At 38.8% G+C, this 144,179-nt stretch overlaps 2 protein-coding genes and 1 long non-coding RNA gene across 8 annotated transcripts; 2 read left to right on the top strand and 1 right to left on the bottom strand.

Annotated features, from left to right (window-relative positions):
- The first annotated feature begins 33,539 nt into the window (after positions 1-33,539).
- TMEM196 (transmembrane protein 196) lies at positions 33,540-54,841 on the top strand. 6 transcript variants are annotated; one of them, XM_005510933.3, is made up of 5 exons: positions 33,540-34,431; positions 47,622-47,678; positions 49,473-49,727; positions 51,602-51,675; positions 53,990-54,841. In XM_005510933.3, the coding sequence occupies exons 1-5, from the start codon at positions 34,273-34,275 to the stop codon at positions 54,006-54,008; spliced, it is 564 nt and encodes a 187-aa protein (XP_005510990.1). In that variant the 5' UTR covers positions 33,540-34,272; the 3' UTR covers positions 54,009-54,841. The 6 variants fall into 6 exon arrangements, with proteins under 6 accessions (XP_005510990.1, XP_013225346.1, XP_021154732.1 ...); XM_013369892.3 differs by having other exon boundaries at positions 33,554-34,437; XM_021299056.2 differs by having other exon boundaries at positions 33,577-34,419.
- Positions 54,842-78,053: 23,212 nt separating this feature from the next.
- POLR1F (RNA polymerase I subunit F) lies at positions 78,054-81,825 on the top strand. Its single transcript, XM_005510953.3, has 4 exons — positions 78,054-78,333; positions 78,452-78,593; positions 79,718-79,926; positions 81,358-81,825. The coding sequence occupies exons 1-4, from the start codon at positions 78,116-78,118 to the stop codon at positions 81,752-81,754; spliced, it is 966 nt and encodes a 321-aa protein (XP_005511010.2). The 5' UTR covers positions 78,054-78,115; the 3' UTR covers positions 81,755-81,825.
- Positions 81,826-93,726: 11,901 nt separating this feature from the next.
- Positions 93,727-127,635, bottom strand: LOC135578452 (uncharacterized). The gene is made up of 3 exons (XR_010470064.1): positions 127,432-127,635; positions 109,190-109,316; positions 93,727-93,979 (listed from the first exon to the last, which is right to left on the bottom strand). It is a non-coding gene; the product is annotated as an uncharacterized LOC135578452 (long non-coding RNA).
- Between the last annotated feature and the right edge of the window lie 16,544 nt (positions 127,636-144,179).

Below are 144,179 nucleotides of genomic sequence, written 5' to 3'. Positions count from 1 at the left end.
AAATTTAGGGCAGTATCATTTGGATATAAGAGATTTTGTTGAGTGTTTTGGGCTACATTTCCACCCTTGTCATAAGTTAGGATTGGATATAAGAAAATGTCAGGTTTGTTACCTGCTGTCATTTTGGAACCACTGCTTTTGAGAGACTAAGTGGATAGTTCATATAAATTATGTAGGGAGGGATTCAGTTTGAGATTAAAGTGCCTTAATTTAGGCATTTAAGTATATGCGACTGCTTGTGAGCAAGATGCCCTACCTTTTTGTAGTCAATAGTGATTCAGTTAATAAGTGATTAATCTGAGATTTAATCCACAGTGAGTAGTCTCAAAAGTAATTATAATTCTCAGGAGTAAGAGACTCCTTGTTTTATTCAGGTTTAGGATTTTATTTGTTTATAGCTGGGGATGGGGTACAGCCAGGCAGTAAATAATTTAGTCTCAGTTTGTTTCTCTAGTTCAAAATAGAGCTGTTGCTTTAGTTCATCACCAGAACTTTTTTCCCTGCACTTTCTAAACTTATAACCTATGGTTGACGTTAAGATAAAACTCAATGTGTTCATCAGGCACTTAATGGAAACAGCAGCATAACTAGATTAGCAATAATTTTGAAATCACAAGCTGGCTACTGTTCACCTTTCCCTGTAACTATGAACTTATTTCAAACCCTAATCCTAATAATTATCTTAACATTGGGCTGCAAGAGGTAAAAATTCACTATGTTTTTACATACCCTAGCAGAGCCAAGGCTAAAAATAAGTTGAAAAACCTATTTATACTAAGAATTAACTGCAGATTTGTCTTCTCTGAAATTGTAAATCTGAGGCATTCATCCCAGTCCTCTACTTGACAGCAATAGACTGTAGCTACTGGCAGCTCTCTTAGCTCGTAAGAGGACCACTTCTGAAAATAAGCTGTCAAACCACTAGAAACACAGAGTGTGAGCTCTCCATTGACTTTCAAAGTTTAATTCTACTCTCCAAGTTTTTGTCTTTAGGATTATGTATTGTTCACATAGGATCTTGAGAGTATATGAAGCTTTGCAGTCTAAACCAGCAGACTACCTATGGCAGAAAATGTAACATAATGTAACGTATTTCCGAGGTATTAATCAGAGACTCTGTAACACCAGATCATGCAAAATTTCCTGAGTTTGTATACCCTAAACTTAACATAAGCTGAAACTCTAAGGCACCAATCTGTTAGAAACCAGAGTTCAATATGCTCATTTAAGCCCAAATGGAACCCGCCACAAAATCAGGTTACCATAGCACTTCTGGTCTCAGTATTGCTTACAACTCCTAACTCCCTTTATTCCTAAGCACTCACCTAGCCCTAGTTTGCTCCTTAAAGAATACAGCATTGCTGGCTAAAACTCAGCATTTTTCCTTAGTTCTCTAAGGAATCAGCTCTGACTCTAGACTGGTAAACCTGCTTAAAGTTAGTGCCTTTATAAACTCTAGTTCATAGGCCTGTTTTGAAACTCAGACCTTAACCTCCATATTAACCCCAGCCCCAATCTTACATTTAACTGAAGAGCACTGACCAAAACTCAGCATGTTCCTTTTAATTCTATCATAAATTTAGGTCACCTAACTTTTTCCCAAATCACTATAAAGCATTGATCATGCCGACTTCTCTCTTCAAACTCCTAACTCTAACAATATTTCCAACCCTACTTTCCACTATAGACTCCAGCCAGGAATCTTTCTTCTTTAAAACGTTAGTTTCAGAACCCAAAAATAAATGCTGTATATGAAAACCTTATGCTGTCTCCAGTCTTACACAAACACTTCACACACTGCATGAACAAGATATTCCTCTGGTCCCTTGAAAAGCTAGTCTGTGCCATGGCCATTGCTCATGGCTAGGCATCAGTCTGACTGTGGAAGGTGATGATTGCTTTTGCAGACCTCTTCTGTTTGTTTGTTCATTTCCCCCTTTCTTTATACAGCTACTGCACAGTCTTTACCTAGATCCACAAGTTTTCTTGGTTTTGGTTTTCCTGTTCTCTCCCCTGTCCTGCTGGAGAAGGGAGGAGTGGGAGAGTGCTTGGCTGATAGCTGGGGCCAACCCACCACAGTAATAAAAGGAGGCTGATAATGTGATCAGCTGAGCATGAAATAACGAAGCTTTATATTTGAAAAGTATTGTCGTTTCAGATTACCCTAGCCAACCTACACTGTGACTTACCTGTATTTCATAAACCTCCTAATAAATGCATGCATAGCCTGTCTCTGGCATTAGCATCTTTTGCAAAACATATATCCTAGCATGAATATTTCTATCAAAAATTATCTGGCAGCTGGATAATTCTTGCAGTCCAGGAGGCTAAGCCATGAAGAGCATAAATTATAATTGGTTTTCATAGTAAAACTTGGTATGGATTCTTACTCACCGGATATGTTTTTCTTATGTATTTAATTATATATGCTTATTTTAGGGCTGCAGATAAAGTTCTACTGGATTAATCTCCAGGGCTATGCAAAAACCAAATGTGTGGGTATTATATATGCATACAGATCAGGATCTCAGCTGGAAGAAGCTAGTATTAGACTTATTCCACAGTGTTTCAATGGCATTTATTCCTAATGACAGTGAAATGGAGAAAGAGTAACTAGTGGATAGCAACCACAAGGATCAAAAATATTATCAATGCTTCTTTTTCTTTTTAGCCTTCAGTGCTTTATCACTAAGCCTCCCTCTGTTCTTACTTCCTCGACTCTCTTAAGCTACTTGATAAACAAAGATGAGGAATTTTAATGGCATCTGCCTTGTCTCATTATTCCAGTCAAACCCTGCTTTCTGTTAAGTTATTAATACAATAGATACGTGATTGGTTTCATACCTCCACATAAGGGAAAAATCATAATAACTTAAGCATGATTTTGTAACAAACTCTATAGAATGAGTTATTAGTACGTTAATAATTCAATCTTGACATTTAACATTTTTACTTGTTAAAGAATGAATGCTTCTGGATAGGTGTTCTAATTTCTCAAGAATAGATGGCTGGACTATGTTATAATCTCACACTGAATCTTACAAAATTGTTCAGCAATTGTGTTCGTAGTATTGCAGGTCTGAACTCACTTTTTGAATGGTAGTGAATGCTCCATAAAATTTGCAAAATTGCCAACCTTGTAATTATGAACCTTTCACCACAGAAACAAAACACAAAAGGTAGCATTTACAGATAACCTTACTGTATTACTGAACTGTGCAGGAGGAGGTTCCACTCCTAAAAGCTTTTATTTTATCTTTATAGTCAACTAATCCTTTAAATTATACCTCCAGGAAAGGAAGTTTGCAAACTGTCAAAGACAGAATATTATCACAGACACAATAAGACATAATCAGGTAGTGAGAGGACAGTGTTATTTCTGAAAATACTAATATTTGCTAACAAAAAGCCTGATGCAGGATTCCAAGCTTGGTAGAGGTAGTATAAATTTAGCTTGCCTTCATATGGAAAAGACTGCAATCATGAAATCATTACAGGTGTATCTTTGGCTCATCATTTTTCAAGGTAAAACAACATAACCTTCCCTGAGCTTTGGGTGGAAGATATTCCTGTGCTATGACATTGCTATCAACATCACAATTAAGTACCAGCTGCAGTTTTAAGCATGAAGCTCTGTGTCTAAACATACAGTCAACCTTGAGACATGCTTTCATGGCTCTGTCTTTCCACCTGAATAGTTAGACTACTTAGATGAGCTTTTGTACAAATTAGAAATTGATGTCCTCATTACTATAAAAGACTTCCTTAATACATAACAAAGCATCAACATGCTTCAGTTTGAAATACTGGCTAGGGAAAGAGCAGTTTCACTAAAAACACAGATTACCATCAGATTAAATGAAATAAAGTGTGACAACCACAAACACATTAGTTTGTTCCTGGGTCGCTGCCCCAGATACCTACCACACCTGATGTCAGTAAGATGAAAGCTAGGAAAAACATAGTTCAAAATGAAGCTGAAGCAGTTGCTCTGTCTTTGTGGGTAGTACCTACGAGGACCCTTATCTTCTCAACAGCTCTGTGCAGCACATAAGCAGGGGCAGTTAACATGTGTACAGAATGTAGCAACCCCCTTTTGGTCAAGAGTACAAAAATAGTTTCAGGAACGCTGAAGCTAGCACCAAATGTCTGTCTTCCAGTCTTCATAGATCACACCATCATCTCTGCTTAGAAAAGCTGCAATGTTGTGAAAATACAAGCATGTGGTAATTTTTTCCATGCATCAAGACTTCAAGAGTCTGTAGAGAGGCCAACTCTGAGGCAATACTTTTAACTATTTAGGGAGAGCATGCTAGGGCAAAGAGAAAACATCATCACAGACCTGACAAAATAAACCTTGAAAGATTAGGTCACTGTGGTTTATGAATTGCCCTAAATTGCATCAAATCATGACATAGGCCCTGCAGTCACATACTATGCAAATGGAAAATGAAAGACAATTTAAGATAACACTGATACAAAAGACCACGTAAGTAAAACAAAAATCCTAAAACCAGCTGTGCTTTATTCTATTCAACAGTAAACTGCAAAACTGCTTGCTTGCCATATTTCTCTTAATAAGCATATCCTTTCATTTTCATTTTTCTTCTACTGTTAGCTATCTCATGTATTAAATGAGGATTAGGAAGAAAATTACAATGTTTTATAGCACTATTGACTGTGTGCTCTCAACTTGTTCATCTATTCGTTCCCATATACAAGAGAGCAAAACAACAGACAAGTAGGTATCAACAAGGCCAGAAAAAGTACTCAATTGATATTTCTTCAAATGTTTGTAAAGAGAATTTACACTCATGGTAACTTGATAACTATCTCTTCTAAAAAGCAAGTGAATCCTGTGTTTACAGAAGTGAAAGACATTGTTTTGAAAGGTTGACTTTGAACTCAGAATCAGAGAAAGTAAGTCACCTGTGAGATTCTGTAGGTCTATTGGTCCTAAGACACCTGTTCTATAATCTCTTGTTTCTGACTTTACCCTGTGTAGAAATCATGACCCATGCCAGGTTGGCTTATTTTGAAAGTTGCATGCACAGTAACTAGAACACTACCAGCATTTTGCAAGTTTAAAGTTTGAAATAGAGTTTACAGAAGAGAGTGGAAAAGTGTGCCCAAAGTTGTGACCTGCAGATCATCATGCAATTTCAAAGTGATTGACTGTGAAGTTTTCTGATATTTAGGCATAAATTAGTCATTTTTCCAGGGGCATTTTGCTACCTGCGCATACATTTCTTGGAGCAGAAATCCATTCCAGTTGCTCTCAGAAATCTATGTCACATGCTTTCAGACAATTTACTTATATTCCCCCTTTTTCTGAGGCAGGTTTATGGGGTTCATGAATCACATGGTGAAGTAACCTCTGCTGTTGCCTTTACAAAAAGCTAGCAAATTTTTTTAGGAAAGGTTTGTTTGGGCATATAGAAAGAGCTCTTCATTATGTATTCATCATTAATCATCTTCTCTGTTTGTGTGAAATTTCTTGCTAAGCTCAAAGCAAGTGTATATTCAGAACACATATGTTGCTCTGACTTAGTTTTTCTGTCTTCTGTAGTAAAGTTCAAGTGCCTAAGATAGGTAGCTTGCTTTTCAGTTTTAATAAATTATTTTTATATTTGCTGCTCCCCGCCCTCCCAGCTTTACAGACTTTTGTCACTTTTCTGATACAATTAGCAAATAGAAGAAATCATGAAGTTCTTTTTTTTTTTTTTTTTTAAGAAATAAGTCAAACCACTCATGAAAGCTGTGAGGCAAAAATACACTTTAATTTGAACCCTGACTTCACAAGCGCAACTTGTGAAACTGACACAAAACCCCCAAACCACATGTATTCATGGACTTCATGGAAATTACATGTCTTATTATTGTCTTCAATTTTTTTTTTTCCTGGATCATAGCATTGTAGATTAAATAATTCACAGTGATAGTGTTCCTGACAGAGCTGTAACAAGCTTGCAAATGCGTATAGCTATGCTTGGCTCATTGTGACGAAACATCAAACAAATCTCAATTATAGTTCTCATAGTGGAGAAACATTTCTCACACAAACTTTTAGGCAAATATTCTTTCAGTCTTTCCTGGATCTTCATTGCTTAAAAGCCTGTGTCATTTTGAAGCTTGCTCTGCAGTGTATCAGTTTGTTTTAAAGAGTTTTTTCTTTGAGCTCTGCATTGGGTGAAGATTTTCTTGCATCTGTGGAAATGTAAAACCAAAGTAAACAACTTTTTTTTCACAGCTTTCACTGAATTTAATTGGAAAATGCTGCCATTTGCTTAATTGGAAACGGTAATATAAAATTTACAAAGGCAATCTAAAGGAATTAAGCACAAAATCACCACATTAAAATGGTAGCTTGTAGGTGTATTGTTAGCTGTCCTACTACCATGGAAATTAATGTACAATTCCTAAGTACAAGGATAGCTAACTTTATACCTTATATAATTTAGTATTTAAATAAACTCTGTTGGGCAAAAGTAATTATTGCATAAGACATTTTAGATGAAAATAGAGGGAGAATCTGAATTCAACAGCACACATTTAGCTCTGTGTTGGTCCCCAAATATCATACCTCAAAAAGCTTGTTTGAAATTTAGAGTATCTTTCATTGTGTTATTTTCTTCTTTCATATCCTATCATCACTCAGTACAGTGATGCATGTTTAACTTTTCTGTGCCTCTCTCTTGAAAGAAATTATTTTTTATCATATGCTTCTCACATTGCTCTTTTTACACACTTAAATTTGCAAATTCCTTCACCTGCCCTCAATTTGTTTGAATCAAACAGTGACTGAGCCAGCAGTAAGCTCTTGCAACCCAAAAAGCCAACTGTAACCTGGACTGCAGAAAAAGAGGCATAGCCTGCAGGTTAAGGGAGGTGATTCTCTCCCTCTATTCTGCTCTTGTGAGACCCCACCTGGAGTACAGCATCCAGCTCTGGGGCCCCCAACATAAAAGGACATGGACCTGTTGGAGAGCACCTCTCCTATGAAGACAGGCTGAGAGAGTTGGGGTTGTTCAGCCTGGAGAAGAGAAGGCTCCTGGGAGGCTGTATAGCAGTCTTCCAACATAAAGGGGACCCACAAGAAAGCTGAAGAGGGACTTTTTGCAAGGTCATGTAGTGATAGGAAAAGGGGTAATGGCTTTAAACTGAAAGAGGATAAATAGTGAAATTCTTCACTATGAGGGCAGTGAGGCAGTGGAACATGTTGCCCAGAGAAGCTGTGGATGCTCCATTCCTGGAAGTCGTCAAGGCCAAGCTGGACGTGTCTTTGAGCAACCTGGTCTAGTGGAAGGTGTCCCTGCCCATGGCAGGGCATTTGGTGCCTTCCAACCCAAACCATTCTATGATTCTATAAGCATTATGAGAAAAATGAAATACAAAAGGGAAAAGGACTTCCAAAATTTTCAATGACACATGCCAGCTTGTGCTGCTTCAGAAGTGTTTATTCTGAAAAACAGGGATTCTGATGGAACTGTGGATTAACTTTTCATGTGTGATATCATTTTTATATTTTATATTTATTTTGTCTTTCAGCTTCTGGTCTCATATAATTACTATAAAATGGTTGATAGAACTCCTTGAAAGCTAGTTCTTTTGCCACTTCTCTGAGGTCCTACCATATGTCTCAGTAACTAGTACCATTTCAGTCACAACATCAGACTAATATTAAACCCCATCCTGCATAATTCCTATTGGCCTAGTTACATGACGCAAATGGTTTTAGGGGCAATAATAGAGGTGTTGATAGAAAGTTTTTGTTTTCCACACTTTTATGTATATAGAAAACCAAATTCCACTGGGGTTCATTAGTGAACCGTTAATGCAATTGCTTACACAGAGTAACAGAAGAAAAATCTGCTCCTCGTTGAACAGAAAGACTAAAAGCAACCTAGATAGGAGAGCCAAAAATGCAATTATTTACTGTCCCAATTTGTACATTTGTGAAGAAAATAACAATATTAAATTCAATTTTTTGTACTATGCTGAAGGTCTGGGCTACTCACAAATCTTTCCTTAGCAGAAGATCCTTCTCTAGAGGCCCATATCTGTTGGCTGCAGACAGCAAGCTTGCTGCCTCCAAAGTTCTGCTAGTCTGAAAAAAAAACATTTAAAGAAACTGTACACTTCAGTGGTAAGAAAGCAGAGCCAGGCAGATATGTCAGGATGAAGATATTAGATGAGCAGAAGAAAATGGGAACATCTACATGACACTGTATACCAAACAACAGATGTTTTTGGCAATTGTCTAACTGCAATGCTAGCCAGGCACACTAGCAAGAGGATAATTGTTGTAGACATTAATGCAGAAGCTCAGTAATTTTCCAGAAATCTTCCACAAATCAGAAGCTGGATTTCGTATTTGTTTTCATCATTACGGGAAAGTTGCATTTATTTCAAAGATACCTTTTTTGGTGTAAGAAAGAATGAAATCTGACCAGAGCTGATGACTACTTTCCTTTAATGATGCAAAGCCCTGATAAATCGAATATTTCTAATGATAATCTGAAAATGAAAGTTCCTCATAAATCTGAAATAATTAATGAGAGGGCACTGTAGTTAGATAATGAGCAGTCTAGAGTCAGGGAACCAGATTACTGTAATCTACATGGCTGATTCTACTGCAGGTCTAAAAAAAATAGTCACGTTTAAGATATATAAGAAGAAATATAATTAATTATTCTACCTAAGTTCTAGCTATACATAGCTCTCTGTAGCTATTCATCCTCGTGAAGAGGGATTGTCAAATGGGACTTGTGCTGACAGAAGACAGCAGATTTTAAGTTAATGGCATTTTATATCTAATGCGCATAGGAAACACACATTCACTGGCAATTCAGTGCAGTTCTTAAGACTTCTGTCCAAAAATCAAGACATCATGATGGCAAGCGTTTTTGTTTTTTGCAGAATTTTGTTTCTGACTTTCCCTAGTAAAGGCTGGGGACTGGGTTTTCTTTCTGTTTTAGGAGTGGACAAGAAAGTAGGATGCAAGTTTTCTCTTAAAATGATTCCCTGCTTTCCTGAGAGGAAGCCAAAATGATTGGGCTCTTTTGAACTGCTTGTCATATTGATTCAATTATCACTTCCTGGGCCGTGCTGTGGGCCAAACAATGGGGCTACACAGCTTTGATTTTCACCAGCTCAGCTGGTTGAATGTTTTCAGTGATTTTAGTACTGTGATGAACAAGCTCCCAAGTGTTGTTCTAGCTCTCCTAGGAATGTTCTTCTGGCCAGAACTATTGCAGTATGTTGTGCAAATGCTTTGTCCTTTCTTACGCCATCTGGGTATTCCCAAATGCTGACGAAACTGGCAGTTGCCTACATACGGCAGATGTAAAATCTTTCTACACCAACCAGGAAAAATAGAACAGACAATAGAACCAGAACAAAGATTTTTATTATTTTTATTTGTTTATTCTTGCAAATATTGATTGGATGTTTTAGCTCAGGTCATGTTCTGGAAAAACAACCCAAACTTCCTGGGTTATATTCAGGCCATGTTTGTACTTCAGATACTTTGAATTTGTGTTTTTCTGCCCCTTGGGCCAAATAATCTGACCACTTTCCAACAAAACAGCCAAAGTGGGCTGGCCCTGTTGGTATGAAGTTGTTTGCTTCCTTTCCTTTGTCTGTCTAAAATTGACCAAATGATGTTTGTACCTGATAAAGACAGGAAGCAGAAGGGAGCTCTAATATGCTATGTTAGGCTGTTAAGAAATCATTCTAGATTAGAGTAGCCCTAAAGTGGCCCTAGGTTACGTTCAGGAGAGCTTTAAGCAGCAAACTAAACTATATGTAATATATCATATATACAGTTCAGTTTCAGTGATCACTAATTTATTTTGCAACAAATGGATTTAGGCTGAGGAGAGGACTTGCTGGACTTTACATTATAGGAGTGTTTCATGGGCTGAATTCTGTTGGGTAGCCACAGTACTTCAAGCCCTTTATCTTTTTTTTTCTTTAATGTCTGACTTTTATACTGAATCGCTGCAATGTTGGTGGGTTGGATTTCCTCACTCCTGTACATCTGATTTTGCAGTCAAATATTCTGCCCTCATTTCATTATTTTTAAAAATGAGAAATCTGTTACTCTTAATTTGTGGACAGCAATCAGCTTCTACAGAGTCCCATCACACTATGAAAATCTGCTGAGGAATTGGCATCTGGGTCAAGTCCTAATGAAGATATAGAATTAGCTGGTGAGGACTCTGGCAGTAACCATTCTGACCTGTCCCCTGAACAACTTATTTCTCTGATCATTCCCTATATTTTTAAATACTTAGTAAACTCATTATGCCACTTTTGCCATATTTCAGCTCTCTCTTTCTCTCCTCTCCACTTCTCTTTTTCTGTTTTATAGTGGAACATCTGTGTTCTGTGTCTTCTGTGTCTCAAGTGTAATGGCAAACAAGTTACTAGCAAGAGCAAAGCCCCAAAACCCTGGAACTTACACAGATGTGCATTTAGGAAATAATGTTTTTGACATTGCTAGCTTAGGATAACTGAAGCTTCATAAATGGTATGTGAATCTTTTACAACTGTAGCCTTAAATTTCCACTTAGAAATATTCAATGCAATGGATTATTCTCCTTCATATGAAATTCTCTGCAGTAGCCCTTCACATTTTCAAGTTGTATTTAAATTATACTACTTTGAAAGTAGTAAAATTTTAATTTCCCTGCAGTAACAGTTTTCAGATATTCTATAACCTTAAGAGGAAATTATTATGGGAAAATTACATCAGCATATACCCTTGAGAGCTTAAAATGATTGGGATGATTAGAATGGAAAGAAAGGTTGTATAAGAAACCTGAAAAGAATAGCCAATACTGATAAGGGTTTTCAACATAATGCATTTTAATTTTATCTTTTCAATAAATTCTTTAACAGTTAACATAATTAAAAGATTGAACCATTCATCACGAGATTTGCATTTATTTTTCTTCTGGTGACATATGTGTGTATATATATATATATATGTATATATATATATAAGTGATAATAAGGCAAATTAAACCAGCCTACTACTGTATTTGTCTTCATAGTTCCCTCGTCTGTTCCATGACTTGCTGAGCTAGAAGAGTAATGAGCTTTGACTCTCCTGTCATATGTACAAGTTACCAGTCATTGAACAACAGCTAAAACTTTGGAAACCAGAAATGTTTAATATTAATATTCTGAGAGACTTTAAGAAACCTTCCAACTCCACTGTTTACACTTGCATCACCTTTTTTGCAAATGTTCCGATAAATTAATCCAGTTTCAGGAAAATTTAGCAGAATAGTGACTTCAAAGGGAGAATTACAAAACATTTTTTGAAGGGAAGTTTATCCTTCATAACTGTAAATATTCATGCCTGAATAAGATTAATGTACTGATCCAGGAATGAGACAGAATCATACCATGTGACCTATGTACTGAATCATCTGAGATTTCACTATTCTGTGGTGAATATTTGTATAATTCTATAAAATACTGACTCAGGTCTGTTTAAAATGCTAAGTGAATCATACCTAATGCAGTGTGAGGAACTCACAGTTTACTTGCATTTGTCAGTTTTGTTACTAAGGTTTGCTTCTTGCATGGCAGAACTTTCCTTAGGAAAAAACACATTGAGATAGATAGTCCAGGGAGCTTTGTGATGATAGGCAAGAATCTGAAATGAGAAATATTTGCCTACCCGTATTCCCATGAATACACATTGAATGCTGTTCTAGAATCACAGAGCAACACAAGTGGGAAGAGACTTCAGGACGTCTCTTGCCCAACCTCCTGCTCAAAACTTGTCCAGCTCAGAGATGTTGTTCCAGGGCTTTGTCTAGCTTGGTATTGAAAACTTTCAGGATGTAGACAGCACAATTTCTCCAGGCATTCTGTTCCACTGCTCAGCAGTCTTCATGATCAGTCTATTTTTGTGTGTATTATATCCGGTCTGAATAGCTCTCTGAAGTCTCTCATCTTATGTCCATTGCCTCTCAGCCTCCTGCCACACACAACTGTACACACAACAGTGAAGAGCTCAACTTTGTCTTCTCAGTAACTTCACCATAGGCCCCATCAAGCTGCTGTGAAGTCCCCTGGAGACATATCTTCTCCAGATTGTACAAGGCCAGTTCTGTTAGCCTTTCCACACAGGGCAAGTGCTGCATCCCACAGGCTTCTTAGTAGCCCTTCACTGTGCTCACTCCTATGTATCAATATTTTTCTTTAGTGAAGATCTAGATGTGGCCTAATGAGTGCCAAGTGAAGGGGAATAATCACTTCCCTCCATCCACTGCTCCTGTTAATATGCCCCAGATGCTGCTGTCCTTTGCTGTTGAAGAAACACTCCTGGCTCATGTTCACTACCTACCAATACTCACAGAGTCATTTTGCAGCCTGGCAGTCCCCAGCCACGATTGGTATAAGGGGTTAGTCCAAGCCAGTGCAGGACTTTGGCATTTGTCCTTATTGAATTTCATTATATTTATGTCAGTCCATTCCTCCAGCCTATCTCTGGATAGTAGTAGCCCTCTGGATAGTAGTCCTGCCTTCCAGCATGAGAACTGCACCCCCAGCTTGGTCTCATCTCCAGATCTGGTGAGCAAGCAGCACTCTGTTACATTCTCCAGGTCACTAATAAAGATGTTAAACAGGACTAGGCCAAGTACAGGTGGCTTCAATGCTCCACTTGTTAGAGACTCCAGGTAGGGTATGGCTCATTAACCACTGCTCTTTGCACCCAGCTGTCCAACCAGTTTTTCAAGCATTTAGTTTTCACCCATCTGTATTGCAACATCCCAATATAGATACAAGCATATTGTATCCAGGAGACAATATTCTACTGAGAGACAGTGTCAAATGCCTTTCTAAAGTTGAGGTAACAGATATCCACTGCTTTTCCTTCATCTACTAACCCAGTTATATCTACCCAAAGATGTACATTTTACTTCAGTTCTGTAATATGCTTTAATAAAGACCAGAGCAAAATTGACCTTATACACTTAAACTAGAAATAAATCTGTTGCAATGTTGTTGGGCATCAGTGATAAATAAATATGCAGATCCTTATTTGGTGTAAAATGATATTTGTGCCAGGTTAAGCATGAGTTAAAAATATTTAGCATTCCATTGCTAGCTATTAGCATAAATAGGATATTAATTGCATCTTTCTCTCTTTATCAGTCTGTTTCAATTAGATACATACACATATAACTTACCTGCACATTTAGTTCTTAAGCTCTCCGTGAATTAGACATTGTGTTATACTCATCTCTTGTGTAGCTGAATTGAGGCAAACATCACAAAGTAGCATTTCATAGACAATAATGGAGTTGTATTAACTGTGAATGTAATATGTTTTTCCCTCGCTTTTTTTTACTACATTGGATATAATTCCTTGTCAATATTTTCATGTATGCCACATATAGAAGACTTACTGGAGTTCAATGTTGTCTCAGATAAAGCTACTACATGTACAAGACTGCACAAAACTGTATGTGATGGTTTTGTATTGTGACCTTTGGAGAGATGATACCAGTAATGCATTCTGAAATGTACCGTACTGTAGTTCAGGACTGATGCATTTAAATATTATTTTATTAGACAGTATTTTTTTGGAGACTTGTTCTCCTGCTCAGGCTGTTGCATCCATCAGTAAATTTTGGTACCAGGAATTCTCCTGCTAGAAACTGCAACTTCCTTCTTTTCTTCTACTCTTTTAAAAGCTGGGAGCTTTCAATTTATTTCTTTTTTCTTCCAAAAAGTGTAAAATCCTGTGTTTTGTAGCTTTGTTGACAGTTTTACTGAGCTGGAGGATGTCCTCTGCAATTGAAGTAATGCTTCAAATTTTCCACTTCAACAACTATTTTGAAGTCTTGGAAAGTGTAGCGCAGCTCATACTGTATACCCAGTATCTATTGATTCTTTTGTGGTACCAGACAAAATAAAAATGAAGATGATGTTGACTGCTCTAGACTGAACATTTATTTTCTTTGATTCATCTTGAAATGGAGAAATTTCTTGAGTTTTTTTTCTTCTTAGATATATTCTTCCTCTTTGGGTGATTATGCTACTAACAAATATTTTCTTGCCACATCTCAAGACAAGGACTTTTAAAACTGAGGCTGATGTGTTGCAAAACATGGTCAGTATGGCCTTGTCTATACCACATACAGCAACTTCCTGGCTAGGGTGTGTTTGAGGGAGAAGAGCTGAGAGAATTCCCATCAGTCAGCATTTTATTCTCTCTTCATCAGCAACAAAATGTGCTGGCTTTAAAAGATCATTCAAAATCCATCATTTGCAAGTCTGTTGTGGTGGGTGGAATTGCTTATCTGGATTTATGTGGAAGGAGACTAGAAAAGAATGTTCAAATATTTTCTTAAGGATTAGGTTTTAGGAGGGATTTAATATTAATTTTTGGGAGCTGATGTGACTATTAGAGTTATTATTTCTGTATAGACAATGGTTAATTTGCATGCCACTTGGGTTTGTAATAGGTTTGTAATAGGTGACCATTATTTTGGCCTCGAATTTCTTATGACCTTGCTGAGTATTTGTGGCAGACCTCACAGCAGATCCTCATTGTGTTTTGCTTAAGCAGTAGTCACTCTTAGGATAACAATAAAGACCCTGATGACCCATAGAAAGAGAAGAATCTAGCAGGGAAGTTCTAATGAAGTAGCTTTATTTCTGCAGCATTCAAGAGAGCTATCTGCTTCAGAATAAGCAAAGGCTCACAGAATAAATTTTGTTACCTTGCTGTGAACCACCACAGAGAACTGATTGTTTCTCAGGCCAGCCTACAACAACCAATCCCTCTGGCTTGTCTCCAGTACTATCTAGAAAGATTTCTTCCTCAGGCAAGATGACTTCCCGATGTGATTTACAGCGCAATCTGGCTATACAGACAGATATTCAGTCTCCTGAGTAATACAGAAAAAAACTTGTCTCCTTTATTCAACCTAACCTCTTTTTTTCAGAGGTAACTTTTGCAGGAGTACTATTAGACTCTGTCTAAAACTTTTTATGGCTTGCCCAGCTGGGGATGCCAAAACACTCAGCGTTGATCATACAGTCCTCTCACCAAGGCCAATGGGATCACAGTGAGTCTCTGAAAGAAGAGCTGAAAAATCAGATATCCTGTTAGCCATCTGAGTGCTCTGGGCTATAACAGCAGGTACTGGAGACAGCAAGCTATCAATGTTTACTGTTTTCATTCTGATCACATCCAAAATGTGCCCTGCTGTGTCCACAGCCCCATAAAGTCAGGGCTAGGGGATTTGTTTCCCATTTTCGTTTTGTCTTAGTACCATCAAAATTTCTCACTAAGTCCTGGACTTGAAGCATTTACTTATGCTACTACAGTAGATTTGTCTGTGCTCAGTATGCATAAATAGTCTATCCTGGGTGGACATTTTGTATCGTGAATATCAGTTACATTATTTTTTTAATACTTATTTTGCACTCTGATGGCATCGTCAAAGCTCTATTGTTTGTGAATTGTAATGAATGAAGAACTGGAAGTCTGGCAATAAACCTCCATCATCATTAGGATATAGAGAAAACATCTACCCCCACAAACACACAGGACTAATACTGTGAATGTTTTTCTTTGTGTATGAAAGTAAACAGAAGAAAGGTCTACAAAATTATGTGGCCAGACAAATAAGTGATTTACTGTGTTTGTTCATGCTGATTTCATTACTTTTTAGGGCGCGTTTTGTAGAAAATATTCCATTAACAATTCCAAACTAGAAACCTACTGTAAGAGAAGGGCACTAATAAAAGTGGGCTTGTATTTAAATTGAAAATCGATCATGAGAAAACACAGTTTTCTTCTTGTTCTGTCAGTCACCTGGTAGAAAAATGAATTGCACCATTGATATGGTACACTAATCTAGAAAAAGTAAGCAGGTAATGGGATGTCAGTATTTAGCAATTTCACCAAAATAAACACTGAGAGAATTTGCAAGGCCAAGTAAATATCCAGAGAAAAACAGAGAATGAGCTTTACTGAACAGGAGAGCATGAAAGTGCTTATACCTCAGCACAGTACCAAGCAATCACTTTATGATTTGATCAGATCAAGGCTAACATGGTACACCCGATCTGAATCAGCAGCAAACATCCCAGCTTCTCTTCCTGTGCACACTTCAGATGCTTTGAGCTGAATCACCCTGCCCTAAGATACTGTGGAGAAAAAAAATACTGGAATACTCATTCTTGGTGTGCTTAATACTGTTTTTAACCTTATGAAGTGTATATGGCTTTTAATTTATCTGGAGTTTATTTAAGGTTTTCCAAAAATAACACTGTGAAATACCAGTGCAGGATGTTTCACTATGCATATAGCAAACCACTTTTTCATCATCACAATGTGTGTGAAACCCATGTATATTGAGACAGATTTAATTATGGAAGGAAGAACTAGTTACTAAGAGAAACAAACAAAAAGAATTAAAAGTCTTCATATACTTTTCCTTTTTTAACAAAGGCAGGGCAAAGTCAGTTCTTAGGGTCTCCAAACCCCTTCTTTTGTCATATACTTTATAACTTTACCGCTCTTTTCAGGAGACATTCTTAGAATGGAATACCTATTCCCTCTTTCTTTAGATTTGTCACCCACCATCTCATCTGTGTGGGTTCCTGCTGATGTGGAACATTCTCTAAAATATATGTAGAGCTTTCTTTTAAAGATACTTCTTTGTACTTCAGAGCATCTGTACAGCAATGTCTCCAGCTGGACAATCACTCACAGAAAACTCATATTCTAGAGCTCACTCTTGAAAAATATTTTTAAAAAGAGAGAAAATTGAACCGAAAATTGAAAACTGACATGAGTCTTCTCAAACAAGTTGTACAGCACATGACATTTACAAAGTCTAATAGTAAGTTCTGTTATTTTTGCTCAACACTATTCTCGTCAGTCTTTACTTTTAGTGATGTCAGTATTTGTCCTTAGCAAAATGTTTAGCAAAATGTTGTATTTAATTAAAAATATTGCCATTATTACCTTCAGAGAATCTCTCCTTAAATAATAAAGAAGTAATGAAAAATCAATCCTCAGAATAAGCCCAGGTCCAATTAAAGAGTGAAATAACTACAAAGTGGGGATAAATAGAGGCCAAGGGCACACCAGAGAGAAAAGAAAAAAAAAAAAAAACCCAAAACATTTCTAATCATATTTGAAATGGGATGAAGAGGCCAATAAATACAAAAATTATTCTGGATGACTGAAGAGATGAGCTGAAGCAGTTTTATCAATACTGAATTTTGTCTGAGCTGAAACAGCAGGAAGCTACCTACCGCATATATCTGGGCATATGCAATATTTGGATAAAAAATGAGTGAGGTCTCAGCTTGTGATTGGATGAATTCAACTATTATTTTTGTGTAGAGACAAGGAAGGGCTGGACACACTTTGAGATGGATATTTGAATATTTGACCCAGATGTTGGCAGCTGGCTTCCTGCATGTATTCATGTCTACTAATTTTGTCTTCTTCAAATAAATGATTTCTATAAAATTAGAAGAAACTAACCCAAATAGGTAACTTTGAACTGAAATGAAAATTACATGTAATCCATAAAACCTTAAATATTTGAAAACAGACAAAGAAACATATGAACATTGCTATTAGGGAAATAATACTTCTGCTTCCATCAATAAACCTTAACAATATGGATGTATCTAATTAGCATCACATGGTGGGTTGGGTCTGACTAGCAGCCAAGCACTCACACAGCCACTCGCTCACTCTACGCCTTCCAGTGGAACAGGCGCAAAAATAGGAATAAGAGAAAACTCTTGAGTCAAAGACAGGGAAATCACTCAGCAGATGCCGTCATGGACAAGGCTCAACTTCGGGAATTTAACTAAATTTACAACATCTTATTACAGATTCAGGTATTGTAAAACAAAAGATGACAAATGTTTTAATACTATGGGCTGCAGTTTCTTTAAGGGGTAATCCTGCTCCAGCATGGAGAACCTCTTGCTCCTTTGGCCTTGTTCCTTTCCTCTAATTTCTGAAATATGTTTTCTCTGAGTCACCACAAACTCCTCGGACTGAATCAGAGGCAAGACCAACTCCACTGTTGGGCTCAGCTGTGTCCTGCAGTGTGTCCATTTTTGAGGGGACTGGAACTGGTGGTGTCTGGCACAGGGTAGTCCGTGACCTTCTCACACAGAGACTGGTCATTAGCTTCCCCTCTACCCCCAAACCTTGCCATTTATACCCACACATTAGCAACATCATTGCAGAACATCAATTCAGTTGCTATGAAGTCATGCTTTTCTAAATCAATTTACCTCAAGGATCCACTGAGTCAAGCAGAGCAGACTGTGTAATTAGCAGCTCATGGGGAGTTGGATCAGCTGCCTCTTACTTCTGTGCTCAAAAGGTTTAGGTGGAGAAATGGTGGGCAGCCTCATGGTATGGATTCAGACCAGTGTGTGCCCCTGAGAGACACCTTTGCAGCTCTGTCTCACAAGTTAGTGCTCAAAAAGCTAAAAGGAAACTTCTTGGAAAATTAGCTTAGGAGTAGCTAAATTTAGGGAAATCAATTTCATGGAAGGAAGGAAACAGCTTGCTTTTTTTTTTTTTTTTGTTATTTTATGAGTTAAGTTTCTTTCTCAGCCACCCAATTTGTTGGAGGAGATGAGGTCTCCCCCTAACAGTTGGTGTGTGGAACAGCAAAGTGCTATCCTGTTCAGAGGCTTCCACAAGTTGAAGGAGACTGGAACGACCTGTCTGCATCGCTGTGATGGAGAGAAGAACTGACCTCTGCATATCCTTTCCTTTTCTGAAAGATGCTCATATTCTAAGAGATCTCCTGATATCAAGAACTTTTGTGGTTGCACAAGAAAAAAAAAAAAAAAAAAAAAAAGGATGTGGAGTTAAAGGAACAGTGTCTGTGTAAGATTTTTCCTTCCAAACACTTCTTGAAAATAAGGAGTGAAGGAGTGAAAAGATGAATTCCACCAAAATACATTTTTTTAAGTAGCTGTTACTCGGTCTATGTTTAGGAACTTAATTACTCTTCCGTGAAACTTTAGGTCAAGGGGTTCTTCTGTACTTCGCAGAATCAATATATAGCATTTAAAAAAAAGGAGGTTGCATATTAATAAATGTATGCAGGGCAAATTCTGCTCATACTCCACTTTTCTTAATAAACACTTTTTACATAATGGAAGCCTTCAGACAAAGATCAACCAGAAAGATCATGGAATAAAAATTAAGGATATTGGTCTAAAACATTTATTACAGTGAGGGAAAACATGGCTTAAGATTTAGAAGATCTGATACACTTTTATCTTGTCATTGAAAATAATAAATTAAAAAAAAAATAATAGTACTACTACATATGAGAAAGCAGAATTTGGTCCAACTGTCCCCTGCTTGTTAACTTGTTTTGTCCATGACACATATTCTTGAGGTGAGATGACTTCATTCCAGTTTTGTGACATTTTAGAATCCCTTCCTACTTTCTCTGAGCATGAGCTTGGTGGGTGCAAAGCAGAAAAGAATGAGCTCAAAGATCTCTGCTGCCAGGCATGAGACTTTACAAGAGACACCAGACTTGGAAATGTCAGATGCCTGTCTAAATAATTGACAACTACAATGAAATGAGGGCAAAAGTCATTCTCAACCAGACTATATTTAAAACTGCTAACCTGAGCAGGCTCCATATTCTAGGAAATGTGTATGAGGATCATCTTAAAAACCCTGCTCTGTGTTTCCAAGTTCAGTTATCAACTCCAATACATTTTTAAATGAGAGATTTACTGAGCCAGTCACTGAACAAAACTAGCTATAGGAAAAGTTACATAGTACTGATGAAAACAAAACATCCTATATTACATTACAGCAAAGCTAACTTAGAAACCATCTGCTATCACAAAACTTCTAGCTGGGCATATGCATTTGAAAGAATTAGTTTCATTTACGGTCTGAGGTTGCGCTTTGCTTTCAGACCTACCAAGAGCTAGATTAGTTGTGGATATAAAGTTAAATTCCAGTTAATGCATAGGCTGAAGGAACAAGACTGCTATCCAAAGGATCTGGTGTTTGTGTGCCAAACTGAGCCCCACTGTGTGCCAAACTGCCAAACTGCGTGCCCCACTGAGTGGGAACGAAGCTCAGGCATCAAATTCTTCACCACATGAGTACACCCTGCTCCTGCCAAAGCAGAGTGCCTACATTGGAAGACAGAGAGTTTGACAAAGCAATAAAGATATGTTTCTGCAGAGCAATCTTTCTTGTATTCTTACGAGGTTGGGGTTTTTTTGTTGTTTTTTTTTTGTGTTTTTGTTTGTTTGTTTGTTTTACAAGCCTGCAAAACTACAGGATATTGAGAAAACAGATATTGGATGAAATCCCATTTCCACTAAAGTCATTAGGAAAATTCCTATTGACTTCCCCAGGGTCAGCTTCTATCTACAGTATGGTCCCTTGTGTATTCTTTCTTGGTGACATCCAAATAAAATGTACTTTGCTTACAAACCAAAACATGGGGATTTTTTTAAGCTGCTAGCTCTTTCAGCTCAGCATGGTAGCTGAAATACAAGCTGTGCTCTTCTCTGCATCTCCTATTATTACCTGTCATAAAGAATCCACAATTAGGGTTTAGCTGGCAATTTTGTTGCTGATACATGAGACAGATGAAAATCCAGATTGTTCTTCCAAAACTGTTTCAGCCATATGTTGCCAACATAATAGCTTTTTGTGGCGGTGATGGAATAGTAAGCAGATACATACCTCCATCCACACTGCCACATCGGAAGCCCAATGAAACCAGTGGGATGGACTCCCACCCAGTAGAAAATTAATATATTCCATAATGTTGCTATCATTTATTTTCTACGATCCTGTAGTTGGGTTTACCACACCAGCTATTCCAAGGTACCTGATCTCTGCAGGAGTTTTTTGATTGACTTCAGTGACAGCAGGATGACGTCTGTGATACTTGACAGCAGTACCTGCAGACACATACAGGAAGAAGTTGATTATGTAAAATATTAAAAAAAAAAAATATTTAAAATAACCCAAAGTAGGAAAGAAATATTCATAGATATGAGTATTTCTACAATACCACAGTAATCTGTTGAGAGACTTCTGTTTTACCTACAGAGGAGTGAGAAATGGAAGATGAGAGAGGATGAGTAGGGAACAACATAAGGTGTTCAGAATATATAGAGGGACTCTGGGACTCTTTCTCTTTTACAGGTTGACCAATGGAGCAGGAAATGCCTTGTACCTGATTTAGGAGCTTAGGTCAGGTGATTTCTTTATACGTGGAAAACATCAGTTGCATGCAGGGCAGACAAACTAGTTGGCCTGCATCTTAATCTCTGTAGCTGTTGAGGATGACTGGCACAATAACTTGTGCAGGGTGTTAGAAACCTTACATTCCTTTCTGTGATAAATACTTCTGACTTGATTTCTGCCCTATTGGAACGAAGTCCAGTTAAAATGTTTCCTTTTGCCACAGAATGTCAACATCAAGTTAATAGTTATTATTATATATAGAATAATTTCACATCAATCCACAAAAAAATGGAGAACAAAATGACTAAGAGGAAATAAAGCAAATCTTTCACATTTTTTCAGCTAAAAATCTTATTGAAATCAAGTCATTCCCACGTAATTTCGATTTTCTCGAAAGAACTATCCTCTTCAAATTGTTTGACCCTATCTATTTATAGAAATTGTTTATACTGCTCTTCTAATTTGTTTCTTTTTACATTACTGCCTAAAAAATTTCAAATTGTGATTCATGCTTCTATAGCAACACAAGGGACTGAATTCAGTGGCATCTATTAAAATAGCCTGTGTCAGAGATTATGCTGTATTTACCTCATCCCGAGGCATTTTCCTGTGATCTCTTTGAATTAATATAATTTGAAAAATGTAGTTCTGAAGCTAAAATACACTGAATTATAGTTGGTTGTTTTGGAAACTGAATAACAAGAAATAACTTCCACCCTTTTTGTCAAGCTACTAATTGTTTTATTTATTTAAATTAAGAAAACTGTATGCTTATGGACGTTATGAATTCTCAAGATTATATAGCATTCCTTCTGCCCAGCAGCAAAGACTAAAAAAAAAATAAAATCCCTGTAATTAATGTTTCTCCTCACATACTTTTGTAAATGGAGAACAAAAATATTTAAACCAAAAAGCACTCCTTTATTTCCAAATAAGGAAAGGCTGGTTTAGTGGCTCTTCAGTTAACTGGAGGCCTTTATCCTGCTTTAAATAAGAGTGGAAGTCAGGGACACAGCCTGTCCTCAAGAGCCAGGTTGGTTATCATGAACCATCTCACAAGAAAACCTTGCTTAGATCCAATAAACAGCTGGGGACCTTTGTTTTAATGAGGATACCCTCTTGTTGACAGGGTCTGGGCTGAAGCATCCTCATGGCTGTCCAAAACCACAGAATATTGTGCCTTGAGCTGGAATCTCAGCAAACCCCTACTGATTCAGACCTGGAATGACAACATTTAATGCTTTCTTCTGCGTAAACAAACACCACTGGAGCAGGCACAGTGCTGACGTGTAACAAGAACCAGCCTCTGAGAAGGGCATGCTCTAAATCGAATCAGACAAAATGAAAGGGCAAGGATTATTTCTATCTTACAAATGGGAAATGCAGAAAGAAAATAAGAGCCTTGCGAGATGGCTCACATGGTCTCAGTGTGCATAAATACCTGAAGGGCGGGTGCAAACAGGACAGAGCCGGGCTCTCTTCAGTGTTGCCCAGTGGCAAGACAAGAGGCTGTGGCACAAAATGAAATATAGGAGGCTTTGCCTGAACATCAGGAAACACTTTTGAATGGTGAGGGTGACTGAGCACTGGCACAGGTTGCCCAGGAAGGTTGCAGACTCTCCATCCTTGGACATATTCAAAAGCTGTTTGGACATGGTTCTGGGCAACATGCTCTAGATGTCCCTGCTTGAGCAAACGGGTTGGACCAGTTATCTCCAGAGGTCCCATCCAACCTCAGTCATCCTGTCATTTTGTGATTCTAACTCATCAGCAAATCTAGAAACTGACCCTGCCACTACTCTCCCTCAATCCAAGGGCGCAGGAAGACACTTACTGTGTGTCTCTGTACTTACTCTATTTGTGGAAGAGTTTATTCACTCATTTTTATGTTATTTTGAGTGAATAATGGGTTCTTATTTAACAGAATATATGACTTAATGATAAGCAAATATTTTTATTCTTATATTTACTTAGATGTCTTTATGATGCTATGGAAATGCAGTAGTTATGCAAGACCATGTGATGTAGAAATGACTTACATTGTCACAGAAGTGTTCCCTTTTACATCTGATGATGGCACACTAGTTTCAGTCACATGTTCCTGATTTATAGTGAGATAAGGGAATACAAAGTATATATGTATGTGGCTTTTTTATTTAACTTTAAATGTGACTATGAAATTGGCTGAGTAAATTTGCAGCATATTTCACTAGCCTTGCAGATTCTACTCTGGTGAATGTTTTCTCTATTTTTTCTTTTTTTCAAGTTGTGAAGCCCTCTTTTCTTCTTTATCAATATCATATCGGGAGGTCCATATACAAATAGCTTATCTGGCTTTGCATGCTAGGAAGATTTCAGAAAAGGCTTTGTTTAGATCCTAAACAAGTAAGAAAATCTTTTGGTTGACAGAGTTAAATTATTTGAATGCTTCACCAGGGCAATAACATTCTTCTCTGAAAGTACAAATACTCCTTCTAAATCAGTAACCAGAAGGAGGAACATTAAATAATTTGAAGAAATGCTAAACCACATATAATATAAAAAGACAGTCTCCTGTAAATAACATGTTGGGCTTTTTTTCTATATTCTTCAAATTACGTATCTTGCTTTGCAATCTATATCTACAGTGAAGGGGACCATAAATGAATTATGAATGACAAGACAGTCTTCCGAGGGTGATGGTTCTCCCTGAGGTATTACAGTTCTGAGAAACAGATGACAAATAAAAAGGTGTATGTGACACGGTAGGAGGAGGCAAAGTTAAAACTCATAATTATTCTGTAGTTAAATATGGGTACAGGAGGCTTTTATCCATATTCATTCCTACGGGGTAGATTTTTATCAGAGCGATAATTCATCGGTTCATCTCCACCAGATTTAAAATACATTAACGCACTCAATGCTTGATTTTTAAGTGTAGTTCAGTCTGTAAATTACAGAAATTTATTTGCTTGACCTATGTTGAGTTGCACTTGACCACATTAGCTAGGAATCAATTAAAATATGCTTATTTCAATTATATTTTATCTTTTCCATCCAGTTTCCAAATATCATGGAAGAGTAAGCATAAATCTACGCTGTTATTTCTACAGTGCTATTGAAGGGAGATGAGGTACCATGGTCAGAATGAAAATATGTTTTCTTTTTATTACATTTAAGTGACTTTATTTTTTCTCCAAAATATTTTTTTCATGAAAGCATCTATTTCTGAACTGTCACCATTTTCATATAGGCATCTTGCAGGCATACAATTTGCATCATATTTTAATTTCATTTTACAAATAAGTTTAAAATATTTGTTTAATTATATGTAGATTTAGCATTTTATTTTCAAAAGTAAAATACTGGTTTAGGGGAATTTAATTTAGATTAAAAGTTATTTTTTGAGAAAAACATATAGTTAAACTGCATTAAAAAGCATTCCTAATACACTTGAGAGAAAAGGCTCATATTAAATGTGCTAAAAGGGAAACATCCTGAAATGGCTGTTAGGTCATAAAAATAGATTCCACTCTCATTTTCTTCATGGCAGTGTTAAAGTAGTCAAAAGATACAAAGCATAATCAGTGACTTCGGTGAGTAAGGTTTAAACTGAGTTTGGAACAACAGTGAGGGGAAATCACACTTTCACAAGAGACAGTCTGTTCAGGCTCAGTGAAACAAAAAATGTAAAAAGCAAATGGGAATGAAGCCTCCTAGAGATGGCTGGAATGGCCTAAGAAAATGCTCTTCCTCCCCTTCCAAAGGTCTGATGAAAGTTCTCTCGCTTTCTCTCGGAGTAGATCAGTCCCAGTTCTGAAAGCAAACATCAGTCCTATGAAGATAACCTGCTCTGTGCCATCACAGACTGTGGTGCTCACAGACACATTTTAAGGAAGGCCTGAGAGAGTCTGTGAAGGTTTTTAAAATGCACATTCCTTAGACTACTATTGTTTTATTTTAAGATGCTTTGATTTTTCTCTCTACACATACACACAAAAAACAACCCTCAAAAATAATCATGCAGTAATAAGCACCTTTGAAAGTAGTTTGGTGTAATTATCATACAGAGATATAACACAGAATGTCAAAAAATGTATCAGGAACACATGTTAGGGAATGAGCTTTGAATCAGAAACCAGCTCTGTGATCACATGTTCAAGATGGAAAGCACTAAGCAGAAGTGAAAATACTATTGCAATGTGGCTGTTAGAAATTATTACAAAATCAGTCTTTACTATCAGCTAGTACTCACTGTTCTGCTAGTTGGGAAGGTATGGGGATTTTTTTGATTGCTGAAGTACAGTAATTGCTGCCAGATGGATGCAATTTTAAGATCATTATTTGTAATCCTTCCTGTGCCCTCAGTATTTTAACTTGAAACAATTGCAATTAAGATGTTTCTCAACAGTTTTTGCTGAGGTACTTTATTTTCTTGCTCACCCAGGTTAAAATGCTACTAAATTAATCATTGTACAATTTAGCTACAGAATATAATTTTGTTGATGTGCTGTTATTTTTAGCGTTTAATTAGGAGGAGTCAGAGAACTGATTAGCAGTGCAGTACGATGGCACAGATCATTAAGAGTTGGATGCAAACCTCAGGGCACTATCTTGTCTCACCACATGCAGGTGGCAATTACCCAAGCAAGCAGAGCTCTGCTGGCACAAAGCACGGCAGTACCTACGAGAGGGGAGATTTTGGCAATGGGACCTGGTTTATTTGTCAGATATGTGTGAACTGCTCTGACTGAAACCCATGGGAAACAAATGCACCAAGGGCAACTAGCATTTCAGAGGACTCAAGGTGTGTCTCTAGGAATGGTTCCTTCAGATACACTTGCTTTTTAGCATCTATAACATATATTACTACATAAAGCTTAGGTGGGTGTCTTTGGCCTCCTTCCACTGTTAACACTGGCCATTTCTGCATGACATCCCTGATCCCATGACAGTGATGTGACTGGACAACCTTCAACATTTTTAAATGTTGACAAATGAATAGGTGTTATACAGTGACACCCAATTCAACATGTATTTCAACCAGTAGTAAGATTTTTCCCAGGTAGACAGGGAATTGTATCAGACTACAGATCTTTTTAAATGGGTATATTCCAAGAAAAACTAGGATTTCTAGGCATGTTGAAAAATTACTCTTTCAACTCTGTACCTTGTGATCTTACCATTTTGGTCTCTTTTTTCACTTTCTCCATACACTCTGTTTCTTATAAAAATTATTATTACAGTTTGGCAGATAAAAGTGGTTGATGGAGACACATACATCTGAAGGAAACCCTATTTTTAACCATTAATTCCTATGGGAATAATTAAGCTTTAATCCCTAAATGGTTTCATTTTTATTTTGGATTTTTTTATTATTTTTCTTCTGTACTTTACCTTGGGCACAAAAAATTTAACAATTGTTTCACAAAAGTATAATGCAAAAAAAAAAAAAAAAAAAAAGAAAACTTAGTTCCAAATTTTCTCAAGTAACAGCCCAGATGCCCCATGCTGAAGGACTTTGCCCAACACAATGCATCTCATCACTGGAAAAAATCACTCGGTGGGAGATAGATTCTGATCTAATTAAACCATGTTCCTTACTCATCTGCAAAACTGTCCTAATAGGCTTCAGGTTAGGGCTCTTAACAGGGTTCGTCCCAGCTGTTATCTCTTTCATGACTCATCCAAACAATATAAGCAGCAACAGCTGGAGCCTGGACTCTGCCTGTGTATTGGATGCCAAAACTGAGAGCAGACACTGGTCCTGAGGTTCTCCAGTGCTGCTTTCTGGGTTGGCACTGTTCCTAGTTACTACAGCAGCACCAATCCCTGTCAGGAGTGAGTTATATGGTCTGTCAGGCCACTTACCATGTGTAGGTTTGTTCTGGCCCTTGTTCAGGCCGTGCTCCCATTTAGGCAAATGTGAGCTTTGTGAATCTACATGACGGAGGCTGTAATGACTCTGATTCAGCAAAGCCCTTTAGTGCATATTTAGCTGTTAGGTTCATCCTCATTCAGGAGAGTGTTATTCATAAGGTGGGTTTTGAACACTAACTTGGACGCTGTACTGTATCATGGCTGACATTACTAAGACATCTTCTAACCTTTATTACTTGGATGTACTTCAGGATTCTAAAAAATGATGGCAGATCTATAATGTAATGAGGTTCTAGTTAGACACTCATTTCACAGCATTTTAGGTTTGAGAATGCTTTATTACAGCCTGCACTGTAAGAAAATATTTTGTCTGCATTCAGATTGGATGGTTTAATTAAATCTCAATTTAATGGACTTTCTGTGGGATATGAAACTTACCACACAAAGTGAAGGCCAGAGTCTGAGAGATGGCAGAATGTCAGACAGGTTATGTAAGTCATGCAATTCAAAGAGCACATTAATTTACTATCCTGCAGAGACTGTTTATACATTCTGTTTATATAGCAAGACAGTAATGATGTTATCTCACTTTTGCTTTGTTTTGAAAATCCAAGGTTAATGTATTAAAACAAAAAAAGGTGACTAAGTCAGGATTTTTCCTGGGCATTGCATAGAATGAATTATTTGGAAAAAAATATGTTTCCTTTTTATTTCAGGTCAGTATGCTTGGTGTTCATCCCATCACCAGAGTAAATTGGCGAAGACTTCTTGCAAGCAGTGACAACATGAATGTCATTTGAAAACTACTCAGTTTATTGTGGAGGACAAGATGAATATGAGATGTATTCAGAAGATGTCAGTGAGATCCTTGTGGCATAGCTGGTGCTAGGAACTGTATCTGGTAACCTGAGTATGCTCATACCTATTATGGCAGTGCATTACTTTAAAGTGCAATGGCTTCGAGGTTGTCATCAGGTTTCAGAACTGGTCTGAACAAAATGCTCACTATCTCTGTAGATTTGGTGATTACTGAGTAGAGTATAAGAAGGAAGTCCCACTGCAACTGCTTTTTCTCTTTGCAGAGTTGGTATACGCGTGCTATATATCTCTATAACACCTTTCCAGAGCTTCACACCTTCTGGAGCGGAGCTGTGAGATGTACCGTGGAGCTATGGAATAACTTTTCTAGCAGTTCAAAATAAAAATGAGAAATTCAAAGTGCCTCTAGCTACTGACTTGCTTCAGATCATCTTCTAGGCAATCATCTAGGTTAATGTCCTAGATAGAAACTTTCCCTCCAACTTAGATCCAGAGGTGGTATAAAAATCCTCCTCTCCTGTCCCATTTTTTCAGAGCGTTCTCTCCTACTAAGAAACCTTAAGAGACAATAAGATGTGAAGTGTAATATACACATCAGACAGAGAGCAGCTGGAGCATGCAACAAGGACTCACTCCTTCAGTTTAAGACCCTGTTCCTGCCTCATTTTCTCATAAAAAATATCCTTAATAGGTTTAGTCATCAGGTTGCTGAGGGGAGCAGAGTATTTGATCAGATATACATCTGATGAAACAGGGACTTAATGAATCAACAGGGATCTCTGTTCCTGCTAATGCTCAGGTTAGAGAGTGCAAGGAAGTCTTTGCCCTAATACTTTTTATCTCACAATCCCTTGGCATGAAAACAAAAAGTCCCCAGCAATTTTTTTCTGAGTCTTCTATCCCCTGCTATTTCTTATTTTCCCTTCTTATGGAAAGAATGGCATTATGGGGCCCTTCTCTTCCCCTCACATATTCAAAATATTCATGCATAAGGGCTTGAGTTTGCAGCAAGTCCATAAATACTTGCAAGGATAAGCAAGAGACAAAGAGACCCTGCATTACCTTCCAAACACACTCACTTCCCATTTTCTTCTTGCCCCTACTGAACTGTCCTGTCTTCTCTCTCATAGTTCCAGCCTATCAAAATAACCACCAATTGCTTGCCTACATTGTTAAGACTAGTACTGGCTTTGTTTGCCTTTCCCATGGAAACAAACACAACAGGTTCCATCAAAATGTTCACCCCTTCTGGCATAAAAGAGAGGCTCAGCTCAGAATGATAAGTTCCTGACCTCCAGTTTTCTTAGTCCCCAGCCCTCTTTGCTCCTGTGCCCCCAAAAACAGATAGCTCCAAGCCTTTATTTTCCATGGTATGGAGAACTTCTTCTTCATTCTCCTTTAATCCTGAATCCCATGGAAATACCAAGTCAAGATCATTTTTCCTTACATCTAGATCTTACTCAGCAGACTACAATCCTAGACAGATACTACCTCCAGCTACAGACTTTATGTACAATGTTAAGCAAGTCACTTTAAAGATCCTGTTACTCATATCTCAGTATGTAGCATGAAGGTAAGCAATTTCACATGCACTCTTAATTAATATTTTGATCAGTAGAAGAAGACTCCAAATTTGTGTACAGTTTTCTGATTTCTTCTACCGAAGGAGAATCTTTCTTCCATCAAATCAAGCTAGTAAAAGGTGTCTTGAGGGGAACACACTTTCTTTGAGTTGTAGACAGAGGGGGTAGTTAAGAATAAATCCAAGGAAAAGTAATTTATACTCATTTTTAACTTAGGTTACATAGAGTCCATCCAGTTTTCACTACCCAACCAAAACCTGAGAACATGTGAAATTTTCCACCCAACATCAATGACTGTCATAAATCCTCTAACTTCTCTTGAATGAAAACATGTGCCAAGTTTTAGAATATGTAATCAGATTTTTTGTGTGTTATAAACCAATACCTTAATGACTTGACCAAGAAAAACAATTGTGACCTAACAACCTTAACAGCCACAGAAGTGCCACAGATTTACTTTACTGGAGCTGAGATACCCATTCAGCAGAAAGTTTGTCTGAGTATTGAATTTTAAACAGACAAAATCAATGACAGTCCCTTATCTTCTCCTGTACAAGATTCTGCTGGGTTTTGCTTCCTATTTTAGAACATCAGTGCATGCTGCTGTAGAGTATGAACAAACTAAGGAATAAAATGTACTAATAGCTGATTTTGCACAAAAAAACAAAAACAAAAAAAAAAAAAAGGGTTGTTTTAAAGGTTGTTTTGTACACATTTCTATACACAGGATGCAGTTGATACAGTTGGTTTTAGAATTAAATCAATGAGCATCTCTTTATAGAAGCCAAGGCACTGTATCACCCCAAACACTTAAAAGCCATTTGTTAGAGTGCTGCTGTCTATTGCTTCTGCTTCAGTCAAACTTAATTGAAGGGATCCAGGTGACAAAACAGTGTAAAGAAATGGAATCTGCAAAGTAAGGTGAAAGCAGAACGTGCCTGTGAAGAGGATTTGCAAGCTGCCCTTGAGGCTTCATTTTTCCATTTCCTAAAGAATGTTCTGGTTAAAGTAATTTAGTCTGTGTCATTTACTCCGAGATAGCTCAATTGATATTCCTGGGGATTGGTTAGAAAATAAATCCATAAAGTAAAAGAGTAATCCAGCTTCCAAGATCACTCAAACATCTGTTTATTTGCCAAGACTGCCACCTTATACCTGCATATTAGCAACACCAAAGTTTACAGGGTATGTCCTCTCTTGGAACTGCACTGACTTATTTCTCATCTTCTAAGCAGCCATAGGACAGCTGTACAGTTTCTACTTTATTCACAATTTACCTAGGCTGAATTGGATTCAATGGTCTGAATTCTGATTTAATGCTATAGGCCCAGTTCTTATTCACAATAAAGCTCTTTAAAGTACTGTTTTATAGATGCATGGAATTTGTGAATAAATAAATTCAACCACTTTAACAGGATGCATTCAGCTAAAAATATATGCTCAAAAGTGTTATATAAACCTGGTCATTTCCAATGGAGAGGCTATAACCTCCTCAGTCTCTCTCCTTTTGGCCATTAGAGCCATATAAATGGAAGTTAGTATAAATTAATCTTTGTACTCTGATTTCTATTTCTTCATTGCCAGTACTATGTCATTCAATTACTCTTCATCCCACTGTGTGACTAGAATTTTTTTGTAATGAACCATTTTTGAAGTCCCAAATAATTAAAAAAAAAAAAAATCCTTCAAAGAAGTCAAGAAGAATAAGACTGATGACTTTTGTTCATGAATTCAACAGTTTAAATCAAAAAATCCAAAGCCCTCATGACTGTAGTTAATTGTACTTTGGAGATGGGATTTCAGTATTTAACTTTCTGCAGTTATAATGAAAACTTGCCCACACATTGAATGATTTTTTTTTTTTCCTAGTATTTCATCATAATCTTTTTGTTACAGGAATCAGAGATACAGGAGATATTTCAAAACCAGCCAGTTGAGACAGTAAGCAGTTAAATAACTCAAGAGTGCCTTAGTGCTGCAAAGCTGCAAGCATGTGCTGTAATGTATGCATGAACAGTCCCGTGTGTAAAGTTAATTGCCTAGATCAGCAGATAATGATGATGCAGCACCATAGTACAAATAAACTAAAGTGATTACATGGACAATGACTGTATCTTTTCATTTTAAAACGATAATGATCAGAATATTACATTTCCTTCCTGCCTTTATTTGAAAGGGTGCAAAACAGTGATAACTCACACAGCTCCTCATAGGTAATCTCATAAACTCTGACTAAGGTCTTGCTTAGCTTTTCACCTCTCTACAGGCTGCAGATTAGAAAGCAGGCACCCAGAGCACTTCTTCTCCTGCCATTGAACTCCAGTTTCACACTCTTGTTTTGATAACTGTTGCATGAAGTGATCTCCATCTAGGATATGCTTTTCACAAGGTCTCTTTCCCCCCATCTTTCTGACAGCTTATTATGACTAAAGTGGAAACGTTACATAAAACAAGTTGTTTATGGAAATCTTATTTCTGTCACATGACCTCTCTCCTGATATGACAGTCACTCTATCTGGCTGCAAGTATTAAATACATTAATTACATCTGTCATTATGAGATTCCTCTCTTACCACCACTGGCTTTTATAGTCCTGGTGAAATATATTCTGAGCAGTAAAATCATAGCACCTTAGCTCACTTTAACGTTTCTAACAATCTGACATAATAAGGATACAGTCGTTGCAGAAACACCTTCCTACACCCATGTGGGTACTTGAAAATCTGTGCTTTCTCCATCCTCCTACATAAGTATAGTAGCTTAGGAACTTTTATGCTGTGCCTTGATTTTTAATGATAAGAGGTGTCAGGTACCTTTTAAAACATAAAAGATGAAAAGGGGACAATTCGGCTTTAAATATAATGCAGCTTTCCTGTTCTGCTTTTGTGAACTGGGAAAAGTGTGTGAAAACATGAAACAACCAAAGTTTTAAACTAGAAAGCATTAAGATCCTATCTTAGGACCCCTTTCTCTCACTCTCAAATACCTAGAGAACATAAAAAACTTAATGTGACAGACTTTGATGCCAGTCTAAACTCCACTCACAGCAATTAAATATTCAATTTCTACAAATGAGAACTAAACTCTGGCTTGTAATGGTGGATCTAGTCTTCTCAAGTGCATATGTAGAGCTTGTTCTCTTGCATTTTAACATTCTGTCTCCCCCATGCCAGTGGTTCAATTGTTGTCTTCTCAAAACACAAGACACAAGTTTTGGAGCCCCCAAAATAAGTTCAATCAGGATTTTGCTAATCTCATGCTCTTGCCTTCAAATTGTATCATCAAAATAATGGATAAGTCTAGACTACCCTTCTGGATTCTGATACTTGCGTGCAGGATTTCTATAGAGGTTAATAATTCCATATTTGTGTATACAAGGAAAAATTCTATATATGTTATATTTAGAATGAAAAATTAGAATATATATATATAGAATATCAGCTAAATCCTGAAGGACAGTGATTTTTTTTTTTTTTTTTAATAATGATCTAGATTTTGGGGATACAATTGTTGAAGGAGCACTTTTGCCCCATTCTTAAGGTAACTGCTCATAGGTTGGTGGCCCATATTTAGGAAACCTAAGGTGCTAGATTGCTTGCATGTTACCCTGTTTTGCAGCACAACTCAATTGTAAAACTGCAGTCAGGGTGGCAAAGCATTCCCTTTATCCGAGCAGCAGAAATAAAGATCGGTACCAAGCAATCCAGTATAGCTCAAGTAGCAGCTCTGAGTCTCTTGTGATATTTTGCTTTGTTACTCATTTACTTTAGGACTGACACGGTTCTGGCCATTGTGAAAGTGACAAGCATGGCTACAGCAGTTACCTATTATGGCAACAGTGTTTTGGAAGACACCAGAGGGTTTTGCAGTGGTGAGACATGACTCCAGCCCTTTTACTAATTCAGGACTTCCTCCTGAATTTTGACAGCAGCACCTGTTAGGAGGGAGGCCTGTGCACACCCTGTCAAGAGGGGTCACCTTTTACGCAAGCGTTGCATGGCAGCAGCCTGCAGCTGACATTTGCTCCCGCTCTCTGCGTCCTGCCGCCAGCCCGATGGGGTGCGGGACGGAAGAGGTGTGCGAGCCGGGGTGCCTAAGGGAGGACCGCAGGAAGGTGCCGTGCTTTGTGGCCCTGGGGCGGGGCTGCCGTAGCGCCTCGCTTGTGCATTGGGTCTAGATTCATACATAAATATAGCCGGGGTGGGCTCGCCACACTCCTCTTGCCCCCACCTCCAACCCAGGAAGAGACAGAAGGGGGAGAGAGAAATAAGGAAAAAAAAAAAAAAAATCCCAGTGAGGTCATTTCAATGAGAGCGCAGGAGGCGATCAGACAAGGTCGACTTTTCCGGAGGAGGCGCAGCCCCTGAGGAGCGTGGTGCTGCATACGGACTGCCGCGCTGCCCAGCCGACCGGCCCCGGCGCCCCGTCCCCGCCGCCGGCCCGGCACCTTGGAGAGCTCCGCGGCGGCGGGGCTGCTCTCGCTGCCGGCGCGGCGCTGCGCTGCGCGGCGCTGCGCGGGGCCCGGCGGAGCCGGAGCCGGAGCCGGAGCCGGAGCCGGAGCCGGAGCCGGGACCGCCCCACCGCCCCTCGGCAGCGCCTGCCGGCCACGGATGCACCGCTCCGCCCCGGCTGCCGGCGAAGGAAGAAAAGTTTGGGGTCGACTTAAGGAGGCGGGAGCGCCGGAGGAGAATGAGGATGCGCGGTTTCCCCGGCTGATCGGGAAGGAAGGATGACCGAGGGAGGATGTGCACCAGCAGCCAGATCATCGGGAGCCTCCTGGTGCTCTCCGTGCTGGAGATAGGGTTAGGGGTGTCCAGCGTGGCCGTGGGGGCGGTCAGTTTCAGCCTGGTCCTCACAGAGCATAAACCTCAGCTGGGAGACTCTTCTCCGGTATGGAGCGGGGTGTGTGTACGTTAGCCATTTCACTCTCTCTTTAACTCTTTATGGTGATGATCAGACTGTGCGAAGGCATCCCCCTCCCTTCCCTTCTCTTCCCTTCCGCGTGTGCATGCTGCGCCGAGAGCCTCGCCGGGTCCATTTCTGATGTGCATGGGGTACAGTCTACGTACTCGTGGGTTGAGAGGGGGAGGCACAGCGGGGGGAGAGATGTATGTGTGTGCTGGGTGGGGGGAGACCCCTTCTTTCTCACTCCTTTTCATTTTTTTAAATTTTGCTATGAACAACTGAACTTTCTGTGAACCCATTCTCACTCCTGGGAAAGCCCAATGCCTTGAGTGGAACATGGGCCATAGCTTACGATCTTTAAATTGACTGTGAGTTCTGCTTTTAAAAAAAGAAGAACCCTGTCCTTTATGGCGAGACTGTCAAAAGGTGTTTTAAAATAATGTCAAGGGTATCTCAGCTGAGTTCTGAGCTTTTGGAGGAAAAAGAGAAAGAGGAAATGGGATAAAAAAGGAAAGATATGTTCTCATGATCTGGGCACCCTGAGCTCCTTGTAAAATGAACAGAAAAATCAAACTCCAACAATAGGTTAATAGAAGCAGCATGTTCATGTCACAGAGCATTTCTCACTTCCCAAAAATGTTTCTTATCTTTTTCAGTTTGAGATGTACATGTTTCTAGGAAGCATTCTCCTCCAAATGTGCATTTACATTTATAAAACAAAGAGTAGGAAATATTGAATATTGAGCCTAAACATGAATGGGCATTTTCGAACTCCAAAGCTGGTTTTGGCCAGCTTGGATTGTACAGCAGTATTTTGAAAAGGATTGTTTGCTTTGCATGAGATAGGATGATAAATACAAAACATTCTTGGTTATTCATCAGTGTAATCTCTTGTAGTTTATACATTCATTCTGATAAAGTGCTTCATGTGATATTCTTACTGTTGGTAATTATTAATTATTGACAACAGCCATAAATATTTTTGGCAGTATATAAACACACACATAATTCTGCACTGCAGAACAGGCAGTTGAGAAACTAGATTGAAGGTCCAATTAAGACAGTGGCCAACAGGCAATGATATTGTCAAAATCACTTAAAAGAGGGATTTTTCTGATCATTGCTGATGAAGAAAAAAGATTACTGAAAAATATGTGTCTTTCTGAAGATTTAATGACAGAGGGCAATATCCTGGGTTTCACTGAAGTCAAAGAGTTTTGACCAGTCAGTGAGATCAGTATTTTATGCAGCGATTTCATTTTGTGACACGATATCACAGCTGATACCATTTCATGACAATGCACATTTTCTGCCCAACTGCCTCAATCATTTTTATGGTTACTGTTAGCCCAGAGTTTGTACTAGCCATAGATTAAGATCCTATTACAATAGATGTTGGCTCCAAGGACCTTATAATCAAAGCAAGAGACAGATGTAGGATGAAAGGATGTAATAGAGTATAAAGAAGCAACAAACCAAAATTGATTGATATAACAGGTGGTTGCATTAACACACCAGCAGTCTGGCTGATTTCAAGCTGCTTTTAGGTAGAGTTTTAGAGAGGAATAAGACAGAAGACAATGAAGTGATTTTGCAGATGTTTATAGGAAATTCTCTGCATACATGAGTGTAGAGGCATGGAAGAGAACCCAAAGAGACTTGTTTGAAAATGTAACAAGTGGATAAAGGATGCCCACAATGAGAGCCAGCAGAGGCAGGGATCAACTGCTAGGAACTGAGCAAGCAACTGCAGGGTGAGTAGGCAGAGAAGCCACAAAGAAACTGTGAAGTGGAAGCAAGCAGCTTATGCTTCATTTGGTAAAGAGAAATCACAGCTGTATGCAGAGTGGCATTACATGGTTATAAAGGATTACTTACTTTGCCTTGAACCAAATATCTTTGGTCTGAATTGTCACCATTATGGCACCCCCTTTGTACCACTCCAGCAGTTCGAATTGTCTGTTAGGTTGTGTTCTTCTGACTAGAGGGCTAGAAGGAGAGACAGAACAAGAAAGGAGCCAGACATCTGCTATTGTCCAGGTATGCTTAGGGCCATGGATAGCTAGATCCAAATTAGAACAACTGGAGAAAGGTTTGTTTGCACAATCCTCAGAATTGTCCTGCTGCAGAAATGGCATAAGCCATCTTTCTGTTCACTGGAGCTCATGTTGCCAGTATTAAAGAATATGTTTTGCACAAACTATGTTACTTTTTTTCCAATTCATACTCTTGAATAAATGTTTTCCTTTGAGAAATGAACATTAAGGAAAAGAAAGGGACATTAAAGGGAAAAGGAATACTTTGACATGCAAAACACTGGAGTTAAGTTGAACAGTGTCATGTCCTGTTGTAATTTACCTCGAAATATGCTGAAAAGTTTTGACCCTGTTCTATCCTTTTATGTGGGTGGAATTCAGCAGAGGTCCAGGTTCATAAGGAAGTAGATGATGATAGCATCACCATGGAAACCCTAACCTGAATTCCTAAAATTTGGGTATCTTAAAATCACACACATTCTGTCTCCTATACTTGCCTCCCTATTATGCATTTTTGCATTCAACACATATTATCTTTCTTCTTATAAGAGTTGTTCTTATTGTTCACTGTCTCCATTCAGTAGATAATTTACTAATGTAACTAACTTTAAGAATGTGAATCCCACCCGTAAGATTAGATACACAAGTGAAGTTAAGCATGGGCTGAAGTGCTCTGATCATTGCATGTCTTGCATTAAGTATAAACAAGCTAGGGAAAGTGGAGTAGGCAAGAATGAAGAAATTGAAAACCTAGTCAATGTCTACATCAAAAATGCATGGAAATGCATATTTCTGAAATCCACCACTCCAATTCAGTCACATTACATCTGTAATCTGACTGATAAGCATGCTGAACCACTAACATAGCAGGAATGTCAGCATCCAGAGAAAAGGCTTCTGCACAAACAAACAAAATCAAAAGATAATAATTCAAAAGGTATTCACAGATATAGATTTAGAACATAATGGTTGCAACACTATCACTGTGACTAGTGACTGTGCACACACACATGTATATGGCTCTAATTCTTATTTATCCTGCAGTGGTGAATAAATTATTGCTATAAATGAGATTCTCTCACAGAGAGAGATAGAGAATGAGAGACAAAAGCCACTTCTTTAGTCAAATATGCCATTCATCTTCATATGCAAGAAAGATACATGATGATCCACTTATGGCTATGCCCCTCAAGAGTAGTAGTGTCTTCACTTATAAAGACAAATATCTAAATGTATTTGAGAGAGATGCATTTTCTGGATGTTGGTCGGTCTGTCCGTCTTTCTGTAGGGGCAGAGTTATTGTTTCAATGATTTGTGATTTTAGCACAATGAAAGTCTGCCTGCCCATTAAAAATCTGCATTTATAGTTTGGCTATAGTAAGTTCCTCCAAGTTGGAAATTGAAATATTTTATTTCAATGACTTTGATTTACTCAAGGTTTGAAGGAAAAGGGGCCAATCAGTTTGAAATTCTCCCAGAGCAAGAACATCATTTTAGACTATTAAATCAATGTTGGTGGCCTAAAATTTTAAAACATTACATTTTGCATCTAGTTTTTGCTGCTGCCAAGTTTCATTTGGAAAAAACAGGCAAACTTTTTTCTTTTCTTTTCTTTTTTTTTTTTTTTTTAAGAGCACTAAAATTCACATTGTTGTTTAGCATGCAGACAAAATGCAGATGTGATCCTACTTTATTTTAACATGTGCATTGCGTTTTCATCAAACTGATCATATTTCTTCCTGGCTCCTGATGAAATAAATCATAGCACTGTCAGTGAGCTCAGTGGAAGCTGGAGAGAGCTCTGTACCTGTAGATGAGGGAGGAGGTACCAAGTGTGGGAGCTCTTGCCTTGCATGGAACCAGGAGAATTCATTCCAGCTGAGAAATCTTTCAGTAGGTTTTCATTATCATTCAGACACTCCAGAAGCATAAACCAACCTGGAAGACAGTCTATTCAAGGAGACTCGTAGTTCCTGGGTTGCGTTTAAGAAGATGTCTTTAATATAAACTAAGTTAAACATATGCTTAAATGTTTTGCTGAGATAAGACTTCAGTTCAGCTGCAGGGAATGATCTTTAATCTACTACTTTTTGAGATTAAAGTAGTCATACTCTAAATGAAATATTTGATAGAAAAACAACAAAAGCATTATTTACTATTTGATAGGCCCTAAACAACTAAATAAACATTATTATTTTGTGCTGAGAATTTGAGTAGTTTTCCAGGAGACCAAAGGTTTTTTGAATCACTGATGGCAGGTAGACTTTCAAGTTAAGAGACCCAGTTTAAATTTCCTGGAGAGTTTCTAAAAAACATTTTAAATTTTTAAAGCATCTCTGTGGCCTAGAACCAGATGAATGGAAACACTAATCAGAGCGACTGGGATAGAATTCAAACTGCTTGAATATGGCTTGTAAGAGTGGAAATTGTAGCACTATCTGAACTGATATGACCAAACAGCACACTACCAGGTCAACCTATTATTTCAGATTAGATGTGTTTTAACACTATCTCACTCCAAATCGTAATAGCAGAGCCCCCTCTCAACATGACAGATTTTGTGGGACATGGGGTTGGGTTGTGGCAATGCTGTTGCTTCTGGTGCTGGGTCTGGATGACCTGTAGCCAGCTGGACATTCCTGTCCCCACAACCCACTGCATGGGACATTAGAAGTTTCCATCCTGCTTTTGCAAAGATTATTGTGTTTCTCTATGGAGGTAACAGGGAAACCTACTACCTAAGCTTGTTCTTTTTGCCTGTTGTCATTTTTCTCTAGTTTGATGCTTTTGTTTTCATGAGCAGATTTTGTGCCCTTTATGCCTGCACTAAGAAAACGGAATGCTTGTTCTGAAATACCTCTTTGAAGAAGAGATACCTTCTCTGCCTAGTTCATCCATTAGGAATTTCAGTTTCTTCTCATTTGGGTGGAGTCAAAGCAACAAGATCATTAAATAGAATGGTCCTTTCTATACATTACTCATTTCAAATTCCTGGGTCTTCTCATGGCAGTCACATGTTTATATAGTGCTAGAGTAAAACAGAGATTTTCTGTTTTTCCACCTGACAAGAGTAGATAGAAGTGAAGCTGTTGATTCTGTCTTGACAGTTTATCCTTCTAAGCAGGGGATTATTTGAATAGGTATTATATGCTTGCATTATCACTGTGTTTAATTCAAATATTCCTTTCTCTATTTCATCGGATAAATACGGATGACCCAGAATGCTGGAGGGCTTTCCACAAGGTGTATGTACTTTGGGCCACTTCTTTGTCATGAACAACAAGTAGGGATGAAGCAGTGGTCATATTCAACAGGTTTTCTCCACTATTTTCTTCAGCCTCTCTCCAGAAGATTTTCCTTAGGCAGTTTTCATTTCCTCACAGGAATTACAGTCACCATCACTTCTGCCTCCTTGAAAGAAAGGTTTCTTAGCTTCAATATATAAAATAAAAATAATTCCTTTATTTCTGCATGATGGAAAACAACAAATCTTTGGCTCTCTGCAGAGCTCACTAAAACGGAATATTTTTTTTCAGATTATCACTAAGAAAGGCCCCTTTTTCCGGGAGAAAGTGAAAGAGCCCAAGTCTTTTGTTCCAGAAAATATGAAATAGGGATGGATCCAAACCATGGAACTTGAATCTAATTCAAGATTTCTGTGTCCCTACTGAAATTTCTGGGTTTTTAGATCAGAGGTTTTGTTTCAAGCCCACATTTAATATAAAGTAAATTAAAGCAGGCTCAAAATAAACATTGATTGTCCTTTTCTGGGAGGTCTTTGATTCTTTATTCCAAAGTTCAACTGACCAATGGCCAAAAGAGATGGTTTCGACCAATTCTCAGCAGTTTTGGCTAACAGCAGAGAACCCTGTTGGCTGGAGGTTAGCAAATGTGATGCCCATCTACAAGAAGGGCCAGGAGGAGGATCCTAGGAACTACAGGCCTGTCAGTCTGACCTCAGTGCCAGGGCAGGTTATTGAGCAGATCATCTTGAGTGTCATCACATGGCACATACAGGACAAACAGGTGATCAGGCCCAGTCAGCATGGGTTTTTGAAAGGCAGGTCCTGCTTGACCAACCTGATCTGCTTCTATGACAATGTGACCCACTTAGTGGATGAGGGAAAGACAACATCTACAGCCTTTAGTAAAGCTTTTTAGTAAAGCTTTTGACACTGTTTCCCACAGCATTGTCCTGGAGAAATGGGCAGCTCATGGCTTAGGTGGGTGTACACTTCACTGCCCACTGGTCGAAGCAGTAAAGGTTGAGGGCTGCCTGTGTTGCAGTGACCATGAGACGGTGGAGTTCAGCATCTTGTGTGGCAGGAACAGAATAGCAAGTAGAATTGCAACCCTGGACTTTAGCAGGGCTAACTTTGGCCTTTTCAAGCAATTGCTGGGGGAAATCCCATGGGCAAGACTGCTTGAAGGAAAAGGGGCCCAAGATAGCTGGATTGCATTCAGAGATTGCTTCTTCCATGCTCAGGATCAGAGCATCCCCACACAAAGGAAGTCAAGGAAGGGAGCCAGGAGGCCTGCGTGGTTCAATAGGGATCTGTTGGGTATGCTCAAGCAGAAGAGGAGAGTTTACAGGTCATGGAAGCAGGGGCTGGCCACTTGGGAAGAATATAAGGCTGCTGTTAGAGGATGTAGGAAGGCAGCTAGGATAGCCAAGGCCTCCTTAGAATTACAGCTGGCGAGAGGGGTCAAGGACAGCAAAAAGAACTTTTTCAAATACATAGCAGATAAAACTAATACCAGAGGCAATGTAGGCCCACTGATGAATGGGATGGGTGCCCTGGTGGCAGAAGATACAGAGAAGGCAGAATTACTGAATGCCTTCTTTGTCTCTGTCTACTCTGCCGGAGGCTGTCCTGGGGAGCCCTGTACCCCTGAGACCCGGATGAAGCCAGGTCAATGGAGGAGTTTGCTTTAGTAGATGAGGACTGGGTCAGGGAGCAATTAAATAGTCTGGACATCCATAAATCCATGGGTCCAGATGGGATGCATCCGCGGGTGCTGAGGGAGCTGGCTGAAGTCATTGCTGGACCACTCTACATCATCTTTGCCAAGTCTTGGGAAATGGGAGAGGTGCCTGAGGATTGGAGGAAAGCAAATGTCACTCCAGTCTTCAAAAAGGGCAAGAAGGAGGACCCGGGTAATTATAGACCGGTCAGCCTCACCTCTGTCCCTGGGAAAGTAATGGAACAGCTTATCCTTGGTGCCATCTCAAGGCATATCAAGGATAAGAGGGTTATTAGGGGCAGTCAGCATGGCTTTACCAAGGGTAAGTCATGCTTGACCAACCTCATAGCCTTTTATGAGAATGTAACAAGGTGGATGGATGATGGCAGAGCAGTGGATGTGGTCTACCTTGACTTCAGTAAAGCCTTTGACACAGTCTCCCACAGCATCCTCACAGCTAAGTTGAGGAGGTGTGGTCTGGACAATAGAGTAGTGAGGTGGGTTGCAAACTGGCTTAAGGAGAGAAGCCAGAGAGTGGTAGTCAATGGTGCGGAGTCTAGTTGGAGGCCAGTATCTAGTGGAGTGCCTCAGGGGTCAGTACTGGGGCCAATATTATTCAATATATTCATTAACAATTTAGACGAGGGAATAGAGTGTACTATCAGCAAGTTTGCTGATGACACCAAGCTGGGAGGAGTGGCTGACACACCAGAAGGCTGTGCTGCCATCCAGCGGGACCTGGACAGGCTGGAGAGTTGGGCAGGGAATAACCTGATGAAATTTAACAAGGGCAAGTGTAGAGTCCTGCATCTGGGCAGGAACAACCCCAGGTTCCAGTATAGGTTGGGAAACTACATATTAGAGAGCAGTGTAGGGGAAAGGGACCTGGGGGTCCTGGTGGACAACAGGATGACCATGAGCCAGCACTGTGCCCTTGTGGCCAGGAAGGCCAATGGCATCCTGGGGTGTATTACAAGGGGAGTGGTTTGTAGATCGAGAGAGGTTCTCCTTCCCCTCTACTCCACCCTGGTGAGACCACATCTGGAATATTGTGTCCAGTTCTGAGCCCCTCAGTTCAAGAAGGACAGGGAACTGCTGGAGAGGGTCCAGCGTAGGGCAACGAAGATGATTAAGGGAGTGGTGCACCTCCCTTATGAAGAAAGGCTGAGGGAGCTGGGTCTCTTTAGTTTGGAGAAGAGGAGACTAAGGGGGGACCTTATTAATGTTTATAAATATATAAAGGGTGAGTGCCATGAGGATGGAGCCAGGCTCTTCTCGGTGGCAAACAATGATAGGACAAGGGGTAATGGGATCAAGCTGGAACACAAGAGTTTCCACTTAAAGTTGAGAAAAAACTTCTTCTCAGTAAGGGTGACAGAGCACTGGAACAGGCTGCCCAGGGAGGTTGTGGAGTCTCCTTCTCTGGAGATATTCAAAATCCGCCTGGACATGTTCCTGTGCGACTTCACCTAGGCATTCCTGCTCCAGCAGGGGGATTGGACTAGATGATGTTTTGAGGTCCCTTCCAATCCCAAACATACTGTGATACTGTGATACATTTAAAGTGTCTGAGAAGTTAGTAAAAACTGACTGAGGATAATCAATTTTAATGTAGAAAGGAGAAAGTCCTCAGCATGACAGTATTAGTCAGTCATGGGTAAACTGTAGTCCAGAGTAGCTCAACAGTTACAAGTCAAGGTTAAACAGAATGACATTGGCATAAAGATTAAGTCCTTCAGGATAGCCAAGAACAGACAGAGTGGCAAGACAGCAGAGCCTATGGTGGCTGTATTCCAGTTGGTGGTATTACAAAACAGAAGAGTTCAAAATTAAATGATGAACAGGAACAAACATAGGAAATTCCTTTAGAGTCTGATTTGTACTCACATTCTTCTCTGGTACAAAGAGCTAGTGTAGTTTCTCCCATCTCCTTTTCACTATCGCTGATCACAACACTGAGACATCAAATATTTTACAGGGAACTACTATAGTATCAACAAAAAAAAAATTCCAAGTCACTCGCTATTCTATCAAAAAGCAATTATCAGAGTCAGTCCCAAAATGTCCCACTGATTTCTTAACCTTTCTAGAGGTCTACGCATTAAGAAGCCTGGCTAAGGCAACTCTGCATGAGTAGTGTTCCTGAACACAGGGTGATGCTAATATTCTCTTTGTAAAGCAGGATGCCACTGTTTCCAGTGAATCAGAACCGTCTGCAGCCTAAGAAAGCAGTAAACTTGGCTCATAATTTTCAAAGCTGTGCATGAGGTTTAATTGCCCAACACTGTGGCTCAAATTTATCCATTGGTTTTAATAGCAAAATGCCTGCTGTCATAAATAAATAACCATACTGCTTTTTGGGCAAGGCTTTTCTCTGTGAATGTAACACTCTGTCACCTAAAAAAACCCCAAATTGTATTAAGCCTTTGCTACTGCCCAAGTGCTTTTCTTCTAAGGTTTTTAACATGTTCAGGCACACTAGTGCATTCAGTTTCACAGCTTGCCTGACTCGTGGTTATATGGGTCATAAAACTTTGGCATGACCTTCTCGAGCTCACACAGAAGAAAGTGGATGAACCAGGAATACCCAACTGCATGGAATGGAATGGAATGGAATGGAATGGAATGGAATGGAATGGAATGGAATGGAAGAGGAGAAGAGAAGAGAAGAGAAGAGAAGAGAAGAGAAGAGAAGAGAAGAGAAGAGAAGAGAAGAGAAGAGAAGAGAAGAGAAGAGAAGAGAAGAGAAGAGAAGAGAAGAGAAGAGAAGAGAAGAGAAGAGAAGAGAAGAGAAGAGAAGAGAAGAGAAGAGAAGAGAAGAGAAGAGAAGAGAAGAGAAGAGAAGAGAAGAGAAGAGAAGAGAAGAGAAGAGAAGAGAAGAATTTTTCAATTTGTTCTCTCTTGAGTTCTTTAACTACGGGACACCTTATTCCTTGTGTATATGTATAAATATTGTAGATGCACAGAGAGAGAAAATACGTACAGAGCATACATACAGACCCTGACACAATACAATAGTATCACAGAATCATAAAATATCTCAAGTTGGAGGAGACTCATAAGGATCATTGAGTCAAACTCCCTGCTATTTTGCAAGACTACCTGAAACTGACCCATATGACTAAGAGCATTGTCCAGATGTTCCTTGAACTCCGACAGGCTTGGTGCCATGACCACTTCCCTGGGGAGTCTGTTCCTAATGTCCAGTCTGAACCTCCCCTGATACAGCTTCATTCAATTTCCTTGTGTCCTATCACTGGTCACCAGAGTGGAGGTCAGCAGCTCCCTCTCCGCTGTCCCCTTGAGGAAGTTGTAGACTGTGATGAGGTCATCCCTCAGCCCTCTCCAGGCTGAACAAACCCAGTGACCTCAGCCACTCCTCATAAGGCTTTCACCATCTCGATTGCCCTCTTGTAGACACACCCTAATAGTCTTATGTCCTTCTTATACTGAGGCACCCAAAACTTCGCAGAGTACTCGAGGCTGGGACACACTAGTGCAGTCTGGCAGGACAATCACCTCTCTTGACCAGCTGTGCTGTGCTTGATACACCCAGGACACAGCTGACCCTTTTGGCTGCCACGGCACACTGCTGACTCATATTCAATTTGCCATCAACCCAGACTCCCATATCTCTTTCTACAGGACTGGTCCCAACCTCTTGTCATCCAGTTTGCATGTATAACCAGGATCACCTGTACCAGGTGCAGAATCCAGCACTTGCTCTTGTTAAATTTCATAAGGTCAGTGATTTCTCAGCTCTCTAGTCTATCCAAATCTCTCTGTAAGGCCTCCCTACCATTGAGGGAGTCCACAGTTCCTTCTGATTTAGGATCATCAGCAAATTTATTTAATGTACATTCAACTCCTTCATCCAAATCATTAGTTCAGGTAGTACTTCAGATAATTTAAATGCTATGGAATACAGTAGTCACCCCTTGGTTTTGAGAATAACCAGTACCATAGGGCTTGCAGATTAGCTCATTCAGTATTCTTTGGATTTCCACTGGGAAATACTTTAAGTAACATTTATGTATATGGCACTACCTAGAAGTGGTTTGGAAGGGTGTGCGTCCTGTCCCTCAAAAACAGTGAAAAATAGCAGAACTGCCACAACTGGTGGTTTCTAATGCTGAGTGAATCTGTAATTTTCTTGTTGCTCCTTTGGCCATGTTCAATGTTCATTACATTCCCTTCTGGCCAGCAAAGACTGTATAATGGAAATAGAAAGTATTCTCCAATAGAAATCAATGGTAAAAAATAAATTGACTCTAACAGAAGCAGAATTAGAGCATTCTTGAAAAGACAGATGACCTATTCTTTCATCTTAGAAAGTAAATTATCAAAACACATGCTTTTTAAACTAGTTAACATACCCTTATTACAAGTTGAATCTATCTTTGATAGTGGCTTCCAGATTGTTTCTGTAAGCTTTCCTGAACTCATAAATGTTTCCTTACACAAAATTTTCCTTTTAATTCTATTCAATGACTACAGGGAGAAATGATATTATTAATCTGCATTATCAAGTCTGACTGAATTGAAGTTAATTACAGTGATGTCTTGAATAAAAATATTTTTTGAGATTTCTGCATTGATGTTGAGAAATACAAAACACTACATGTGAAAATCTAAAGCATGCCTTCAGCTGAGGCAATCTGCAATGATAAGATTGGGAGTGCAACTCCAAAACATGGAGTTGCACTCCCAGTGGAGTGAAAGCTCACAAGGCAGGTCTAATAGTTCTGAGCTGAAATCTTCTCTGCCTGAGATAAAGGATCAGAGGGAGCCCTACCCATTGTTTTTTTGATTGTTATTCCAATGGGTGAGCTCTAGTAGCAACTACCAATTGTATGGTACATCCTAAGCCATTCAGCAATCAGATTGTATTAAGTCCACATCCCAAACTTAGTATAGAGGTAAATAATATAGCAAAAAAGTTAACCATATTAAATATTGGGATCTGATTCAATGGGCCTAACTTAGAGTAAAAATACATCTCAAGGCTTACTATTAGCTATATGTATGAACTACTTTAGTTGGAGGGAGATAAAATGCTTCCTCAACTGAGATACTGAAGTTTCAGAATTTTGGAGGGTAAATCTCCATTTGGAGGGTAAAAGTCCATATTACACAGACCATGAATGCTGTATAGAGACTGCTTAAATTTTTTCACTTCTATGTAACAGTCAGGTCAGCTCTGTGACTTAATCCTAAATCAAGGTCAAGCAGAGACTTTGATAGCAATACCATCTCAGTGAAAAGGGATGTGGAAAAATCCCATTTTTAAACTATCAAATTACTTCCCAATAGGGGTGTAGGGTTAGCTTTACTGAAAATAAGTAGCATAGATTTCTTAATAAAGGAGTTTATGATGTATCAAAGAAATCTTTTGACGGTATTACAAACACCTTGTTGCTTTCATACAACTCCTGTAGTTCCTACTATGACTGCTCCCTCAGGGACTGTTTGCTGTTTCTCTTGTTAAACCTTTTTGGAAGAGGGAAAAGATATCAGAGAATGTCATCAGTGTTTGACACAGGCCACTAAAAAGCACTAACATCTATTCATATCACCTGGTAGGGGGTGTTTCAGTTTTTGTTAATTAATTTTTGCCTAATGCTTGGTGTGACAATTAGCAGACCAGTTTGTGAAAGAGAACTACATAAAAAACATGTAGATTCCTTCATGCTATCTCTTGCAAAGTGGGCTATCCAGAATCTGAAGCAGACTTTCCTGCATTTCCTGATTTGGATCACTGTCTACTACCTTGCTAAACTTTTCTGAGAAAAAAAGAAAAAGAAAAGTAAAAAGACATCTTTTGTATGCAAAATTCTTTTTTTCAATTTTTTTTTTTTTTTTGTGGTTTTGTTTTGTTCTGTTCTGTTTTGTTTGGGTTTTGTTGCTGTTATTGTGTTTTGTTTTTACCCAAGATGCTTAAAAGTAGTATCTATTTTTTTTTATGAGTAATCACCCTCAGTCTGGCTTCTCATCCTAGTTTCTTCTTCTCAGATAAGTGTATTTATGCTTGAGTTACAACTTCCTGAAACATAAGGTTTGTGATAAAAATGCTGACTACTGTAACCATTGCCTAACCTACTGTTGTGGTCACCACTACAGCAACACAGAAGAATTTAAACTTCAGACCTTAAATGCTGAAATAATTGATATTTTTTTTCTTTCCAGTTTCTGCTTTGTGGCATATGTGGAATATTGTGCGCCAAAAAAAAATCTGGACTTGTCGTAAGTTTTCCCACCGCATATATAACATATTTGAAAGGCATACTTTTCTAACCTGAACCCCTCACTGAGGGCTTTTTGTGTCCAAGTGTTTCCGATAAAAGGTCAGTTAAAATTGAAAGTCAGCAGTCTGAAAAAAACAATCAGAACTCTGGGTAAATCAAGCAAAACAAGACAGGTCTGAAATCACCTATTTGCATTATGCCTATTTAAGCCACAGGACCCCATTTACCCCTGTCTGGGTAAATATGGATGGAAAACATGTTGACACAATTGTATGCTAAGTCAATAAAAAGTTCCCTAGTAACTTCACTGGATTGTACCTCTCTCCTTCAAAAACCCATTTCTGTGAAGTGTGACATGACTGGGCTACCACTCAATGAGGCTGCAGACCAAGTTTGGTTCTAGATTTCAATAAGTTATTTTTCCAGTCAGAATAATGAATAAGCCAGTCTTAAAGTGATGGTGGATATTTCTCTCTCTTCTAAGAATCAGAAATATAGTAATTTTTCTGACTGCAGCAAAATGGTGTTATTATTACACAAGATGCAGCAGAACTTTATGTTAAAGACATGATCTTATTGTAGGTGACAATGTCTGGCTTTGTTTTCTGTCAGCTTGATTATTCTGCCATATACAGATGGAAGTTGTAAAACCAGCACAAGTGTGAAGGGAAGATCTCTCTCAAAGTATTTTTGAATATCAATGAGTTATACTAAACTCTGTTTCAATGACAGTCTCATTTCTTAAAGCATGTAGACCATAACCAGTTTCTAAAAGCTGTCTGTTTTGGTGGTCTCATGGAGTAGTCACTTCCCAGTGCAGTGCAGCATACAGCCTGAATGTGACATTCCTGATGAAATTCTCATCCCAGTTGTGTGGTCTGTAAGGCTCCACAAATTGTTTCTACCAGAGAAGATAAGTAAATACACAAAGCCATGTTGAATAACATAAAAGGCCACCTAGATCAACATCTGACAGGCCAGCAGTACCAAGGGAAGTGAATAAGACAATAATTTAGCAATGTCTCCATAATAAGGTCTTTTGTCATAGAGTCATTTGTGGCTCAAGGACATCCTGAATCTGGGTGGCACCTTTGTGGCTAAAGTGATAGGAGGTCTTTAAATATGTCTCACTATTTGCAGCCTGTTTCACATTCTTCTGGAGTTCCCAGAAACATTTTAACCAGGCTAAAACCAAACACCTAGTCACCACACTGACCTTCTGTAGAGCTGCATCACAAATTTCTTTGTTGTTTATTTTGCTTCTTTGTCCAGCACATCCACGTCAAACACTTTTGAAGTCCCCACAAAAGTTGTAGAAAGCCTCCAAACTGCTGTCTGACTGAACAAACTAGAATTGAACTGGAGGCAGAGTCAGAGGGCACACAAAGCAAGAACAAATATCTGAGGTGTTCACTCCTGCGGAGTGGCAAGAAACTGCACAACAGAAAATTATGACACATCTGTCATGTTACTATTTTGAATGAAATGCTGGAAATCAGAAGATTTGTGTCCTAGTAGACCTTCCATTAACTAACTTTCAACATGGCCAAGTCATTCTATGCAACTTTATTTTACAAGCAACATTAATTTTAACTCATGTACACCAGAAGGTATTGTATTCCCTTGGAGCTCTGTGGGAGCTGAGGGAGTTAAAAATGAGCGTCTGTGCAGTGTTTTGCAGTCCATGATGCTATCAAAGCACTGAATTTTGGTTAGTCTCATTTTGTATACGAATGAATCTGTCTCTGAAAAATGTTTACCGTGACATAACCTCTCTTGTCTTTCCTGACAGATGATACTTTTTTCTGCCTGTTGCATCTGTGGACTAATCGGAGGAATCTTAAATTTTCAATTTCTTCGTGCTCTGACAAAGAAGTCGACTGCTCTCTATTCTTTGCATCTTGCCTCCATGTCTCTTGCATGCATTGGAATTGGTGGTTGCACCCTTTCTTCATGGCTTACTTGTCGGCTAGCCAGCTATGAACAAAGGCGAATGTTCTCAGAAAGAGAACATTCATTGCATCACTCCCATGAAATGGCAGAAAAAGTGAGTTGTGTGTCCTCCCTTATTTGTTCTGCTTCTCCTAAAATGCTACTGTATATGTTAATGTTTACAATTGGCAAGAGATGTATCCAGTTTTTAGTTTTATATAAGAAACAGCTTCTGGGAAATGAAATGCTGCCATTCTGTGTGAGCTTTATTATGTTGCATTATATGGAGCTATTTTTAGGTACTGTATATTTGCAGTACATCCATTTCAATAAAGTACATCCATTTTCAACACAATTCCATTGTATAGCTATTCAAGGGCTTAGCTGCTAAAGATAGCACTTCATAAATAACTGGAAGCCTTATTAATATGGATTATCATGTATTATACTGTGAAAAAGCACAGAATGCTTTCTGTAACCACATCATTGCATGCTTCCAGGATTTAATCAATTTCTTCCTTTTCCAAGTACTCAGCTTATAAAGTAGGTTATTTGAACACAAAAGCCACATTTCACAAACCTAGATGACTAAACCTAAGCACCTAAGGGTATATTTAGATACCTAAATGAAACTGGTCAGATTTGTAGCACTGAACATTTACTGCCTTTCTGTGTGAAAAGGAAGCTTACTAAGGTGTCTAAGTCTATGTTTAGGTACTTTTAAATTTAAGCTCCCAAAGTTGAGCACAGAGGATCAAAAGAATTTATTGAAAAGAATTTTGAAATCAACTCTTTGGATTTACAGATCTGATTAATATTTGAGGAGCTCAATATTCATTGACATGCTGTGCTTTACATTTGGACTTTGTATCCAAAGCCTTTCGTTTGAGAAATGGGTATAGAAGGGAACAAAGGCCAAGTGGACTGCCCATCTAATCCTTCATGTGCAAGTTTGAGTTACAGTTGGTTCAACAGTCTGTATCATATCTACTGAGACGTCTGAACAGCAGACCGAGGATTAATTCACTCAGACTGTAGAATATTTTCAGATTCCCTGACAAAACATTATATAGCAGTTAATTGTCCATTAAGTAAAAATTACTTGTCACTATTCTTTGGTTTCTTAACTGAAAGGAGACTCCAAATGGAAATATAGAATGAATTCACCTTAAAAGATGTTTGAAACATGTTTTAAAAAGTTAAAAATTACAGGTTACAATAGAAGCAGGAAAGCAAAGTGATAAAAAGAAGAGATACATTTCTCCCTCTCACTTTAAAATGAAGTAGAATTCTGATGAGCCATGTAGGCAAATGTGACCATGGTCTTGAAGATGGTAGGCTAGATCTTGCCTTTCAAAAAAAGGCTCTTGCCTCAACAAGGACAAAGATGGAGCCCAGTTGAGAGAAAAAGAGAGGGAAAGAAAAAATAAATGTCCTGGGAAGAAATACCTTTCAAAATACAAACACCTGCCAGCCCTATCAATTTGGGCTGAAGATGACCACATATAGCAGTAGTTCATTCCCTCCTTTCCTGACCTGTTGACCTACTGAGTTTTTAGACACTTGGCAGTGGGGACTGCTGGGTGCCCTCTTATCTTGGGTGCAGGGCCATGATGCATGTGCACAGCAACCCTCTTGCACATGCTCAGTGAGTGTGGGATGCGCCCCACCGATGGGGAACTCCCTGCACGTGTGTTCTAGAATCAAGTATGCATGCGTAGATGGTCTGATCTGGGACTTCTTAGACCTATAGTGTGTGGACTGCCTGCTGCTGGCAGGTTTAAGTACATTAGCTCAAGGCATGCCCCTAAAAAGTAATGAAGGCTACTTAAAAACTTACCTTAAATTAGGCCCAATTTAGAAAATAGCTTTAAAGTGTTTGATATATAAGCCTATCTTGTATATATCTGATATACAGTAATATAGACATGTACTGCATGCGCATTTGTTTGTGCTATATTTATTGTATAATTGTTATATTTATATTAGAGATTGAGGGGTATTGAAATAACCGACCTGCCCAGCTGCCCGGTGGTTCCCCCGACACCAGAGTTACCTCCAAGGTACGCTGAATGCTAGGGAGCTACCATGTTGTTATGTCACTTCAGGAAGGGCCACCTCTAAGAGGAAGTCATAGCTTCAGCTAATCAAAGTTGGCTGATGCTGTGGTGTCACTCTGAGTTGGGAATGGTGCTTCTAGGTAGTGACATAAATCTACATGGTGAAAGCTGCAATATGGAAGTAAGTTGAGTATTTAAAATATTCACCCTAGTTATAGACATCCAAATGCTCCTATTTGGATGTTGCCACGATTGACTCACTCTGCTTCTAATCTATGTGCTCTTTCATTTCTTGTATTCAGCAATATTTCTTAATTTATTAATACTTCTATTTTTGAAAATGGAAATATTGGGGAAAAATGGTTTTCAATATTTTCTGAAATTATGACGATATTCTAATAGCTGATGTCTGCAGAGGATTCAAGTGACAAAGCTGACAAAAGGAAATTTACACTGAGTCACGAGCAGCCTTCTGACAGGTCATCACTATCAATATGTGGCCAACTGATAGTTAATATTAAATGGCTTTGGGATTCTCGGTCCCTTTCCCAGCTGACTGATATCTTCAGCATAGATCCAACAAAGGGTTTAGGCACCTAAAACCAGGTTCTAGCATAGTGCCTCGTTACAGAGTAGGCAGCCCTCAAACTGGGATCCAGACAGTGACACTGCAGGCACACATGTTCCTCTTTAGTGTATAAGCAGAATACGGCACCATACAAAAACATCCAACACCATCACCTGCAAATGGAGAGCTGGGTGGTAGAAAATGCTCAAAATTCAGTAAGTTTACACACTTTATTTCTCTGAAGCTTATGCTTGATTCAGGAGTATTAATTGGCAGGGCTACTTGGTTTGATGGCCCTAAATTTACTTTGTATAGAGGAATAAGGCACTCTTTCTTGCAAAAAGTGTGCATGGAATAATTAAATCTTGTGATCTATTTTGAGAAGTAGCTGGTAACACCTGAGAGGAGGCCCTAGTGTTTCCACTTTATGTCAAACTACAAGTTCTAGTCTCTCCCTCCCTAACTCTTTATAAATCAAATATTGCAGATCAAAAGAAGAAAGAGTCAGATTAGGAATAAAAACCAGGTCCCAGAATTTTTCTTCTCTTTACCAACAGTCTCAGCTACTACGCTATAGAGTTAGGCTATTTCTTTCTGTCTCCATCTCTCTCTGCTTAGCCCAATGACTCTTGCTGTACTTCCTTCATAGAAACTTCCACAAGAAGGGGGACAAACAAACCCCTTTTCTACTACATTTTCTCCAAATGCACCTAAGAGGTAGAAGAGGTTAATTTAATCTTTCTATGCAGACAATGGCTTCTGGTTCTCACACAAATATTTCAGAACTAGGCCAACAGTAGCACCTCCACTTCATCTGCCTGAATTTAATAATAATAGCCCAAACTGCATTTTTATGTGTGCCCAGAGCTGGATGTTGTCTAGGATCTGTTCTTGGACATAAGCACCAGATCACTTAATTTCTGCATCTGGGTTTAATTTAGTATGAAATAGACCTAGGACTTTTCAGAATAATGCAGTTCTGAACATAAATTCTATGTGTCTTTGAAGCCTTGAAGGTTAGAGAATTGTTTAATTAATGTAGCCATCTCCACACTTAGACAGCTGCTAAATAGGTATTGTTTGGATTGCAATTTGAGAATTGGAAAACAAATCTTAATTTAGGTGCTTTAAGATTCTGACTCATGATCAGGTCAGCTTACTCCAGGATGATTCATCTGCCACTGGGGTAGCAATTGCTGAACTGCTAAAAACTGTAATCTGATTTATCAAGGGAAAACCAAAATCAGTCCCATACCAAGGCCAGCAGTCAAAACCCTTAGATGCTGTTTGGATCTAGACCTGTTTCCCAAATGTCTATCCCAGCTAGCATCAAATGGCATCTGTTTGTAGCATGTCACCATACAAAAAGGTTTGAATAGAAACAAGACTTGATTACCATCTTGTTCCTTTGTAGATTACCACACAAGCTTGAGTTGAAGCACTTTCAAAGGACAGTGTGACAAAATTTGCACGGATGCCATCAGTGCTGTATATGTGGTCTGAGAGTAGTATCCAACTCAATCAGTATCAATGAGTTTATCAGCTTTCAAATGTACTTAATTCATGTAGGAAGAAATGTGATTTTTTCTTTTACAGTGAGATTTATAATGCCAAATAAAAAATGTACAGTTTTTCCGACTGTTTGAAATTCAGAGTTTGTTAATTTTTTATTACAACCTCAGCTAATTGAATTTTAAACATCATAAAAATAATTGTAATTTTAATCATTTTTTTCTATTCTTCTTCTAGGAAATTACAGACAACCTAAGCAATGGTGGCCCACATCTGATTTATAATGGAAGTGTATATTAAGAGATTTTTAAAAGTTCCATGGAAAGAAGCAGTTATAGAATTTTCTTCAGGAAAAAACAGACTCCAAGAAACTGAGAAAATTGAACTATCTAAGCTTTTATGGCTCAGAGGTCACAACTGCAGAACAGCACAGTTGCATTTCCCTTTTAGAGACATGTTCAAAATTTGTCTCCTAAACATTTTGCAGATATACAATATCTATTCACGTCCTGGCTACTATCTTTTGGGTTTTTTGTCTGAATAACTCTTCAGAATTGTGACAGTATTTGGAATAGACTTCTCAAGACTCTTCTTCTCATGAAGACGCAAAAACTAGAAAAAAAAATAATTAAACTGGACCACATTTGGCCTGGTCACAGGATTCCTAAACAGAAGAGGGCAGAGGAAAGATGGTTCAGGGGAAGCTTTTTCTCCTCCCCACTTAGCAACATCTGGTGTAATATGGTGGCTTCAGATCATATGGCATGGTACCAGCAATGCATCTGCACAGTCCCTCTCCTCACAATGCGAATGCATCCAGCCTCAGTTTTCCCAGTAGATCGTATCAAAAAAGAGTGCAAATTATTCTCCAAAAGGCTTTCATTTCACATTCAGAGCGTAAATTAACAGTGTGCTGAAAACACCACCAATGTCTTTGTTTTGAAAGACAGAATGCTCTAAGAATGCCATAAATCAAAACCTCAACAATGCCTTGTTGTAAAGAAATTGTAAATATTTCCAGTTTGTGAATGAAGTATATTTCGTAATTTGTTCATAAAAGATGACAAATAAAATGAAATCTAAACCAGAGATTTTAGAGAGATCTTTTGAGGCTTTTTCTTGTTAAAAAGTCTTGCAAAGCTGAACTGTCATGCCTGCAGTTTTGTACAACACATTGAAAGGTTCCTACAGTGGTGAAGCAAGCTCAGAAAGGAGAAAAATGAAGGCTGAACAGAGGTGATTCTGCACACCTACAGTAGAGTTTGGGGTCTGTTAAAGCAGTGTGTATGTTAAGGCAGCAGCTTTAACTGACCCCAAACTCTGTTGTAGGACTTATTAGCTCATATAGCCATGACAAACGGAACATGTAATCCATAAAAAAACATATAGAGCACAATATTAATACAAAATATTCACATTAAAACACATGTATGTTACATAGTGAGCCTATGGCTATGCTCCAAAGCCCAGTACTTCAATATGAGTTTGAGATTTGTTTGTCAACTCATACCCATGTTCCCAGACAAGTGTGAAGAGAATCTTATTATTAATCAAGCCATGCCACAGAAACCTCTAGAAAATATATTAAATTGTTTTGTGAATCTATATGGTATAAAATAATATTTCATTCAATTGTCTTAGGATTTTCTAAGTCTATAAGGAAGTTTCTCATCTAATTACAACATAGGAAAACATCATCACTGTGATTTAAGGCTCTCATTTAAACTTATTTAGTTGGGTGGCTACACTTGTGAGTCAAAAATTCATCCATCTTATAAGGCCTCTCTTCACTTATCCACTGTGTAAAAGGGCATTTGAATATTCTCCAAGCCTCTGATATACTAATATGTGTTATATATATTAGTAATTGCTAATGAGACTGTTGAAATTCATAAAGAATATAGATACTGTCATAGGAAAATAATTAGATGTTAAGCCATATCTGTTCAAGGAAAGTGGTCCCTTTCCCAGGTGCTACCAGTCTTTAGATTGTCTCATCTACTATATTCCACCTTGTTTGTGCTCTTTATAGGTGCCATTGCCTCTTCGGCTTGATGTTCCTCTCCCTCAGCACTGGGAAACATGGAATAAATCTGTCCTCAGCATCTGCCCTTTCTAAAATCTGTCAATAGCAGGATTAGTGTCTAAATGGGCTGCAGAGTTTCATATGGATTGAAGAAATCCATATTGGACACCATAGGGACAGAGGAAAAGTTTCTGCAAGATTCCCTTCCTCATTGAATCAGTATGCAGTATAAAAGGGACTTATCAAAGAAAAGCAAGAATAAAATAAAAAGTGGCTCAAAAATCCACCTCAGAACTACCTGGTTGAGGTTCATCATTAGCTCAGTATAACAACCGCAAAATCATGATTCATATAGAGGTATCTTGTGACACTTACTTCAGGACTAGGAATGGTAGCTTTAGATCAGTTCAGAGTCTACTAATGAATGACATTATAGAACACCATAACACTACCCATTTTCTTATCACAAACACTTCATTTCCCGACATGGTAGTAAGAGTATGGGATGGCGTAGGGCAATAGGTGATTCTTCTACATCCGACATCATAGTCCAGCACAGTAGTCAGTTTCTCATGCTTTGGAAAGGAAAGGAGGATACATTATCTAAGCTCATAATGTTTGAAGCATTACTGTAACTTATGAAATACAGCCCTCCCACTTCAGCTGCTTTTCAGGAAGTGCTGGAAGGAGAAAGAAGAGATCTGGTCTCCAGAGAACAAAAGATTCAATAGTTCTTTTGTTTGTTTGCTTGTTTTGCTGCCAAGCTTGTAGAATGCAGAAAAACTGGCTGGTCCCTGCATTGATAAAAGCCTTGAAAACACAAAGTTGGAATTCAAAAGACTTAGGAACAAATTTGATGAAGAATGCTCCTACCTGTGACATACAAAAAGGATCAAAATTCTTAAATTCAAAGTAAATGACCATAATGTGGTAGGGGAATTCCAGGAAAATTTTCACTTCATTTCATGAAGTTTTGTTTTATAACTGCATACAGAGCTCAACAGTAATGGAAATATTTTTTGTATGTTTTCCTTACTGATACAGTTGAAAGGATACTCATTCCACTTACCAGCTGTAGGAAAAAAAAATAATTCTATTTTTCCAAATATGAACAGCTGACATCTACATCAATAGTGTGAAGGCTGGGCACTGAGATCCATTTTAATCTAAATAAGCATGTATTGTCCTTGATGCTCTTATTTCTGATTCACACTGCTGTAAAAGCAGATGCTGGCTCAGATTCCCTCAGAGATATTCAGCTGTTATTTACCAGGTCAAGTAACACTTTTCCTGAAGGGGGTTACTTATTGTACTTTGTGTGTAGGACTTAGCTGTATTTTTAAATATTTTGGGCTATGCTTGACTTCTCATAGGACCTCAGCCTATGAGAAACACTCATGTTCAGAATTTACAACAAGGAACAGTTCTTATTGCAAACCATGCAGAAAAGTGCAAATAATATCTTTTAAATCTTTGTCTTGCACAATCTTCAATATATTTTTGTTGCATTAGGACAAATGTCTTTCCCTTCAAATGGTCTGGGGAGGTATGAAGGACAGTGGAGCAGGTCAAATTCAGCAGAAAATTTACATCATAGAATCACAGAATGTCCAGAGTTGGAAGGGATCCACAAGGATCATTGAGTCTGGCTCCTGTACCTGCATATGACTATGCCCCTTTCACACCGTGTGTCTGAGGGCATTGTCCAATCATTTCTTGAACACTGTGACTGCCTTCCTGAGGAGCCCGTTGCAGTGCTCCACCACCCTTTTGGTGAAGAATCTTTCTCTAATGTCCAACCTAAACCTTCCTGTCATTCCCCTGGGTTCTATCATTGGTCACCAGAGAGAAGAGATCAGCACCTGCCCCTCCTCTTCCCCTAGTGAGGAAGCTGTAGCTGCCATGAGGTTTCCCCTCAGTCTCCTCCAGGCTGAACAAACCAAGTGACTTTAGCTGCTCCTCATCTGGTGTTTGCTTTTAAACCCTTCACCAACTTTGTGGCCGTCTTCTGGACACTCTCCAGTAGCTTTACATCTTTTTTATCCTGTGGCGTCCAGAACTGCACACAGTGCTCCAGGTGAGGCCGCACCAGTGCAGAGCAGAGCAGGACAAGCACCTCCCTCGCCCAGCTGGCAATGCTGTGCTGGATGCACCCAGGACACGGTTGGCCCTCTTGGCTGCCAGGGCACACTGTTGGCTCATGTTCAACTTGCTGTCGACCAGAACCCCCAGATCCCTGTTCATGGAGCTGTTCTCCAGCCTGTTGTTCCCCAGTCTGTATGTACAGCCAGGGTTGCTGTGTGCCAGGTGCAAAATCCAGCACTTGCCCTTGTTAAACTTCATGCAGTTGGTGATTGCCCAGTTCTCTAATTTTTCCAGATCCCTCTACAGGGCCTCTGTGCCCTTGAGAGTGTCAACAGCTCCTCCTAATCTTGTGTCATCAGCAAACTTACTTAGCATTCCATCAAGTCCTGCATACAATTAATTTATGAAGACATTAAAGAGTGCTGGTCCTAAGATGGATCCCTGTAGAACCCCACTAGTGACTGCTTGCCAGCCTGACATAACCCCCAAGTGAAGCAAGTCTTTCCCCTTGTGAACTTGTGCTGGCTGGGACAAATGACTACATTGTCTTTCAGATGTTTTTCAATAACTCCTAGAATATTCTCCATAATTTTGCCAGCCACAGAAGTAGTAAGCCATAATCACAAATAGTCATATTTATACCAAAATTTTCCTTGAGAGTGTGATTTTGAAGATAGAGGGAAAAGAGAGTAAAATGGTTTAAGACATTTTTAATCCTTTCAGATCTCTGTCTCAGTCAGACTAAGGGGTAAAAGGAGCTTTCTTTTAGTTTAAAAGCTTAGAAATATCTAAAAACAGACTGGTATTAGACTATCATATCATTGTACATGTTACTGCACAATCTGCCTAAAATGATTCCAGCCAGCTTTCCTTTCCTGTATCAAAGTGATATCTTTAGCTCCACTGTAAACTTCCAACAAGTTCCACGAAGCTGTTCTACATGCATCTTGAGACAAATTTTGAAGAATACTTTTAGAACTTGTACAAGGGTTTGCCAGGCAGACTCACAGTCTGTACGGGGAGCTGGGGAAAATGAAAAAAAAGCAGCATGTTTTTGGTAAAACATAATTTGATTGGAATGAAGATGCTAAGATGCTAAACCAAACCTAGTTCAGTATCATCTGTCTGAGGAACATTGAGTGAACTTGGAAAGCCTGCTCAGGAAGGCCGTTTTTCCCCCTGAAGTTATGAAGACGAGATTCAGTGTGCTGAAGGAAAAGAGGGAACTGAATGAGATTAATCAGTAGCTGGAATTTCAGCAGAAAGTTGTGTACCTGGAGAGACTTGTTCGGCTATGGAAGTGTTGTTTTGCTTCAGAAAGAAGCAGCTTTGATTTGGAGCAAAAAGTCCAGAGGGCCAAAGTCTCTCTTGTGATCTCTACAAAGAAGTGAAAGAAACTTTGAAGACACAGGGTATACACATCTACTTCTGCCAGAGAGCTAACAATAAGCTGTGCAGAGCAGCCTCGCAATTGCTCTGTGATTCCCTCAAACAACCCCGGAGCACATACAAAATTGGCAATTTGTTTGGTTTTTCCCCTTGAATAACATTTGATTTGCTGTAAGGTGTTCTTTATGTCCTTTAACCACCGAGTCACAGCAGGCTGCTTTAATGATTTCCACATCAGCCTAATTTTGCTTTGCAATCAGCAAAAGTTTTTGTTGGTGGTGGTTTTCTTTTTTTTTTTTTTTTTTTTATTTTGTTTTGTTTTGTTTTGCTTTGTTTTGTTTTTTTCCAGTGATCCTTTCTGAAACCCGGTTTTAATCCTGTCATAAACTGCAACATGTGTCCCTCTAAAAATAAAGGCTGCTATGGTATATTAAACAGGCTGACCATGTACATTAATTTAAAACAACTCTGCATCCATAGAAATAGCTGTTTTAATGAACTCCATAATTTGCAATGGGAACACACTAGGAAGGTGGGCAGGAAGAAGGACCCCAAGCACAACTGAAAAATCCTTGAACTACAAAATGTCACTACAGAGCTGCATATAATTCCACTGATATAAAGCAGGGATATGAGTCAACACAACTTCGCTTTGTACCCCTAAGAAAGCAGATATAGATTTAAAATGAGCTAAGAGACATCAGGATTTCCTGCTCTCTTTTTCACATACCATTACTAGTAGTGAGTGTGAGACACATTCAGTGATGTAACTGGGACCAAAAACTTGAGCAGCTCCCCTCCCACATCATTAGGTGAACCCTTTTTTCTCTCCCCCCCCGACTTCATGCCAGTTCAAGCTAGGAGGCCACGTCTTACATCTTCCCTTATCATTTCTGTTAAAATACAGCTGCATCCTTTAAAATGTTTTGTACTGAAATTTTTCTTGCCTTCACTGCCCAGAGAAAGCAAACACAGATCATTGTCTTCATTTTACAGAGAGACTGCAAAGGAGGCAAATCTAAATCTAAACCATGAACTCCAAACATCCAGACTGACAGTATTAAATTCCTGTGGTTTTCTACACTTACTGATATTGCTGTCTTCTCCCCTAAATCCAAGTATAAACTCCAGGAATGCTGACAGCTAATATGTTTCTGAGGACAATTTATTAACTGTGTAGCGCCCTGAAAACATACATGTCAGAGCTCCTTTGGTAACCATTATACATAAAGGACAGCAGATTAATATTGATACCCACCCTGTGGTGGCGGCAGCAGAGATTTTGAAATGGGCCAGGATTTCTAGATCTGAACACCACAAAAGACATGGGATTCTGTATGACTGTATTTATGCAGGGGATTGTTTTGTTTCTGTTTTGTTTCTGGTTTTACTTGCTAAAAATATTGTATATAACCATTAATAACACTGTTAAGTTTATAAATTAAGACATTCAAATGTGAAGAAATACCTGAATAGAGTTTAAGACTAGAAAGCACCTTGTGACCAACTAGTTTTTCCTTCTGTACAGCACAGGACGTGATACTTCACCTGACAATTCTTGTATCCATCACATAACAGCTGGGTAAGCAGCCTGTATCTTTAGAATGAAATCTGATCTTTACTTAAAGACTTCAAAAGATGTTATCGATCGCCCTCCTTATTCCAATAAGCAAAAACTTTCCCACTTTGAAGTAATATGTTTCTATGCAGGATTTTTGGTTTTATTTCACAGACATTGGCTCTGACTATGCCATTGTCTGCTAAATTAACGAGCCTGAGAGAAACTGGGATCAAGTCATGTCTTAACCTTCTCCTGGGTGAGCTTCTTCAATTTCCTCACTGAGGGGCAGATTTCCAGACAGCAAATATGTATATACATTTTAGTTCTTTCCTAAATCCTTCTCAATTTTTCCAAGTAAACTTACTCTTTCTTTCCTGTGCATAGCAATTATATTCTCATCTCCTCTCCCTGATTGCTTTGTGCTATAAGGATTTTTAAATTGAATCAGATTTTATACTTTCTCAGCTTGCTTTCCCCAGTTTCTTCTCAGAAAAAAATGGCCTATTTTACCCCTAGGAGTAACGAGGGAAGACAAGGAATTCTTTATGTTTTATAATCTGTTTCCTTCCCTGATTTCTATCAATGGATAGGCAGCCATTCTTTGTGTGTTTGTTTCAGGCTGGTAAATTTACTTTAGCACCAACACCTAAACACCTAGGATCTTAAAATGTTTACACCACACAATAAGGAATTCTACAGAACACTCATAATCCTCAGACACAGAACCAGTTATTGTACTAATAAGGCACTCCTTGCATGGGCTAATTAGCCATGCTGACAAACCCAAATGCAGAACCACACACATACAAAGATATTGCGTCTGCACATTACAGATCATGTGCAGTATCATGCTGCATTGTACAGGCGCACCTATACTGCTTCAAACTCATACCTGGGTCTGCACAGGGAGCTCTGCTCTCTCCAGCTTTCCAAGCCAACTGTCAAACAAAGCTGAAAGACTACAAGGAGATTATATTTCCATCTGTCAGAAGAAAGACGTTTGCCTTATGTCAAATGGCTTGCTCAAGAGGGAATGACCTTTCTTCCCCCCACTTACAATATATGTTAGCTTCTTCAGAGTCCATGCTGTGGACTTCAGTCATAACGGCCTCTTGGCAAGTAATGCAGCCAGAATAAGCATCCAAAAAACAGCTTCAAGGATATATAAATACTGATTTGTTGCAATTTGTCATTCAAGAAAGTGTCGCAATATTCTCAGTTCTGTGGTAATTCTACGGCTGCAGTGATGAGCTTGTGTAGGCACAATGGAACAAATTGCATCCCTGCTGCAAGACCAGAAAATTTGGAAAAAAAAGCCTAATTCTGAGAAAAAGAGTTTAATGAGGTATTGGCATGTCGTACATCTAATGGCAGGGAAAAAAATAAAAAGGAAAAACAACTTAGGTTTGTTCATTGTATCTTTAAATTCTTCACTTTTATTTAAATGTTTTGTGTGTTCACTTTATTCTCTTATGTCATATGTTTGGGACTCATCTATGCTGTAGAGCATTATATTGAATATTTGATTTGAAAATCCCACACACATTAAAAAAAAAAGAATAATATTTAAAATTAATTGTTCACGCTTTATGAACTAAAGGGTAGTATGTACATGTATCTTGGGGCCCAACTTCTAAAATACTAAATCAATATTTCTTTTGAGGCCTATATATAAATATGTCCCTAAGGAACTACTTCCATTGAGAGCAATGGGACTAAGACTTATATTTAAAGTTAAACTTGGAGGACTGTCTCAGAAAAGGTTTATTTTGTGAATGACAGCCTGACATTGAGATTAGTCCAATGACTAGTAACTACTTTTGATTTGCAGTGGTACCATTTCTATCAGTCAATGCAAGCACAACTGATTTGTCTGCACAGTCCCCCGAGGGAGACTGCACCATCCTTCATCTTTCACGGCATCTACATTTACAGTCTGCAATTCTTGCAAGTCTTTAGGATGACCCTTTTTAATGGTTCCATCAAAAGCACTGCTCTTAACCTCCAAAAAGGTTCATGCTTGAACTCTGAAGGTTTATTTGGAAGAACTTACTTTTGATTTCAAACAAATGCATAGTCTGGGGACTTCCAGGACATTCATTGGCTCTGTCAAGGAATGGAAGCCTAACAGATGCCCACCAGCTTCCTGGCAAAGAGAAGAGTTTCTGTCAAAACAGCATATTTATTTGGAATTAAGAATCTAATTTTAAATCTCTTTCTTTGGTGACACTCATATCTTTGGCATTTACATTTCCAATGTTTATACTACTGTCTTAAGAACACTTAAGTAGAACCTTTATTTCCAAATAAAGTTTCATAACTTGGCAGGCTCATGCTCACTTTATAAATATAAGAACTTTAAATCCTTTTCCATATAAACATGTGTAATATTTCCTACCAAAAGTGTGTGACAGCCAAGAAATTTGACCATTCTCAATCCATAAATCTGTGCAAGACATTTCATACAAAATAAAGCACTGGCCCAGGCATAATTACAAATATATACATCCAGCAAAGGTAAATAAATAAATATCCTCTTAGTATGAAATAGCAGCGACTTGCCAAGAAAATTATACTGTATGTTAGAATATCCCACAGGTTCTGAAGAATACAGTGGTGGTGAAAACTGACAGAAGACCTTTTCTTTCTAAGATTGTCCACAGCTGGGCTGGAAATGAGCAAAAAGTGAGGAAAAGAAAGACACCCCAAGTTGTTCTTTCACTGGTGTGCCTGCAGCCCTGCAGGGAGGGGGCTGCCAGGGAGAGCTGTTCAGTTCCTTTTATCAGCAGCATCTGTGGAGATGGTCCAAAGATGCACAACACTGACGCAGACACATTGCCTTGTGCTCCGAGACACAGAATGAAAACAGAACAAAAAAAGAAAAAAGAAGTGTATTTTTCCAACTGACACCCTCACTACACAGTGCCACAGGAGCAGTCCCACTGATTGCACTGGGGGTGATTGCAGACGCAGGCACTACTCACCAAGAATGAGCACTGTGCTGGTTTAGCGCAGATAACTTAAATTTTTGGATAGGTCAACAGCAAGAGATTAGGAGCAGGCTTGAGCGTGGGTTTAAGTGTGCTGAACCCTGTGGCCTTTGCAGCTCCCACAAGCTTCCAGCCTGGCTGCTGCAGGCACGTTGCTTTGCAAGAACTGACCCTCAGATGTCTGTAAGTGGAGTGGGCTGCACACACTCACATCACCTCCTGCTCATCTGGCCATGAAGGAGCTGGGAGCACACCAAAGCACAAAATGTCCTCATACCACTCTTCTCCAGAGTTTGGTTTCAGCCTGGTTATTCGGTGAACTCCAGTTTGACAACAGGTCTGGTTTTTCTTAGAAAGCCTCCTATGGAAATAGTGTAACATGGACTCAAACTGAGCCTAAGAATAATTTAAGACCACATCGAGTTAAATCCCACTGATGAGTTAGTACAGCACTAAAAGGCATTAGATTCTGATAAACATTATGAGTAGTTGAAAGCTAGGCCTTGCAAGCTTGATATCTCATGTGTCTTGCTCTCAAAGTCAAAAATCGAAAGTTTATTTAGATATTTGGCTAGTCAGGGAGAAGGGTGAGCTTTGCCCCTGGAAAGGAAATAGTGCCTGCTCTCAGGATGCAGAGCTCTGAATCTTTATCTTAAATCAGGAACCTGTGAAGGAACTGGGCACTTAAAAACTCAGGCTGCCTTGAGAGGACTTCATGGTTCTACTTCTGAAATCACATCTCAACAACAAGAGCCCATTTTGCTCAGCCTGCATGCATTCAAGCCTCTATCCTAATTTCTCGGTGTGCACCAAATGTCTTGCTAAAAGTTAAACTGGAAGGCCCTCTTCTGTCAGAATGGAGCATGCATGATGTGCTGCACAGAAGAGCACACAAAGCAGCGCGGGGCTAGGAACCGCTGATTAGGACACACAGCTGGAAGCCCTGAATTTTGCTGTCAGCTTGTTGCAGTTTCTTTCAGGGTTGAATGTTGATGGTAGTGGAAGTGATTCTTTCCTCCAAGACTGCCTCAGGAAACCTGGAAGCAGAAGGGGACTACTGAAAAAAAAATCAGCATTACCCAATGCCACCTCCCGCTCCAGGAGCTGCAGGACAGTCCAGTTTTAATACCACTTGCTTTTCCTGCCCTCTCTCAGCCATGCAGCTGGGTTGTTAAAGCACTCCTTGACACTGTAGGTTTGCATCTCCTCCAGCTGGGAAGCGAATCAAAGCCACTTCCCTGCTCAGTCTTCTAACCACTGTATAAAATAAGGGCTTGTCAGCCACCTGCATTTGGGAAAACAAACAAACAAACAAACAACACACACACACACACAAACCAAAATCAAACAAAAACAAAACCACAAAAAAAACACAAACAAGCAAACAAAAAACAAAAACAAACCTACAAATGTGTGTGCAGGGGGGAGGAGCAGACAGTAGATACTATCCATGTATTTTACAAGTATTCCCATCACATCACAGATTAGGCCCCTGAGGACATATTCTGCTTAGAGGCTGGCTCCTGGCAAAGTTTAGGATGGAGCTGGAGAAGGAGCCTTTTGAAGTGGGGCAGGTTAGGCCGGTGCAACCAGCTGAGCTTCAGGCAGCACAGAACAACTCATACTGAGTTTTGTCCCAGGATTAAAATGGTATTTCTGAATTGGCACCTGAAATATATCTCAGCCCTGTTTTAGTTGTTTAAGTAAGTCTTCCACAGGATCTGATTCTTTTTGTACAACAAACACAATGTAGCCTGACAACATTTCCTGCACTGGTATATCCAGGCATGAACCTGCAGAACACCACTGATCCTTTGTGCTTGCCATCATCAATGCAGGAAAAAAAAAAAAAAAAGGCAATATGCCTTATAGACATGTGTACACACGTCAACATAAACACAAAGTCAGGCTTACAAAATGGTATAGGAAACCATCAATTACATGAGCATAATTTTAAAAGAAAAATTTGTTTTACTTCCAGAGCGTTAGGTGTCTGAGAAGCTCACAGCAACAGCAGAAAGAAGTGTTTTAGCAACAGTAATATACGGCTTCTTATCACTACCAGTAAGAACTTTCAGCATGCTTTGCCTCACCAGTTCAACAGGGCTATTATACCCTTTATCTACTTATTAACCTAACCAATAGTGACCAAAAAATAAGGAAGTCATACACCATGAGCCTCTTACTAATCTCAAATAATACCGTAATAATAGTAGCCAATTCCCAAGAGGAATGCTTTTTAGTTTTCTTTCACAGATAGAATACTCAAGCAGCTAAGCTGCATGTTTAACTGATGTACTTCAGGAAATCAGATCATTTTCTTTCAGCATATTTGAGTTCTTTTATTGATGGGAGCTCTCACCAGTATCACAAATAGCTGAAAATATTGACAAGAAATTAATTTAATTAGAGAAAGCAAAGCCAAGTATTTTTAAAGCCATACAAAACATGCTAGTATAGATGTTTACAAAGAATAAATCATGGATAATGTCTGTGTGGTAAGTGCAAATTATTCTAATTGCACAATTTAATCAAGCTGTCTGCAGATTCAAATGCCTCCTCAAAACATCTATGTATTTTTTAAATTCTTTCACTTTTAGCTCATTAAGCTCCAAATATAAACTTATATAAATAAATACACTTAGCATTTCAGCTTCCCACTCATGCCTCTCATCCTTCACATATATCTAATATGCACAGTCTTTATCCTTGCAAAAATGTGTGTGATAAAGAAATACACTGCAGGAAGGTACATTTCAATACAAGTTCTTATTTATGTGTCTTACAAGACTTATAGAATATATAAGCGGAACACATAGTCTGTATATAGACTATATGCAAGGTCAGCATTAAGCACAAGTGGTTAAAATGACTGCTCTGTGCCCTGCTGCCCTGGGCTGCACTCCTGTCCTCCCCACATGCCCCACAGTGACTGTGCTATGGGGACACTGCAGAGTGGTGGATGAGCCCAGGAGACAGGTTCACCGGTGAGAGAATAACTTAAACTCCTAATTCAAAATCTTGATGGATTGCCCTCTTTGTCAAAGGCCAGCTAGCCTGAGCAGCTACATTGCTTGTGAAAATACCTAAAACCCCAGCCCTTGCCAACCCTTTGACATGTGCTTATCTGTTAGCGTGAGCAGTTTCATTGATGTTCATTCTGACAAAGCAATCTGTGTGCCTGAGTGCTGGAGCTCAGATTTAAAATGTTGTGCAACCAGAGGCTGGCAGTGTGACATTTCCAAATTTCCTTCAGCACCTGATCATTAGTAAATATCAGCGAGGTCACTACACTGAGCAGTGCTGAGAGTTGTAATTGGCAGGTCACATTATTTTTGGAGCAGAGTGCTTTGAAAAAGCCTGTTTCACTTTGCAAAGTATGCTGATGCAATACACTGCTGTTGTGCTGAGTAAAGACGTTGGCTTTGCTTTGCCTCATCCACTATACACCATGCAATCTGAAATATCTGCTGAGTAGTAGCACAACAAACATCACTAAAATGTCAGTTAACCAACAGTAACCACATAGTGGCATCCAGAACATTTATTTCCTGATTTCAGTTGAGAGGAACACTGCAGAACTCAGCAACCACAGTATTGTAATTTTTGGTGAAAGGTGTTTACTATTTTATGAATAACAACCACAGTGGCATTGCTGTTCAACATCTGTTTAACTGAACAGTGACATCCTGTCTAACATCTTCATTAATGATCTGAATGATGGGGCACAGTGTAATCTCAGCAAGTTTGCGGATAACACAAGAGAAGAAAGAGTGGCTGATGTGCCAGAGGGTTGTGCTGCCATCCAGAGACACCTTGACAGCCTGGCAAAATGGGCTGACAGGAACCTAAAGAAGTTCAACAAGTGCTAAGTACTGCATTTGTGGAGAAACACTCCCATGAACCAGTATAAGCTGAGGGCCACCAAGCTGAAAAGCAGCTTGGCAGAAAATTACCTGGTAGTCCTGATGGACACCAAGTTGAACATGAGCCAGCAATGTGCCCTTGCTGCAAAGAAGGCAAATGGTATCTTCAGCTGCATTAGACTATGCCTTGCCAGCAGGTTGAGGAGGTGATCCTGCCCTTCTACTCACCACTGGTGAGGCCACACCTGGAGTACTGCTAACAACCACCAGGGTCTCTGGAGAAGTCTCTGTCCATGACAAATTAACACGACGGAGTCATGGCTTCTATCTGGAGCAGGAGAAGTATAGTGATAAGTATCTCATACTATCTCATCTGCAACTAGAGTACTTTGTAAGCACTCCCTGAGGTATTTAGAATGCTTCTGCTGATGGCTACCATGGAGACATATAAAGAAAGAGTTTATCAGAACACAGGGTAGATTGAGGGCTGCTGCAGAGTACAGTCATATTTGTTCTGCTTTCCACAGCTTTTACTAGTATGAATTTGGATTTAAAAGACTACCATGTCCCTGTTTACATCACTGTCAAATATTTATTTTTCTGTAATGAAGCTGTCACATAATCTAAAATCATAGATGTCAGATGGGATCTTCAGAGGCCATCTGGTCCAAAGTGTTTTTTTAGTGTCTCAAAGCACAGAGATGCCACAGCTTCTCCAGGCAACCTGTTCTGGTGTTCAACCACCCTAACTGTAAAGAATCCTTGTATCTAGTCAGAATTTCCCGTGCTACAACTTGCACCCATTGTCTCTCTTTCTTTCCCTGTGCACTGCCAGGAAGACTATGGATTCATCTTTTCCATAGCTAATCATTAGGTTGTTGAAGACAGCAAATTAATTCCCCTTCTAGCCTTCTCTTCTCCAGATAGAACAAGCTCAACTGTTTCAGTCTTTCCATTATTGACTCACCATGCTATTGTTTCCCTGTGTTAAATATGGCACAGCACTGTATGTCCTTTACTCGTTGAAGATACTAGTAATATTTCATTAACCATATTTATTAAGGATGCAAGCCTGGCTAGGTGGGACTCAACTGTCTGTGTCTTTACTAGCCAGAGCACTCAGCAATTGCTGCTATCTCAATCCTGTATAGCAGAGGCAGAAACCACTTACAAAAACTCAGTCTTGGCTTCAAGTCAATACACTGAATTTTTCAGAACCTTTACATCTCTTTTCACAGTGAAACAGAAAAAGGTGAGTTCTCCTCACTCAGATTCAACTTGGCATTTTTCAATAGGTAAAACAAACACTTGAAAAGAGTACCAATGCATTATGCACAAATGAGAATTAGAAACAAAGTAGGTTATTCCTCATATACAGAACAGATGTACTTTCATAATGTATTATTAAGTCTTCAGATCCCTCTGTAGATTTCTAAGGCCCAAAAAGAAGCAGATCCGCTGCACCATTATATTTTATTCTGCTACATGATGCCACTAACTACATGCATTTTTCTAGTTGCCACTGTCTCGTGAAGATGTCATTCATATTTCTTGGCTCTTATGTGTTTTAAAATGACAGCAATAATCACTGACTATATGCATTAATACAGGTCAACTCATGAGGTCCACCTCTAGAGCACGTGGCAGTACGGCAGGAATTACACCCTCCCTCCATCACACACAAGGGACTTCCTCTCCAGCTACTTGGTGCATAAGCAACATTCTATCCTGTGTGGAAGACAGTGGTGGCACAGCTGGCAGGATACTATCTGTCAGACTGGAGTGGAAACACAGAGCTCTACATTGTCTAGAGGGCAACCAAGGGCTACAGTTCTATCAGACACCTTTGCCTTGCAGAATGGGTGTAATGTTGAGGGCCACACTTGGGTGCCTCTCTGATGGAGCAAGCATGTCATCCTGGTCACTACTCAAATTCATAGAATCACAGAATGTCCTGAGTTGGAAGGGACCCACAAGGATCACTGAGTCCAATTCCTATCCCTGCATCTGACAACCTCACAGTTCACACCATGTGTCTGAGGGCGTTGTCCAGTCTCTTCTCAAACACTGTCAGGTTTGGAGCCACGACTACCCTCCTGGGGAGCCTGTTCCAGTGCTCCACAACCCTCTGTGTGAAGAACCTTTTCCTAATGTCCAACCTCAAAATCCCCTGGCACATCTTCCTGCCATTCCTTCAGTTCTGTCACTGGCCACCAAAGAGAAGAGATCGCCAGCTGTCCCTCCTCCTCCCCTTGTGAGGAAGCTGTAGCTGCCATGAGGTCTCCCCTCAAATTTGCTTGAGTGAAGACTAAAAAAATGTCTTGGGATTTGACTATTGCATCTCACTTGCTTCCAGGGAGATGATGATGGTAAAAATAATGATGAGAACCTGCTGATGAATGTCACATTTAAATTTACATAAAGGACAAAGATGCACTTCAGAAATTTCTCATGCTCTTAAGGGATTTGGGTAAGTGAAAAGAGAATCTGAAATGAGAGCAGGATTTTGTTCACACTGCATTTATTTTTTTACTACTTTCCCCAGCCTAGGGAACATTAAAATTGCGCTTTTGTCAGGACTCTCACAAAAGAGTCCCCAATTCTCATGTTTTGTTTTGCTTCGGTTGTTGGGTGGTTGGTTGTTTTTTGTTTGGTTTGGTTTGTTGTTGTGGGTTTTTGTTTGTTTGTTTGTTTTGTTTTGTTTTTTACTATAACCATGACTTTTGTTAAGTTGGGATTTTTGTGTGTGGGTGGATGGATGTGATGGTAAACAGTTGAACCAGTTCAACCCTGTGAGAACCTGTGAGAACCCTGTGAACTGCCAAACTAAACCATGAACTCAGCAGGAAGTTAAGCAAGAACAGAAAATTTGCTCTTTAAACTAGGACAACCTAGCAATTGCCTAAAAATTATGTCAATGTCTGTTCTTGCACCCTATCCTTCAGAGATATCATTCAGGCATCAAGTGATACCAGCAATGAATCACCCAGAGGTGAGTGACACAAACCCTTTTCAAGACAAAAGCTACTAGCCTGTAGTACATTGGAGATTTCCTGAACTACTGCAGGTGCATTTTCTTTAGCACTTGGAGCTGCAGTACTCAAATGCAAATGGTGACACTGAGCTCTTCAGCATCCACTCAGAATAATTGACTACTACCCTTTATTTGCCTGAAGGTAGATAATGCCTCTATTGATAGCCAAAGTCTCAGCTCTTCTAAAAAAATCAACGACATTAAAGAGTTTCTGAAGTAGTATACACTGACTGAGAAGGGCAGCAGAAAAATAATAAATCTGGAATTGTTTTACACTGATGATATACTTTTTTATGCTCACCTTCAAGCAGAGATTGAGGAAGGATTTCTTCATTATTTAGGCAGATCTTTAGATATCATATACTGATTCCAAATGATTATCTTTCAGTTAGCAAAGGATTTTCCTGGAAAAGGAATGCCGGTATTTTCAGAGATTTTGCTCAGAATAAACAGCCAATGTTATGGTGTTTACTCACCCTCTTTGGTTTACAATATAAGAACAGAATTCCCATCAGATTTGAGGTATTTTTTTCATTCTAGTAGGTTGGAAATATAATGAGAACAACTTTTTTTGTGATATCCAAACAAGTCCATATTTGATTCAAAACAAAACCGTATAGTCAAAAGACAAAAACAAATTACACTTTTGAACCTCAAAAATTAAATAGTGGGGTTTTTTTTTGTTTGTTTTGTTGGGTTTTTTTTGTTTGTTTGTTTGTTTTTGGGGTTTTTTTTGTTTGTTTGGGGTTTTTTTTTGTTGTTGTTTTGTTTTTTTTTTTCCCATTAGGGGTAAAAAACACAGCTTTTCCAGCCTTTCGATAGAAAAGCATATATCTTTAACTGCATCAGAAAACACAGACAAAGGAAACAGACTAATTTGTTACCATAAATACAGGTGATACTCAATCTACCTGTTAAAGTCTTTAGGTGAAAAGAAAAAAAAAAAACAACACAACACATAACTGCATTCCTCATCCTTCTTTTTAATACTTCTCAAGTGTCAACCTTCCTGTAACTCACTTGCAAAAATCAGATTGCAGAACTGAGCCTTTAGTTTGAAAGCAGTCTAGCAGACATAATCAAATGTCTTTCATTCAAATATGTGGTTACTTTGGATCTGTCTTAAATGGCAACACCTCAGATTATGGACCTGCTCTCCAATCCAGAAGGATTAACAGTTTCCCAGTAAAAAAAAAAAAAAAAAAAAAGAAAAGGTCTAAATATCTGAATGTTCTTCATTTCATTATAAATATATCTTCATAAGTTTTTAAGTGATTTAACAGGATAAGAAGATTAAAAAGACAGAAAATGAGTAAACAAGTAGAATCAGATTATCTTCTCTTCTGTACTATCTTCAAGAAGTATAGGAGAAGTACAGGAACTGCAAAATAACAGCCAGATTGTTAGGAGACACCTCATTTATCCCATTTACAATCTGTGCATCTATCTCATTTGTTAGCACAATTTATCAGAAGCATTTACAATGCTGTAGAAAAGTCCTACTGTTCTTTACATTGGTTTTGGCTGCTTCCTTCCCTTCTTTCTGTGGCAACATTGCCTCTTGTATATATGGAAAAGTCACGTTCTCAAATTATTTGCCATACTTTCAGCCAGTATCTGAACACACTTCACTCCCTGGCTGGAAACATGGAGGAGAGACTCAGCATCAGATCAACAGCCAGATCTCCACAGGTCATGATGTCTCTACCACTAAAACTATACCTGCAAACACCAACAAATCTGGGGAGGGGCACTACAGCCAGCACCAGCCATCCTACGGCAGGTTCTCTCATTTCCACAGATGTTAAGACCAGGGAACTACTTGGTTACTATTCTTTCAGTAATATATTTATACATGAGATATTTTACCTCCAGAAGAGTGATTCACAGTGTAGCAGTACTGATGGCCAGCCGTATCAGTCATTTCCTGGCAGGCAACAACCTACTGGGAAAAGCAAGGGCCAAAGGCAAATCTAGCCAGTCCCCAGCTGTTAGGATACGTCCATCCCAGACATCATAAATGTCACTACAAATCAAGACAAATTATTAGCTGAAAAAGATTAACATAATTGCTGTCTTATCCCATTTCTTTCCCTTAATGTTTCTCTAAGTAATTTCCTAGCTATTAAAGACTGACTGAGTAATCGCTGACAAAACAAAGCACAGTCTGCATACTGTAATACAATTTTCAGCCTGCCATGCAGTTACTGTTGCTCTCCTGGATGAGAGCACGTCTCAGTACCAAGGCTTTAGTGTGCCATCTGGTGGACTTTCAGCGTTCGGTACATTTTACATACCAACCCAGTGATATAGAGATGCCTGATATATTGACAGGAGTATCTACTTATTTTTGGCCAGTGCCCTTGTTAGAGGAAAAACAATACTGTTGATGCTGTTATTCTGCTTTTGGCTGAATTATATTTTTGCCTGAGGGTAACAACTTAATGCCTTCCACGTTTCCAGTCAAATTAATTTTTAATGCTTGAACTATTTCAGCTAATCCCTCATACTGATCAATTTTGTATGTAGCTGAATGTTGTCCTTCTCAAAAACAGCTTCCACAAATCTAGCCCAAGAAAATTGCATATTTAGGACCATAAGCTGAGACCCTCAATGACACTTAGATGCTTAATTCTCACAGATTAAACATGCTAGCATTAGTCTCTATTTCTCTCTATCTCTCTATCTCTTCAAACAAAACTGAGAGTTTGAGTACTGATTCTTCATACCACAGAAATAACTATCATTAAAAATACTGTAGGTTTTTATGATATCACATGAAAATTGTGAAGCCAGCTCTCATATTTGACAAAAAATTCTGAGCATGAGTTCCCTACTGTATGCATCCTTTCTTTCTAACTATGAGGTGTTTCTTTATTTCTTTCTCTCTCCGTTTTTTTGGGGTTTTTTTTTTGTTTTGTTTTGTTTTTTCAATAGTGGATGAGTTGTGCAGTGAGGAGCCTGGCATGGATTCAGTTTCAAAATGCACTGAGTCCTTTGAGCACACAGCCCTAAAAGGGAATGCATCTTCTACTCCAACACAGTGTCACAGGTACTCTTCCACTCTGCACAAGATGCAGCGTATTCCATTGCAGCTAAGGCTCCAGGATTTTAATGCTAGATGGAGGCTGCCCTCTGAATGAACGAACTGCCGCTGCCACAAGAGAGCATGAATGGGCAGTTGGACAAGGCTTCTACCCAACATATGATGTCAATTCAGAAACCTAGACTGAAGATGGCAATGACTGTATGGGAATAAAAGACCAGCTGAGAGGTGCTGGATATGTGGCTGCTAATGAATTGCCTTACTGGAGTCTGGCCTTCTTCCATAAAGAGAAAACAAGACAAACACAGATAAAACAGAAAGGAAAAGTATGGCAATGATTGAAAAAGCAGCTTTTGGGTTTGGTCCTGATTGTTACTGGCAACCTGACCGCTAGAGAAAAACAGGCTCAGAACAGTTTTATCAGCCACTGTGAGACTTGGCAAACATACCAATGCTGTGCTGGTTTAGACATTGATTTTAGCTGCCTTTTTGCACACAGGCTCATTGAAGTGCTGCTAAAACGCCAGCTGATCCAGACTGTTTTTAAACCGAAAGCTAACATCAAGAAGTAAAAGAAGATATACAACTAGGGAAGGAAAAGAAGATAAGAAATTAAGATGGGGCTATCAAGATTTAAGTGTTATGGTCTAGGTCGGGGTGTCAAACTCGTTTTCACCGGGGGCCACATCAGCCTCGTGGTTGCCTTCAAAGGGCCAAATGTGACTTTAGGACTGTATAAATATAGGAGTAGTTACATTTATACAGTCCTAAATGTGTTCCCCAGTAGAAATGAGTTTGACACCCCAATCTAGGTTGTTTTAAGAACTGAACAGTGACTGGGGAAGGTGGCAGTTAGACTGAGATTCCTCTGTTTCATGAGGACATATTTTACAATCAGGCAATGAAATCCCAAATCATATGATGTGTCTGAAGCCTCTAGGAGACTGCAAGACAATGCTGCTTTTGGTCCAGATAGGCTATGTTGCATCAGCAAGCAGTGTGACCTGACAGGTGTGGACTTGCACAGAAAAACAGCTGGTGCTAGGACCAGGTAACTAAAAAGAGTTTCAAGGAGACTATTTTGAATTAGCTCTGGCCTGACCCCATAGACTTAATGACCATCAGGATTTAAACTTCATTCTCCAGATGACTTTAGCCTGAAAGGAAATCTGGCAGTCCCAAGAGCACTTTGCAATGAAAACCAAAGCACAGTAGCAGGAATAAATGGAGATTCAATTAGAAAGTGATCTAAACTAAAATACCTACTCAAGGCCACAGCACCATTTGCCTTGGGGAGCAGGCTACGAGGCCAAGTGGTAGCATGGCTGTTAAAACAGAACTCTCTTTAAAGACTGGCCTTGTCCACATAGTATAGGATTTAGCCCAGCCCTCTGTAGGCCCCATACAGTATCTGTAGGCTTTAAGATGTTATTATTTTGCTGTAGGATTTTAGTTTAGTTTACTTGATACAAAGAAAAAAAAAATTACAGCCTGTCAGAGTGAGACCTTCTGTAGGCTGAGCATGGTACACAGGAGCGAGGAGTTTTCTGGAGACAGAAGTCTGTGGGGATAACTCCAGATTGCTGCAGGATCAGGGGAGGGAGCCCTTCTGGCACCATCTTGTCCAACCTGCCTATAGGGAGAAAGACAAAAGTCCACATTTTTGTTCTTACTGCCTTTCCATCCTATTCTGAGATTTTATTTAAGAAGCAGAGTTGGATTTTTATTATCCTGGATAAAGTTGACTGTAGCCCTTAGTGCATTATATATTCTCACGGCAAACTAAATCCACTCATAAATAAGAGTTATAAAACATATATTTCATTTAGGAATAGAAGTGGATGCAGTTATTGTATAAGGTCTTTAACAGAGATTGAAAGCACATTTCAAGGATTAAATATGATCTGAATAGATGAAATAAAAAATACAGATATTTCTTCCAGAATGCTGAGAGTGCATAGCATACAATTAATTTCAACAGACATTAAATACCTTGGAGGATTAAAGCCACAAGAGAATACAGATTTAAGTATTTCATTTTGTCTTTCAATTTTGCAAGTTCAGTCTGACAGCTGAAAGCCATTTTTATGTCAGTTCTTTCACACTAATCCAACTTAATATGCAGTAAAGTACTTCAAATTATACTGTTTGTTTTACCTGTGAAAACTAACAATGTGCTGTCTTCACAGCATGTTCAGTCAAAGAAAACCTGGTGACATAGTATTTGAGTAGTTTCAAAGACTTTTGCATCACTTAACCTTTTATAGGGAGTTCAAGGATTTCTGTTATCTGATGGAAGGCTTGTTTTTATAGAACAATAGTGTTTCTGAGGCCTCTCCAGCATAAAGAAATGTTAACACCTTTAATAAAATTGATACATCAAAAATTTATTTTTATAACTCCCCAGGTGGATTCAATCAGTTTGAAAGTGTGCCTTCACTAAAACAAGTTAAGCTGGTATAAATGAGGTTTAAATCAAAGAAAGAATATCTTTTCCATGTTTTGCATAAGTCCAGTTATATCAGGTTAAAATTAAATCTTAAGGCAATACTGAGCAACTTTGTGCTTGTACAAAGCCTGACAGACTTTTCTGGGCAATGTCTTTATTGATCAGCCACAGGTTTCATTGGTTATAATAGGACAAGAAGTTTGGAGATTTTTGTTTGGTTTGGTTTTGGTTTTGTTTGTTTGTTTGGGGTTTGTGTGTGTGTGGGTTTTGTTGTTGTTTGTTTGTTTTTGCTGTTGTTGTTTGGGGGTTTCTTTTGCAATTACTGTGGCTCACTTTATAGGTCATGGCAGTGTACAGTGCACTTGCATCCCTTTTTATGACTTTTGTAAGTTTTAACTTTCTTCTCTGCTGCTATTCAGCAAAACCTGAACAGGCTGGAGAACTGAGCAAAGAAGAACCTGATGAAGTTTAACAAGGTCAAGTGTAGGGTCCTGCACCTGGGAAGGAATAACCCCAGGCACCAGTACAGGTTGGGGGTGGACCTGTTGAAAAGCAGCACTGCAGAGAAGGACTTGGGAGTTCTGGTTGACAACAGGTTGACCATGAGTCAACAATGTGCCCTTGTGGCCAAGAAAGCAAATGGTATCCTGGGGTGCATTAAGAGAAGTGTGACCAGCAGGTCGAGGGAGGTTCTCCTTCCCCTCTGCTCTGCCCTGGTGAGGCCACGTCTGAAGCACTGCATCCAGTTTTGGGCCCCCCAGTTTAAGAAGCACAAGGAATTACTGGAGGGAGTCCAGTGGCAGGGTACAAAGATGATTAGGGGCCTAGAGCACCTTTCTTATGAAGGGAGACTGAGAGAGCTGGGTCTGTTCAGCCTGGAGAAGAGAAGGCTGAGAGGGGATCTTATCAATGTTTATAAACATCTCAAGGGCAGGTGCCAAGATGATGGGACCAGACTCCTTTCAGTGATGCCCAACAATAGGATGAGGGGCAACGGACACAGACTGAAGCACAGGAGGTTCCATCTGAATTATAAGGAGAAACTTCTTTACTCTGAGGGTGCCAGAGCACTGGGACAGGCTGCCCAGAGAGGTTGTGGAGTCTCCTTCTCTGGAGACATTCAAAACCCACTGGAACACATTCCTGTGCAATCTATTCTGGGTGAACCTGCTTCAGCAGGTGGGTTGGACTAGATGATCTCCAGAGGTGCCTTCCAACCCCAGCCGTTCTGTGATTCTGGGATTCTCCTTCTGTCTTTTAGTTCATGGTTAATAAGTGTTATGAGTTTTCTCATTACAAGCACAAATTAGACACAGTCTCTAGCAACAGAAAACAAATTCTGTATTCTTAGAATTGCCATATATGAAGAATAACTTTTAATTTAACATCGTGTCTTTTGTTCAAATCACCAAACATTTAATTTCAAAATGACATTGTAAACCAGCCTTTTGTTTAAACTGCTAAGTGTTTGGTTTAGGTTCACGGGGCAATTGGATGCGAGAGGGGGAACACCAGATGCAAAATCAGTTGAAAGGTGAAAATAAACAATGCTTATGATTGAGGAATAACATGAGGGGGCATTAAATCGTGTGACTGAGGCCGTACGGATGAATTAGGGAGATACACCCGTGCTTCTGGGTGCCAGCAGCGGCCAGGGCTGTGGCAGGGATGGGAGAAAGCAACAGCCAGCCGGCAGGAACCGCGGGGCCGCAGCTCTACGCGGGCTCCCGAAACCAAGTCGAGCACCGCGGCTCCTCGGCGGAACCCTCCCCTTCGCCCTGCCCCGAACGGCCGGCACTCGGAACTGCGTCACTCCCCACGGCCGGGCCGCTGCCATCGCACGGTACGTGACGCCATCGCGGCGCGCCGCGGTGTGTGCCGCCCGCGCGTCCCCGCCGCCGCCCGCCCGCCCGCAGCATGGCCGTGCAGGGGCAGCCGCCGCCGCCGGCCCCGGCGCTGCCCACTGCCGGGATCCCCTCGTTCGCCGTGGCCCGCGGCCTGGTGGGCCGCCGCTACTCGTGCCTGGTGGTGGCGCCTCACCGCAGGCACGTGGCGCTGGCGCCGCGCTACCTGGGCCGCAAGCGCAGCGGCATCCGCGCCCAGCTGGACGGCGAGCTCCTGCGCTACTCGGAGAGGTGCGGGCGAGGAGCGGGCTGGGCGCGGGGGGCAGGTCTCAGCCCGCCCGGGGGCTGACCCCGGCCTCGCAACTAGCGGTGCCCTCGCAGCTAACGGTGCCCCCGCTTCTCCTTTCAGCTTCCAGGGCGTGCCGGTGGCCTACGACAACATCAAGGTGGTGGGCGAGCTCGGGGACATTTACGACGACCAGGGGTTCGTCCACCTGAACATCGAGGCGGACTTCGTCATCTTCAGCCCCAAGAAAGGGAAAAAACTGGTGGTATGTAAACGCCTTGATGTCTCAAGGGGTATTTTTTTATTAAGCAATCAAAGCTTGTCTTATCTTTATTCTCAGCAGAGGTCTTGGGCTTCGGTGGAGTTATATTTTAGTTTATATTAGTAGTTTATTAGAATAGTTTACAGTAGTCTACTAGCAGTTTGTAGTAATAGTTTTTATTTTCATGTGTCGGTACTATTTTCCCTGTGTTTGTTAAATTCATATGTAACATTATAATATTTTGTGATTTCGTATCATTAAATATTAAATCATAATTTTGTATATAATTTATATCAGTGCTTCTTTCTGGAGAGCAGATAATAGTCAAACAGGTGTGTTTGTTCTTATTTAATATTGGCAGGCATGTTTAGGATGTGCTCATGAGTTTTTTTCCTTCAAGTACAAGAGCAGTGTGTCACGTTGATGCCTGCCTTCCGGTAAAAGGAAATGTATGGCTTGCAGAGCAGCTTCGAGCATGTTAATACCTGTGCATCAGTTCTTGTGAAAAAATTAATTGAGAATTGGCTTACGTTAATTATGGTGCCATATGTTTTGCAGCATAACTTGTGTCTTCATACATTTGATTAAGAAACGAATGTGTCCCCTTGCTAGGAATGGAAAAACTCTCAGTGCTTTTCATTCATCCTTGGGGAAGACAAAGGTGAATTGTGTTTGACATGCAAATGTGTCAGAAACCCACCCAATAGAGTACTTTAAATCTATTTATGTATCATCTGTATCTTTAGCTGCTAATTAGTGCTGTGCCAGAATGAAGGCCGTTTTAGGCAAGAAAATCAGACTTTAAATGGCTTTAAAGCAAAGTCGATGGCTGTAGTGTGAGGAAAGACCTGTTTTATTCATATGCTGACTGTGGTTAAATCTCATGTTTTGACTTTCTGTTGCAAGTGCAGGTTCAGGTGTATTTTGGGAGGAAGTATATTAAGAGTATATAGGAATAGTTTTGATTTTAGTGAAGAAGACAACTTATTTGATAGATAAACTGGCTTTGTAACTTGGGCATAAAATACTGTCAGAAGGTGTCCATATAGGAAACTAAATATATATCAAGTGCATTTAAAGGAATGATCTTTACTATAGCTTCATAGGACATTCTTTTTCTTTTCTAGGGTGTAGTTAATAAAGTGGCCCCTAGTCACATTGGCTGCCTGATACATGGATGCTTCAATGCTTCTATCCCTAAACCTGAACAAATGTCAATTATACAGTGGCAAGAGCTGGGGCTGAAGATAGGGGACGAACTGAAATTTCGAGTATTGCATTTAGAATCTGATGCTGCTGGGGTGTTCTTCATTCGAGGAGAACTCACTAAAAGCAGGTATTGTGTCCTAATATAGAATATTTTAAACTGTTTTAATGGGTTTGTTACAAGCTAAATTATTTGAATGAACATCTTAATCTTAAGGCTTTCTTATTTTTACACGGACCCATGTATATATATAGGCCATGTTAGTGATTTTAAACTAAACTTTCTAGTGTTAAAGGATCAGCATGGAAGCTCTCTCTGTAAAAATAAAAGTGTGTGGGGGGTTAGTTTTTACAATCTGAATGTGCTGACCAGTGAACTGTTGATTGCATAAATAATACATGTTCAAAATAGCACCCCCAAATGTCTGGAGTAGCTGTGTTTATGGATGTACATAGACTTTTTGGGTGAAAACACTCCAGTTCCTTAACACAATGTTTACATTAATGTTTACACAATGTTTACATTAATGTTTATGCACACACATGTGTGAGCACACATTACATAACCACAAATAGTTATATGAGGATGATTAAAATGCTTGCTGAAACACAGGAATATCAAAGATGATACGAGAAAATGCATTACCTTCCTCCTTATGTCCCTGCGAATTTTTAGAGCACCTTGCTAAAAATCTCAGTAGTGAGATCTTTAAAAGAATTAATTCAGGGGTTTTTTTAACCGCTCATTTGCTGAGCATTTTTTTTCAACCAATGTGGTTATGTGTTTAATTGTATGTACTATATGACTACTACTGGCAAAATCACAGCATTTTTAATTTGTTTTTTCTTTTTTAATCTGAAAGGATGCTTCGGATTTTTTCAGTGAATTTATGATGAAACTTAACAATTTTGTCCTCAGTGTTTCTGGGGACATCTCCTCTGTGTTTCTTAACCTCATTCTTTCAATATTTGTCTTTGTAGACATTTTCTCCAGTGCTCTCAGTTGCAAGGTACCTGCTGGGTTGATTTTTTTCTTTATTTTGTTGGGGTTTCTTTGTGTTTTTGTTTTTTACACTTTTCTGGCAACACCTCTCTTTACTGAATAGACTTCAGCGAAGTAGTTGCTTCGTGAAACCAGCTGTTTGTCTCCTGTATGATTTAACAGGCCATTGGCTGTGCATGTTTGTGAATAACTTAAAAAAAAAAGCTTTATTACACAATGAGTAATTATGAACTAGTGGATGAAGGAGTTCAAGAAAAGAGGAAATATCAAAATGGTCTGTACAGCATTTTATAGAAGAAATTTAGGCTAAAATTTGGAAGAGAACATTGATTCTGTGGTAAGAAGGAAGCTAGGTGGGTAATAGAAATTACCCTAAGCATTAAACTGGCTTTATGACTTTCTGTAACTAGACTATCGTGTTCTTCAATTGTTGCTTTTAGGAAATGCTTATCTTTTATCTACTTGGTATAAATATTGTGTTTTAGCAAATTTTGACATTTCACTGTGAGTTACATTTAGATGTCTCTACTACAGCTTATTTTGTATATTGTTTTACAGCTTGCGGCCCAAACAAACTGAGACCATCACTGACAGTACAAATGCAGATGAAACTCAAAAGCTTGACCACCAAGAAAATGGGCTGAATGATTCTCAGGAAGATAATGTCACAGAGGAGCCTCTACCTGAGATGGATAGCACTGCGGGGGAAAATGCAGAAGAGCAAAGTGTTGATGCTGCAAATGGATTATGTGATGTTAAGAAGAAGAAAAAAAAGAAAAAACATAAGGAAGAAGAACAGGGACACGTATTGCCTACCAGTGACTCCAGTGGTTACCAAAGTGACCATAAAAAGTCAAAGAAAAAGAAAAGAAAGCATTGCAATGAAGCTGAAGAAAGTGAATTATCTCAGCTGTCACAAGAACCTAGAGCTAAAAAGAAAAGGGCTGAAGTCTGAAGTGCCTTTCCTGAATAAGTTTTCAGACATTTTTTATAAGCTTCAATAAAAGCCTGTTTTCAAAATGCAAATATATATTTCTTTACTAAACAATCTGCTCCGCTAGGTGGGAGGAAGTTTATGTGCATATATGCATTGGCAGCTTTAAATGCAGGAGCTTTTAAAGAAGTGACAGAAAAAATGGGTTAGAAGCAGTATCTGTCTGTTTTGTTTTCTGGAAATAGGGCACAGCAGAACAGTGGAGCATAATTGCAGGAACAGGTGCATCATTTCTGTAGCATAATTACAGCAACACACACATCACTTCTTTATCTGCTTCCCAGTTCAACACATGAACCAGTAGCTAGCTAAGATATTTGCTACTGTAATTCCATCTTTGCTGCTCAGTGTCTTTATTTTATAAGAGTAGATTAGGCTTACCTTTGAGGTTTTGGGAAACACACCTGAATTCCCAGAGGCTGAGAAGAGATTTATTTTTAATGATAGTGAGGGGCCATGAATGCCTGTAAATGAGATTCTGCAGCCTTCCTTAAAGGTTAAGTGGAGTCAAGTGTCTTGGATCTTTCAAAACACCTTCTGTGGTACTTTGGAAAAAACAGTATGATCAGATGATTCAGAGCAAGCAGGGAAGGCAGAAGATTAATGTAACAATGTAGTAATGAACTACCACTTGTGGGTTAGAACCGCTGAAACAGGCTGATAAAGCACTTGGTAATGGGTCGTACTTTGATGAAGTTGATTTTTGTGCATCAGGCTCATTGACTTCACTGGTTTGTTTAGTTTTGTTTTCTGTAAAAGCTGAAGTGCAACTCCCAACTTTTTGTGCTAATTGTAACTTTCAAACACTGCTCTCTAGAATAGCAGGTACCTACTGCTAGTATTTTCTAAACTAGTAAGTAATGTTAGTGGAAAGTTCTGACAATGGGACAACGACAGTCAAATGTTAACAAACGTGCCTTTATTAAGAGCTAATTTTCCTGATGTACATGTATGATATTTTTTTGAATATCAGTGTTTTTGTTTGCAGCAGTGTTCTATTGTGAAGAGTTCTGGGAAGAACTGTGGTGTGATGTGGTGTAGGCTAAGTCTTCAGCCAAGGTAGGAGGCAATAGCTACTTTGGTATTGATTTACCTGTTACAAGAAGATACAACCAACTCTTTGGAAACCTTGTAAGTAAACAGCATGTATGCGGAAATTTTGTGTTCATCTACCTGTTCTTAGGTGACAAAACATCTTGGTCCAGTGATTATGCTGATGCTATTAGCTCACTTTACTAGATTTATGTGCAGTCCCTAATGACATCTGTACACATTGAACATGTGCTGAACTGAAAGTGTGGCAATACTTGTTTTAGGGCTCACTTTGTGCTATATTAATGCCTTTTATGTATCTTTAAAGCTCCAAACTTAACAGGACAAATCTAAGTTTTTGTCTTGTGGGCTTGATGGTATGGCAGTACATCATAGGCATTTTAAAGTTATTATAACACCATAAAAAAAAAAAAGTTCTTGAAGACCTATGATGTGAGCTTAAATAGGTGTTGAAGGGCATCAGAAACTTCAGTATATCTGTTTCTGTTTGCTCTTCAGTGTACTTGATTTTGAAACCAGTTTCTGGACAGTCCCGAAATGAAGATGAATTGTCCCTGTTGTGTTTCTGCATGTGACAATGCTGGCACTTGAACTACATGCAATTTCATGGATGCCGACTCTGTCCACTTTACTGTTACAAAACCTGGGAAATCAGGCAATGTTTGTAATCCATTTGTTACAGCACAGTACAAGGTCAACTGAGGGCAGTATTCTGGTGTGTTAAGTGTTGCAGAGAGTAACACAGAAAGTCCCACACAAATGTGCTTAAATTTAAATGCACAGGACAAGCTGAAGGTTGGGACATAATTTACAATCAGAAATTATCTGTTAGCTCTTTTTTTTTTTTTTTTAATTATTTTTAATACATTCATGTAGAGGGAAGAAAATAACTTAGATGGGTAAGTATGGAGGATATATCACAGAGGAGGATGGCAAATGCAGGTGTGTTTTGTTGATGCCTGTGGGAACAAGGATTGAGGCAGCTGCTATTGCAGATGAACCAAAGACTCTCAGAGTCGTGTGACTTCATCTGTTAGTCCTTAAAAATTATTGTAGCTCACTTTCCCTTATAGTGGAGGGAAACACATCTCCAGCACACCCACTGTTGGTGACAGCAGCATGAGCCAGGCCCCACTAGTTCATAGAACCAGCTTGTAGCACCAAGAGTTGGTCTTGCTCACTTCCAGGTTTTCATTAACGTGGAGAGAAGGGAGACATTCAGGAGGGAAGAAGTGATGTTGCAACTAATGAATCAAGTAACATACGTAGTATAAATGCTTTCAGCGTTCTTTTTCCACTTTTGCTGTTTTATCATTCTCTTACTGAAAGAGAATTTCCTAGTGTAATTTAACAAACTATGCAAACAGGCTTTTTGAGAGTATTAAGCAACTTTTCTGAAAGTCTAATGTAATCCATCTCAGATTTGGGCCTTAAAGGCAGAATTTTTTTGGCACACAAGTGTGGTCGGCACCCTTTTGGATAAATTTTTTTGTTTTCTTTCTTGGCTTACAACAGAAGAGAGCAATTGAAAAATAAATTAAATGCAGGATCTGTCAATCCAGGATTGCTGAACAAGTTGTTGCTCCAACATTGCAAATACTGTAATATGTTACATTAAATTATTGCTAGTTTAATATGCAAATAGCAACTGTGCTACAAAATAGTAGATTCCTTTGCCTGACAGTTGTACAAAGCACTTAACTGTTTTTTGCTGTTTTGTGTCTTTGAAAAGGAAAAAAGTAAAGAAAAGACTTAAAAAAACCAAGTGTTCTTCTCATTTGGAGCCAGTATTGGCAGCCTCACAGCTGCACTGTTAATGTTGCTGTAGACACTGTTTCGGCATTAGCTAAATATGGCAAGAAAACTTGGATTTTCAAAAGTGAATTGTCACTCTATTCATGACTTGCAATCACTTCTCTTTGTTTTGTTTTGGGTTTTTTTTTTCCCCTTAAAAAATAGAAGGATTTTCTGACACTTGAAATTAAAAATGGAAAGAAGCCGAACTTGACACTTTCCATAAAAGTTTCTATGAAGTTTGATCATTGCAAATGTTTAGCTTTCTGTGTTCCCCTGGACTACAAATGAAGATTTATTTTGAATTTTGAGTTAAGCTGAGATTTTTGAGTACAGAGAACAAATGTTTGTAAAGCTTCCAGTGAGGCCAGGTGACTTTTTATTTGTTTGCATGGTCTTTCTGTTCCTTTTTTGCAGAGTGCATTCTAGTACAACTCACTTATGTCTCATAGCAAAGAGAAGGTTAGAAGGCAAAATTCTGTTTTGTCCTATTGATAGTTACACCATGGTTACTATCAAGTGATCTAGAGAAACCATATGGGTATTTTTCCTGTTTTAACATTAACTAAGTTGGAAACAAAGCCAATATTCACTTCTGTCTGTGGTTGTTAATCCTTTGTCTGTATTATGAAAAATGCAGTTCCAACTTAACCAGCTATAATAAGTTTCTAAAGCAGGGACTGTTTCTTCATAGTATTATAAATATTTTGATTCTGCAAACATGTTTCTCAGTGTATTGCATGCCTTTGGCAGAAGAGCAAGAATTCTTAGAAGACAGTATTTTTAGCTCTCTTTAAAGCAATTGTTTTGTACTCTCTGAAGCTTGCAGTGATCTGGAGTGTTAACTTTTGCTCTTTGACTCTTCCTTGCTTTTCTTAAGAACCAATTATGTACTTTTGACTTGGCAGTTTTCTGCTGCTTAAAATATGCAGCCCAAACAGCCCAGTGGATGAGCTCTGGGGAAAGGATTTTTAAAAGGGGCTAAGTAAGCTAGCTGCCTTTTGGAAAATGTGAACCTTGATCAGATTTGCCTCCGAATAAACAGTTTGTCTTTGGAAGCTTCCCAACATTTGATAGCCCTCAGACAGCACAGACCTTTGCTGTAAAAGGCATGAGGGTAGTTATGTACCCAAACTGCTGGAGTTGTATTTTTTTCTCAGATACCTATGAAGAGGTTATGTGAACTGATGCTCTCAGGATTATTAGGGTTGGTTATGAAAGAACTGAAAGTTTCATTCTAATAAGGCATATATTTTTCTTACCATAATGCTGAATCTCTTCTGCTATTTAGCTTGCAGAAATTCTGTAATTTCAATAAAACCTGAAGAACTTCACTATCCAGTAGACTTAGCCTGTTGATAGGGAGAAGATACTTTATCTTTTGGATTCACACGGACAAAAATAAGACTAAAAATCAAGCTTCACACTTCTCCAACACTGTCAGTAGATAAGTTTTTTACAGACACAGATCGTGATTTTTGTGTCCTTTATCATAACTTTATGCATAACTAAGTTTGAGCTGGGTTATATTCAGATGGAAGTCTTGTAGCAAACCACTCAACTGACATGATGTTAAGCAATTAGGAGCAATTGCAGCCCGGCAATGGCTTCAAGTTCTCCTGAAGCCAGCTGCCCCAGGCAAAGAGTAGAAAATGATAAAAAGGAATGAGCTTTAGTTTTCCTACTTTAAGGATGCCTGTTTCAATACCTTGAATACACAGATGATCTCTTCCTCTTTCTCAAACTGATGTGGCTCAAGTCCTTCTCCTCAGAGCTGCTCTTTATCCATTCTTCACCCAGCCGGTACTTGTGCTTGGGATTGTCCTGACCCATATGCAGGACCTTGCACTTGGCATTGTTGAACTTCATGAGGTTTGCGTGGACCAACCTTTCAAGGTCCCTCTGGATGACATTCCCACGGTGTGTTGACTGCACCACGCAGTTTGGTGGTGTTGAGAAAGTTGCTAAAGGTGCACCCAATGCCACTGTCCATGCTGCTGCCAAAGATGTTAAACAGTGCCAGTGCCAATACCAATTCCTGAGGAGCACCACTTGGCACTGGTCTCCACTTGGATGTCAAGCCATTGACCACAAGTCTTTGGGGGTGAACATCCAGCCAATTCCTTATCTGTTGAGTGGTCCATCTGTCAAATCCATGTCTCTCCTTCGTCTTCTATAGATTATTTTCATGTATTTTGTATGACTAGAAGGTTGAGGTGTAACCTTTTGTCTCTGAAGCTATACAATACTTATTAAGAATGCACGTACCAAGATATGGCTGGCTATTGCACTTCAAAGCTTCCTTGCTCCTTAGCCCCTGTGCTCTTTCTTATTTTATGCTTTCTTTCACTGCTACCTTTGGTGTATGGGAACTTCTCTAAAAATATGATGTCCCATTCAAGGGCAGGATTTCACTGTGATGCACAAATGGTTTGAGGAGAACCATGTGTTTAAGAAGCTCTTGTAAGAGCTAGTCCGTCAGTACTGTGTTGCTTAAAAGCTCACATTAGGTATTGTTGATGCACTGGAAGTTTGGAAAGCAGCAGATCTTTGTCAAATCCCTTGACTTTAATTGCAGTTAAGGTTGCATTCAGAAATAATACTGCAGTTCTGTCTGCAATGCCATGATCAACAGGCAAAACCTCATTGCAACACATACATGTGCAGCACACACAGCTTCTGCTGAAGACTCGGGAGTGCAGCAGTTAGTGGAATGCAGACTGTACAAGTACAGTCCCAGATTTCATTGAAAGCACTTTGTGGAAACTAGTGTGGAATAACTCCCACTCATTCATGAAGCTGACCAGTTTATTATCTTTGTGCTTTAAGACTTGTTTTTTCTCCAGAGATTTGGTTGGCTCTCCATGTACTCAAAGATGACCAAAGTTTTGAAGAACTTTCCTAGCAGGGCAGCTATTTGGTACCCTGCTGAAAAAAAAAAAGGTAACCAAAAACCCAACAACAAAAGTGCACAGGTGGTGCAGGTATTTGTACTTTCTTCATGGGGCCTGTCAACATTAGCTTATGGCTTTGTGAAGAGGGACACACCTTGATTATGGGGTACCTACATTCTACACAGAGAAGCAGTTAAGGACTGCTGCCTTTTAAATAAATTCCTTATATGAGACTAAAGTAAATACATGGAACGGTCTGCACTGGTGAATGAGATATGCTGATAAGTTGTCTTGATATTATTTTCTCGATGTTAAACTGAGCTTAGCATAAGCAACCTATTTTATGTCTGTTATTACTGAATCCCATGTTTTCCTAATTTTCTCAGAGGATAATTCCTGTTTCATATGTATAATTCCAAAATTCATATTTTCATTTAGGATAGACATTAGTTAAACTTGAGCCTTATTTTCTTCAGGCCAAGTGAATGATATTATGAATAGTTGTAAGGTTTCTGAAGTAGCAAAAAGTTTGCATGTATTATAAAGTGCATTTGCAAACTGGTATTTTTACTTGAGTAGTCTTTTTATAAAGTACTTACCAAAATAGGCAGATGTTCACAGATTAGTTTTGTACTAATTTGTATTGTAGCTATTTCCATCTCACTTCAGTGCCTGGTTTGCAAAAGCATTGTCAGAAATGATCCCAGAATAGAGGCTAGCATAATTTTATTCATTACTGATTTGTATTTATCCTGTAAATCTGTGGTTCTGCAACATTATGATGATGGATATGAGGACAAGCTGTTGCAAATAACGTTATATCTTCCTATTAAGTGCAGAAAATGTCTTTTCCCAGGCCAAACAAATTCCCTAAAGGCTATTTTCTCATTTTATGAACAGATCTTAAAAATAGAGAAGTAATTACTGTATTTGTGAGACAGGCATTTAGTTTCTGAATTACATTTGAAAGAAAAGGTAGTCGAAAGATGTTGACAAACTGGATTAAATTCAAATACCAACAACAGCAATAAGAGAGAGCTCTGTTCCATGAAGGAAGAATAAAAACATTGCCAGCTTTCAGCCAAATAGTAGCTGTTGGTGTGAAGAACTAAACTGAATATCTCTGCCATGTCTTACTCTGAGATTTCTCACTGGGCTGGAGGTAGGATAGTGTCTTAAACACATTCAGGTTGCAATGCAGCAAGGTGCTTAAACATCACCAGCATGGGACTGTGAGTATGAGCAGTGCTTCTTCATATCATAAGGATATGTGAAAACTTGGTGAAGGATTATTTCTCCTAGCATTTTTCTAATGAACGCTTCTAATTATATAATGAGAAATGTAACAAGGGAAAAATATATATAATTTCATTTTTTTAGTATTTTTAGTTTGGTGGTGGTGTTTTTTTCATACTTCTGAGCAAAAACTGTTCTTTAAATGGTATTTCAAGTGGTTGGGAAAACTTGTGTTCAGAGTGTTCTGATACTTCAGTTTTTGTTTAGTTTTTTATTATTATTGCAATTATTTATGGTTAGACTTCTTTTGTTTCTTTACTGGACCATACTTTGGAAAATGGTCTAAGAAAATTCAACTAATTTTATGGAAAACTGACTAGGAGAGAAGGATTAAAAACAACAACAAAACAGCAACAAAAAAACCAACCAAACAGGAACAACAAAAAAACCCAAACAAACAAGCAAAAATCCTGGGGTTTCTTCATAAACCCAGAGTACAAAGGCTAAAATTTCAGTTTAAGGAAATTTTTGCAATTTCCAAGTCTTTCCTAAGAATAGAAGAAAATTTGAAGTCTTCTTTAAAGACATTTCTTTCCACCAAATGTTTTCAGTCCATTCAAAATGCTGCTCTATGTTTTGGAAGTGTGACATATTTAAAACGTCAGATAGTAATTTCAAATAGAGAAGTATTCCATTCTGAGTATCTGAATTACATTGTAAGGATATGATTCCCAGAAAACTATTCTGATCCACTATGTATTTATATATTAAATCAATGCAGGACTTGGAACCAAGTCTGGCTTGCAGAAGGGCTCTGCCTGTTATTGTGCAATGCCACACGGTGGAGCAGTGCCTTTTCTGTAGGATTTTTTCCCCACATGTGTCACCTAAAGATCTCAAAACTTCTGTGAACTGGTATTTGATGAGAGGAAGTTTTTGGTGAACATTTTAGCTTCAGTGTGTTACTTCTATTAGTGCTATGCTGCTACTGGAGCAATTACAAAGTCCCTTGTAAAAAACACAAGAGGTTCTGAATGACAAAGGACAATTCTGACAAAGGACAAAATTCTGACAAAGGACAAAACATGCACTTTGTTGCATGTTTTGATTGCTGCTGTTCCAGCCTTGGACTACATTCATAATGACTCTTAAATTAATAATGTCAGTGAGAGCCTGCAGACACATTTCATTCCTTCCTTTGTGACATCGCAAGTACTTCTGTATTACAGTTGATGGTAAAGAAAACTTGTTTGTCCAGGTGGAAAAAGAACTAATATACAAAGCTGCATTTTTTTTTTTAATCTAGATAATAGTATAGCAGGGCAAATTATAATACAATCACAACTGAGAAGGCTAGAGAACTGACTGAAATAAGACTGGAAGAGACAAACAGAATTTGTACGTGCTCTGTATTTCAGCCTCAAAACCCTCAACTCTACCCTAGTTGCTGTGACCATACTAGTTTAGTTTATTTTTTATTTTCATATATCTCAAAGTGCAGTTAATTCATGTATTCATCCAGCTTTTCACTGTTCATATTTCAGATTCTTTCCTTAATTTGATTGTATAGGAAAAGAGGCTTATGTGACCATGCTGTGAGCAGAAGCTTGTGTAAATACATTGATCTGTAGGTGCTTTTCTTTGTCCTTCCTTAGTAAATTTTTAGTTATTGGCCCATTTGCAGACTTTTTCAACTTAACTGAAATACTGAATTCCTATGAGTTTCATGGAAATGAAACAGAAATGGACAGAGGAAAGAAATTATATTAGTTTCCCTGTTTGAAGAAAAAGTGACCCAAGTTCAGTTTTGGTGAGCCCCAAATCCCCTGGTGGACTCCATGGCAGTGGGAAAAGCTTCAAGCAGAACTAGCATTGTGAGATGGGAAGGGAGGCATCCCTACCTCTGATGCTGAGAAAACAACTTGGTTTTCTCTTTACTGCACTCAGGTGTTTTTTTGTTTTTACAACATGTGATTATTTTGTGTTTATTCACACCTCTGTTTTTTTTCTGAGATCGTTGTATCATCTCTTGGTACTAATTTATTCTTCTTTACTCTGCTCATATGTGAGGAAGAGACTGAGAAGTTCATGTTAGTCTTCAGCTCATCGAGGCATTTTAGTTTTCACATAAGGCCACTGTTAATCAGCAAAAGCTCAGTATCAATCATGTCAAGTCTCCATGGGTGATGCAACACCTGGAATTAGGATTTTAAAAAGCAAATTGGAGGTGGGGGGATTTATCTCTGTATGGCCAACCCACAGAGGCTGCTGTGTGGTGGCAATGCCACCTGTAGGCACATTTGAATTATATGTTCAAAGGGTGACATCAAATTACACATTTAGCCCTGTGCACTGTTCTGGTCACAACACAAAATACAGAAGCTGTCCTGGCAGTTGAGGCCATAACCCATTTGGCTGCACTGAACTAGAATAATGTGCTCAATTATGCTTCTTCTTATTCTGGATAAGGGCATCTTAAGCGCATCTCTGTAAAGCTTCACTGGGAAGGCTAAATGGTGTCTTAATCCTGCTTAGCATGTTGAGTGATGTTCCCTCTATACCTGAGCATAAATACATGTGTCTTACATGTAAGCAACGCAACTGTTAGAATCTTGCAGAAATGGTGGGCAACAAACTCTTTACCTCTCATAATTAATTAATTTTTGATAACAAAGTAGGTTCTGCTTATGGAATGGTTGTGGGCATTCGTCTTTTGGGGGATTTGTTTTTGGGAGAGATTTCAGGGCTTGCATCCTTTCTGCACGTGACTCAAAAATATCTGTAAGACTCTGGCATGCGTGTAGATGTTGGGGGTAGAAAATGCAAGTATGTTTGTGCACTGGAGTGGGTGTGTACTACTAGATCTGGCTCAGATTGCTTCAGGCTTAGTCATTAAAAGTATCCATTGACTTAGTTTGGGAACTGCATGATTTTTAAGGTTACTAAGAGAGTGGAATTAAGGGGATTCTCTAAGACCTCAAATATAAAAAGATTAATTCATAACTTTACAGGCAGCATTGAATAATCTGTTATGAATGTCAGCTAATGGGAAATAATGGAACTGTGCACTCTACTATGGAAGATGTCATGCTGCTTTATAGTGGAATGTGATATTAAAATTGGGGTAGGACCCTATCAAGAAAAACAGTCTATGTAGGACCAGTGTTTATGCTTATTAAAACTCTAGAAAATGGAAGCTTTTCTTTGGTAGATACCATTTGTGCTTAAAGACTTTCTTTCTCTTAGTCTTACTAAAAGTGCCTTTTGCCACTGAGCTATTTAATCTGCTCTTATTCTTGAAACACCAACAATATCTTTTGAAAAAAAAAAAATTAAACGGTCTTTCTCTTTCTTTAAATTGTCTTTAGTGCTAGCAAATTGGCAGTGTTGATTTATTTTTGGGTACAAAATTTAGTCACAGAATCACATCCAAACAACTTCTTTTCCCCTTTGTCTGAGTTGGCTGATTTTGTGTTTGGAAAAGCACACAATGTAAAAGGAGAGTAGTATCCACATAATTTCCATATGAAATTAACAGACCGTTTGTCAGATCAGAACTAAAATATTGTGTAAGAGACAAGTAAGGTAAATTCTTAGTTATGCATGCCTGTGCAATTTGTGCAGTATGGACAGCAAGGGCAAGCTGGGGAATAGCAGAATGTCTGCTGAAGGCCTGAAACTAAGACAGTTAGGAGGTTACAGGAGAGTAAAACTTTGATGTCATTCTGCTCCATAGCATAACATAATATAGAACATAACATAATGTAACATAACAATAAATCTTATCAGTTTCAGAAGAAAAAGTAATGGTGTAATCTTAATATTTTATCCTGATTTAAACTGAGCATCCTACAGTATTATTTTGGCAGGATGCTAGTAGTGTGTCAGCTGTCTCCAGGGGCCCTCGTCAAAAGGAAAGGAAAGTGTCTTGCTGTGCCAATACTGTAAAATAAATAACATTCTCGGAAGATTCATATGGAGCTGGAATACAGAGTGTTACTCGTTGTCATAAAACAGACAGAAAAAGGGTTGCATTCTAAAAGGCAAGACTTAGGAAATGACCGATCCCAGGGAAGGATAAGTCTGTTGATCTGGAAACATCATTTGAGAAAGAAATGATGAGCAAGTGTCCGACAGTTTGGAACTTACCAAGGGGCACATGTCCAAAATGCAGATCTATAGCTGAACTTCTTCCAAGCACATTTAACCTTGTTTGGTCTGGAAATCTCATGAATCTGAATTGTATTTTGTATTTTGATTTTACACTTATCAGTATTGGTTTTGCTTAGGCTGGATAGTAAATAAAAGCTGTCTAAAGAGCCTTTTTCCCCTATATTGATACTCTCATTTCAAGCTGAAACTAGTAAGCAAAATAGTGCATTAGTTACTTTTAAAAATAAATAAATAAAATGCAAGACCCAAATGTATGTATTGTGGGGTGACAACTAAAGTCTTATCTAGTTTCCTTGTGAGGTAAGTTTTGCTACCCGTTTCCAAACTGCAGTGAGAGTAACGAAACTCATGTCTCTCTTCATCACTCTTCACCACCCCTCGTAAATCAGAGTGCAATCAGCAATTCCAAACTGCTTACTGTGTGCCTACAGATATTTTAAGTGTTGCTTAACGAGAAGTCAAACAGCTAATCACAGTCACACACACTGTAGGTAATTTATGGCCATGCCAGCAGCTCTGCCACGTGCTCCACCAGCTGGATCCCACCGTGGAGGATAAAGGGACTGTTGGGAGTGTGCTGCTGCCCCATCCAGCTGGTACCCCATCTTTCCTCTCCATGGGCGTACATGTCAGCTCCATCCCAATTCAAAGCATGATTGTAGCTGAAGGAATGTACTCTACCCAAGACCTGAGTATATTCTGGATTAATTAAAATTCTGGAATAATTAAAAAAAAAACAGAAAGAAAAACTGTCATGAATTGGGAGGGGAGCTGGCCCTTTGATGTCCTTCTTCATATCATGCTAAACATGTATGTCTCAGTAATATGAAATGATATTTCATCATGTTCCAGTCATTAGCAGCTACTCCTGAGACAGGATTTGGATAAGGCAAAACTAATTTTTGAAAATTTTGTGTATTTTAGGGAAGGTTCTTACCTGGACCAGGGCAAGGGCAGGCTTTCAGGGTAAGTCAGAGGGTAGCACACATGCAAGCATCCTGGATGCAAGGAGACCACACCTTGGACTGTGCCCCACCTTTGTGAGACAGAGAATGTTAGCTTTAGGAGGATTTGACAGTGACAGCTGTTATACTTGTTTTCTCCTCTTATTCAGTTTTAAAATTGCTGTTCAGAACACAGTATGTTATAAGGCTTTCTTCTAGAACTGTTTCTCAGCTTTCTATTTGTTGTTTTGTCTGTGCTTCAGAAATTAGTACCATTTCCAACTCTCATTTTTTATCCCATTCACTAGGTGCTCTTTCTGTCACTCTATTTTTCTCATCATAACCCCAACAAATTAATCCTATTCCTTGCAGTCTTCAAAGAATCACAGTGTTGCTTTACTTTTCTAGTCACAAATGCCTGGTTTCTGCAGCTGAAGCAGAAGTTAAATGGGAATCCCCATCTGGATTTAATGTGCACTTGGCATGATGCCTCTGCTATTTCTTTAAAATTATTTCTCCCTTTTAAAAGCCAAGGTTGAAAGTCTAGTCTCGATCAAGTCAATAGGTTTTTTACCATAGAGTAGTGGGGCTACTGAATACAACCTCAGAATCTCAGCAGGTACATTTCTATTGTTCATTTTTACCCATGAACATCAGGTTGCCTCTTCTCCTGGATTCCTTCATTACTGTCTTCTTCACAGTACTGAATTTTAATCTTAGAAAATAGGCTTAAGGTATTCAGTCAGTTACCAGAAGTTGAAATAAAGCTCATGGAAACCAGGTTATTTTAATTGCTTTTTTAGGCTTAAAGATTTTTTGTCTTTATGCATAATCGAGACAATGTCTCTTCTAAATCCTCCAATTTTTTTTTCTACTTATAAATACCAGCTTTTTTGGTAAGAGAAGCCTGTCCACTTGCTTTAGCAGGTGGGTTGGATTAGATGATCTCCAGAGGTCCCTTCCAACTCCAACCATTCTGTGATTTTGTAATTAACAAATGTATTTACACAAGAAAATTTTACATTTTCCAGTCCTTGTAACTGGTCATGGTGAATAACAGTGATGCTGTCTGAGACCACAAGAACGTAAACAGCAAATTTTGAGGTCAAAACCAATATTCAATATCACCATTCTTCAATAGGGCAGGTGCCAGCAAAGGTGACTGTGAACCTGGGAGCCCGTAGCAGGATCCTGTGCAGCTCATGGCCTTGTCTCTAAGGCAGTTTGAGCATCTTCACAAGCCTTCTGAGAAACCCACCCATCCTGCTGTGAGGTTAGGAAGCACACGTATTAAGAGGGTTAATTTAGCAGAAGTCAATTTCCCTTGCGTTCTAGCTTGTCCGCAGTATTTCACTGGAGGCTAGGGACAGCTGAGTCTAACTCCTGAGTGATGCCCAATTACATCAAAAGACCTCAAATCAGCACTGTAAGTCGGACTGTGCTCAACAGCTGGTCCAGCATTGTGTTGAATTCACACAATTTATGGATTAACTGATAGTTCAGGGGCACTCACGATCATTGAATTTACACGCTTGCACAGATTCATGAATAGTATAACATATACTATAAGTCTGAGTGCATTCAATGAGAAATTCTCACAACTAGATCCACAAATAATGATGTTTATTAAAGCAACAAGTACAAGCTCTTTTAGACTGCCATTGAAAAAATGCAGAACCACTCTTTAGTTGCAAAATACACTTTTGCTGTAGAAAACACACATTAGTTGCAAGAAATAAATATTGGGACCAAATATATATAAATTCTTAGATAACTGTATAGCACTACTAATGTGATTACAAATACAAGCTTGAAGCCTAAGTGTCCTGGTATAACCAAGTGCACAAATCTTACCCAAAAGTGTCACTTTGGCTGGAGAAGATAGGCACAGCCCACTGACCAGTCCCAGAAGTCTTATTATGCTGCTCCCTTGACTTCTCAGTGATGGTGTCTTCCCTAACTTTTCCCTGCTGTTAGGGAATTTTATACTATTTTTTACATTTAGGCAGAGTTTGAGTGATTCTAGTCATATATACCTTTGTTATTGATTGGTGTAAAAACTCTTGCTTCAGCTTTTAAGGTAAAAACTTAACTGAGCATGCTTGAAAGTGAATAGTGGGTGTGCAGGAGGCAGTGTGTTTTGATATTATAATGAGATTATAATGAGAAAAGTTCATCTACTGGACAAATTTCTGGCTCAGTAACTAGCATTTTGGATGGAACTGAACATTTATCCTTTTTTATCTTCACACTGCTCTGCTCCCCTGTACCTCTTAGTTGCCAGCACACTGGGCTCCCCCATGCATGACCATACAAGAATGCAGGCCAGGTGGAGGGGGTGAAACCATATAGAGCAGATTCCTTCCCTGTCATGCAGCTGCCTTATATGCTGAAGATGTGGATAAAATTTTATTCTCAATAAATGTATAATTGATAATTAGTTTCAATAATTTCTCCCCTCCGTAATTATTCTATAGCACATCAAAGTAAAGATACCAGTACTGTTTTCTATAAAAGTGAGGCAAACGCTCAAGGGTTCAGTTGTATGAATTGTCTCAGAGGAGCACGGAGTAAGAAAAGAAAAACAGATGAATACAAAGAACTCAACCTAGGAAAAAAACCTGACATTAAATACTTTCACCTTCAATATTTTTTCCTTACAGCTTGATTTGTTATATCTTTGTTGTATCTGCTTTGTCTTGTAATTCCATTCCCTGCTATGTGCTCTGAGGTTTGTTCCTTATTTTCTGTCACCTTTTTTTTTTTCTATCTTTCTTAGGATCTGGAGAAATAAAGTTGTGAATACCCACAAAGCTCTAGGTATGGTGGTGACTTACATTACTATTGAGTTAAATTAAGGAAGAAGCTTAACAACACTTGTGGGATGACAGAAGCTGTGGAAGGCAGGGGATCATATGGTGTACTGGCCTCCCTCATATCAGTCTCTATCTTTGCCCATATATGTCATTTAGGAGGCCACTGCAATCTCAAAAGTTCTTTTTAATGTGACATTTTGAGTCTCTTTTAAACAAAAGGACTTCTGGGAGCAAAATGTAGAAAGGAAGTAGAAGATAAAGGATTTAACTGCAGACATCCTCATTTGTTCCTAAAGAACATGTAAATAATAATACCCGAAAGCTTTATTTACATGAAAAATAATCCTAAACTTCATGTAGAAACACTGTGAGCTTTGATCAGCTGTTGAATTTGTTCTATAGCAGATATTTGGTACCCATATGCTGGTATTATAAAATACTAGTGTATTTTAACTGTCCTTCAGGCTGCCTCTTGTGCCTGCACAACCTTTGTAATTGAATTTGACCCAGAAAAACAGCATCTTCTTATCACTGGGTTCACCAAAATGTAAAGCAAACATAGGAGTTCCCAAATGATTATAACTGAAATATTTTTTACAAAATGTCAGCATGAGCTCCCATAAAACCAACAATTTGATGTGTTTTTCCATACTTGCAGACTTCAGCCATTTGATGTGGTAATAAACATCCCCAAATCTTATGTCATTGATTGTTTGGCTTCAGTGATGATGAAATATGGAAAACAAAATGAAAGAACATAAACTTTGTCTGAGATTTATTTGGAGACTGTGTGTGAAGCATACCTGGCTTTTCGTACTTATGGCACCTGACAGAAGGGACACATTCAGCCTCCGCCGTGTCTAGTTTATCTTGTCAGGGTCTGAATCAGACAGGGGAAACCTTTCAACCTTGTACTTCATTAAATTGTAACCAGACTGATAAATCTGTTTATTTTTCTTTTAAATGTGCCCTGGCTTCCATAACAGAGACAGCTTGCATCTATGCTGATGAATGCTTACTCCTCTCCCATCACAGACCTTCATGGACACTTTGCCAAGAAACTTGTTTAATTAATTCCTCAGCTTTTTTTTTTTTTTTTTTGCCAGCACCTGAAAGCTTGCAACTGGCCTGGCTTGAAATGCCTTGGCAATTTTACTAAGGCACTTACTTTGATAGCTAAAAATGACCTTCAAGAATGATTAATGCTGTGTGGGGGTTGATGACATAAATCTGTTAAAATGTGCCTGATGTACAGTTTCACATGCAAGACTGCTATAGCCATATTCCTGTACTAACACAGTGATGTTGAACAGACTGTAGCAGATACAAAATCTGAAAACAAAATGAAACAAAACAAACAAACAAAAAACACCCAGAAGGGTTTGAATCATTTTTATGGATTTGTTACTAGCAAAATGCTTCTGGTGAGAGAATATAAATTTGATGAAAAATAAGAAACAGTGGTCTTAAGGTACATTGGGACATAATCCATAACTCATATAATTATAGTGATTGTACCTGAGAATGTAGGTACTTGCCCTAGGAATAAAAGTCTGCTCTTTCTGTACTGCACTATTTGTAATGCAAAACAATAACAAGATACAGTCAAAAAGGGGATAACAGCCCAATTCCTCAGCCCAAGAAATATGCCCATCCTTTGTCTTAAGTGTATATATGCGAATCTGTTAGTTGCTAGTCATTTTGGATGTATATTTTTTAGAAAACATAGGTGAATTCCTTACCAACCTTAAAAAAAAAAAATCATAAGGAGACAGAAGAAGAAAGGATGTACTTTTTACTGTACTGGTAAGAAACAAACTGAAGTTGTTACTCCTAAACAGAGAAAATGCATGTCCTACTATTTTGCCTTTGCGACCATGGGAAATTAGCTGAACAATTAGATTTGCAGAAGAGCAACTGGATACACTTTCTAGCTAAGAAGTCTCATGGGAAATTACGTTTATGACCTTTTTGTTGTATATTGTCATTGAGTCTCTATCAAACACTGCTTTATCCCAGTGTGATTTCCTTTGCCTTCAGAAAAATTTTGGATAGGCTGACAAGGGGGAGATGAGTGTCCTATAAGTACTTAAAATACAGTGCTCTCTGCCAGATCATCTTTTCCATTGCACAGATCAGCCAGCATGCTTCCATTTACAGCCTCATCCCTTTCACCAGCTCCCATGTCCGCCAATGTTACAGGTTTTCATGGCTGCACAAAGCTGGAGAAGCCTTCAACTGCAATTTTAACAATAACATAAAATAAACAGTCTCAGCACAAATAGACTATTTTAGTTTCCATGTCTGACAGTTTGGCACCTTTCACAGCACTAAATTAACTTAAAACATTCATCACTGCACATGCTTTGAGAGAAGCAAAACAAGTACTAAGTAGGATTTGAGACTTGGTAAACTTTCTATTTAAGACAAAACAATCATTTAAACTGACAAGGAAAGGCTGTGAAAACAACTGAGAAAAATAACTTATTTCTATTTAAGACTCAGCAAATATTAAGAGAACTAGAAATGGTACCAGAATGGGTGTTGTGCTCTTCTGTAAAAATAATTTTAAAATGACAAGACTGATTTACATAAAACTTTGAAAAACCATTCTGCATCCCAGCCTTTCCCAAATGAGAGTTTCGTATGCCAAGTTTCAGCTCAAACCATTTTTTTAAGGAAATCATTCCCTAAAGTACGAGAATTATGTAATGAAGTAGTCATATCTTAATCCTAGATGGAGTTTTATGTGTCATTTTTTTAAGAGAACAAAGTGTAATACAAAAAACTTTTGAGTGCAGAAAGAATGTACACATTCTATCAAAATTGCAACACGTGCAGAATCTTAAAGAACCTTAAAATGGTAAAGCTTTAAATCATGCTACTGTGTCTATATCCCAAGAGATAGTTTCCCACAATACAAAAATAATATTGAAATTTTTGCTAATGCTTACTAGCCTAGTAAAAAGCTTTGTAGGGTTTTATGGGAAGAGAAGGTAAAATGTCATTTGTCGTATGTTTTTGTGAGAAGTAATAATTCATAAATTAAAAGGAAACTTCGCAATTCCTCTTAAAAGATGAATTTGTATGACTTATGACAATCCACACACGTTTTGGCCCTATTTAAGATTTTCCAAGTGATTCAGGCTAGGTGGAAATTCTCCAATAATTTTGGTTTTAGTTCATCAACATCAATTTATTGAGACCTTGTTGGCTTCCCATGACCTGAGAGTCTCTACTCAGTTACACCTTGTTGAAACTGCATTATGGTTATGTCCCTCTATGGGACAGATAAACAGCATGACTTTCCTGACTATAAATAATAATAATAAATTATAAATAAACCACCAACAAAAAATGCCAAACAAAAAAAAAAAAAATCCTCTCAAACCAAACCACATTTTATTTGTGTTCTGACACAGGAGGGTTTCCAAAGTGGAAACTTCTGATACGCCTATGTATTTATCACAGAAGCTAGTGTTACTGAAGTTTGAAAACAATTTGTTATATTCATGTTCATGAAAACACAGAGGTTTGTTGCTAGGATTTTTACTTTATGCTGTCTACTTGATCTCTATGCTTGTATTAGAAAATAACATTAAGGTGACTGGCAATACTTTTATTTAACCTAGAATTCTTTAGGGGTGCATTACAATGAGCAGTGGATTTGAATCTTATTCTAAACTCTGGAACTTGACAAACATGCTTGGAACAAAGAGCTAAAAATCTGCTGTAAAATTGTCTGGTTTGATTTTCCAAGTTCACTTATGAAAAAAGCAGGCAAACAAGATGAACAATGAAAAATGTGGCTGACTAAATTATTTCTTCAACATTAGTAATTTAAAGTGTTATGAACAGTTCAGACAAACTAGCCTTCTCTTCAACAATATAAATGTCTTTTACATTGTCAGTTGCACAGAACTATGTGGAGTGGCCCTGTTTTTTTGACATGACCTTCTCTTTTGACATCGCTGAATCTTTGCTTGCCTTTCCTATTATTCACTTTTTAACCAACATAAAATAGCCAAATATGTGGATGATCTAGTTCATCCACACCAGAATATAAAAATCAATTCAAGGAACAGGTAGAAAACCATCTCAGATTTTTTCCTAAATTGTGTCTCAAGACACTTCACTACTCTGGCAGCCTCACTTATTTAAAGCACCAGATTCATACAGTAGCTTTAATTGCATCTTGGAGTAATGTTGGAGAGGATTTAAGTGGGGTTATATTCTGTTTTATCTGATGCTTCTGTCCAACCTTGCTGTAATCCCCTTCTTCCCTGATCATTGCAATAAGAGAGAATTTATTATAATCATAGGGAGGGGGGGAAAGAAATAAAAATAAACAGTGACATCTGTTCCTAAGTTTTCCTTTTCTCAAAATTTCTCTATTACTTCACTTTCCTGTGTGTTTCTCTTTCAGCCTAAAAGAAATACAAGACCCTTTTTTCTTCCCTTTCTATATAATTTTATATTTTTGCAACCAAGACACAGAAATATATGTTGGCACTGTTTTTTCAAGAAAACAAAGTAATAAGACTGTGTGGTGCCACACAAGATAGACTGAAATACCACTTGTCACTTTTCGACTACATCACTGCAATGATCACTTGGGTAATACTGCCACTTCTCATATATATCTAATGTCTACCTAAAATGCTGAAAAATCTCAATTTCGTGTCACTTCTTTCAATATCACCTCTCTTTAGGCTCCCTCGGAAATAAGCATGCAGTTTATCTTGCCAAATTTGTGCCAAATCCAGTGCTCTTGAGTACTTTGACAGGTCATTAGGGTTATCCCAATCCAAATAGGATACATGAGTCAAAAAGGAATATAGTGTATCTTTAAAACCACACTTATTTTAAGTCAGGGGTTTGGTTTTGATCCTCTCACTTTCTGTTCTGTATCCCCATGCTGTTTAGTGATGCCATCTACAAAATTAAGATCCTCTGCCTCCCTGTTCTTTGGCGTTAGCTGTTGGGAGGACTGCTTTGTGCCCAAAACCTGTACTTTGTAGACCTATTCAGCTCTCCCACCCATCAGTACACTGTGTCGTGCCACTATGATCCAGGCTACTCTTGACCTAGATCATGATCTCATCAAAAAGTGTCTTTTGTTCACTACAGATCAGTAAAAGAAAGCAGGAACTGGTAGGAGCCAAACAAACCCCATTCTTCAGCTGAGAGTGAGCTTTGCTCTCAGTAGAGGGCAGCACCAGCAACAGTATCATAGAAATTAACCAAAAAGGATTATTCTATATGCTTGCACAATGTGTTAATCAGCACCTTGTAAATCAAAAATAGTGGAAAAAAAACAGCCTAGAGCAGGACTTCTGAATACACTTGCACAAGATACCTCTTGTGATAGTGGTAGAATAAGATCACAGGCTCCACCCAAGAGCTATTTTCAAGTATAAAGGCCTGGTTTTGTGAGTACCCAGAGAGATGGGGTTAGTAACACAGGCTAGGAAGAAGACTCCAGCAGCAGAAGTTGTTAAATTATAATTGTGTTAAATAAATGACCTGGTCAAAGTAGTTGTAGTGCTGTGCGTGTTTAACATGCTGTTCAGTCAGCATTAATCCTATCAAACTGGGACATTAACTTCTACCAACACACTTAGGAACAGCAGAGTCTTTCAGTATTGTCTTTTTTATGGCTTTGCATTGGTAGTGTGGCAGATTGCAACCCCCCTTCCTCCTTCAGTATGGCACATCTCCCTCTTCCTCTGCTACTTGAGGCTAACAACTTCTTTTGTTTGGCCCAGAGCACCCTGGCTCCTGGGACATTAGAAGAAGGGAGTGCCAAGGCACACTGAGCCGCGCCCAGTGTGGGGGATGTTTGGAGGCTTCAGGGGCACCCACAGCCACTGTGGGGGGTGCAGAGAAGCTTCTAGAGTGCCTACAGTCAGATCTGATCAGATAAAAACGGGCCTCTCGTCGAGACCCAGCCCCATTTTTTGTGTGGGGGTCTCTCGGAGTACGAGCTTAGCCACTGCCGCCAGGAGAGCCCCCCCTCCCTGGGATGGAGACTCCGCTTGCCTCGCCGTCACGGGTGTAAGTAAACCTTCTCGCAGGATTGCAAGTATATTTATACTTTTCGTGCACATATGCACGTATAACTCTCCGTGCACATTTGCACGCGTACTTTACATTATTTCCTCGCACAATCACGAGTGGCCGCCGAGAGCCCCTCGCACAATCGCGAGTGTATTCTCCTCCCGTGCTTCCACATAAGCACGTGTAGGATTCCGTGCACACTTGCACGTATAAGTAAATTAACTCTTGGAGGGTTGTGAGCGTATTATAAATTTACTCTCGCGGAATCGCGAGTGCACACTTTCCGTACTCACTACGAGTACGTGTATCTCTTTAAAAATAATCCCACACCGTGTTTAGGCAAGTGTGTACTCCTCCGGGGCTCGGGGATGGCTCCGGCATTGTTTTGAGTGAAGCGACGTGCATGCACTCTGTGGACCGCCCCTCTCAATAATTTCCTCAACTGATATCCGAACCTGTATTTAAGTCACTTTTGGAGTGCTAAAACCCTGTTCCTCGCCGGTCTAATAAAAATTGTTTTTGGACCTTGTTGTCCCTTAAATTGACCTGTGGGTTGCCTCCGTGACAGGTAGTCATCTTATCAAAGTTTGGTTTGCTCCAGTTTCTATATTTATTTAATACCTATTAAACTCCACTGCACCCCAATGTGTGTTTGTGAACTGCAGCTGTGAAATTAGAGAAGGGTTTCCAGATGCAGGTTTAAATGGCTAGGAAGCAAAAATGTACTAAGCAAGTTACAACTATCCTGTCAGGCCATCTTGGAGGCCTACTACTATTATCCACACCAGTAGCATTCAGCAAACTATCCACTTAACTGGCTATAACTTTAAAATCTCCTTCCCTGTGAGACTAGCTGTAAAATCAACATGTGACAAAGCACCAGGATTTACTTCCAAAAGTACATGAGAACCTCAGTGAAAATGCTACCTCTAAGCTCGTTTTGCAATATGAAAATCAAAGGTCTCTGCTTCATCAGTGTCATAATGCCTTGATAGTGATTACTTTTGTACAGCCTGCATGATCTGGAAGTGTGGCTGTATCCATGTACCACGATCAAGCAACTGTAGACCTGGACTCCACAACTTGATCCTGGGCAGTGTGACATCAGCCACTTCTGGGTGTTCCTCCATGCCAGGCGCTTGTAGCTGTGGCAAGCTGATTTTTACCATTGCTCTCATTTTTCCATTCCCATTTTTTAAAGAAAAAACTTTGCTTTAAGAAAGTAAAGTTGCCCTTTTTTCTGGACAATACCATGTTCACAATTGCTTAAACACATGCAGTCCTGCAGGTTTCTGCCCAATATAACTGACAAGCAACCTTATGCATATATATAACAAACTCACCAGGTTTTAAGTTAAAGTGAGAAAAACTAATTGGCTGAAGGGTAAGCATAATAAATTCTGGGGGAAAAGTGTAGCTGATCCCATCATAGACCAACCAGGACAAGAATGTGCTACATAATAAACTAAGTGTTACTGTTTTCTACAATCACTCAGGCCCTGCATTTTGATTAATTGCAGATTCCGAATTACTGAGAAAATGGCAGCTAATTACCCCTAACACCTTTGCAGGAACAGCTTGGAGGGGACTATGAAATTAGCACTCTGAAGCCTGAGTTAAATATATCATTTTAGCTTAATGGAATTTAATAATATTGTAATTCTAACGTATGTTGCACAAAATTAATAGCTTTTAATACTGAAATACCTTTATTTGATCTGTCCCATATTTCATGCACACTGACATTTATTGATTTCTTCTGAAATAACCATCACTTCCAGAAACTGGAGGAGAAACTTAGGAGTGCGTATTTCAGGCAGGCCATTATTCTGAAACCAGCAGCCACAACAGAGGTATGACATGCTTATCCTGATAGCTCGGCTGACTTTTTCCGCCCTGTCTTTCCCAGGTTGATTGTAACCCGTCACAATTCCAAAGGGCTAAGCTGTGGTTTTCCATCAGAGCCCTTGGAGGAGACCCCAGCCTGCCGGCCGCTGGGACAGAGCTCAGCTGTGGCCACCGACGGTCCCGTGAGCTTTGCTGGAAGAGCAGCCAGTGCCATCGTGTCACCTCATGGTACTGTCTGCAGCCTTAGAGCTGCTTCATAATTGAATATGGTGATCTGTTTAGACAGTTAAGTGGAAATCCTCCAGAGATTAAGAGAAGGAAGCTGCGGTAAATCCCAGCCATTCCACAGCTGTATCTATGCTGGGCTTGGAGTCACAGCTGACCATGGAAAGTTTTATGGAGATTTTTGGAAACGTGGGATGTGCTGAAATTACATCTTTTTAACCAAACCCACTGGGTGGCGCTAGGCCGTGTTTACCACAGCTGTAAAAGCCAATCCTTGCTTCTTCACCAGTCTGATTAAAACCTGCACGTTATTCATTAAATTATAATTTGTTTGGACACAGGGGAATAGAAAAATAATATCTGATGTCTTTTTACAGTTTGATAGGCTCTATGAAAATTAGAAGGGAATAACTAGGCTAACAGAAAACAGATGCCCAAGAATTATCAAATATGTCAGTTTAAGTAACAAAAACCCTCAAGGTAGTCAAGTTGACTGAAAAATGTTGAACTAGATTTTACACTTAGGAAAATACGTTTACATACTAAGGGAAAAACAAAACAAAAACCAAACAAACACCACAAACAAACAAAACCCAAAACCAAACAAACACTGAAACAGAAAAGTGCGTTACAGTACATCCCCGCATCCAAATAAGAATTGCGCTCACACAGCGTTGGATGCTTTTCAAATTCAGAAGATAAAATGATCCCTGCTTACATTATGGCCGCAGAAGCTTTGTAGAGTTATCTCCAACCCAGATCCACAGCATTTATGAGTCCTATGTTGCTCTCTCAACTCAAAATTCAAGAATACTTTGTGAGTCTTGAAAAAGGCTGAAATGCCCAAACGTAGAATATTGGATGAAGCCTGGATTTAGGTCCTTTAGTTCAGAAACAATATCTGTAGTAAGTGATTCATTTGAGGAAAGGGAAGACTAGTAGTTAATTTATAAATAAATAAAACAATGTATTCATCCTGAAAAATCTGCTTGCAACTTTAAGTAGGGACAATGGGACATTATAAGCAAACATACAAGCCCAAATATAAGGATTACTTCCAGACACATACCTTAAAAACAGAGGTAGTAAAAAGTTTGAACAACAGGTACCAGATACAGACACTGTATTTTATAGATCAATACATTTGGGAAAAAAAAAAATAGGGATGATCAAATATATTCCATTTCATTATCAGATTTACTACTTCTTATGCAGAATTGTATCAGTGGAAGAAAACTCATCGGTGTGTCCAAACTCACAGAACACATCAGACTCCCTTGATTTCATATCTCCTTAGGTTTTGCCAACTGTAACAGTCTTGTCTACAATTAAGTGAAAACTTTCTAGGAAAAATCTCACTTACTGAGTAGGATACTTGGGTAAATTTTATCAACACTTTCACCTTTCATTGACTCCTGACTACACTATTGTTTTTTCTTCAAATTCAGCAGAATGGTTTTAACAGCATATGAAAGGCAGAGCAAAAGTAAGACACGTGAAATCAATATAACTTGTAGTGTCATAAAATATTAAAGGTCCACTATTCTGGAATCTGCAGTATCTACTGTAGATGTTAACCATTTTTCACTGTAATTCGTTTTATTAGTTTAGAAATTGCATTGTGACGTAATTTGCACAATTGGGAGCTGATGCTTCCCATCCACTTACTCAGTACAACAGAAGTTATTTAAAATACAGCAGGCATCTTTACCCAGACCTGCCCAAAACTCCATGTGAGAGGTTCATGTATTGGTACATCTCTGGTCCTGCAAGGGAATCACTGCACCCCAGTCCTGAGCAGAAAAATGGTCCCATCCAGTTGGGTGATGCTAACACAGATATCTGTCTCAATGGCTGAGCCTGCCCTAGACCTGGCAGCACACAAAGCTATGCTCTCTCCTCCAACTTTGCCACGGCCATCTCTCAGTTCAAGCCAATAACATTTTGATCCACTGTTTATCCATTGTTTTGTTTTGCTGGGCCACTCCTTCAGCAGAACTCTTGAAAATTTTGTCCAAGTTTTTACTTTCCTCTCAGAGAATATGTCCATAATTCTCCCTATAAGAACAGGAATCATGCTCAGCTGGAACAGAAACCTTAAAAGAAAAACACCAAAAAGGTATGTTTGTTTGTTTGTTTCTTTTTTTTCCTGATGATTATGTTAAATCTTTGCTGTGCACTTCATCCTTTGCAACTACTTTTCCTGAATTATTTTTGTTTTTAAATTTGTGGATATTGTATTTGAGCTAGAGGCTACCTTGTGTGTTAGGTGAGGATATAAATTAAAATCTTGGACCAAGAGATGAAGTATTCTTCAGCAAGTTGTAAAAACAACATCAATGTGCAGTTGGTAAAGCCATCAGAGTCCCAAGCTGAAGGATACAGCAAACACAGTGACCTTAGCCTTTCTCTTTTGATTTACAGCAGTGTTGAAAAGTAACATAACCAGGTGCCATGGGGCTCCAAGAACAGCTGAGTCAATGTATTGTTTAAAATGTTAAGGATGTTAATTAGATTAGCAATTTGATGTTGAGACCTGCAAACAGAAGTGTGTGTGCTCTCTGAAACTCGTTCTTCTGGCCTAACAATTCAGGAAAGATGAAGCACTACACTGGAGAAATCGGTGAGGTCCTACTGAGTCCCCAAATCCTTATCACAGCAGTTATGAGATAACAAAGGAATTATCTGATTTTAGAGGTAACAGGCATCAGCATTCATGAACTGTTCTGTATAAGCACAACAACTGGGACATGAATGTCATTCGCACTGGTATATTCCAGTATCAGGTCTGCTGTCAGATGCTAATAATTTTTTTTATTAATGGAGTAGTGCCAAATCAGAAATGTTCGTAAGAAAAATTGAGTTGCTATTACACTCCTAACCTACCTACTGCTCATTACCAAAGTACCTGAGCATCTTATATATAAATTAAGATGACTAGTAAAGTCTTTCGAAGATTTCAGGGAGTCCCTGCTGCTCTGCCATGGTCTAGGCTGAAAAGCAAGAAAATTAGTACATAAAATCCTGTAAGACTTTTTTTTAATCCTGTGGGACTACAGTTCTCTTGAACTTTTGGCAAATAGTACAAATGACTGCTTTAATGATATAACAAGATATTAGGCTTTCTCCTTGTTATACAGTTTATATATTTTTTTTAATTTCAAAGCAACTATACTCCTTCTAAAATCTTCAAACAAATCTATAATCTTTGCCATTCAGTATCCACAAATTACTGTTTGAAGTGCTCATATATACACTTATTTTGCTGAACTAGGGATACAGAAAGGAGGGAGAGATCTGCTGAATCTGCTCTTCTTATTGCCACATCGGTTTCTGCAGAGGTCTGGCAGGCCTCATCTTGTTTAATCTTTCAGAGCCCAGAATAGGTCTCCTACATGTTACTATTGCAATTATAAAGCAGGCTGTCAAATGAAGCTGAATCTTTAAACCAGTCCAGCAGCTGGAACTTCAAACTTGCAATTTTTTGTGGAAAAAAAGTAAATGGAATTCTAAATTATGGAGGACCTTACTGAAACCTCCCAACTAGTCCTGAGTTCACAGCAGATAAAAGCAGTGTAAATCCCCTGATGTCAGTGCACCAGTGTCCTTTCACTCTGGCCAAGTGGCTGGTGGTAGATTCCTTGATATCGAAACATCCAACTTTTGCAGAAAGAAAGAGATATGATAAATTCCCTCAGCTCCTGTAGGGAAGTTCTGGTTCCAGAGAATCATCTATTGCAGAAAGGTCTTGATAGTAAGCTATTAGGAACTTGCATTTCTTACTTACACATCCCAGATGAGTTCCCAGACTCTGAGACTCCTGGCTAATTTGGAGGGAAAAGGGGGTTTGTTTTGGTTTTTACCAGGGGTGGGGGCCAAAAAAACCCCACAACTGTTAAAAGCTTCTGTCTTCCAACAGAGTAGGACAGAAAAGCTTCTTTCCCCATTCTTGTGGTCTCATGTGCTCACAATGCACGATGGAGCCTCCATGTTCACGTGGGGGTTACAGAAGTTGGTAACTTTATCCCTGTGATTTCCATGAAACAAATGAGAATGATACAGTACATCTCATTCCCACTTCTCATCCACAGGCTCTTTTGTGTACATCTCTGACTCTAATTATCGTCCTGCATGTCCTGAGCCATCTGCAACCACAGAAGGCTCATGGGCATTTTTTAACATGTGCCTGGTTTAGGAAACTGCTGGAAAAAAACAAAACAAAGCAAAACAAAAAAATCAGTGCCCTAGGCTGTCTTCTGAGAAGATTAGCAAGTGCAAAATACTGAAATGAGAAACAGTCACATCAATACCAACAGTATTAGTCCCAATAGCAAGAAAAGAATGATACTGCACCTGTGCCAGGTTTAATTGCTATGAAGACTGTGGATGGCTTAGCTTTGGCATTTTCTCATCAAACCAGAAAAGAACAAGCTGTATTCATGGCTTCTCAGTCTGCCTCTGTAGCAGTAGAAAAATATTCCTGCAACGAAAAATGAACACATTTCAGGGAACCAGTTTTTAATGCATTGCGAATACAAAGGTCAGTTGCAGTTAGTACTGCCAAAAAGTGTGATGGCCCATTATAATTAAATGACTACTTCTGCACAGCCTTCAGCATGGTGGATATAATGCCAAACATACATATATAGGGAAGCAAAGTGTGGCATTTTTTGTAACTGCATTTATAAGCTTTGTGATGAATTCTGCACTTCCTGCACTACAATCCTATGGAAGTTCTCAGAGTTTTGGCTTTTATCAGAGGCAAATATATATTTTTAGAAACTATTCAGACAAAAATTGCAATTTAGAAGATCCTCCAATCTGAAACATAACTCAGGACATGAAGGATGAATCATCAGCCACCCAGGCACTGAGGAACTGTGAATGCCACAGTGACATACATAATTGTTTAATATTGTTTCTTTTGAAACAATGGATGGCTGTTTCTCCTCCTTCCAAACAGGCTGCTAGCTGATGATTACATGCCAAAAATAACTGCCTTACGCGTGCACAGATATATAATGTCATCAATCCATCTAAGAGCTCCTACACCTGATACAGTTAGGAATCTTTTATTGTCATCTTCCTTTTTCATACTTCTACTAGTTTCGTCTCCTTCTCCTCTGCTCCTGTACATACACATCCTTTTATAATAAATACTGATTAAACAATAGTTGGTGAAATCCCAAGAAAACCATTTTTTTCCTGAGAGCCTCACATCTCACAAAGCTGTGTTTCAGGTATATATGGGTAACGTTGCTATGTAACCACTGAAAGGTGTGAAAGTGCATGTGTGTTTGTGTTCATGACTGCACACAGCACTAAATCCTCATTGGTGTCTCTCTTACTGCAGCATAATTACTGTAGTTTACACCAGTCAAAAAGCTCTCTTTTATGCACTAAATATTTTGACAGTTAAATCAGCTGGACTAACATTCACATTTTAATGCATCTTTTCTATCTAGGCAGCATTTGCAAATGCTCGAAAAAGACCCCTGGTTTGAAAATAAAGACATTATGTGCACTATTAAAAAGAGCTCCATTAATAGATTTCCTATTTTTATAAAGTTATAAACCGATACATATTAATGGAAAGCCATTCTTGAAATGTTAGTCAAAAGTGATTGTAGATCATGTATATTAAGTGCTTTGTGTATGTGTTACTGCCTGCTGAGATCTGTGGAGCCCAGAAGGCAAAGAGAATCTCGAGAATAATTACCAATAGTTAAAAATAGTTTTTACTTCAAATTTTTATGTTGTGTACAAGGGTGTGTTAAACAGAGGTTTTACTTAATTAATGTTTTGCTTGGTAGCAATGAGAAGATTTAGCTAGCTACTCCTACATGTAATTCTTTCTCAATTGCAAATATTGAATTTCTTGTCATCAGGAAACCACACCAGTTTGATGGGCTGTACATAAAAGCCAAGAGTCTGAGTGAGTGCCAGGAACTGAGCATCCAGGAGCACCACAACATCCCCCCTGGGGAGGCCTGAGCCTCAGAACTAGCTCATGGACAGGGAAGTATACGAGATTTAAAATCAGTTCTCTGCTTGAACTATGAATAAAGTTTGAAAAAGTCTTATGTGATATTGCACCACTAGAGACAAAAGGAGAAAAATAATGGTTTATATAATTACCCAAGGCATATCCTGAACCTAGCAGCTCCTTAATGTTGAGAGAAGTTATCTGTCTGTCAGCTAAGGAGCACAGGATATTCTGGTGTGCAACCCCAGCAAAGACCTAAGGGTCGACAGCCTGTTGCACCCAGACTAAGGAAAAATGGACCAAGATTGTGATGAATTCTTACTCCCCCATAATCTTGGCTGGAGGAGATTAGGTGGGTGCAATGGCATCATTTAGCTGGGGATTGTTCCTTTCATTTGCCTGGTTTTAGATTTTTAAATATCCCTTGGCTAGGCTTTACTCTTTGCTTTCTGTGACTGCCCAGTAGAAGCAAAAGTGATTTAGTGAGAGGGAAAAAGCACTCATTTCCTACCACAGGAGTTATACCTCCTGCACATTATCCCGTGTATACCGGGCAGTCACAAAACCATAATCCTGAAAGTGTGCCAAGTGTACAGCGTGTTGAAGGCTGCTTGCCACAAAAAAAAGTTGAAGCCTTACCCCAGTGGATGAAGCGGGTAAGAAGGGTGGGTAGGGAGCTAAACCTCTTTCACAGAGTTGTTTAACATTTCAGAATACACTACTGGATTTGCAATCAGTTTGGCAGTGGAGTCTTATAACCAAACAGACGTCTCTTTTAAGAAAACCTTTGTATGTCTGAACAGAAAGATGTTTGTCCTCAAGCAGGAAGCCTAACGGAGAGCTTACACAGCGATATATTTTCAGTCATGTGGCCAGGACAATAAACATGCATCTTTTGATCTGCGTGGCAACAGCACATGAGTTGTAGTTTATGCCAGGATAGAATGAGATGCAAATCTGCCAGGAGTGAGTCAGTACTCTGGCATGTTTCTGCACATCCTAAATTTCACCAGGCTGAGACTAGGGCACTTCAAATAAATGTCTAAAGAACCCATAGAAGTATTCCAGCAGGCATGATGTTTTAAGCCCTTATGTCAAAACACAGGAACATGTAGTCTATTTTGTATAAAATATTTTTTGGTCTTCTAACTAGAAATTAAAACTTGTTAAAATGTGTGCTTCTGTAGGCATACATTTACCAGCAGTCTTTTCCTCTTTATCTGATGCAAAGAGGGGCAGTAATACCTCTCCAGGGACTACAGAAGGCACGGGTGGAATTTTAAATTACCATTAAAAGTTATCTCTTGTTAATTGCTGTCACATTCAAATTTGAGCAATACCCTCTGACCATTTAATAGCAGTGCTGCCATTATATCTTGTTGTCTTATGGCATTATACAGCTAACCACACTGGTACATTATTTCCTAGACCGCCTCTGTTTACAAATCAAAGTGCCTTGCTTAAGCGCAGCCTGCTGAAATGCAGCCCTGTTATTAGGAAATATGAGTGGGCTGAAGTGGGGATCCCTGTAGAGTTAACTTGGCAGCCTTCAAGGTCCTGGCTCAACCTGGTATTAAAAGTGAGTCATCAGTTTACCCACACAGCAGGCTCTCACTTTGTACTTTTCACTGCAAGCAGCTCAGCAGAAGGCCAGGAGATCCAACAGTTGCATCTCTAATTAATAACCAGCTGAAAGGAACTCCTTGTTAAGGAAGACTTGGATTTTTGTTGCTGTTGTTGTTCAGTGTTAAATGTTGAGAAATAGCAAAAGCACAAGTCAGGTCTACCACCTGGAAGGCTGATGTGCTGTGTATGTGTTTGTTGCCCAATGCAGGCTGATTCTTTTCTGCTCCAGGTCTAGGGCTCTGCATCTGCCTCAGCTCCTTCCAGTTATTTTTGTAACTGCTAGGAACTATTTGCATCTCAAAAGTTTCATTCATGTTAATTTGAGACTAGCTCTTTTTCCCTAGAAGATCCACATACTGCCTTGTTCTCCTTGAGGGCCTCAGGCAGAAGGTATGCCACTTGAGAAGCAGAGGAATCACATTACCATAAAGGCTGCAGAGTGAACATCCCTTCCAGGTTAATTGATTAAGGACAGGTTTCCCTTCTAGTATACATTTTAAATATCTAACTAATTGTTCTTTCATGCAGTATTTTCTTGTTCTATATGTTTTGTAGCACGACCAGGCAGCATGTAAACATAGCATGAGAGCTAGAGTGGACAGGCTGTTTCCTGTACTCTGAAGCTGTCTCGATACTGATCTTGCTTTTTTCTTGACTTTACACCAGTCCATCAATCACATTTATATGCTTCTCAGTAATTGAGGTAACTCTTCTGTCTCTTTTACAGCCTAAATGAAAAGTTCATGATTTACATATCCACTGATTTATAGATACGTTTTATTGAAAGATATCTCCTTCAGATAGTTTGTACTTTTTGTTCTTTTTGTCCCCAACTTAAGGCAACATCTATATGACCTAGAGTTAAAGCATGTGGATTTCAGTGGAACTTGGACATCTAAATACATGTGCTTTCCTGAAGCAGAGCCTGTTTTTTGTCAATGTTTTCTGGTTCTGAAGAGAACAAAAGTCAGTGCAATATTTCATTAGTGGTCCTAGTATAGTTGCATAGCCATGTGGGGAAAAAATAATGTTGCAAGTGTACAAAAAAAGGTAATGCCAGAGTTGTCACAGTTACTCTGACTGCAGAATTCACATTTAACAAATTCTGTGTTCCCTAAATCTAGATTTTTTTCCAGTGCCTCTTTAATTTCTTTGATTTAGTTCAAGATACAATAGTTTTGTGTACCTTTCTCAGTCTGGTCTCTTCCTCTTTATGTCTGCAACAGACAGAATTGTTGCTATTCATTTCATGTTATTAATTTCATGACAATGCTACAGTCTTGTTTCAAGCAACTGCAGACCCACTAAATGCAAAAACATGCTTTAGTTTTGCTGCTATTCAGTTTTGCTGATACTCAGACCAAACTTTTTCTATCTGTTTAGATCCTCCCAAAAGCAAGGCACTAGAATAGGAGGAAAATAAAAATTATGTTATATATGACACTGGTAGAAGAATGGAGGGAAAGAAACTGTGGAAAATGTGTATCTTCCTAAACAACCAAATGATTTGGATTATGAAAACCAGAGTGTCTTATGTCAAGTACCTCTTCACCCTCTAAGTGTGCTATGAAATATGATCACATCTTGAATATGCTCTTTCTTAAAAACAACATTCTTGAACATATAAACACTATTAATTGTGTCAAACTTGGAATCTGAATCCTGCAAACCCTTTCTTTGTTAAACTGAATGAGCCTCATTCATGGCTGGGGTAGGTTTGAATGCTCTCAGCATGGTTATTTTAGGTAGGACAATTTTTTGATGAATAATTCTTCATTCTTTTCTCAACAAATCTTCGGGTTAGATATTTTGAAGTAGTCTGGATGACAACAGGACTCCTTTTCTGTATTCCACAGTTAGGCTGAGGCAGTCATGTGTCATTAGAGACCACAAATGATACTAAATTTTCCAAAAGGAAGAGCAACAGCTTCTGTGAAGTTATTAGAATCCTTTCCAGGCACCGTTCTCCATTTGTGCTGCAGGTAGATCCTCTTTTTTTTAGGTGGAATACAGCTTTTCTAACTGTAGATGAGACTAGTGTCTCTTATAGGTCTTGACATAAGCATAAATAAATTAAGGTTGTTTTACACAAAACTATAATTACAGGTATAGAGGAACACAATGAAAATGGCCTCCCTCTAAGTTTGCTTTCAATGAACAAGCTAACATATAAGCAACAGCCAAATCAGAACAAAAGGTTTGTTCCACACTGCGCTACAGGTACTGCCTCTTAAATTGTTCCCTCGGCTTTGCTGGCTCAGATGTCCCACGCAGCAGTTCTCCATAGCAGCACACTGACAGCGTGAATTTGGCTTCAGCCTGAGACAGAGAGGTACACCCTGGGAAAAGATCAGTGTGAGCAGCTAGTAATAAAATGAAAATTTCAGACAGAGTTTGATGTTGCATTTATTTTTGTTCCTAGAATTGTGATAAATTACTTTTGACTTGATGACAATGTCTGTGAAGTTTGTAGGCTGGTTTTAAGGTGTTTTTCTGGATTATGGATAGGCTGTTCCCTTAGCCAGAAAGATGCTACACATAGGCATAGACCGGCATTCCTCAGAGATGCCATTGTCCAGGACCTATGTTGGAGTTTGGCTGGGTAACTCAAGTTAATGGCCTGATAAAACTACATGTTATACAAGGAAGAGACTTTTCCTTTATTTGGTGAACTCTGCCATGTTTGAAAATATACCTTTTTTATTTTTTCCTTTAAAGATGCAAATGGACGTTGACCACCCAGATTGAGTCATGCAGTACATGATGCCAATAAATCCTACTTATGTTATGATCTGAGTCTATGTGTGATGTATGTGTGAGGGCAGTGAGGTTTGTGAGGAGGAGATGCCAAATTTGCTTTGCTGTTGCACTCAGGAGGATTGGAAACGTGATGGGAAACCATTTGCTGAGATCCTGGATCGCTAAGTGCAGTGAGGGTGGGCTGGAGGTGCACCAGGACTCTCCCTAAGTAGAGTGGAGAGGAGGGAGAACCTGTCCACTCCAGAAACACACCACTTTGTGCGTCCTCAGGGTGAAAAGGACCCCAAGGGCTGCCAAGATCTCTGTCCAAGTGGCAGAAGGTTTGTGCCATCATTACTCAGCTCTCTTCTGCTTCCTTTGGGCTGTGAAGTCCCTGCCTGTGGATTTGCCAAGAATATAGTACAGCCAGTGCGGTCTCCAGAAAGCTCTGAAACAAACCTGAGCAGGATGATCAACAACAGCACAGCTCAGAAAAACAATAAATCAGCATTTATGTACTGCTTTACATTTGTAAAGTGCTCCTCAAGCATGAATTAATGAATACACAAAAACACTCCTATCAGAGTACATGTTTCACAGGCTGTAATGATGATGAACAGGAACCTTTAATCCAAACCACGTTGTTCAAAATCAGCACTCAGTGCATGATTACTTATAAAACTCAGGGGTAAAACAGTGATCAGCCAAAAATAGATAGATAATGCTAAATGGTGAGTTAACAGGAATTTCCCAGACTTCGTCTGGGTGGCAAACAGAAGGCTGCCATTATTACAGAATGTATGGGCAAAGTCTGGCTCCCCAGTCACTTACAGAATTCACCTTTATCCAGGCATCTTCCTTAAAGTAGTATCACTGACACAGCAAGGTGTTACTCAGTAAATGTAGCTCAGTTTCCTCCCTTTACTCTTGTTACGTGGTATACAAGATCTCATATATATATATATATATATATATGTATATATGTGATATCAAGGGCCAAAATTTCATTATAGAAAGTGAGATGGAGTAAAACTCTTAGAAAATGGAGAGAATTTGAACATGTGGGACTAAAAAGGAAAAGGATCACTGCAGGCAATTGCCTAGCATGAGAGATGAGAAGAGGAAAAGATGAAACTGTAAGTGAAGCTCTGCCAGAACCACAGAGCAGCCAGAGCAAAAGTCATCCCTGTATCCATGGGTAGGAGAGGCTTTGGCCAATTTTGGTCCTGCCTGAGTCCAAATTCAGTAAGAGCACTTTCTGCTGGGCAAGATCGTTAAAGCTTATTCCTGAAGTTTAATGTCTAAAAGTTAAGTGGATTGTTGCACTGCAGCCATCTGAGGGAACTACAAGGAGTGCGAGTCAGGACTGCTGTGTCAAAAACCTGGCTAAAGAATAGCAGAGTTGGAGTAGGTGAAATAAAGTGCTGAAGTAGTTTAATAGACTAACCTGAACACCAGGCTGTGACAGAACAAAAACCAGATCACTTTGATATTTCTGAATTAGCAATTCTGTTTCACATAAGAAGGAATATTCAATCATCATTTTTCTTGAAAAGTATAACCAGATGGGCAGCCAACCTAACAGCCAAAAAACATGTCTTTTGAGAGTCATTCTGGGGCATTCCATAGAATAAAACACCCTTTTCTGTTTGTTTCTAGCAGCTTTAGTTTCAGGTTCTGACAAAGGCACACAGGACTAACTGTTACATGTGGAAAATGGTGCAATGGGAATACCAGCATAGAGAACCAGCTCCTGTGAGCAGCTGAGTTACCCCAATCTCAAGCACAGATCCTATTTGCAGGGTTTTGACCTGAGTCAGGATTTTAGAATCAGGATAGCAATATCATTCATAAGAACTGATATTTTCTGGACTTTTTTCTCCAGTCTTTTCCTCACAGTTTAGGGCAAGGAACAGTTCTACTTCAGATGCAAAGTGAACACAACCTGGGAAATCCAGAGGATCCAATTCTCCCTCCCTCCACTTGTCCTTCCCCTTGGGCTACCCTGCACATGTTTTTCAGGTGATACTGGTGTTTAAATTTACAAGATCTGTTTCAGGGAGGTGGAATAGGTCACTCTTCCCTCCCTGTGTTCAGTCCTTGGGTTGAGTTTAGAACATGCTACATACTTCATGAGTCTCAGACATCTTCAGCCCTGTCCTGGACAAGTTTGTATAAATTTTGCACAGAGAAGTAGGAACTGTTCCGCTTCGCCACTGCTGAATCTCTTCGATTTCAAGTTCTGCAGGATTAGGGGAACGGCATTTAAATGTGGGTTTGATAATAAGAACCAAAGTGCTCGTCTTTCATTATGCATGGTTTTGTCAGGGCAGGTCAAATCCTAAAGTTTACTATAAGTCATTATTCTGAAGAAATATACAGCTCCTAGAGAGGAAGATCAGTTCTAGAGAGACTGTTTCCAAATTGTAATAGAATATTGAAAAAAATAAGACAACAGAAATGTTTTATAAAATGAAAGGCAATTTGCACATAAAAAGCCACACAAAATGGCAGGACAGAGACAGAAGTGTCCTTGAGAAAACTAGTAGTCTCTATTTGTACAATTACAGAAACAGTAAAAATACTTCTGTCTTCTTTCCTTTCTTCCTGTAGCATAACACTGAAAAGAATCATAAGATTTATTCCCGTGACTGTAAAAAACACTATGGGGAAACCTCTGACAAAGGGAACTAATCAACAGTAGAAATATTTACTAGTAAACTGTACAGTGAATAAACTGTTCTAATCACGGTAAAACCTGGGAGATCTGCAACTGTAAATGTTGTGCTAAAACTAGCAACTGGATATTCACTGACAGATAATTTTGTCTGTGTCTCTAATATACATTTATTCACACACATTTGTAAATATATATTGAACACCAAATACTGCTTGCATGTGTGTGTATGTCCATTAATAACTTTGCTGATGCAGTGTTGAACGTCTTATTTTGGGATGGTTTAGATTGAGGAAATGAATGAAGGAACACCCAACTTTTGTGGATATCTCTTCTGGGAATTCTACTGTTGCCTGTCAAGAGGCTGGGTTTGCTTAGAACAACATTTATATAAGACACAATGACTTATGTAATTTAACTGTCACTTGGCTCATTCTGGAAAAGTGCACCTAACTTTAGAGAACAGATGCAAGTCTGTAGGTTAAAATTAGGTGTTTGCCTTTAAATAGTCCGAAATGCAAAAAGAAAAATATCTCAGGACTTTGTATGTTTGCACTCTTGTGCATGTTTGTGGAGGGATAGGTTCAGATAGCTATATATAATCAGGAACCTTCCTTTTTATACAGTACAGCTCTCTACAAGTAATTCCATGATGGATAAGCCACTGTCTATCCCTGATTTTGTGAGAATCTGGATGTCTTGGATACATTTCCTACTCTGTTGAACGATTTGTCCCTGAAGTTCTGTGTGTAGGGGACAATGCTACGTTATTTTCCTTCCACTTTCCAGGCTTAGCACATAGTAAAATCCTTGTCTGCAGATTTCAGGCTTTCTTTTGCATGGTTATCAGCTTTCTGTTGGGGTTGCATCATGTTTTTTGAAGGAGGTGGAAGAAGTGGGGGAGAAAGTTTCTTTTACAAGCTGCCAGTTAAGACGTGTCCTAATGAATTGAATCTGGCTAACTCTTCATCCTCTATTGAGCTTTCCAGACTTGCTAAGCTTTGAACCTTACACATGAAAGGGGAAGGTATTTATTGGAATCTGCTATGACTGAAACTTTGCTGCTCATCTGAAGGTATCGTTTGTATTTCACTTCATAAAATAATGAACACTGGAGCTCTCTCTTGTGAACTAGACCAGCAGTCTTGTCCAATTTTAGTGGTAAAGGTCATAAAAGTTAAGTGTTCCAGCAGTGAGACCAGCTCTATGGTAGTCTTCAAAGGACATGCTTCTGTCCTGTCCAGAAAATAGAGTATAAGTATATCAAAGACCTAATATCTAAGAAGGTCTAATTTTAACTGCATTTTCATGTTATAGATGGCAACTGAGTCTTTATTCAGTATTTAGGAGGCTTGAATGATACTATTGTGATGGGAATAAGAGCTATGAAAATAGTTTGTCAAACAAATTTAGACAACCTTTTTTTTTAAAACAATTTAACTTCCTGCATTTTCATTTCGTGTGTTTTCTTTCTTGTAATGAAATATTAATTTGATTTCATTTGCAACCTATACAATCTGTTTAAAAAATGTTTTATGAAAACATTTTAAATAAATGCCACAGAAAAGGTCTAGACTCAAATCAAGTAGCATTTGTAGGTTGGTTGCTGGTTTAAACATGCAAGCCAGGTATTTTCTCCCATTAACTACTTTCATTTAATTTTGCTGTCATTCTTTCAGCCTCTGCCCTGGTCATGCCAATTCTCACAAAATGAATGGTCTGCTATGTATTTCAAACAACGAAAGTTGTCCAAAAAGAAATCCACATCCATGGATGAAGTAGAGCTGGTCTTTCATTTAGTAGCAAGCCTATGCCAAAAGAAGATTCAGGGAATATTTAGTTTACATCTACAGAGCATTTTTTTAAAAAGACAGAGGTATTAACTCCACTGCCAGATGTGATTCGAATTTAGTAACAATCAATGATATATAAATAGTTTGCATTAAATGAATGGCTTATTTTCATTATAATTTTTTTCTTCTTCACAAGTTGCACACGTTTATCAGCTTATTTTAGTTGGAATTTAATAAATAGTATAAAATTTATCATCTGCTCATAGGCCATTTCTAGGAAATACATATTCAAGCGAAGTCAGTTACCTGTGATTGGTTATTTAGTCCTTTTTGAAGGACACACATGTATTAACATGACTGATACATGGAAATCCATTTTAAGGCAAGTTGTTTAACACTTAGTGGAAAATACTTGTTCCAGTTGAACAAATATGGTCAAAAAGCTTAAGAGTATGAAAACAGACTTATTAGGCCAGACTGAATACTGAGATAGCCCCACATGTTGAAAAAAATAAAACATGATCCTGCAGCAGGTATATCATCCTAGCATCCACCAATTATCAGTTCAGTTTTCTTCAGCAAAGATACAGATATTCTGAGCACTGAAAAAGATAATTTTATAGAGAATTCAGGCAATACTTGCTGCACTTATCACGCCTAGTCTCTTTGCCAGGCGATACAGTAATGCATAGTGGCTGTGTGGACCTGTTGTGCACTGTGAAACACCCCAAAACTGGCTGCATCTCACCAGCAAGAGAAGGGATTTCTCCCCCATTTGCCCTGAGGGACCAAGCAGTAGAACAACTGGTGGGGATGGAGTGCCACGGCTCAGCACTTTCTATGTCAATTCTCCATTTCACTAACTAAATCACTGCTAAAGAAAACCCAAACTTCTGAAAAGAAATAAGTTAATGAAAAACCATCAATTTTATATGGCCTCTGTTAGAGTCGACAGGGCCCCACAAGCTAAGTGTTGGATACTGGGGAGAGCATTGGACCCAAATAGAAGGGCTGGTAGAGAGCTTCCCTGCATGTTTGAGCATCATGGAGTTTCTAGCAGAGCTTGAAAGCTGATGTGGAACTTTTGTTATTCTTTAATGACAATATAGTTCCTATGGAAAATGAATATTAGATCAGTATGATGACAAAAACTGACTCACGTTTTCCACTGTCCTGAGAGTTAATTCTCCTTTCTCATATTCACTTATTTGGTTTAACCATATGATATAATAAAATAACAGTTAACTTTCAAAAACATCAAGCAAATATTGAAAGCAGTCTGCAACCCACAGCGCAGTATATCTTTCCATAGTTACAATAAGTTGTATTCAATCCTACAATTAATGTCAAATTTTATTTCTCTTGTGCTTTTCTGTCCTTATTACACCAATCATTTCTGTTTTTCTTCCCTATAGTCTTTTTCTCAAGATCTCACAGCAAATTTTTCATGATTGCTACTTCACTTTTGTATATTATTCTAGTTTTCACTTCACTTTGATACTATTGTTTCAATATTAAATTAAATTGATTTTTTTTCCTCTCTTCTACCTCCCACACTCCCATATTGATATCACTTATTCCATCCTCACTTCCTCAATATTCTTGGATAGTGGTTTATGGATAGAGTCTTCAGCTGAGTGGTGTTTGAACATGGTCACTGGTTTGTTTGTGAGGTGTCTACACCATGTCTGCTTATACCACTTGATAGAGATTTTTTTATAGCCATATTGGTTTGGCAGAACCCATACATATTTCAGCATCATTTTTATATGGAATGTTGACCTCCTTTTTCTAGCTTGTTCTTCACACTCAAAGTGGACTAAAGAGTGCATTGATCACTAAATAAGCCTGAGAAGGGTGATTTTAAACAAGACTTAACACCAAAAGTTAGCACCTTGGGATACATATAAAACAAATAGAAATGAAATAAAAATATTTTCAGTTCCTGAGTTTATTTGGGGAACTCAAATGAGGATTCTTTGAATTCTGTTACAAGCTAATTATTTCTTGTTCTGATCTCGGGATATTTTTTCCCAGACCTACTTGACTATATTGGCTTTTCCCCAAAAACTGGAAAGTATTTTTGAATGAGCGTTTTATCCTAAATTATTCCAAAAATTTTCAGTCTCTTATCATGGCTAATATTTTTATCTCAGGTTGACATTCTCTCTGCCCCCAGATACATTTGTTTTTCCTTCCCACTGAAAAACCAATGTAATAATTTAGAAGCTTAATAACTATTCAGTAGACTTGTCTCTGATGTTCAGATTACAGTTTTACTGCTACATAAACATAAACCCACATTTAAAAGAAAGTGCTGCATGGAGGCAGTGTAGATGCTGTTACAAAAGCTGGTGGCTAGAGGGAACTCTTTTTCCTTGTTGGAGAGAGTGGCTCTAACAAAGTGATGAATATTTTGCTGCAGCAAAGCAGTCCATTAAAAGAAAAAGAAGAGGGGAAAATCCTTGAAACAAAAATATTAGCATGAATTGAGAAGCGCTTACAGTCAAGGGTCAGAATCAGAAGATGTGTCAATGAAATTACAATTTCTACAGCAACAGAGAGAGCCTTTGGATGTCCCAGTCCAGCGACAGTGGTAGGTCATAGACAGTTAAATGTTCTCCTGGTAGCCTGCTCCTTGGAAGCTGTCAGACTAGTTATGACAACCTGGGTTACCTTGACTGCAGAGGTGGGTGTTTTGGTTTTGTGCGTGGAGGAAGAGAAGACCCAGACCACAAAAAAGAGCAGGGACTTCACAGAGCAGCAGTAGGTAAAGCATTTAGGTAACAGCTACTGTACTTTTAGGCCCCTAGCCAGCAAATTAATTAAGCACATGCTTAACTTTAAACACGTAAGTAAGTCATAGCTGGAGCTATTTGGACATTTAAAGTTAAGCAGCTTTAAGGCATACAGGCATCAGGTTGCTTAAGTGTTGGTGTTTTGGCTCCAGCTGCATCCCTGGGCACCTCCTGGAAGCGGGGCACAGGGTGGCTGGGGAACACTTATGTTTGAACTGCGCCTTGCAGTGTTGCCTGGCAAAAGCTGAGCTGTGGGGAAGTCTGACATGTGCACAGTCTCACTCTCGTATAAAAATGGGCTGTGGCCAGCTTGTGTACCTTACCTAGGAATTTAGAAATGCTCCTGGCACTGCAACCTAGTCTCAGAGGCATACTTTTCTCCTGCCTGTTATTCACAATGTGCTGAAAGTTCCTGCAGTAGAACAAATCATGTGAGTGGGAACAAAGGAAGGATGGAAGATTTGGAGAGGAGATTACATTCATTAATGCTGACAATTAGCATAACCTTAATGTCTGGCTTAACGCTACCTTACTCGAGTTCTGTTTAACTCCACTAAGATCCATGACGAGATAAGAAAGCAGTATAAATCTTAACATGCTCCTCTCTGTTAATTGAGTAAATCTGAAGTAGTGGATATCTCAAAATCCTCAATTGTGCTTATATGGACTAGCTACTAGAAGCCAAAGCCAACAGCCTTTTTATGGGGTCACCATTACAAACACAGTAGGACCCAGGTGTAAGTGTTTCAGCAAATGTTCTTGCAGATGCACTCCAAATGTTCTCAGCTGTGCTCCAACAGCACAATTTGCCAAGAGCTGTTGAATGTATCTTGCATTCGGCAGCTGTGGCTATATTGCTCAAAAAACACCATATCTGACAGCTCCTGCCTGCCCTCTTACTACACAGCCAGTTGGTCTGGGCATGCTTGGCTCTAAGATAGTGTACAAGGTATATTGAGGCAGATGTGGCCCAAGATCTCCATCCTGTGTAATTGTGCCAGGACTGTGCTTGCCAACTGCACAGCACGCAGGGTTGATCCTGACCATTATCTCTGTTTTGTCCATGGCATGGCATGCTTTGTAAGTACTGAATGGTCCAGAACTGTTCAGGTGTGTCAAATCAGACCAAAAGTCCATCTAACCCTAGCTTCTTGCCTCTAGGAGAGGCAAGAAGAAGTTGGTAGTGGAGAGCGTAATACTAATTTCCAGAAATACTTTCACATCCTGCAGCAAATCATGCTTCAGCAACTTAGCAAGATGTGATACCTTCCCAGTTAAAAGTTTTTTTCCTGTCTTATCCGGGTCACCCTGCAGCAGGGAGCTTCAAAACACCCATGTTGTACTTTTCAAAACTTCTGCTGGATCGTTCCTTTTGACATCCTCTGGTTCCACTCAGGGAGACCACAAACAGACATTCCCTGTGCAGTCACTCTGCTTTGTGCCTGATTTTGTAGACCTCTGTAATGTATCCATCCTCAGGTATCTCTCTAGACGCTAGAGAGTCCTAGTGCATTTAAATTGTTCTTCACCTGGAAGTTGTTCCATACCTTTGATCAGCGCTGTCACTCCCCTCCCTACTTTTTTTCAGTTCTGCAATGTATTTTTTAAGATGTGTGTGCCGGGGGAGGGAACCATAACTGCTGAACTAGGTCACATAAAACCTTGGATGAATTCCTAGGTTTCTATTTTAATGTCTCTGAAGCCTTGGAAAAGGTTCAGAACTGTTCCATTTTCTTCCCCTCTCTCCCTTCAGTAGAACTACTCCTATGATTAAAGGAAACCTCCCAACCTCCCAGCTTGCCAGTGTAAAGCTGGAAGAGAGAGTGCAGCTAGAAACACACTGGTGGAAGGGTCACTACATTTGGTCCTCTTCAGTCTCAGGCATCCTTATCATATAATTCACTCACAAACTGATCATGTCCTGTTTGAAAATAAACTAGTGGTTGATTTTGCCCCCACTACTCTTACCAGAAGGCCGCTTCAGAATCTCACACATTTGATCATAGGCTATCTTCTTTCCATTCTACTTTTCTCTGTAGTCACTTTAAACACATTTATTTTTCTTCCTCCTATCTCTTTCATTAATGCTTATTTCCATGATACATTTATGGACTACAAACATGCTCAGGATCTTAATGGTTGACATGACATTTGCATTTTTCATATTGGTAATTGCCTTGGTCCTGATGCGATCAGTTAATGAAGCAAAAAACATATCCTCGTCCATAGGTATACTTCAGTTTATGCAGAAATTTCTGCCGACAATTCCCGTGTATATAGGCTTTCATTTACACTGTTGAAACTGATCCCAAGTCTATTGCTCCAGCTCTCTGTTTTGCCACTATGACGCTCTGAACTTCCTCTGTGCTGATGGAAATATTGACGAACGGTGCCGAGGCAAGTCCTTCAGGACTTCAACTAGCAGTCTCTCGCCAGCGCAACACCTCCTCTTCGAGAGCAATCTGACCTCATTTCTCTTTCTCCCAGTCCTTTATACATACCATACTTCTTCAGTATTAAACATCCCGTCTCCAGATGAATTAATAACTACAGTGGAATAGTAGAAAGTACTTGACTGAGGTTGAATTCTTCCTGTTTGCAAAATGTGGTAATTTTACCAAATAAAGTTATCAGATTAGACTGATATGATCACCCTAGCTAAAACCATATTGCATTTTATACCACTTTTGGGGTGTCTCCATGAATTTAATTATTTTGTCCTTTATACTTTGTTCTACAGTTCTCTGTCCCCATGGAACTCCATCTGACAGGTTTAGCCAGGTATTCATCTTTCTTCAATCCTGGTCAAAGAGGAGAATTCAAGCAGCCAATTGCCACTGCTAAATGGCATATATTGTTAAAAATTCTTGCCACATGATTTTTAGTTTCATGTATGAGTTCTTCCACTATTCTGAGACAGATGTTAGTGTTGATTCATGCTCACTACATTTTAACTTTGCTTGAATGTGATTATTTCTATTTATATCCCCTCAATTTTCTTCAACTCCTTTACCTTACATTCTGAGTCCCACAAAGTTAATTTAACTTGATAGCACCTAGAGTATTTTTAATATTGCCCTCTTTTCACTGCAGCCCTGCTTCTTCCTTTGTTCTTTGTTTGCATGGCCAAAATAATGTTTACTAATTAAAGTTATCTTTCACCAAAATGTGAGCTAAGTATGTTAAACTTCACTGTTTTGTGGGACTTCTTGCCATAATGGCCACATTATTTAGACTTTTTGATTACAAAATGTATTTTGAGGATATGTTATCACTCAGCTAAGCAGGCTAACTTTTTGCTTTGTTTTTGTTTTCTGTCATGATTTGAACTTGGTCTCTGCTGATTCCCAGTGCTGAGTGAAAAGAAAACCTAATGCTTCCTGCAGTGTTTTATAGTGCCATAGCTGCAAGATGTAAAAAAGTGACACATGCATTTCTGCTTATATCTTAGATACATCTCACAGAAGGAAAATCCTGGGAGGTGGCAATAATTTTGCCCTCTGCACACTGGAGAGAAGGGTAAATTAACGTTGGAGTAGCCCTTGTGGCTAAGGTAGGATTTGTGCCAAATATTCGCACAAATATTTTGAAGAGCGAGGCAGCCCAGTTAAGGCATCTTACCTTCATCGCTGAGGTTGCAGAACCCCTTTGTTAAGAGATTTTTAAAATGTGGGGATGGCAGAAGTGCCTCTTGCCTTCAGCAAAGAGTAGATTTAAAAAGAGCAGAGCTGAAGACAGATTTAATAATAACATGAATCCTAGAGCACACAGTCAGGACTCTCTGTTTCATTCATAAGTAGAGCAATCATTAATTTGGAGCATTCAATGGAACAGAACTGGTCATCGTGAAGCGGAGGCAGAGGCTGTAAAATCTGGCACACTTGAGACCTCTGGCTTACAAAGCTTTAGGTTAAAGCACATGTCAGTATTTGCATACTCTGCCCCTAAGTCCCGTAGCTGTTATTAAAGCTCATGGATTACAAAAGCTGATTTATTGAAGTGCAGAGCTGCTGGGACAAGTTCTACCATCAGCTTGCTTTTTTTTTTTTTTTCCCAGCATTTAGCTCCATCACCTTAGGTTGTTCCTCAGTTGGCTGGTACAACACAACCCTGCTTGAGAAACAGATAAATGACAAAATCTATCTTCCTTTGTTAACATTAAATATGCCATTTTCATTCACTGTGCATCATTCTCTTTTATTCTCCACTCTGGCTACCTTAAAAATGCCTAGATATTTGCTCAGAATACATTTTCAGACAATAAGAAAGAAATCAAATGTAGCTGTGTGCATGGAGCAGTCTCTATCCCCAGGAATCAAGTGACATTTACAAATTCTTGCCTTTTGAGGAGGGATCTTTGGGTATTTTCATACTCTAGGAAGTTCTTTTAAATATTTTGAGTCTCAGAATTGTGGGAGGGGATTGAAATATTTCATGCCAAGTTTTTCAGAAGGTGTATTGCCAAAAACATCTGTGTAGGAAATGGAGAAAGTACTTTAAAAATAAAGATATTCAGTTCTTTTAACCTAAATTTTAACTGTTACATGCATACTCTCCTTCATTCACAGAACAAAATGCCATGCACCAACACACACACACTTTGTAATTTTCCTGATCCAGATGCTTTTCCAAACATACGGCTCTTGACAGTAAAAATTTAGAGAGGACTCTTACAGAATCTGCTTTTTCTCTACTTACTTTTCCTTTATAATCACTTTCTTCTTGTTCCAAACTATGACAAGCATTTATAGAAGTGTATCTCAGAAAACAAGAATTTTCCAATCTCTCTCACCTCTTACCCATCTTATCACCTGCAATTATTCAAAACAATAAAAGACTGAATTCTTTTTCTCAGGGAAAAAAAAAAAAAGCTACATTAAGTAAAAGATTGGTGACTGTGATTGATTACAGACTACAGAAGAACAAGATTATTCTGAAGGAAAAGTCTTACAGACAAATGGATTATAGTTACTTACACTTGCTGACATGAGATTGAAATATTCCATTTCTGCTTCTCTGACCACTGGATTCGCTCATGAGAGCTGGGTGAAACTGGGTAGAAACAGATTAGTAACACAAAGTAAGCCCATTTTCCACTGTTGTGCATGCACAACACAGAAGGAAATATTAAAAGAGATATTAAAATGTCTTTCTGTTCTTGAGCTTGACCCTACATTCCCTTATTCCATTACGCTGGAGTTAATGGGACTGCTCCACTCCCACAAGGACAATTTAAGCTATTATTAGCAAGCAGCAGTTCTCTTCCTTACATGCTGTTCATCTGAAGAGTGCCGAGGAAGGCACGCAGAGGAAAACTCCCAAGGACCGTGCAGCAGAGCTGATGTGGGGCTGAAGCCCCAGGCCGTGTCCTGGACAGGGCGCAGGGCATCACCACCACCCCACACGCCTCGATCCCAGGCAGCGCCAGAGTGGGCAGCCACAGCCATACACTGGCAGCTTTGTGGGATGGAAGGTACAAGTTCGCTACTCCCAGCAGAATCCTGCCTCCCATTCATGTGCTTGGAGGCACCCAGTGAAGGAGTGACAGTTGACCCCTTGAAGTCTCTTGCCTCAAGGATGGACGGTCTTCACTTTCCCAGGCAGGAGTGATATGACTTCACTAGAAATTGGCAGCTCTAACATTTCTTTTCTTCAGTTCCAGACATTTTCTAAGCCTTTCACCTTTCCCTCTTCAATAAACTGGCCATTTTATTTACTCATGCTGTGCTGGAATGTTTTTTTATTTACAATGAAATGTAAATGATGCTAAGCTTTTCAAGTTAATTTATTACCTTAATTTTCCACGACTTTTTGTTTGTTTGCTTTTGTGCATGTAATTTTGTTTTCATTCTGTTCTACTTTGTTTGCAGTCATTTGCAAACATCTGATGTAGCATGGACTACAAGTGGCTCACAGATCACAGTCTGAGTAACAAACATTTATTGATGTTCATACTCTTTTGGTAGATTTTTACTTTCTCTGTATTTTGCTTAAGAGTTTCACTGCACATCTGCACATCCTGAAGGAAAATCAAAGATAAAAGAGCCATAATTTTGATTTATATTAACCTTTTTTTTATTCACACAGGAAAAAAAGAAAAACAGAAAAAGAAAAGAACCCTACTTCATTGAAATAGGATTTCTAAAATTACATCACTTAATTCAGGTCCCGCTTCAATTGAAGACGTGAAAACTTACATCTTGGTGAGCCTCTTTTATTCAGGCAGGTGGGTATTCTATGTGGTGTTAACATGATGTGTGTCCAAGATAATATATATATATGAACTGTTCTTATATGTAGCTGGACAGCTAAAAAACACATATTCTAATAGCTAAAGAGATTAAGACTCAATCAGTAAACAGACATTCTCTATTCCTAAAGACCAGGAGTGAAAAAAAAAATATTAAAATATATATATATATATATATTTAGAAAATATACCTAATTGGAGAAAGAAATTTATATTGCATGAGTGATTTCTTTTTAAATTAAATGCCAGGCATCCTTAAACTCTAATTTACTGGCACAGCTGAATTCCCCAAGGTAACAAGACAAACTCTTGGGCTGCATCGAGGAATGCTCAGCAACCCGCCGCCACCAGACAGCAACAAGCCCGCAGTGTCTGTGACCTGGGCAGGCGCTGGAGCTGAGACCTGCAGCAAACCACTCTCTGGAGAGATAATACAACTCCCTCTTCTCCTCAGCTTACTGATACTTGAGGAAGGTCACTCCTGACAGACACTGGATTTACATGACATGATGCTACTTTTGTCTTCGTGATGCTGATAGAGCAAAAAAAAATTACACTGTAATTTGAAGCCTTGGAAGAACTGAGCAAGGGAGAGCATTAAATCCTCAGCCTTTGTTTGGCCTCTGCAATAAATTTGGTTGCACTGAAGGCAGGTGCTTCCATGTTTTTTCCATTTCTGATGTTGCTGAGCTATTTGAAGAAACTTGTACCTTTCTGCAGAAGTGTTTGCTTTTATTAAGGCCCCGGTTTTGCAAGATACTTGTGAACATTTTTCATTTCAAATCATCAGTAATCTCGTTGACCAGAAGTTTGGTATCTTCTCTGCTGAGCCAAAGCTGCAGCTATTAATTTCACTTAAGCACTGTGAGGAAAATAATGCAGCATTTCCCCCTCCATTTTTAAATGTATGGACCTCTTATATTTCCCACATGCTATAAACGTCCCTTTCAATAGACCTGAAATAATCCTACCATATTAATTAAAACTTATGTTTTTGTATAATCCCGTTTTCTCTAGAAGTCTCATTAACTGGTTCCTCCTCATCCCTACCTCAAGTCAAAGCTTTTCTTGGCTTCAAGACTTCCTGCTGCTCCCGACAGAACCTTTCTCTCAGTTCTTCATCATTACTGCGGATGATCTGTGGGCAAAACCACCAATTTTTTGCAGCAGATTTACATACTGTGGTATAGGTATCGAATTGGGCAGCTTTTAGACATATGAGATTTGGTGAGGTGAATCCGCTCCCTTCTTGTCCTTCCATCCTTGATTGCTGTTATTATTTCTCTAGGAATAACAGAAAAATAATGATCCTTCCACCCTCCATTACTGTCATTACTTCTATAGGAATTTCATTAATCAAATTTGATGAGACTTCCTCCTAAGCCATGTACTGTTGTTGCTTCTCCTTTGGCTGTCCTAAGATTCTTGTGCTCTATGAAGTAGCTCATATAATTATAAACTGTATTTCTTTCAGCGTTTAAATGGCTCTCCACTGTAAGATCCAGAGTTTGCTGTTGCATGTACATATGAGAAAACTGGATGAAAGAGGAGCATATGCACATAGTATGTTTAGTAGTAAAAAAAAAAAATATTTTTCCTCACTATTCATTCTGTCCTAAAAAATGTTAAGATGGCTCCAGGTCAGTGAGAAAGTCTGAGGGACAAATTCAACACTTGCTTAAGAGGCTACTGCATTTATATATGAAGGATGGTAAAAAATACAGGAGGGATATTTATCACATGGGCAAGATATGATTCTCATTTCATGCTTAGAAAGCTCATTATACCCACTCAAAGTCTGTTTGCATTCCCAAAGGATTATTAAGACATTGAAGTGCTGATGAGAAGTAGTCCCAAATTAAGGCAAGAGAGATCAGGAAGAAGCTCTACAGCTTTGTGCTGTACTTTGTCTCAAGCATCTCCAGGTAAAATGTTTAGGGACAGGAGGCCAGCCACAAATGATGGACAAAAATATTCACAATGCAAACCTCAGAACCACAACTAACTTATTATTTCGTTATTTGATTTCTTCAAGTGCTGCTAGCCCCAAAAGGCCAGCTCTTAGCTGCTCGATTTTCTCCATTGACTCTAATTAAGGTTTTCCTTGGCTCATGATCCTGGTGAACTTGGAGAACATTTTTTTTTTTTCCTTAAATCTGCTTTTCTCACCAGGTGGAGTGTTCCCTGCAAACTCTGAAACTTATGAACTTTCCAGTACATTTTACAAGATACTTTCTTCTACATGTTTGACTGAAGATGGAGGCATTCCACAAATCCCCAAGCAGAAATCATTTTATTAGCCAGTTTGTGCGCTATATACAGGAGAATATGGGATTATTTGTTAAGAAATTTACTGCCAAAAAATTTATGGCAGTAATATAAACTCACAAGTGTCCCTTTCTGCAGAGGGGGAGTTGACTTCAGTAGCTGTATGACTGATGATGTGACAAAGTGTGATAGGCAATGCAGCTGCTGGACCAGAAAAAAATAGTTCCTGAAAAACAGAGATAGAACAGAGAAATGCCTTTAAAAGGAAAACATTTATTATTATTATTATTATTATTATTGCGCTAATTAAGATGAACTACTTGTTTTTCATGTCTGTATTAGTTTACAACAGGTAAGAACATGAAAGTGTTTATTACTATTATATTAATTATCTCTACCTCTTTGCAAATTATTTTTCCAAAATAGTTATTACACTGTAGCTATATTTAATTAGTTTAATTTGTATTTATTTAAAAATCATTCCCTTATGTTCAATTTTCTAGGCACCGCATGTTGGTTTTGTGTTTGAAATTCCGTGTTTGACAACGTAAGTTTTATCAGTGATTTCTACTCTCCACATAAGGTAACGTTAAGGAAATTCTGTGCTGATACAATTCTCCTTTAAATCAGACTGGTTATTTTTGGCTTTTACTATTTGTCATTTTTAGCTTTTTCCAGCACCTTCTCTCCCCCTTGCTTCCTCCTGTCTTCTCTCCTCCTACTCCCCAAAGCATGGAGAATTTCCAGTTTGGATTTAAGTTCTGCAGCTGGCTACTCTGTCAGAAACCAGCTGAACCAAAACTCCAGATTAAGGCTGAGTGAATAGTTAATGGATGTTTCTTCTTTTTTGATCTGAAAAACCAACTACCCCCGCACAGAATTTTATCTGAAGTCAAATGAACCTTTCCATTCAGTCTCAAAAAATGCTTTAGTTTAGAGTCTGTAAATTTTGTTTTGTTTTTATTGTATTTTTGTATTCAATTTAGGCATCTTTGATCTCAAATCACTGTTTTGAAACAAAACATTCTGTTTTGAAATAAACTGAAATGAAGCATTGTAACATAAAAAGAAAAACCTCCACCTTTTTTGGCCAAAACTATTCACTGCACTCAACAAAAATTTGTGATAGTTTTGATCAACATAGAACCAATTTCCTTTGTCAAATAAACAATTTGCTTGGGAAAAAACCTGTATTTATACTTATAATATAATATAATATAATATAATATAATATAATATAATATAATATAATATAATATAATATAAACATATACAATATAATATACTTTATCTATAATATGCAAATATGGAATATTTGCATATGGATAATGTTTATCTATAGGTGTGAGCCTACTGCAATATAATTCCATTTCAATTCAATTATCCCAGTCCAGCTGCCATATGTAAGGTACAAATGCTCTTATTTCCCTGCTTAATGAAGACAAAACTCGAGGAGCACTGTGGGCTAAGTGGGACTGATCATGTGTGCGTGTCTGCTCGATCCTCCCTGTCCCCATAGGAAGCAAGACACAGGGTGTCTGGCAATGGTGGGGCAATTTTCCCCTTCTCCAGTACTTCTCCTGACAGCAAAAGCCAGCCTTTCTTTTGACAGCCTAAGCAAAGTAGGCAGCCAGGGCATTTTTGCTGTCTCCAGCATTTTCTGGGCCTGAGCAGCTGCCTGCACTTGCCGTGACGAGAATGGGGGACATGACTGTGTGAGGGGGACATGGCTGTGCAAGGGGATACAGCTTGCCCGGCTGTGGCAGCCAGGCCTCAGCATCCAGCCTTGGCCTCGGTGTCCAGCCTTGCCAGTTGAGGCTCTCCACAATGTCACTGAAGAGAAACAGGCTCTGTTACCAAGTCAGTGGTGGGACCAATTTCAAAAGGGTTTTAGATGAGGTGGCCACCATCCTCCACTGACTATAAAGGGGCAAACTAGGCTTTGAATGGTATAAAATGACCTACTTCTTTTCTGTGAAAAAGGGAGCCAAGGAACCACCATTCACCTTTCCTCTTTTCATAGCAGTACTAAAATAAACTCTCCCTAGTTGTGGCTGATAGCACCGAAATGCTTCAGTTTGAACTGGGCAATGCTCTAAGGAGCCAGGCGATGGCTGGATTTGTGATACAGCAACAGCCCGTTCATCACCCGGTACACTCCAAGGCAGCTCTCCTAACATCTGTAGAAAGAGAAATGACACTTATCATATCTTTCAGCATTTATATTTCTTCTCAAAAGTAAATTAAGATGTTGCTTTTAAAGTTAGTTCTGTTTAATGTTGTTCAGATTTCGGTTTCGGCTATTTCACACCTTCCAAATTCATAAACAGATGTACTTTTTGAAGGATGTTGTTTGGATTCTTTTTGGCTTTGTGGTATCTGGCTCCGTTTTTGTTTATGGCTTGATTTCTATGTTTTTGAATTTGACTCCTGATTTCTTTTATAATATTTGCCTTGTTTTTTACTTTCTGTATTCTCTAGCTGAAAACCTGGTGCATTATAGAAACTCTTTGTAAAGTATATGTACCATTCTGTAGCTGTGGTTAGGAGTTATGCGAGCCAGAGCTTAAGAAAAAAAAAAAAAAAAAGAAAAGAAAACATAGAGGATTTGATAAAGGCATGCATATAAAATAGCTGAAAATAATTGGACTTGATTCTATATTGCAGAGAAAAAAAATGTTGTTGTTTTTTTGATGACTCCTGTGGAGAAAATGGTTTGAGATACCAGTCAATGAAGTTTGAATCAAATAAAGCGGGCACCTGAGCTCTGTGTTTCCTCATCCAGATGCTCTTTTCAACAGGGCACTGGAAGAGAAGAGCCACATTATTATATGTGAGAAATTTCATCTTTGACTTCAAATCTTTTTTGGGATGTGAACATCTCATCCAAGCTGCTGCTGCTACTGTCCTTGCTGCTGCAGCTCTGCTCTAACTAGTTTAAATAACAAGTCTTTTTTTGACACGAAGAAGTTTAGTCCGCAATCTTCTGTCCAGTTTTGTTTGTGACTTACCAAGTAAATACCTTACACAGTTATTATTTGGAGTTCAGAAATGAAGAAGATGAAAGCAAAGAAAATTTAAATGGCTTGACAAAGAATGAGCCAATGGCAGAGCCAAGAAAGGCAACTTAGACTCTCATTTTGGTGTATAACTCTGGCCAAGTCAATTCAGCCTTCAAAAAAGAAAACTGTGTTTTGTAAAACTGATTATTGTTTTGAAGATTGTGGCTAAAGTATGATGCTCTTTCTGTCAATTACTGGAATAACCTGTAGTTCCTTACCAAGGCAGCCCTGTTTTGAATCACCTCTGGGGACTGATATATTTCAAGCCTAGGGATAAAAATGTTACAGTCTTTGGAAGTATGTGCCAGACATAGGATCACAAAAATGTGAAAGCTGGGTCCTGTTTCCAGTCAGAAAGGCTAGATATGGGAAGCCTTTGCTTGTCTACTCTTGAAAAAGAGAACTATGTTTTTATTGGAATCCAGTGGCCCCTTTACATTTGGTTTAAACTCTTTCCACTATCTGCATGTCAACTGTAAAATACAGTACTTAGATTTCAGGGATTCAATGTGGTAAATACTTACAAAAGTAGAAAGACAGAGGGCTGTGGCTCCAAAACTTTCTTAATACATGTCTCCACTCAACAGTATTCCAGTAAATTTGCAGATACCAGTATAGGAACTTTTAGCTTACTGACAAAAGTCTTTATTTTCCCAGTTACTTCCCTTCACATCCTCAAACACAGCTCTGTGATCACTGGCTGTCAACATACCAAAGGCTAAAGGCACAGAGCTAAGGTAGGTAATGTTTACACCTTGGCATCCGTGTTATTTCCAGGACAGGAATTTTTTCCTTATCATAGAGAAATGGGTTCTAAAGGAAGGTGGACTCAGATGCAGGTTTTTCAGTGAGACTATAGTGAGACTATAAACCATTGTCTAAGTTAATCCATTACTATTTGGCACCTTTAAATCATATGGAGTACTCTCTTCCTAAAACAACTTATAGAAAATTGCTAATTAAAACACCGCAGACATTTAGGTGACTCAAAAGCTGTTAAACTACATAGCCTTCACTGAAATAAAAGAGAAAAATCATCCTTTCAGGAGGGGGAACAGCAAATGAAGCCAGGCCAGAGGCCAGAGAACTTCCTCCTGGTTTGAGGGACATGATCTATGTCTGTCTGAGTTGGGCTTTTGCAGCACTTCTGACCTGCTGCAGCATGTTTCCATGGCCTAAGCTGAGATGTCATCTCCCAGTTTCCATTTCAGTCTCCATAGATACTCCTGAGAGAATTCATCCAGGTTTGTCAGCCTCCCAAGTAACAAGAGAAATAATTGTCCATGGCTTTTTTTTAAGTGGAGTGCTTTATCAGCACCCCGAGACTGTCTACTGATATGAAACTGCAGGTGTCCTGCAAACAGTGCAGTCTCAGGGGTGCTGTGCAGCTCAGTGCCAGCACAAATGGACACTCACAGCAACCTCAACGTGTCACAGGAGCAACCCTATACCAGGATGGCTGCCAAAGAAGAAGGGAACAAAGGTGTAAAGAGAAATTTAAGGAAAAGCAACGGCAGAAACAGGTACAAGACTCAGAAAATAGAACAGAAACCAAAAGATAGCTGATGAGCTGACTTCTTTTAAAATAAAATATTTCTACTTTGAAATGCTTAAGCATTTTTTTAATGTTATTTCTCCAAATGAGTGTAGTTTCTTCATCTTTGTATAGAAAAATAAATAAAATAGTCCAAGCACCATAGGGGTTCCTAGCTATGCTTCACAGGGCTTGGTAGTCCTTAAGAAAATCATGGTAGTCTGTGAAGAAAAAGGGATCTTTCAGAAAGAGACAAAGGTTACCTAGATTCATCTCTCTGGGACACTTGGCCTCTGTAAGAACACCTCTTTCTCATCAGAAGCAGAGACAGGCCTTCGAAGTAGGCAACCACGTTCCTGAAATTAAGCAGTGTGAATATCCCCCTGACTGAACGCAAACATGATATGTCTACTTCCACTCAGAAGCTGCTTTGACTGGTTTCTTGTGGCTTTATAGCACTGTAGAACAGTGAAATCTGGTAGAGGAACCACATTAACCTTGCCCTAAATCCTATAAGACACTGTTGCTGCAGGTGTCAGAGAGGCACTGTTTGGTTAGAAATGAACACAAATATAGTTCAGGTTTTAATTATTTATTAAACCCCCCATCCTCCCCCAAAAAAAACAAAACAAAAAGCAAACAAAACAAAAAACCCAAACCAAAACAAACAAAACCCAACTAAAAAAAAAAAAAACCACCACCACCAAACAAAGAAATCCCAACCAAACTAACAAAAAAAGAAAAACAAACAAACAAAAACATACCCAAACAAACAACCAAAACAACCACCACAAACTACGAAATTTTTACCTCTTGTGTGTGTGTGTGTGTGTGTTTAATGCTTAATTCAGTACAATACTGATAGTTCCTTTTTCTCTGTGTTGCACTTTTTTCCTGTGGCAGTCCTATTCACTCTTGCATGGATAATTATGGTCAGACACATCAACACACATTTGATCTTTGCTCTTGGCATTAACGTATTGCCTTTTTTTTTTAGAAACTCTCCTTCCTAAGCCACCAGTAACATGGCAGTCTGTACTGTTTATTCTGTTGTTGCACTGAAGACCTGAGATAAATCATTTGCTTTTGGCCTGAGCAGGACCACCTTGTTTGTGTGCATCACCTGATTTTGGCACAAAAAGACTTTCCTGTTGTTTTTTAATGCACTGCAGCCACCTGCTCCTCACATCTGAATCTCTGAAAGTGTCATTGGAGCACCCATGCCACAGGCATGTCACAGGCAAACCACAATTTCTACCTTGTCCCAGCCCTTGGAAAATCTCTGCTTCCTTTGCCATCCAGGTACATTTTCTCTGTGATCTCCTAATTAACCATCACCTTCTGGAAGATTGTTTGATTCATTAAGTGTGAATGAAAAGAAACAAAACGATGTTCATGAGCTGACTAGGACTGAGGTGGATTTGTTTTTGGCAAACCTTAGCTTTGTTTATTTTTTCTTGGCTTGTGTTTCGCTGTGTCTGATGGGACTCTTAGTTACCTCCAGCATGTGCTCTCAGAACAGCCCTGATGCAGGCTCTCAGCTCTTTTGCATTGAGCAAGGGGAAGTGCAACCTTGGGGATGGTTTCTGTGCTTTGAAGAAAGACAGTGCCTTTCTTCAACCACAAAAGCAGCTCTTGCCTGCACTATGGCATTGCTGTGCCTTGACTGTGTTCCTTAGCTCTTATACAATTTATCATTCACTATGCCATGCATTAACACACACACAGCTCTTTTGCATTTCCAGTTCCATCCATCTCTAAGCAGGGTCCTCACTACAACTGATGAAACAGGCAACCCTGCTATTTGGAAAGCCAGTGTTCTTGGCAGTTCTTTATGCACTTGGTGGGATTTCTGCTTTTTTCTGTTATTCTTTTTCTTTTTTTCTTCTTTTTTAACAAGAATTGTTTAAGGATTACTTTATGTATAGAACCATTGCCAATATTTTCTAAAACCATCAAGTAGGAGCAAGTATTTTCCACATGCCTAGAACTGAAGCCATTTTTTTAGGAACAAAAGAGTCACTGGAGTGAAATTTAAGAACATTATCAATGACTTGGAAGCTCATTTAAAAATTCATTTTCAAGACAGGATTAAGGAGAAATCTCTGTGGATATATTCACATTTTCATTAAGCATGCTCCCTTGCTGCGCTGTTGGTTAACAGTTATTACACTGTCAAGTTGTTATTTTAAGAATCCATTCAGAGATCTTGAACACCAGTAGAAAACCATATGGTCTATCGACACACGCCTTTACACTCCTCCACGAAATATGTTTTTACCAGCAAAGCACCTTGAAAACTAATGACTGTATGTAGGTGCAAACCACACCACCAGTCCTTGGTTAAACATTGGTGGTGGTACAGGAGGACACTTGGGTGGCATGGTTGAAAAATTCATTTCTATAACAATTATGGTGCCTTGACTGTTTTGTTTTATTTTGTTTGGTTTTATTTAATTTGTTTTTGTCATTCCGTTGAGATAGGAAGAAGTTATTTTGAAATTTTTACAAGACCATATTTGTGTATGGGTATGCTGTAACTGAAGGGGATAGGTCACCAGTTTAGGACATGGGGCACAGAGATGCAAGTATCTACCTCATTTAAGGCACAGCTTTTTGGAAGTGGAAGGCTTTTTTTTTGGGTGGGGTGGGCGGGGGGGCAGGGGCGGTGGGGCACACTGCACACAGCAACTATGCATAGCTCTTGAACAGTACTGTATGTGTGCAGTGGCTGTGTGTGCTTCCATATCTCCTGGATGACAACCAATCATCATTTCTGACAGAGTCTCTCTTCAAATACAATTTTTTTTTGTAAAAAACTTTGATTTCTACTACATGTATTTTGCCAAAGCTAGATCTCATCAAGGCTGGTCTGACTGATCTTATTTAGCATTCTAATGAAGTGGGTCCCTGGAAGAACTGAGGTAATCTTTCTTTGGAATCTCTGAGTCCAAACATATGTAGTCTGTAAAGTGAATGAGTCTAATTTTTGTTAATTTGGTGAGTAGAAAGTATGGTTTGATATTTTACTGCACAAAACATTTACATCAGCTTGGCTTTGAGCAGGATAAGTAATGCAAAGGGTTTTTGTGAGTGAATACTGATCTTTGATTCTACGTTTAGAGAACAGGTGTAGTAATATCTATTTTCTTACCTGAGTGGTGAAAATTTTCTCCATCTTTTTTCTCAAAATTGATCGGTAACCTAGAATGCCTTTTGTGCTATCCATGCCTATTGAGTCAGCCAACTATTAAGATTTTTAATATGAGAAGAATTTTACATAGTCAGCCACATGGCCCCATTTCCTTTCATCTTCCTTGAAGTACACACCGCAAATCTAAATTTTTCAAAATTTTATGTGTGTGAATAGTCTCACTGAGGTTAATAGGAGTTGATTTGTATGGTGTTAGTAAAGTACACAGAATTCTTTGCACACTCATTGCTTTAGTTGGTGTTGCATGAGGAACATAATTCTTAAGGTATTAGGGACTGCAGCAAAAACTAGTGCAACCTAGACACTTACATTAAAACACTTCTAGGGCCTTCGAATGAAAGAATATTATTCCTGTCTGTATTTTCAGGATATTTTCATAACAGAACTTTGCACAGCCAGCCCATTGGAAACACCTGTGAGTTGTAGTTGACTATCATGGCTGCTTTTTTGTAGAAAGTGAAAAATAGGAGAACTGACTAGCCCTGCAGTGCAGGCAAAAACACAAGGGTGGAGTAATAGTAGAAGTGGAAAAAAAGAGAGAATAAAAATGGCTAGATATGCTGGGAATAGTCTGGAGTATTTTCTGGACATGTCTAAGAATAATATTACAGCACATTTCACAGCCAGCCAGTGATTGCATGCACTAGTTGTAGTCTCTAGGCAGGGATTATTCATTTCATACATCATTTAGAATTAATTGTAGTGATTCTGCAAAGTCAGTACATACCCTGGATGCAAGATTAGGAGAAACTGATTTTGTTTCAAAGCCTTTTGATGTTTCTGTTTTAAAGTATTTCATTTTTCCTTAAACAGCACCCAGACTGGCCGATGATATGCAACCCATTCTCTTCCCTTTTGGAAAATAAAACATTGTCAAATGAAATTAAATCTTTGACAGTCTTATGAAAATACACACACATGCCTACCTATTTCATACTGGAAGGATAAATTAAGTTCAGGGTTTGTAGGCATCATCAAATGAGACTCAAAGAGGAAGACAAGCATACGGATTTGACAAATGAGAGCCTGCATTCAGAACTCTCAGAAATACAGCATCCATTTATGTTTGGAGAGGATTGCATGTATGTGTGTGTATCCTCACAGAGAAGTTCTCCCAAACTCCTGGGTAATGAGAAACACTGTATGTTCCTTGATGAGAATGTAATAACTAAGATTCTGTCATGTGTCCCTCTCAGGTGGGCATCCCATGCTCATCCCATGCCATCACAGAAGGCACTAGCACAGTGCTAAGGTCTGGTTTCCTTGGTAATCTGGATACAGCTAAAGCTTGCGGTCTGAAGAACATTTACAATATTTTGAAGAAGTCTAAGACAGGATTGTAGCCTGAGTTTGCCCGTTGTAGAGAAATAATATTGCACATAGGTCCATTTTGACTAACCACTTATGAGTTTTCAAAGTATTTATAAGCAATAAAATGCTATTTTCAATAAATATATCAGTATTATAATTCAGAATAATTGTTTAAGATTTTATAATTACATGTTAATAATCATGGTATTTCAGTACAGGGGAAAAGTCTTCAAAGTGTTTCACCAGTGTCTAACTGAACTAAAGTAATGCAATGCCTCTCAACACTTTCCAGACTTAAGGTAATTTCATATCACATTGAAATATTCATTAAAAAGTCTAACACAATTTTGAAGGATCTGATTACAAGAATTTTCCATCTGTTTCTGGCATGGTCTGGTCTCACAATTTGAAATACTAACAGATGGATTGTCCCCAAGATATGATTCATGCTTCATAGTTACTGATTTATTAAGTGTGCCAATCAGAATATTTTGATAACATTGATTATGTCAATGCCAGTGGAAAACAACAGCAGAAATCTTTGACATTTAGAGAAAATATTATTTAAATTACACAGAACTTTCTGCTTGGGTATGGATTTTTTGTTTCTATCTGTCACGCATTTTAGCAGTCTATCATTTAATTCTGTTGTTCCTTAAGATCATATCATTTCAGCCTTTCTTGCAATATTTAGTTTATAAAAGCCAGACACAAGCCTGTGACCCTCAGAGTATCTTCTTCTATTATGAGTATACATAAGGAACTTTGCAAGTGTTATATTACTGTCCTCATGTTAGAAATGAGAAAACTAAGGGAATGTGAAATGAAATGGCTTGTTCAGAGACACCCATCAGGCTGAGCGCAGAACTAGTACTGAACATCAGACCTCCTGCATTTCATTGCATCAGAGTTGTAACACTAGAGAAAATTCTCTGTAATTCCATAAGCATTCCTGGGCAGCATACGGAGAAAAGGGAGACCCATAAATAAGTCTTGTACCACTAAAGATATTGAAAAAGCTCATTAGCAAACTCCTCTGTCCTTGCATATTTTAGCAGAGTTTTTTGTCATATAAAGTCTAGTCCATGCTTTTGCACTGGACTATGAAGAGACAGGCCATATATGCCCAAAGACAAAGTATACACTCTGTCATGCACGAGAGTTAAGGGAAGGAGTTTGCCCAGACAGTCCTCTGGTTACACTTAAAGCTACTCCGTCAATACCAGTATCAGTGAGATTGGCACTCAGAAAGAGAAATATCAGTGCCTTAATCCTTGGCACTCACTGTCTCTTTCTTCTTAGCTTTAGATATGTGATAGGAAATGGTCTTCTAAGGCACAATCATTTCTTTTGAATTATAAACATTCCTTTTGAGCTATGGAAAATGATATTCAGAAATCCAGTTACCCTTTTAGTAGCTGCAGGGGTATTTTGGAGGGAAGGAAGGATCCCTTTCCTCTGCATCTGAAGTGATGATATGTGTGGCTTCTTGATGGAAGATTTTGAGAAGACTGCTGGATGCCCAGGGAACGTTGAGCAATCTGAGCAGAGCACAAAGAACACTGGAGATTTCCAGTGCTCAGAACTCAGGTCAGCCTAACATCTCATGACAATTTGAGCACTAGCAAAAGGCAGGCCCCAGCCTTTTGTGATAAACTGGCCACTGAATTAAATAGACCTGTAGCCTGATCAAATATGTTGATCTTATATTCTTACAAACACCTGTCAAAAGACCTTAAAGTTTATGTTTAAAGGGTTTGAAACGTACAACTCAGAAATTACAAATGGCCTAAGAATTTTGTAAATTGCTCAGCAAAAGGCTCCCAACAGTCCCATTAGGATATCTGCGATCTGCTCAAACAGACAAATCGTGGGAATTAAAATAAAGTGTTATTCAACATAGAAAAGATTTATTGTAAATTATTTACTTATGGCCAACATAACTTTTCTACCTTGAGAAGAGTACACCAAATTACTGAGCCCCTTCAAAACCAAGGGTACCCTAAAGAACAAAGGGATTGTTTTTCTTCCTTTGTTTTGATATGTTTCCTGAATGCTATTAAACCCATCTTGCTTCCTGTATACAATGAGTAGCAACAAAAAAAAAATTAAAAATATAGGGAAAATACTAGTTACAGTTCTCTTAAGTACATATACCGTCCAATAGGGGACCACCAGACACTTGAAGAAGGGAGAGGTAATATTAATTTCATTTTATCAAGGTGATACTCTCTTCTAAGACCACACAGCAAGTTACTGGCAGATTTGAGACAGAATCTGTAAGTGTTGGCTCCTAGCTGTGTTCAGACTGAAGTGTTTGACTTCTCTTTACCCTGACAGTGGCACGACGTCATTGTCCCAACCACAAGGAGCTATTGCATCTTCTCTACAGGATTCCAGTATATTTTTCTCACCTTTGGCACTACAGTAACAAACAGATTTGTTAAACTGAACACAGCAAAATTCAACAGCTACCAGAGTTGCTGGCAGGAGATCATATTGTAAGCATTTGATTTATAAATAGCTGAGAAAGTTTATCTCTTTGGATTTACAAAAACATGCTGCCATGAAAACAGACTGCTGCTATTGTAAATACCGTGGAGCACAACATACGTGAAGTTAAAGCTGAATTTGTCACGTGATTATCTATGTGCTTGCAGGCTTCCCTTTCCAAAGCCTCTGCATCTGAACAGCACCCAGGATTTATAAAATAAAATAACAAAAGGTCCTGAGAACCATTGTGCAGAGATATACTGCAGGTTTTCACTAGACCCAGTGGAGCAACAAATATCTTTGCATCCTGTTTCATTGTCATGAATCCTTTGGTATCTATTTTGCTTTCCCTCTGGCTGTTGGATGCAATTAGTTCATCTGAAATTGCATGCTAAAAGGCCCTGTTTAACAGCTTGCAGTATATAATCTTATATTGTTCTGTCTTTGACATTTCTCCTTCATATATGCAACATTGGGGTAATGGTACTACTCTTTGTCATCTGATAAGCCTCAGAATCTGTGTATAAGTTTTTTTTAAGTCATAAACATAATTATTTCTAGATAAATGCAACCTCAAAGCTATGTTTCATTTTTTTCTATACACAAAAGATACATTTTGTTTTACAAATTACTTGCTACAACATAATCAAAAGGTTGTTCTCCTGCTATCCAACAATTCACCTTTAATTAACAGAACAAAGAGGACTGGGAATTTTCACTTCTAATTCCATTAATCTTTTGGTTCCAATAGCCACAGGGCCAGGGATCACCCAGCAAAATCTAGAAACATACAGATTATCAAATCCAGTGTTTTGAATGCTTTTATAGAAACACTCCAGGCAAAATCAGGATGTGAAAAAAAAATCAACATGTTAAATAGCACAGAAGACAAAGTGGTCCTTTATCCTGCTCTCTTTACTTCCTTCCCTGAAAATTTGCCGTCCTAAATTCTGATCTGTCCTGGCTGATACATAAGGTAAGAATCTCATGCCATATTTTGAAAACTGGACTTCTTTATTCTTTCAAAAAGATTTGAGAAAACTGGCTAATATCTTATTTCTTTGATCACATCCATGCCCAAGAAAAATACAAGACTAGAAGGTTTCCTCTTCCTCCTGAGCCTGAGGCAAGAGCAAATAGTTCCGCTTTCCTAGTAACAGATATTCTGATTGGAGAGTGATTTCAAGACTTCATGTCTTTTTGCTAGTTTATTCGCTGATTAAAGAGTTTTAGAATGTGGTTTTAGTATTTTCTGTTATCTAACAGGTGTTGGCTAGAATTCAAATTAAAAAAAAAAAAAGAAAAAAAGGGGAAAAATTACTGAAAGCCTTTGGCCAAAATCAGAACTTAATCAGAAACAGAATCTCTTCTGACTCCTCTGTTGCTGATTCATACAGTAGTATAGGATACTGCCTTCAATTAACTGCAATCATCATTTATATCATATAATTTACAATTGAGTTAACTCATTAGAAGTAATGGATTACAGCATGAACTTCACAACAGGATAAATATCTCATCTCATGTAAAAATGCAGAAGTGAAGTCAAAGACTTTGGTTCAACAATGCGGATGCCAAACAGCTAACTGCAT

This window comes from Columba livia, chromosome 2 (genome assembly GCF_036013475.1).
Source record: "Columba livia isolate bColLiv1 breed racing homer chromosome 2, bColLiv1.pat.W.v2, whole genome shotgun sequence".
In the NCBI taxonomy this organism is placed as follows: Eukaryota; Metazoa; Chordata; class Aves; order Columbiformes; family Columbidae; genus Columba; species Columba livia.
This window is presented reverse-complemented; position numbering and strand designations above follow the sequence as displayed.

What these genes read in the sequence shown, in the direction of transcription:
- TMEM196 (XM_013369892.3), top strand. Translation starts at nt 34,273, where the DNA reads ATGTGCACCAGCAGCCAGATCATCGGGAGCCTCCTGGTGCTCTCCGTG. An exon ending in CGGTATGGAGCGGGGTGTGT is followed by an intron (nt 34,438 to 47,621) that starts GTACGTTAGCCA and finishes TTTTCTTTCCAG; the next exon opens with TTTCTGCTTTGTGGCATATG. An exon ending in CCCATGAAATGGCAGAAAAA is followed by an intron (nt 49,728 to 51,601) that starts GTGAGTTGTGTG and finishes TATTTATATTAG; the next exon opens with AGATTGAGGGGTATTGAAAT.
- POLR1F (XM_005510953.3), top strand. Translation starts at nt 78,116, where the DNA reads ATGGCCGTGCAGGGGCAGCCGCCGCCGCCGGCCCCGGCGCTGCCCACT. An exon ending in CTCCTGCGCTACTCGGAGAG is followed by an intron (nt 78,334 to 78,451) that starts GTGCGGGCGAGG and finishes TTCTCCTTTCAG; the next exon opens with CTTCCAGGGCGTGCCGGTGG. An exon ending in AGAAAGGGAAAAAACTGGTG is followed by an intron (nt 78,594 to 79,717) that starts GTATGTAAACGC and finishes TTTCTTTTCTAG; the next exon opens with GGTGTAGTTAATAAAGTGGC.